At 39.3% G+C, this 144,179-nt stretch overlaps 5 protein-coding genes across 6 annotated transcripts in view; 3 read left to right on the top strand and 2 right to left on the bottom strand.

Annotated features, from left to right (window-relative positions):
* LOC149285971 (lysosomal cholesterol signaling protein-like) overlaps positions 1 to 6,715 on the top strand; it is a 14,085-nt gene extending 7,370 nt beyond the window's left edge. The window contains exons 9-14 of the mRNA XM_089494674.1: positions 2,338 to 2,542; positions 3,882 to 4,018; positions 4,566 to 4,661; positions 4,918 to 4,982; positions 5,607 to 5,747; positions 6,493 to 6,715. Of these exons, the coding sequence (XP_089350800.1) occupies positions 2,338 to 2,542; positions 3,882 to 4,018; positions 4,566 to 4,661; positions 4,918 to 4,982; positions 5,607 to 5,747; positions 6,493 to 6,715 (867 nt within the window). The remainder of the gene's footprint in view (positions 1 to 2,337; positions 2,543 to 3,881; positions 4,019 to 4,565; positions 4,662 to 4,917; positions 4,983 to 5,606; positions 5,748 to 6,492) is intronic.
* Positions 6,716 to 10,966: 4,251 nt separating this feature from the next.
* Positions 10,967 to 14,143, bottom strand: LOC149285970 (secernin-3-like). Its single transcript, XM_089494703.1, has 7 exons — positions 13,988 to 14,143; positions 13,602 to 13,783; positions 13,315 to 13,514; positions 12,732 to 12,944; positions 12,489 to 12,651; positions 11,805 to 11,985; positions 10,967 to 11,116 (listed from the first exon to the last, which is right to left on the bottom strand). The coding sequence occupies exons 1-7, from the start codon at positions 14,141 to 14,143 to the stop codon at positions 10,967 to 10,969; spliced, it is 1,245 nt and encodes a 414-aa protein (XP_089350829.1).
* Positions 14,144 to 15,654: 1,511 nt separating this feature from the next.
* Positions 15,655 to 33,350, top strand: LOC149285969 (corepressor of RBPJ and splicing regulator-like). The gene is made up of 10 exons (XM_089494673.1): positions 15,655 to 15,726; positions 16,871 to 16,965; positions 17,475 to 17,548; positions 18,191 to 18,201; positions 18,982 to 19,040; positions 20,500 to 20,548; positions 20,670 to 20,787; positions 29,018 to 29,124; positions 30,466 to 30,557; positions 32,765 to 33,350. Exons 1-10 carry the CDS (start codon positions 15,655 to 15,657, stop codon positions 33,348 to 33,350), a joined length of 1,263 nt encoding a protein of 420 aa, XP_089350799.1.
* Positions 33,351 to 45,648: 12,298 nt separating this feature from the next.
* On the bottom strand, positions 45,649 to 48,621 carry SP9 (Sp9 transcription factor). Its single transcript, XM_089494672.1, has 2 exons — positions 48,601 to 48,621; positions 45,649 to 46,932 (listed from the first exon to the last, which is right to left on the bottom strand). The coding sequence occupies exons 1-2, from the start codon at positions 48,619 to 48,621 to the stop codon at positions 45,649 to 45,651; spliced, it is 1,305 nt and encodes a 434-aa protein (XP_089350798.1).
* Positions 48,622 to 68,822: 20,201 nt separating this feature from the next.
* LOC149285967 (obg-like ATPase 1) lies at positions 68,823 to 136,011 on the top strand. Of its 2 annotated transcripts, XM_089494713.1 has the most exons (11): positions 68,823 to 68,837; positions 68,918 to 69,018; positions 71,097 to 71,240; positions 72,484 to 72,611; positions 99,772 to 99,947; positions 107,654 to 107,734; positions 109,862 to 109,959; positions 128,308 to 128,448; positions 129,056 to 129,152; positions 131,346 to 131,468; positions 135,910 to 136,011. In XM_089494713.1, exons 1-11 carry the CDS (start codon positions 68,823 to 68,825, stop codon positions 136,009 to 136,011), a joined length of 1,206 nt encoding a protein of 401 aa, XP_089350839.1. The 2 variants fall into 2 exon arrangements, with proteins under 2 accessions (XP_089350839.1, XP_089350840.1); XM_089494714.1 differs by lacking the exon at positions 68,823 to 68,837 and having other exon boundaries at positions 128,371 to 128,448.
* Positions 136,012 to 144,179: the final 8,168 nt, after the last annotated feature.

The raw sequence follows: 144,179 nt of genomic DNA, 5'->3' as shown, positions 1-144,179 counted from the left end.
TGACGTGCCAGGACCGGCACGTCATTAAACGGGTGCAGAAAGCGATCTATTTTCGCTTTCTGCACCGAAACGGCGTTGCTGTAATGCCTCGACCTCGAGGCATTCAGCAACGCCATTATCGGCACAAAGGGGCCATCTCTGGCCCCTCCCCGGGGCGTCAACATCCGCCATACTTTGTATGGCGGCGGACGCCCGTTTTAAAAGCGTTTAGGAGGCGATCAACGATCGCCTCCTAAACTTAAATGGTGTCGCTGGAATGCCTCGATCAGGAGGCATCCAGCGACACCAAACACTTACCTTTGGATGGGCTGTGACCGCTCCGGAGAGCGGTCACAGCCGCAGCTGCCGGTGATCTTCGCCATCTGCAAGATGGCGGCGGTCCGGGAAAATTCAATAAAGAAACAATAAAGTCTAAAAAGTTCGCTAGACGGTCTCCAGACCCTCTAGAGAACTCTGGCTCCACTTGCAGGTTGAATATAGGTACTGCATTCAACCATGCAAGTCAATGGAGCTCAGCTTTCTAATCACAGTGTGATTAGAAAAAATAAATTAAAAATAAAATAAAATTAATAATAATTAGAAAAAAAATAGTAAAAAACCAGTAAAATGTAAAAATAATTTCCCACTGATGTCACTATCAGGGGAACCTTCAAGTTGAAAAAAAATGTTAAAAAAATAAAAAAAGGCAAAAAAAAAAAAATATATATATACAAAATATATTTTTGTGAGCAAGTCCTAAAATTAGCATATTAGCTTAAAACAATTCTCGCATGGAAAGAGTTAAAATACTGGCATATTAAATGCCCATGGGGTGTCTACTTTTAAAAAATGTATGATTTGATGGGGTAAATTGAATTGGCCGGGTTCAACAAGGTCCCAATTAACACGGGGGGAAGGATGGCCACACATCTAATTTCCAATTAGAAAAATGCACACGTACCAAATGTGGCCTTTTAGTTCCCCCCAAAAATGACAAACCCATGCATGTGGGGTATCACTGTACTCAGGAGATGTTGCTGAACACTTATTGGGGTGTCGTGTGACAGCGGCATATACCAGGAGCTGTAAATTCATACATAAAGTAGGTGTGTGTGGGAAAAATACACACACAAAAATACTACTGCAAACTTTGAAAAAATGCTGGTGGTAAAATGTGTGCATGCAAAGAGTTAAAATACCAGCATTTAAAATACCCTGGGGTGTCTAGTTTTCAAAAATATATGGTTTTGTTGGGCATACTGAAATGGCCCGGCTCAAAGATGTACCAAATAGGGCATGGGCAGTGGATCCCCAAATGCCAAAGTTCAACATTGAAAAATGTGCATGCCCCAAATGTGGCTCTTTTGCCCCCGAACAGCCAGGCAAAATCATTCATGTGGGGTATCACTGCGCTCAGGAGATGTTGCTAAACACATATTGGGGTGTTTTTTGATAGTGACATATACCAGAACCTGTTTATTTATACCTAAAGTAAAATGTGTGTGAAAAAACAAATGCAAAAAAATTACTACCATAAAGTTTGACAAAGGCTGATGGTAGAATAAGTGCTTGGAAAGGGTTAAAATACCAGCATTTGGAATACCCTGGGCTGTCCAGTTTTCAAAAATATATGACTTGATGGGGTAAATTGCATTGGCCGGCTTCAAAGATACCCGAAATGGCACATGGGGGGAAGAATTACCAGATTTGGAAAAAATGGCTTTGAAATAGCAAAACGCTACCTGTACTTATTGCTCCATAACGTGCAGAAAAAAGCAAAAAAACATAAAAACATTGGGTATTTCTAAACTCAGGACAAATAGTAGAATCTATTTAGCAGGTTTTATTATTACGTTTTATAGATGAGTAAAAGATTTTTCAACTAAAAGTTAGAAACAGTCATTTTTTTCAAAATTTTTCACCATATTTTATACTTTTTTTAATAGTAAATAATATGATACAATCAAAACAATGTCATCTAAAGAAAGCCCTTCTTGTCCTGAAAAAAACAATATCTAATGTGTGTGGGTTCAGTAAACGGGAAAGAAGAAAATTACAGCTAAACACAAGCAGCGCAGAAATGTTAAAACGGCCATTGTCACGAAGGGTACAAAAAGTAAAATCAGCCTTTGTCACGAAGGGGTTAAACCGAGTATCCCCACGGCATTTATACACTGGTTGAAATCTCTTTGGGGTTTTATCGAATAAGCATGTATATCGCATATATCGTGTCCATGGATGTCTCTGTCCGGGTGTAGTGACTGATCCTGGGTTAGCGCTGGTTTTAACACTGCTGTTTTGGGTGGCGTTTGGTATCTTTAGTCATTTTGTAATCCAGAGAATCTGTTTTTGGACTAGATTATCAGCACGGCAGTGGTCCTGTCTTGCAGTATACTACTCTCTGGCATATCGCTTCTATGTATGAGTCGGAGCGGACAGGACAGCAACTACCAGGTGCTTAGCCAGCCGTCTCAGAGCAGTGACGACAGATCAACAGACGCCACGAGCGATGCCAAACCAGACAGTCCAATACCAGGTGCCACGTCAATTTCTGCAGAAAGAGGTAATTCTGACACTGGACATGTGTAACATAAAGTACTAAAAATATTACAGGCTCGGAACTCATTTGGTCTACAAAATGGGGCTGTTAGGTCTCCTGTCCGTTCTGTCTTCCGTGGTTTATACATTTTATACGTGTGCAGCAACGACACCAACATGGATCGGCGTCGAGCGGTACGTTGGGGAATACCAGAAAAACATGACGCCTAAAAACATTTGACTTATGGTATAGCATGTTGAAAGAAAAGAAGCCTTAACTAAAAAACCAGTGCGCCAATCTTTACAAAAATACTGTCCCAGAATATGGAGCAAAATGTCACCCGTTCATCGTGCCAGAAATCCCAACCATACTCTCCATGCCGTACAGTCGTCATATGGGCTGCATTTTATTGGCGTAGATGCCTCGTAATGTAGATCTTTTGCTCTCATTTAATGCCTGCTTTATATATCTAGATTTATTTCATTTTGCTATAGGATTAAAAGGACACTTCAGCTATTGTGTGTCGTTGTACCTCACTTTGGAATATGATGGCACCATATCAATCAGTCAATAATAATCTGCACTTTAATGCATTTAACTGAATGCTTGTTGCATTTCTCCTTGCAAATGCTTATTCGGAATCCCCCTCAGCGCAGTTTTTTGCCCCGCTCCATCTCCTTGGCTTTTTGGTGCTTATGCATGGGGTAGCTGCGGTGAAATTTCCAGGGGGTCTGAGGCATCCCCCACCCCATAAGCAAAGATCTTTCTCATTGATTTCAGTGGAAGCAAACATGGATAGTTTAGCGGACAGAGCCCTGTGCTTATTTATCATTTGCAGGTTAAGAAAAAAAAAAAAAGCGTGTTAAATGACTTACAAGGTACATTAATATGCATTAGTTTCTGGCGCTGTTCCTAACCAAAGGCGTTATTTGTAATATGGGGATAGCCCCCACGATGAATAATGGCATAAAGCGATTAGCCGGTGAGAGTCTTTTTACGCGGTAACCGGGGCTGAATGCTTCCTCTGTACAGGGTCCTGCGCATGTGGTCAGGAAAATGGAGCCGTGTGTCACGCCACAGAGACCGTAACCGCGCTGAATATTAATGAGATCCCCAGCATCGAAGAAGGTACACTTTGTTATATGACAGATCATAAGAAATTGGCTAACATCGTACACGTTTTGGATAAATGTACTTATGTGACAATCACATTTTAGACCAGATGACCCGCTTACCATTATTTGTGGAGGATTTTTTTCTTATTGCTATAGCAACCAGTATTTTTAATTCCTTTTTATCCATTTTACTATAATGGGTAGATGTCTTTTTTGTTTTTGGTAACTTTTTCCCTTTTGATTTTAAGCACATGAATGTTTAAGCCGCTGCAATTCTCAAAGATGCGCCCTATCGCAAGAAGAGCAGCAGCAGCTGCACAGCACTGACCCGCAAATGGCCAGACACGTCTTGCTTTGCTTGCTGCTCATTGTTGGCCTCTTTGCAGTAAGTGCATTTTATTATCTACCTCTTCGTAGAGGACTCGTTTCAGAGCGGATATCCAGAATATATATATATATAATCTTATATAGCACCAACAATTTACACAGTGCTTCTTACCATACTTGCATTCAAAGGGGTCTGACGAGACTATAACCGGCAGACTAAGGAAAAACGATGCATTAGGTGAGGAGGGTCTCATCTCTATCTAATAGATATATAGATTTAAGCAGGGGGTGACAGGGCTATAAATAGGAGATGTTATCAGGGAGGGCTGGGTTCTTTTGGCTTTAGGGGAAGCAAGTTTACTCAAGTAGCACCCCATCTAACCTATTAGCTGACACCCGTACGCTCCGTTACACACACATGGCTTGTTTCTGGTGCGATTTGCCACCGCGGGCCCCATAACCTAATGCTACAGAAGCCCACTGACCGCTCGCCTCCCGGAGTGGGCCAGCCCTGCACACTGGATTTGGACCCGTTGACATTACTGTATATTTACTGTACAGTCTGCTCCTGTGTTCTCATTTTGCTCACTTTTTTTGTATATTAGAACGTGTCCAGCTGCTTCTGGTGGCTTTTTAACATGGAACCAGGAAGACTTTATGTTGAACTTCAGTTCTTTTGTGCTGTGATTAACTTTGGCCAGGTATGTTTCATATTCATACTATCATCCACACTCGCAGTGCGGGTTATTGTGAAGTGAGTAGTGTGAATGACAATGCTTTTAGGCATATATCATCTAATTACCATAATACAGAATAAACTTGATCTATACTTTTGTTAGCAATCTGAACCATTTAACATAATCCAGAATAATTTCATCGTCACAAGCGAGAGTTTGATGTTCATCAAGAATAATCTTTAAATGTCAAATGGGAATTTATTATTTATTTTTTTTACAGGGTTTTATTTCATTTGGCATTTTTGGACTGGATAAACATTTGATCATTCTCCCGTGCAAGAAAAGGTATATATATATATTTTTTTTTTATTTCTGTCAGGTTTATCGGTTATGCCAATGTCTGAGTAACCACCAAGGCTGTATGTTTCCAGCGGTTCTGGAGTATATGGAGCCGGGGATTACCTGTTATTTTCTTCATCTATACCTGTTTTTGCATGAGCAAAAGGGTAGCAAGAAGGGGTTTATTCACTAAAGTGGGAGTTTGAAATTGTGGTGCTCCCGAAATCTACTGACTTCACGGTGCATTTAAAAATGGTCTTTCATAGGTAAGAGGTAGGTTTCTATTATCTATTCTAGCATCAGATCACTAGTCCTTTCATTCCCTGACACTCTTTCTTTACGTCGTAATTCATTGGGCTTCTGGTGCCACCTTCATGCTAACCGCATCCAAATAACCTCCTTCAACCCATCCTCTCTATTTTGCCTCCTAAAACCAACAGTCTGTCCACTCCCCCAGAGGTCATGACAATGTCAAATGTAGTCTAATGTATCGACTGTGTTATTAGACTGAGTTTCCAAAATGTATGTATTGTATTTACATTCTCGGAACTATATAAAACATAATCAACAATATATTTGGTCGAGGAAGCACTTTTGCATGATCTTTTTTTCAATGGCTGATTTTTCTAGGTTGGAGTTCCTATGGAGCAGGCGAGAATCCAAAGACGGTACTGGAGAGGACAATTTGCCTGAAGAAATACGTATGGCGTGCCATCAGTTTGTGCATTATCACAAAGATCTGTGCGTCAAGAAAATTGTTAAAGGGAGAAGGTAATGTAAAAACACTGAGGATCCCCAAAAGAACTGCCGGCAAAGGCCTCCAATTTATAAATACGTTTATATATAAGCTGTAACATTTACTAGTCTGATTTATAAAGGGAGTGTTTCTCCGTTTTCTTACAAAAAATGCAATAAAAACAAAATCATTCCATTTCATCACGATAGGAAATCATTTAATATATTAGTGTTTTTATTATTTATGTTTGGAGTGGTTTTTTTTTTTTTTTCTTTTATAAATGATTATTTAGAAGCAGAAATAATTCAAATTAAGGAACAATCATTCAGTGTAAATTTGAATTCTTTAATTATTGTCCATTGGTTGAATTGCCTTCTATTCATACCAGGTCAAAAAAGTCATTTTTGTTATGTTTACTTCCTTTTTCCTTAATACTTTCCTGCACTAACCTGTTTTCTTCATAACTTGACCTGTTCTAAACTTTCCATCACGCTAAGTAGAGAAATCTATATGTCCTGATAGGGAATTTGCTAAATCTACATACGATTGAGATGGTGAAGTTACAACTTTAATCCACCTTGCAGAGTATTCATATACATACTATGGCTTACATTCCCATTCATAGACCTTAGTCGGAAAACTGTTCTGCTCCCTCCTAACGAGCTCATATCTTCCTGTCTTTCCTGTTTTCCTCTCTATTTGTCGTTGCCTGCTGGCCAATGCACAGTTCTGGTACGGGGGTTACAGAACACATGGGTGAATCCTTCCTTTGACACGCAGGTGTGGCGCGAGGACATCCGCAGGGACCTTCTGGGGCTCTGATCTGGTGGCCTGGCTGGTTGAGGTGGGACTCGCTCCTGATCGAGGAGAGGCAGTAAAGTACGGCGAGAAGCTACGGCAAGGAGGAGTCATCGTGCATATTACAAACGAATATGAATTTCGGGATGAAAACCTCTATTACCGCATGTTAAAGAAGAGATCGACGGCGGCCCAGCACCTCTGATAAGAGGCTGCGTTTGAAAACGGCTGCTGTGGTCTTCAAGCCAAGGATTTTTGTCAACGTCGTTCTAAGCGCATGTTAAACAAGCCGAAGTGTACGTGGCGCTTGTAAGTTTATCTGCCTATGCAAAGCCATTCATGTTCGGCACTAAAAATACGTTTATCTGAAACAAAAGAAGCTCATGTAACCAAGCTTTCACTAAGACAGGGCGTCGGGGAAAGCGAAGAAAGTCCATGTTCATTATTATTTAAGGGCAGACAACTTTAATGTCAGGGATCCGACGGTTAACGTAAGCCGTATAAGCTACGTTTCCTTATTTATATAGTATATTATTTTGCCGTTTTTCTTTGGTGTCATTGTTATTGGGAAATGTATCTGTATATTCTAACGATGCAAGAAAGGACTACTGGGTTTTTGTTCTGAGATATACCATCCAGTCTGACTTTTACCTATGCATTTTATTTTTATTAACTACTGAAACTTTAACACAGGGGGTCAACTGTAGTCCTTGAGGGCTGCAACTAGGCCTGGGCTTATGTGCATCCTTGATGTAATAATGGATTATTAATTGACATATGTGTGCTTAAGCTGGGATATCTAATCACTGTCGCCTGTTTTCATCCCTCGAGGCCTGGAGTTGTTGACCAGTTTTAATTAATGATGTATCTATACTTTACATTGATAAATACCTGCCCCCTTCCTATATAAGAAACTGAATATTGTAATGGGCCAATTTACTGGATTATGGAACCGTTCCTTTAAACTGTCCCCACCTTGTCCTACTTCTGACTGCAGGGTACTACCGTTCTAAGTAACAAGTCCATTCAGTTCTACATCCGACCCCCCCCCCCCCCCGCCAATCTCTCACTGAAAATAATTCTGCCCTTGATATATCGCAGTAAGGGCAGTCTAGCTGTTGGTGTTTTTTCCTGTGTTCTTCTCTCTATGTCTGTAACCCAGATGGTTTACCTGCTTCTGTTAATACCGTGGCCCTTGTATTTGAATGATGGGCCTGAAACATGATTATTGTATGAGCGGGAGTCGCTACTTCGTAGTTTGACCTCCGGCTCGTCCGACTTGTATCCATAACTTTAAAATGTTATAGCACACGAGGTGTGCGCGTACGAGTGTTTGGGGACTCTTTAGACCCGTTCTGCTGGGTTATACTGCGAGGGAGCGAGATTTAGTGCCGGTTGCATCAGGCTGAGTAAAGCCTGTGTAGCCAAGAGAAGGGATACTCGCTGCTGCTTAGTTTCTGTTGGTTATAATTGTTTTGCGTTCAGATATTTAAGTTCAAGGTTGATGCCCATTTTTTCAGATGGCTGATGCTTTTTTTTTTTCCCCTTCCTTTCTAAAAGTACTCCTGCACTAACTTGAATGAATTACGTTATTTACAGATGCAGCCCAAGGAATGTTATATTAACGTTTGATATTTCCTGTGCTGTACTTTATATCGTTACACACATTTTATGTGAAAACATGGCAATGTGTGTGGCTCTCAAAAGTGGAATTTTACTTTACACAGCAAAACACTGAAAGGAAAACTGAACTTTTTTTTTTTTTTTGTTTTTTTTTTTTTATAATCTTACCTCAAAATGTTAGTGTTCCAATGATCAAGCATCGGCTCTTGTGCTGACAGGACCGCGCCACCACAAGAGCTGTTGTCTTGAAACCGGCAGACTAAAGAGCGCTTCATTAAGCAGAATTATCACTTTAAAACATGAACCTGACTTATTACAAAATGTGAAACTGACCCGGGAGAGCGCTGCGCATTTGGCTGCAAGTAGCTCAATGTCTGATCGAATGCGCCATATTGTCATTCTTTATGCCATTTGCACAATAAAATGAATTTCATGTTACGGATTTGTCGTTTATTTAAGGCTGATATAGAATTGCTTACAGGACACTGTTCTGAATATTCAGTACCGCAAATAGAGGATTCAGGAATCTGAGGAAACAAGAAGCTCCAGACGCGGTGGATAAAAATGTTGCGTTTCAGAGACAAAATGATCAATGTTACTATGGAGTATAAAGAGGTTTAGTATATCACGGTAGAACATGTCAGCTGTGGCATCACAAGCTTTGATCTACATCATTTAAAATATGCAAGTGTGAGTGTGAAGTAGTGAGTGTGCATGTAGATACATACTGTTCCCCCTTTACATCCAAAGCTTTTTAATGCTTTAAAAATAAATCAATCAATCAATCAATCCTTAATGCTGTCTCTGAAATGCTGTTCGTATTCAGTTTACCTTTTATTTCACACAATCACTCGTCCACACGTGATCCCCTCTGTTAAGCAAATCTCCACAAACTGTAGATTGGGACACTGCCAGGGGAGGGCTGGCAGCCTAAGGCCTGGGGGGCAAGTCTAGTCAAGTGGCCCATTGCGCCACCTAAAGCGGCTGCGAGTTACATTGAAAGCGGCCGTCGTAGATCAATCATTCCGCTGGTGCCTAATGAAATTAAAGTGGCCGGCCAATGGCCATGCGTCAGCTCTTCGTCCCACATCTTAAAAGGGGGTGGGACGAAGAGCTGAGGCATGGCCATTGGGCCTGACTGACACACGATGCAGGAACGTACCTAGAGTATTTGGCACCTGAAGGGGATCCTGTATGTGGCACCCCCCCACACACACCTTAAAACTGCATAGTTTCTATGGTTAGGCAAACATTGGTGGTGGTACAGCATAATACCTATCATTATATACTGAGGCACACTGACGGTGGTACAGCATAACCATATACTTTGTGATTACGCTGTACTACCTATGTGCCTATCACTATACATTGAACAAGACTCTGACAATACTGCAGTACAACCCCTATCACTATATACTAAGCCAAACATTGATGTGGTGTAAGCCTACCACTTCACTGACTGGCTTAGTATATAGTAGGGATGAACCGAAATGAAAATTCAGCATTCGCTTGGCCAAAACTGTGGGGGAAAAAAACCCTTTAATACTTTATTAAAAGTAACACACCAAAATAAGATTTAAAAAAATCAATAATAATATATATATATATTTATACATATATAATTAACAGCAATCACACTCCTATCACGTCCAGGTTCTAGCATGTACTGGTTGCCTGGGCATGATAGGAGTGTGATTGCTGTTAGCAATCATATATACCGGTATATATTAATACTGTTATTGAATTTTTCCGTCCAAGTTTGGTGTGTTACTTACTTTTAATAAAAATGTTGTGAACACACCAAAATTGGACAAAAAAAACCAGCAATCACACTCCTATCATGCCCAGGCAGCCAGTACATGCTGGAATCTGGGCATCATAGGAATGTGATTACAGCCTCCCTATGCCATGTTACCCCCACACACACTTCCATGCTATCTCAAACCCTCATTCACAAACATTCAGCATAAACTACTGCATAACATCCATCACTCTCACACACTTACTAATCCACCCTCCTTGAATATTTTCCTACCTTTCCTCTGTCGTTTTTTCTCCTCTTCTTCTTCTTCTGGGTCCTGTCCTTCCGGTGCAGTGAAGGCAGTGGGAGTGGCTTCAGTGTTGTGCGCCGGGATTTGACATCAAGTCCCGACGCACAGCAACACTTGCCACGCGCATAGTCTCTGGAGGCGTGCCAGTGTGGTGGCACCCCTCAGCTTTGAATGCGGCAGCTTTTAATGTTCCTCGGCCGGCCTGGGGGGCAATTGCCCACTTGCCCTTGCGTCCCTGGACACTGCCCCGATAATGTCGCACATCATAGCGCGTCATGTAATCTTGTAACTCCATAAGCAAGAGGTTGAATACATAGCTTCACATATGTGGCGTCTGACGTCAGTGCAGACGTGTGAAGTAAGAAGTTCCGATGGGAAAAGGGTTGCTGTACTGTAGCTATAAGTGGACACACTGCAGGCTATTCACGTGGGAAGAAGCTGGAAAGAGGGACGTTTATGTCCTATAAGCTGTAACTATGTACTTGGTACAAATTACCCGGTACTCCATTTACAAAAGATATACCATCATCGCGGGAGGGAAAACCAGAGTTCCTTGGCGTCCTGCACTTGACAAGACACGCTGTTTTTAAAACAAAACATACTGTTCCAGCCTAGTGGCTAGATTTAACAATTTGGACAAAAAAGGGTTTATTTATACCCCACAAAGCATAATTCAAAATCTACAGATAAGTATTTCACAAAACCACAACGTGCGGGGTACTGCTGGAAATACACCGACTACTACAAAGTGCCGTGTGCTTTAATAGCGCTGTATATAACATTTACCCGTAAATCTTTATTTCTTCATCCACGCAGCTAGAAAACAGCAGAGCCAGCGGCGTTCTGTCAGAACTCGCAGCCTTCAGGAGAAGCTCCACCTCATTCAATTTCTGTTTTTCCAGATTCTTCATTTTCTCCAAAGTTTCATTTCCCTGTAAATTTTAAAAAACCTTAATAAATGTCTACTGAATGAGTAATGGGATAGTCTTTTTGTAATGCAAACACAGTCAACAACTTATTATAATTACCATAAACTTAAATGGGATTTTTTTCCTTGTTCATTTGACTTATTTATTTTGAAATGGCATTAAAGAGGGATTTCAGTCTATTTTACGTGGACTCCAGTGCATTTTACTGCATGGAAATTGGTTCAGGCGTTTAATAATTAAAATTCTCATTCATTCCACTCTCTCTGCTGCCTCTACTCAAAGTGGGGAGCATACCACAGTTTGCTTCTTACACACGCGAAGTAGAACTCCCATAAACATCAATGAGTAGGATCAGCCAATAACACGTATGATTCTTTTCACATACATGCATTTGGCTGTGTAGTGCTACTGAACACGCGTATGCGTGAAAATCAATTGATGGCCATGCAAGATGGAGGCAAACGTTTTGGGACTTCATATACTACGTGTAGAAGCCTGTAGGTGGAAGTGCTAACAACCTGGGTTACTATAAAAAGTCTCTTGTGAATGACACTCTGTGAGTTGGGGTCACCGGGCTTCATTAGCTCCTGAGTGTTTAATATATTGTGTTCTCATTTTTTGCTCACTCTCGTAAAGGATCAAACAGCGATTCTACCAGAGATATAATGAGAGATATAATGCTGTGTTTTACTTGTAACGACTCCATGGCTTTCAGAGCAGCTTCGTGCTTCTTGTACAGATCGTGTCTTCTGTCCGGCTTCCTTTGAAACCGCGGTTTCTGCTTCACGGGGTCCTCTGCTCCAAAGCACGGAGACGCTGTCTGCATTAGAGGCTTCATTTGTGGCACGAAGATGAATGGCTTGAAAACAGATCTAAAGGGGACATTTTAAAAAGCTTACCATGCAAACAAGATAATAAAATGCATCATGAAATACATGCAGGGCCGTCTCTAACATTATTTGTACATTAGGGATATTGTAGACAGATTTGGTATCCATACGCGCCTACAAGTTTATCCATAACTTGTGTTATCCTATGATTCCTCGTAAAGCTATAAAGACTTGTCATTTTAATTCATAAACTTTATTATTCATAATCAACGACCACTTCAGGAAAGTTTATCCTGCAAAGAAGGCTTTGATGCACAGTTTGACCAATTAATTTGATTTGTTTGGATTATGTATGGCCGACTGATGCTGATGCTACATAATTATATCAATGACTGGAAACTGCAACTCCCCTGCAAACCCCTGCTTTAATTAGCCTACCCAGAACGTTCAAACACCTTAAGCAAAGACAATGGAGCAGTTCCATCATTTTCAGTTTCTGTTATGCCAACGACAAGATTACACATAAAGCTCTGTAGTTAGATTACCTAGAAGGATCAGGTGTTCCAGTGAAGAAGTGGCAACATGGTTGGGTTGGATCCTTTGGCAGGATGGAAACCATACTCCCGGTTGTCATAAACCCCCCTTCCATATTAATTCCGCTTTCCTTATCAGAAAGGATTTCCATCATAATTTCAGCCGTCATACTTCCTAAAAGGTAGAATTGCACGTACTTATCTAAAATGCAATAACGGATCTTTTGTATTTGGCTCTTATGTAAAGAAACTCACCTTTATGTTTCCTGAGCAATCTGTATCCTTCGCAGAATCGGTCTCCAGCGGATGACAATCTCGTAGGGTTGAAGTAGGAGTACACAGCCGCAAAATTAAACTCCTTTTCCCCATCCCACCAGCCCTTTCTTTTGGCGTATTCTCTCATTCCTGTGTGTTCCCGATCAATCTTTGTGGTTATAGACAAGTTGTTTGATATATTCTTTATTCCTTCTGTTAAAAACATCGCAGATCCGTATTCAGCAGCTGTACTGTAACTGTGGGCATACTGACAGCTTCACAAGACACAGTCCTAATGATAATAGTCTACTAGAGGGGTGTCCAACCAGGGGCCCTCCAGCTGCTGCAGGACTACATCTCCCATAATGCTCTTTCAGCTAAGGGGCTGGCTGAGGAGTATTGGAGATGTAGTCCTGCAGCAGCTGGAGGGCCGAAGGCTGGACACCCCTGGTCTACTATATAACTAAAATAGCAAACAAATAGTAATGCCCCGGCCTCAAAGTGTCCGGGGCATTACTATTTGTTTGCTATTTTAGTTATATAGTAGAACCCAATATCAGGAGCCCAGTTTTAATCGAGTTACCTTGTATCTTTTGTGCAGCCCAGTACCGGCCGGCGGTCTCGAGTATCCAAGCTTCCCTTCTATCAGCTATAAGGAAGCTGTTGTGGTAGGTAAACGACGTTCCGTCTTCCATGCAGTTTCCACCTTGACCATATTTCGCCAACAAGCTGACAATGACATCCAAAGCATCCTCTGCAGTATCTGCTCTTTCCAGCCCCAGCCTAATAAAAGACAAATATGGATAGAAAAATCAACAACATTGTGCTTTCAGGATTTATAACGGTCAAGATAGTTCGCCTGTTCACAACCTGACAAGGTCCATTCCCAAAAGTGCTTCACTGTCATCAATGTCTTCTTTCCCCCACACAGCTTCATTTCCAATGCAAACTCCGGCCTCATTGGCTCCCATTTCTGCTCCCCATAACCAAGATGGCCGACTTAAAATCACAGCATAGGTCTTCTCCACTTGTTCGATTTCAATATAGGTGCACTTGGGAGACACAAAGCAGCGTCAGTGATTGAAATAAACAATAGCGTGAGGAAATAGGACAACATTAAGCAAGCTGCATGAATGCTTCAATTTCTATAGAGGCCATCATCTACATGACATAATACTTTTGACCCAATCATTTATTATTTAATTTGAATTTTTTTTCCCGGGTATAAAGCACTAATATTTAATGTGAATTCTTACCTCCAGCGTCTCTCCAGCCGTGTAGGTTTTCTCAGGAAAGTAAACAATCTCTTGCACTTCATCACTGGGCCTGTCTGAATTCTTTCCAAAAATGATTCGGTTATCAATCGTTGAGGGCGGCAGAGCAACAAAGGTGTCACAAGAGCAGGGTTTCATGTTCGCCTAAAAGTCTGCAAATATAATCAGGTTAGGGATCGGATGAATCGTTATTACAGAATAATGACATTCATTTTATTTGTGCAATTATATTAAGATTTGGAAATGACACAAACTGTATCATCAGTACAAAAAAGTTTTACATATGGTTGATTTACTTGTTCTCTCAGTTGTGATTTAGCAAAACCTTGTCCTATAGATAAAAAATATAGTGCTAATGCAGGGTAATCAATCACTAACCCCATCTGGTCATCGATGCGAATGGCTGCCCAGCAATAGAATAGAATTCAGCATTACTCCACACCGCCACCTGCTGTCCAGATCAGGAAGCGCATTTTGGACAGCAGACATACTTATGATACTTGATGTGAAACAATGTGGCAAATTCCATTTTATGCTCTGAAAGTAAGGACTTCTGTATTGTGTGGGGGTGTGTAATTTACTGTCACGTAATCCACCCGCAGGCTCATGTGTCCCAGTGTGTCTTACAAACGCAGCTTTAAAGGAAGTTAAATAAATCCCTAACCAACCACGATAAGAGTTCCTCTAAACCTGTTTTCTGACGGCAGTTTCATTATTTACAAAACGGAACCCGTGAGGCCTACGGAGCACAAAACCCCTTCCTGCTTCACCTGGCACATGAGCTTTCACGGGCGATGGAGCATCATATGCCAGCGGACCGACAGCCACACGCACCAGCTGTCATTCATACCACGCTGCGATTGGAAAACGCGTAAACACTGCGCAGTGACGTTTCATGCGTTCCAAGACTCGTTTTCATAAACTCTCCGCAGAGTTCCAATCTACAGAGAAAATTTTGACTGCAATAATGTGGAAGTCATTAAGAGTTAGCCATTTTGGTGAAGCCAGTTTTTAAAAAAAAAAATAAAATTTTATGACTGTTGTAGAATCTTGATCCCCGTGTTAATAAATGCTGAGAAGCTGTAAAGCCATTTTTTAATGAACAGATGTCAGTTGGGGGGGGGGGTTAAGATTTCCTCCCGAAAAGTCTCCCTGCGCTGGATTACCGGGAAATAACAGCTCCCTTTTTTCACAAGCATTAATATGAATTTTAATAATAAAAAACATCTAGCAATCAATGTCTAAATTTAAATTCGGACTCAAATATATAAATATATATATTCTTTTTTTGCCGTTATCAAACTAGTTTTGACGATCCTGTACGGTAGCCATTTTACCACGTATAAGGCTGCTTATGATTTCTATTCTTCAAAATGGAGACAGGAGTACGTTGATTTTTGTCTCCTTTATCTGAGACTCTACGGTCTTACGCCTTTCGAGGAATCCGAGCGACACAATTTTAGCGTTGTTTACATGGGCCGGTGACGCACATCCGGGGGCCTACACCCGGAAGTGTTTTGTTGCCAGCAGTCTGGTACTTGTGTTTTCAGGAGGAGTGTTGCCGGTGTATTAAGAGCGGAGTACCCCTGCTTCTGCCCCTCAGAAGCAGTTATCGTCTGTATTGGTTTGTTAACCCCAGCGCCGCCACAATGGGGAAGTCCTTTGCAAACTTCATGTGTAAAAAGGATTTCCATCCTGCCTCCAAATCCAATATCAAGAAGGTAAGACAGGGTTTGAATGGCGCATACCGGGGAGCTTTCTAAATCAGCTGACCCGAAACTCTTGAAATATTAACCCTTTGATAAAGATTCTGTGTAGTGACTCGCCAAACCCATTGTGAAGATTCTGTGTAGCGACTTGCCAAATGTGGTGACAAAAATGGCTCTTCATACCGGTCGTCACAGGAACTGGATTATTTAAAGGCGCACTTAATTGAGCCACCTGCATTTAAGCAGGGATATCAGCCATAACATACTGGTGGCAAAAGCTCCGGCTGGGAGTCTTGGCTACGATCCCAGCAATGTAGGATAGGAAGGAGTCCGCATCAGACTGTGTGACCCTGGGATTCGCAGGCATGCGTATGAGATCTCTGTAACGTAAAATATGCTGTATTGTGTAATTAATTGCATGTGTGCTGTACAAAAATCCTGATCACTACCAATAGCTTTCTGAATGAGCTGTCACTTTACCTGTCTCTGTCCTTTAATAGCAGATTTGATGTAGCGACTAATAAGCAACGTTAACTGATTAACAACTTTACTACCTGTCCTCATCGAAACCTTGATTTGTTTACACATATGCTTCAGTAATGTGCTTTCCAGCAGGGATATCAACCGTAACATACCGGTAACCAAATCACCGGTTAGGGGTCTTCCATATCATTAGATCTGTGCAGGGGAGGAATAAGTCGGCCCCAGAATGTGTCACCCTGAGGGTTTGCCTCTTCGCCCTTAGATTGGAGCAAAAATCCTGACGCTTTGGGTAAAACCTTATGAGTTCCCGAGTCAAAGGGGTAGAACATACTCTAGGAAGGATCTGTATCTTTCCAGCATTTTACTTAAAATACTAATATTTGACCTCAAATGTCTCCTTTTTTTTTAACCTAACTCATTTTTTGTTATTAAAATGATTGAATCACCACATATCGTTTTGTATTATAACCCAACTGTTCTATTAAGCTGTCATATTTCCTTAAACACAATATGCATGGGATTGGACCCCTACCAATATCGGTTATGTATATACATATTTTTACACTTCTGTTTCTAAGGTTTTTATGTTATTGAAATCTTTATGGTGGCGCTCAGGTGTCATATGAAAAAAAACTCAAGCCAGAAATGTCACAAGCTATCTGCTGTTTTGTAGGTATGGATGGCGGAACAGAAAATATCCTATGACAAGAAAAAACAAGAAGATTTAATGCAACAATATGTGAAAGAGCAAGACTCCTATAACAACAGGTGAGGTTGTAAGGCATTTGTTTGCTTCACAAACCAAAAATATCAGCGTAACCTTAAGTGCTTGGTGTGATATTAAAGGTAATTGCAGATCTGATACTGGCCGTGGGATTCCACAACTGTGTTGCTGGCATACTCTTAATGTCGCAAAGTCCTTTCACACTTTGAACCGACAGCCTGTGGACATTAAATCCCATATACTCATTCATTATTATCTGAAGGAGATGACCATGGATATGGTTTTAAGTCAATCATTATCTGACTTTTCTGCTGTTCATCTGGGAGTCATAGCACACAAAGGCAAAGCATTTGTCCCAATGCTTTAATGAGCAGAACATTATGAATATAGCTGTGTTGGGGTGAGAGAAGGCGTCTTTAGTTGAAGCTGATACCTTCTATTGGGCCAGCACAGGAAAAGACTCAGTCTCAGGGCGAGGTCTGCTCTTCTTCTGCAGATCTACATATTTCCCTTTTTATACCGATAATTTATCGTCGTCTTTTTTTCTTTACAGAGTGCTTTTGGGCGATGAGCGTGTAAAGAATGGACTTAATTTCATGTATGAAGCTCCACCCGGAGCTGAGAAAGGTACTGAAAAGGAAACTCCCACCATAGTGTTTTTATTATTTTTAACTTAATGTATGACATCATTCAAATCCAATTTCAATAAATTTCTTTTAAATAGAAACCTATTTACATACCTTTCCGTGATTTTTCTGCAATAATAATTATTTTCAATGATTGTTTAAAACATTTTAATTAATTTAATGTCAAGGATAGTTATGTGCCCCCTTATGTTCAGCTTCTGTTATATATTCCTTGGCAGGTGGGTTGGCATTTATTAACAATAATACAAGAAGTATCTACTTCTTATTCACAGCAAATAAGCTTTTTCTTTTGTTCTTCAGTAAATAAAAAAAAAAAAAAATACTGGGTGGCCATTATAGCCATATGTACATTTTGCTTGATACCAATTATTCTTTTAGAAATTTTCCAATCCTACCCTAAAGTACATTTAATGTTTTCACGACTGCCTTACATTAGATAAGGTATATTTACAAGTGTATAAGTTCTTCTGAGCAATATTTAGTAATGTGAGGCAGTGCTATTATTTATTCTTTAAATAAAGTTAAGTTGGGCAGCACCCGTTTTCTAATATTTTGCTGTTTTTAGTGTATACTAATTGTATATTTTTTTTTCTTCCTCCCACTCGCTTGATCATCAATCAAGAATTAAAAGAGGTAAGTAAGAAATAAGTGTGCTTACAAAAAGCAAGATTATCCTTGATATTGTTCTGCAGATTAGATTTTATGGTCCTTACCTGCTATCAGATTATGTGTTAAATGCAGTCTACATTTTTTTGTGGTTTTACTTCTGTTGTTTTTATTAATTTATAATAGTACTTTTTCTTTTGCTTAATGTATATGTCCAGTTGTGTTAATCAGGAATGGCGTGGCAGATCTCTCCGGACAATGGTCACAACCACCATGCATAAAATATTGGCTTATTGTTCTATAGCTTCTCCAGAACTGCATCTCCTCCTATACCACCTTTTGTGCTTGGATGCCATTTAAGTTTTAGTTTATCAATAAAAAATGCGACATTGATTGCCTACTTTTCAAGTTGTCGTTTTATAGAAGAGATAACACAGAAAGGATGAATCAATAATGATTATGAATATTAAGGCATTTTATATGCGTATCTTTACTTGTTTTGTTCTGTAGGGGCCTAGTGGTTACTAAATATAATGTACATCATTATTTAGAGCATATTTTGTACAAGTTTAAAATGATTATCAATAATAGGAAAAGATGAGGATATTCCTTAATAAAAAGTAAACTTAGCCTTTATTAAAATCAATAAGTGTGTGTGTATGTGTAAAATATATATATGTGTTGTTGTATGTAATGATTACCACCAGTTTTATGTTTATCATTTTACTAAGGAATATCCTCATCTTTTCTTGATTATCTAAATTTGGATTGACAATAATTTTATTTTTGTTTTTTTTTGTCCTCTAGCAAGAGGGAGAGGCAACCGAATACAAATTTGAGTGGCAAAAGTTGGCCCCGAGAGAAAAGTAAGTTATTTCTGCTATCCCCCGTTACCAAAAAAATGAAGCCTTCTAAAGGTTGAAAAGACTCGTTGTAATGTAATTCTATATAGTTAATTGTTTCTGTTATGCACCAGAATTTCTCTGTAAACATCATCACTCATTTTCTTCCTTGCTACCATTCATGTAAATGGTATAGTTCCTGATTTTACTCATTTGTCACAAAACGTTACGCCTTTTTTAAGTATGGGCTTGACAGATATATAATAAAATTTATTTTTCTTAAATTACAATTACACTTGTAATATATTCATGGTGTCATCAATGGTCAGGTAGTAAGCTTCAGAGATGCAGTTATCAGATGCTGAAATATTTTGCTATATTTGTTCCACTTCTTCTCTGGCCTCCTCATGTTCTTCTGTCTTCTTTCTTTATCCCCCTCTCCCCCTGTTTTCTTTGTGAACCTGGCCTCCCGGGTACTTATTTTGGCACCCTTCCTAGCCCCCTAGTAACTTGTATATACACTAGCACACATTTTTTCACAGACTTGCACACGCACATACTCCCTTATACATCCTACACACTCATGTAAACATTTATGCCCTCTTACACATCCATGCTCACACGCACACACATCCATCACTCCCTCACTTACACCCTTAACCACAGCTTTTCTTGCGGCTGTGGGGAGCTTTCAATTTAACCAGGCGTGGAGCTTCCAGGCACACCCTCTCCCCCTTTCCTCCAATCAGAGGAGAGGCTGTCCTTGTGGCTCCTCCTGTTTGCAGAAGTGCATGAGAGGCCAGATACAGTCACGGAGAAAGAGCAGCGTTTCTGCGCCACTTTCTCCACAAATCTGTTTGGAAAGAACATGTCTTGGGGCAGCAGTATGACTTTGCTCTGTCAAAGTGCCTTCTGGGCTGGATCTGAATCCAATTATTCTGCATCATTAAAGGCCAGGAACAGTACCGCTCCATGCATCATCACAGTTAGTTTTTAGACCAACTTTGATTTACCTGTCCACTAAAAGATATTGTCTGCTTCCCAGACTGAAATCCAGTGGCCAAACATACTGTAGATATCTGCATTGTCTTTCCTGAAACCAGTCAGCAGATTAAACAGTTATCTTGATATCTTTATGATTTATGTTTTTTCAACCAGTCAAATCATTTGAACTCATTTAGTCATATTCTTTAATGTGACATGGAGGCTAAGGATAAAAATAAGTAGTTATATAGAAAATATGGATTTGTGTATTCCCCAATTATTATTTTATTAGTACTTCTTACAATACATATGTTCATAGTGTATGACAAAACTAAAACTGACAGCCTAGGACAAGCATTAGATTAAGGAGTATATTCTAAAATCAGTCTAAAGTAAATATTTTGGGCAAAAGGTTTAAAGATCAAAACATATCTTTCATTCTGATGTAACAGAACTTTTGAATGATTTTTGACTTATTATGTGTGTGTTCCTTTTTCAGGTATGCCAAGGATGACATGAACATCAGGGATCAGCCCTTTGGTATACAGGTAAATGTTATTTTAAGCAACACTTTTCTTCTCAACTAAAGTAATGAAACCATGAACATTTAATCATACAGCTTGGTATCTAATAGATAGTTCTAATGTTATGGCCCCTTTGTCTCCGTAGGTTCGCAATGTGAGATGTATCAAATGTCACAAGTGGGGTCATGTGAATACTGACAGAGAGTGCCCGTTGTTTGGACTATCGGGGATCAATGCAAGCTCAATGGCCACAGATGGATCAGGTAAAGAAAAAAAAAAAGTGTGATCTCCTTTGTGAGTGCTTTAAAGCCATTGTTTTAGCATAAATATTCTAAGAAAAATGGCAAGTCTGTGACTCCACTACAGCATTTCTGCTTTACACTTATTCTTGCAAAGGTTTACTATAACTCAATATAGCTGCTAAAGTCTATCCTTGTTTCTTGGCATATCTGGTATTGGTTGGCTATTTTGCCACCGGTGCAGCATGGCTTTTATCTCTTTCCTTCATTCCCTTTCTTCAGAACTCTATAGTGTAGTGAGACAGCCCATCAGCTCCTTTATATATATATCTGCGGCACACACAAGACCACTATTATAGACAGAAGCCTCACGTTTACAGCTAAGCAAGTAATCTTCCTCTACGTAACAGAGGGTGCTGCTGCTGACTCGCCACGTGCTGATCAACAGGAAAAATGTCTGATCCCTGCTAACATGCGGGTGCCACTACTCCCATTCTCGCTGCAAGAAAATATAAAGTATACACACAGACAAAAAAGTTATGTAACTACATCATATTATTATTAAAAATGGGCCGGTGAGAGTTGTAGTAAACAAGGATCATTTTCTCATTGGGACTCTCAGAAGCTGAAGCATCAGGGGTGTAAAAGGGGTGTTTCTTTAGGAAAACTATATAATTGAATCCAGTTTTGTGTTCTGGCATATTCTGAAAAATAATAGGAAAGGAATACATTTTTTCCCCTTTTTATCTTTATATCTTGTGAGATATATTACAATATTAGTTTAAATTGTCCTGGGAAAAAAATCTTTTGGATGTTTATATATACTTTTGAGAATTACTTACAATTTTGCATCAGGTCTCGGAGTGAATTTGATCCTTGCTTTGTTTTTTTTTTCTTTGTTCTTGGGTTCTAAAGCTTGTTTCATCATGGCATAAAAAGAATGAGAGGCTCTTCCACTGCGGCTGCAAATAGAAAATCTTAATGTTTGGAATTCAGAATGGCTAATTTATTCTAAGCCTAGCGAGTATTGATACTAAAATTATTTATTTTCGAATGCCCAGTGTGACATTTACATCAATACTTTTTATGGCCAATGTTGATCATAACAGCACCTTGAGTTAAAATACAGCAATCAACATGCATTTCAGATAAAGATGGTCCGGATGTTCTCAGTGAATTCCCAAATAGGATTTTATTAATCAGCTGTTTGAAAAGTCTTTATAGCAGCCACGCTGATAGTTTCTCTCTCTTTAATGTCTGTAACATCAATTCCTACGATTGTTGTTTAATTCTTATGTGTACAGTCATTCACTGTGACATTGATGGATCAGATTTCATTTCAGATCAAATAAGGTGTTTTTTGGGCCACTAAAAAGTCATAAACAAAACACAGAATTAAGTTAAATATTTTACGAACCCAGAAATTCATTCTGGGATAACCTTCAGGTGACTGAAAAAAAATCCTATTTTAAACATTGTTGTTTGTTTAAAAAAAAAAAAAAAAAAAATCTGGATTTTTTTTTTGTGGTTTGCCATTTACTGTGCTAGTGGGAATACAATATTTCTTTATAATTTAAACCTAGCAAATCTGCTGTCTTCTATAACCTGCCCTGTTGCAAGAAGAAAACCCAACACTAGGTTACATCTAAAAATATGCATCATTAGATGATGCTATGACCTAACAGCATGAAAAGTCAAAACAGACCCCTCTTGGTGAAGACCATCCTGGGTCCTCTGAACAGCGAAAAGCAGAAATTTAAAATGATGAAAAAGATTTGTACGAAGCACCACATGGCGGTTTGGTCCTAGAAAAGTTCAGAAACTTAAGAGGAAGACTGCTTCCAGCTTTCCTAAAGAGTGAGGTCACACAAGATGTTGGCTGAACGTACTGAGCAGAAGCCAATACAGAATGAGTCGCCAGACGTTTACTGCGAGATACGTTCCTGATAAAGTACATTCCCTTTTCAGACGGCCTCTAAACCTCCAGCTTATTTGCACGGTTTATGGAGGATCTTTCTAACGACCAAACTTTGTTTCTGTAGAAAATAGTTTGTACCGACCAACGCAACCTTCTGTTTGAAGTTGGGGAAAACTCAAATCCAGATGGTGCTGTGTGATATTTCAATATCGCTGCTGTTTTCCTAGCCATAAATTCATTAGATTTTCTTTCTTTGGGCGAGACGTTAGGAGTAAATCCTTCAAGTGATAGGTGCTAAAATTTTAACATACAATAGAAAAGGGGATATATATATATATATCTCATGTAATAATTATTTTCTTGCCAACACTGGCACTTTGTTGCATCTCTGTTCTGGATTCCAGTACCACCGCTATGCTGGGAACATCATTTCTTCTACCTTATCTCAAAAATTGGCTCCTACAACTTGAACCTCTATCTCCAAAACCCTTTTTCTTTGTTTTTCTTCCAATCGCCTCCATTTCTAATTTCTTATCTCCATCACTGTTAACATTTTCAGAATTTACCCAACTTCTGACCCTGCCAGCCCCTGCACCCCATATATCTCTGCTCTTATCTCCAAATGCTCTTGCAACCACCCTCTTTGTTCTACCTGTGGCTGTTTTCCTCAACGGTTAGCACTGCTAACCATTTGGATATCCAGGAATATACCCATTCTGTATGATTTTTCTGTACAGGTTTATTAGACTGTCCCTTTTGTATCCTAACTTTAAATGCTCACTAACAACCCCACGTATTCAGACAAGCTTAAAATCTACCCTCCTATCTGCAACATAAAGAAAGCTGCTATTCCCGCGCCACTGACTCCTCCATGTGACCCTCGCTACAATTAAACTCGCAAAAGCACCACCCTCATCCCCTCCTGTCGCAGCATTTACAGTAATGTTATTGTTGATTTCATGTATTGCCAATTTTATTGTAGTAGCGCTACTGAATGTGCCGGATCTCTATAAATAAAATCAAACCTCTATATGTAGATCTGAACATATATTTTAAAATCTCAACTCTTTGTTCATTGTTGTAATTTTTTTTCCCCATGAAATACTTTTCTGTACAAGTGCAAATGTGTTTGGTGTTTGTTCTGTTAATTGAAAGGTTAGACACTTTTTTGCTGTACAAGCATCAGAGTCCACGAGTCTTTAATTGCATCCAAACACTTCCCATATTGCCAATCTCCAATCAAAGTCAGCCCAAGGTTCCCGCTGCAAAAACTCCTAATGGCTTCCCTAGAGATTTTGAAATGGGCCCTAAATGTTCTTTACAGAATACAAAGGAATGTGAGCTGTATACTTCTGTACTTAGCGTTTTGGAAGAATGGCAGCAAACAGCAATATTCAGCAGGGACAACCATTTCGTTGATTGATATAAAAAGCTCAGCAATCATTGCCAAGCAAAGAAATATAGCTGCCATATTTTAATTCCTCTTTGCTGTACATCTGTTGACATTGTGGTAATTGAGAAAGCAGTGCAGGGTGTCCATACCTGATGTGTTCAGTATGTAGTGCTTTACAGAATGTTCTCTACCCGCTAACCTCACAAGGAGATTTTCTCAACAACTAACCATTGCAGATAGTTCTCGTAAACTACAAATAAGAAAACAAATCTGAAATTTTTCCAGATCTTCCACTTTTGTATGTGTAACAATAATTAGTAGTAGTTCTTTATCAGGGTAAAAAGATAGCATCCTACCATGTAGTGCAACAATTGCACAAGACATGGTTTTCCTAGCAATTATGCGGGGATTTTGTTTTAGATATTTTTAAAACAAAAAAAAATATTGTACACCAACATTTTGCATTTGCACCAGGATTGCATACGGTTGTTTCCCAAGCAACCATTACCATTAATCTCTCTCTGTATTTTCAGTGAAAATATATAGATTATTATTATTCACTTGAAAGTGGCAATGGGAAACCCTTTCACGCTGCTTCTCTATTTTATCATAATCCTCTCCAGATCCTTTTTATGTGTGTTCTTAGTTATGGAAAATCATAAAATACTGTATGATACTGAGAATTCTATCCAGTAAACATGGTGCCAAACAAAACTGCCTATTTTCCATCTTTGTGACAGATTCCTGTGTAACTATTATGAGTGTTAAGTAAACTTACTTCTTCCTTTCTCCGCTACATATGGAAGGGCAAACCGCCTCGACTTTCTTTCTCTTACTTGACGAGGCCCAAGACGCTGGGTGGGATGGGTCTCCCCAATTTGGAACTTTACTGGCGGGCGGCTCATCTCCGTCGCGTGGTTGAGTGGTCTGTTGGTGCGAGTCGCCTCTGGGTATCTGTGGAGGCAGCCGCTTTATCCTGCCCGATTGCGGTTCTTCCTTGGGTCCCCAACCCACAGCGTTGGGTCACGCATGCTCCTCATCCCCTGATTGGCCCCACCTTGAAGGCCCTTGGCCATGTGGTGCGGGCGGGGGGTCTTACGTCGGTCCCTTCTCCCATGCTCCCCGTTTCGGGTAATCCCGACTTTGCCCCGGGACGTGTTGCCGCCCGCTTGGTGCCATTTTCACCCGCGGACGTCTCCGTTCTTCGAGTCTGCCACGTGATGCGTGGCCCTGCTCTTAAACCCTTGGAGGAACTGACTGGGACTGCAACTAACTCTTTTCTGACTCTTTTCCTTTACCACCAACTGCAGCACTTTCTCTCCTCCACCGGGGTCTTAGCGGGCGGTGTCCGCCCTCCTACTGCCTTTGAGCAAATATGTCTCGAGCCAACGGAGCCTCCGCATTTGCTTTCTGCCATATACTCCCTCCTACTTGCGCCTGCGGTCATTACTAAGCCCTATTATTTCAGCCTATGGGAAAGTGATCTGGGGTTATCCTTCTCTTTGGAGGAGTGGGAACGGATGCTAATGATTGTTCATAAGGGAACGGTGTCCAGCAGAGTACAGGAAACTCTTTTCAAAATTGTTACCCGTTGGTATAAAGTTCCCCTTGATTTGCATAGATTCTTGCCCCAAGTTTCTCCGACTTGCTGGCGTTGTAACTCCCATCCTGGCTCCCTTTTCCACATCTGGTGGGAATGCCCTGCCATTAAGCCTTTTTGGCACAAGGTGGCTGCGGTTATTCGGGAGGTATCTGACCCTTCGTTCTCGGCCACCCCGGCTTCTATATTGTTACATTACACCACGGTCCCGTACCATGCTTATAGGGGTTCTATTACATTTCATTTGATTAATGCTGCGCTTACCACCCTTCCTAGATCCTGGAAGTCCGTCACCCCCCCCTCTATTTCTGCCTGGTTCAACAGGGTGGAATTCATTTACCAGATGGAGGTCCTTTCGGGTGCCTCTAGGGGGCAGGACCATACGGTGGAGCTTAAATGGTTCTACTGGCGCTCCTATGTTTCCTCCCTGGATGCTCGCCCAGATTCTCCTTTGATTTAAGTCTGTTTGTTGTTTCTTCCTTTCTCCTCAGGTCTATGCTCACGTACCATTTTGTTGTTTTCTTTTCTTATCCGTTTTGACTGCAGGCCACACAAGGTCTGGTTGGGTTTAATTCGTTCGGACCAAGTACCCCTTGTACCCGGGTCTCATGGCTGGGCTTTGTTACGGCCTGGTCTATGCCTTTTCTGTGATTTTCCGCTCTTTTTGGGTGCTATTCTTACTGTGGTCTCCGTTATTGGTTGCTTCATTCCTACAATGCGCTGCACTATGTACTTGACACATTTTTTAAGTGTTTTGGTCCGACCATTGTGATCCCGTGTCCTCTGGAACTCCGCTGTACCTATCTTCTGGGATTACATTTGTAAAGACGGCTGCTGTTCTTATAGTTGTGCCCTGTACCTATTTCCACTGTGCCTTCCATTATTGTGACATTGTGCAATGTTATGTTTTACTTTCAATAAACGGAGAATTGAGAAAAAAAAAGTAAACTTACTTCTCCTGTCTAGGTTTAGATGGAGGGGTAATATTAGGAGATATGCATATACAGTATGCACTATACAGTTGTGTGAAAAGTACACCCTCTTTGAATTCTATGGTTTTACATATCAGGACATCATAATCATCTGTTCCTCAGCAGGTCTAAAAATTAGATAAATGCAGCCTCAGATGAACACAATGCATATTACACCTTGTCATGATTTATTCAACAAGAGTAAAGCCAAAATGGAGAAGCCATGTGTGAGAAGTACACCCGTACTGCTTCCATATGAATTAAGTTGGTAAATAGCAAGGAGCTGCTAATCAAATGCCCTTGATTAATTGATCGTCATCAAGTGTGACCACCTCTATAAAAGCCAAAGTGTTAGCAGTTTTCTGGTCTGGAACCTCCAGTGTGTGTTAACCCAATGCCAAAGTAGGAAGATATCAGCAATGATCTTAAAAAATCAATTGTTGCTCCTATCAATCTGGAAAGGGTCATAAGGCTATTTCCAAACAATTTAAAGTCCACCACTCTACAGTGAGATATATTATTTAAAAGTGTAAAGCATTGAAGACAGTTGCCAATCTTCCCAGGAGTGGACTTTCTATCAAACTCACCCCAAGGTTAGACCCTGCAATGCTCAGAGAAATTGCAAAAAGTTCAAGAGTTACATCTTAGACTCTAGTGGCCTCAGTTAGCACATTAAATGTTAAAGTTCATGATAGTACAATTGGAAAAAGACTGAACAAGTATGTTGTGCTTGGAAGGATTGCCAGGAGAAAGCCTCTTCACTCTAAAAAGAACTTTGCAGAAGGCCTAAGGTTTGCAAAGTTGCATATGAACAAACCACAAGACTTATGGGACAATGTCATTTGGACAGACGAGACCAGAGTGGAGATGTTTGGTCATAATGCACAGCGCCACGTTTGTCAAAAAACAAACACAAAATACCAGCACAAACTCCTCATGCCAGCTGTCAAGCAGGGTGGTGGAGGGGTGATAATATGGGCTTGTTTTGCAGTCACCGGACCTGGGAACCTTGGAGTCATTGAGCCATGAACATCTCTGTATATGAAAGTATTCTAGAGTCAAATGTGAGGCTATCTGTCCAACAGCTAAATGCATATGGACAACACGATGACTTAAAAAGAAAAGAATCAAGGTGTTGCAATCAAAGTCCAGACTTCAACCCGATTAAGATGCTGTGGCATGAACAAATGCCCAAAAACCTCAATAAACTGAAGCAGTGTTCAAAAAATAGTGGGCCAAAATCCCTCCACAATGATAATACAGAAAATGATTACTTCACGTTATTGCTGTTTCTACAAGCTATTGAATCCTAAGGTGTACTTAGTCTTTCACACATGGCTTCTCCATTTTGGCTTTATTTTTGTTGAATAAATCATGACACAGTGTAAAGTGTCATGTGTTGTTCATCTGTGATTATATTTACATAACTTTTATACCTGCTGAGAAACAGATGATTATTATGCCCTTATATGTAAAACAACACAGCTCAAAGAAGTTATAGGCATATGGTTATCTTATACTGAATCGGAGATGAGGCCAAGTACTGATCAAGGTCTCTACATCAGTAAGCATTGGGCAGACTAGACGGACCAAATGGTTCTTACCCTCTGTCAAATTGTATGTTTCTGTTTCAAGGGTAATGCGTATCCACAGTCTGTTTTATATCGGCCTATACACATCAACCAAGTGTAAAGCCTATTTTAATAGCTTCTTACGTTTTTCTTTTCGGTGCAAAAGGAAAGCGGGGCCGTCACACATTTTCATTAAAAATCATATTTTTTTAATAATGGAAAAATTATAATGTAAACCAGCATCTTGCCAATATATGAATCAAATAGTTTGTCTCTGATACTGGTCCCAAGCCATTATGTGTATCTAAATAATGTATCTGCCAAAATAACGTGTCAAATAAGCATTTGAAGATAATTTTTTTGGTGCAGAAACATGCATCTTTGGGAAAAAAAAGCATGAGCCCTAGGTACTTTCTGTATGTGAAGTAATAATCAGAAATAGGTGGATTATGTGATGCTGTATCTTACAGTATCCGTAAAAGTTTATTGCCCTTTTCATAATACGTGATTTTTCCCATTTTTTTCTAAAAAGAAAAGTATTTAGCCTGCGAGCTGTGTGTTGCTTGCTTTCAGCATTACTAAGTTATATAATAGGAGAATCCCCTTCGTATTTAAACACAAACGCAATTATTTTGTATCCTGAATCTACCGGCTGCTGTGTTAGAAAATCATATCTGGTGCTTTTCTCAGCGGAAGATTATTGAGCTGATTTAGCTGCGATTTTACTTAACAAAGCTGTGGAGTCAGAATAAAGGTAGGAAGATTTCAATGATACGTTCAGTCTGTGATTCTTGTTCGCAGGGCCTTCGATGCACCCCTCGGAGTTAATGGCGGAGATGAGAAACAGTGGATTTGCACTGAAACAAAATGTGCTTGGGAGAAACCTGACCGTGAACGATCCATCACAGGTAATGGTTTCTTTTTTTATTTATCTACGTCCTTATCTGTAAGCTGAAAATATCTATAAATCTGTGTGTGGTTGCTGGAAATTGCTACTTAGGATTCAGTAATATGCATATCCGCAAGTTTAGGGAGACAGTGCTTTGAATTTGCCCCCTTCCCGTTACCCCCACTTCGAGATTAACCACACATGCATAAATGAAGCAGCATCCACGAGCTGAGAACCCGGGGTAATCGCCGTTATCACTTTGGTCATCTGCTGGCTGATCATGGAGAGCCGTTTGTAAAGAAAGAACTGAAAGAAATTTGTAGACCCAATCTCTGATGGCCGTACTGCACATTCTCTCGGTAGATCAGGATAAAACCCTTAAGCTTTAAGCTTTTATCGTCCCTGCACATGGAAATTACGGCTATTAAATATTCATAATAGTCTCCGCAGTGACGACACGCCTGAGTCCTAGTGGACACCCCATAGAGGCATTTTGTCAGCATGGAGCGCGAGTGACCAATCAGGGTAGATGATCAATACTACTTAGTTACAACCCTTAAGTTTTTTCATTAAAATGTAATTTTGTAAATGGTTGATGTTTAATGAAACTGTTTAATTGACTAATTAAAGGTGCATTATGAAGGACCAAGTAAGTGTTAAAGATTTTTTTATTAAGTTTCCATGTGAAAGTACATTTTATATTTTCAACAAGACACATTCTTTTGCTCCCAAATTTACTTCCGTCCAGGATATTTAAAACTTAAAATTTAGTTAAGCTGCACTTTTTGTTGTAGGTTCAGCACAATGGGGTAAATAGTGACTACATCCAAAATTGTACATGTAAACTGTAATTCTGCACTTGGTGGGATGGAAAAACTCAATCAATTGCTCAGATATAAAACCCACATAGACGCGTCCTGGTGAATATGTGAGCTACATGTGTCCTGGAAAACATGGGCGATGTGATGCTCCTTGTGATCTGCCAGAATGGTGGGGACCTCATGTAAGTTGGCCCCATTCCAACTACAAGCCACATTAGAGCTTTAGGGCTCAGCTTGTTGTCTTTATGACAATGTAAATGAAGGTAATAGGCTTCCACGGGTTATCTCATTATCCCCCATCTCCCGCTATACATTGTATTACATAGAAATAATTTTCTCTACCTCACTGGGGAGGAAACATATATCCTCTCAATCCGAAACAGGCTGTGTGTTTATATTTGGTTTACGTTTTTAAAATATTGATTCTGTTTAGTGTATTCTGTGCGCTCTGCAGAGATATTATTTGCTGTTTTGATGTCGGCCATGTCTTGGCAGAATATACTCTGTTCTACAGTTCTTGCCATATCTTACTCTTCCAGGGCTATGTTGTTAGCGAACCAGAAGACGAAGATGATCCAGAAGTGGAATTTCTCAAATCGCTAACTACTAAGCAAAAACAGAAGCTTCTAAGGTACGAACTGAAATGACTGAAGACATTCATGTATCACATAGAATAAAATAAGGAGGCTTACATTTATTAAGTAATGGGTTTCCCAGTGCCACGTGTCTACATCAGCAGAATTTACTTTTGGACATCTTGATGTTTTGGTGCTGGATCTTGTCTGTCATTACAACAAATCTGTGATTGATCTGAGTAATCGTTCAGATGCCTCTCTATGAATACATCAGTAGAAAGGCAACCAACAGGTTGCCTTTCTACTGATGTATTTGTAGAGAGGCATCATTAGGGAGGCTATGACCAATGGTGTGTTGGCCATTCAGCTCATTAATGACAGATTGCAGGTCTCTGAGAGCAAATGATTTTGCCCTCCTTATTGGTAATTTTGTCTTAAACTTCCACTTGTTTGAAAAGTGAAGCCACGCAGAGTCCCCTGGGGCTTCCATAGGCCTTTGTGCCAGCTGTCACGGCATGGAAGCCATTGTCGTAGAATAGCGGCCCGAAAGGTGGGATCGGTGCAGTCAAGTCTTTATTAACTGGACTTCATACAAATAACCCCGGAAGTTCCTTGGAAAAATTGTCACTTTTCATAAAGAGCTTCTGTAGCAGAGAACATACAGAAAACAAAATATAAAGCATTTCTTCCGCAATACAAATCATTTTGTGTGATCTGCGGCTTCAACGTGTAACTTCATGCTCTCCTAGTTCAGGGAATGCGTTACGATTTCCTTTAAGGAAAAGTAAATCCCTGCAGAGAAGCAATCACATCCGATAAGAAAGAAGTTATTGTTATTTCATTAACTATGTATCCGTGATAACAATGCACCCGTTTTTTTGTGGTTAAGAAATATAAAGGAACGCTCTCATGTATGACCCTTTCCTCCCAGGTGTCCTTATTGAATTATTTAATTTTCCCAAACAGAAATAGGGCTGGCAAATCTAAAGTCTGATTTAGCAGCGTGAGATGTGTTTTGTGGAGTCGTAACGCATGCTATAATTGATTTTGTCCGTCGAGAGAAATATTCCACAATGCTTAGAATAAAGGGAATTATAGGATTTACGACGTGGATTCTTGAATACTTTCCCGTTGGTTATCTTTGTAACTACCACAGGCGTGCTGATGTTATACAAAACAGCTGGGCATTAAAAAAACATTTACAGATTTCTTGTTTTGTATATTAAAGGCACAAACCTAGCAGGTTATACCCGTAGAAATGATTGAATACCATCACTATCCCAGTAGTAATCATTCATGGGTGTGAATTAGTGTTTTCATTAAGCTTATTGTCATTTTGTTAAAGGGAGACTCTAGCCCCTCTATGCCTGCAAATCCACTTTCTATCGCTAGCATACATGAGACTGGCCACTACTCAGCTGTCCCAATGAAGTGTACCTAAGTACACTAACTACTTTCATTAGAGGCAGCCGGGGATAGAAGACTCAACTCCGCATGCGCCGGTTTACATGCAGTAAAGTGCATTGGCATCCATGCAATATATATATATATATATATATATATATATATATATATATATATATATATATATATATATATATATTGGGGTGAGTTAAGGCTAGATGAACAATCTTCTTGTTACATTGCTTTTAGAAGGCCCATTGCAGATAGCTATTCACCTTAAAGGGTCCTTTACAAATCACATACTTTTACATAATGTGTTTCACAATGAGTATGTAGAGCATTAACAAAACCAAATATGCACAGTTGGCTGAATTTCCAGAGATGCGCACATGTTGGCTCAGCATTTTTGCGACCTGATCATACTGTTTCATGTATTGCTGGATAGAGGATCGTTCGTTTACATATTGGGCTACATAATGGAATAAGGGAGTTGAGCAACACCAAGGATCTCATAAAAAGTACATAGAAGCCTTATTAAGTATCCACTAGTGCCCAGACTTCCAATCCACCTTTCCTTTAGGCACAAAGACTACTGGAAACCCCACACCCAAATTTTAAACACCCCTAAATAAAATGTACTATGTTTGAAATGGACATAGCACAGACAGGGTTAAAAGGAGTTGTAATACATCTGTTTTGACACCCCGAGAATCCAGCCCTTTTGATGACAAAACCCAATGCAGAATCCAGAATGTGTGCAGTATGTTATATAAGTGCAATTAAATCCTAGTTAAGTGTTTTTTTTTTTTCAAGGACTCGAATAAAGATGAGTGTATAATTGTTATTATTTTTTAAACAGAAAACTGGATCGTCTGGAAAAGAAAAAGAACAAAGATAAGAAAAAGAAGAAGCACCGGAAGAAGAGCAAGAACAAGAAGCACAAGAGCAGCCGCAGCTCATCCTCAGACTCGTCCAGTAGTAGCGACAGCGACTCAGAAAGTGAGGAACCAGAAAAACACAGAAAGGAGACTAAAAGGGAAAAGCATACCAAGGAGTCTGGTGGTCATCGTGGATCTGAAGAAAGGAGAAAGGACTCGAAAAAGAGGGAAAAGTCAGAAGACGATTCAAGCAGATCAAAAAGGCATGACGATCCAGAGAATTCTGGGTGTAGCAGCAGCAAAGGTGTTACCAAGCCGCACGTGAGCCACCACCACAGGAAGGAACACAACAGAACCAATGAACATACCCAGACTCATCACAGAGAGGATGGATCAGGGAAAATCCACAAAAGGTCTAGATCCAGCAGAAGCCCAAGTGACGGAGGAAGAAGTCATCACCGGCACAGAAGCAATAGTAGAAGCAGAAATGACTACAGAGAGAAGAGGGGGAACAACAGAGAAGAAAGGAGAAGCAGAAGCCCAGAAAGGGGTGAAAGGAGAAGATAAACAGTAAAAGGCAAAAGAACTTGTATCTTCGTTCTTAAAACATTTTATTTCTGCCATTATCATAGAGGAACGTTTACTATTTGCTTCCAAAAATAATACAATTCCTTATGTTTTGTGAAAATTATTAAATGGGGTAAATACTTAATTGCATTCCATTTGTTTATACATTGCTGGAGATCAATGTATTACCTTTATTGTGTGGATATATTACCAATATTTACTGTACTTACTGTTACTTACAAGAACAGAACTCAGTTTTGGTTACCTTTATCTGAGTTACTTGGATTCTTAAGCAACAACAGTCCTGATTTAGGCATTCCCACCACTGCTAATGGAACTTGGACAAACTCAGTGTAATGTATTTAACTTCAGGCCCCAATATAAAAGGCATGACCATTTAGAACAGGCACGTATCGCTACTAAAACAGTGCTGGCAGTGCTCTTGAAATCCCCCATTAGGTTCTGTATCTATATATTTAACGACAAGCCAGGTAATTGGAAATCTTTTAAAATTCCCTATACACCCCAGAAAAGTGTAAAGAAAGCCCCCAATGCATTTAGGTTGCGTTGTATGGAGTATTACGAAGCTACCGATATGCAACATGCACATTACAACTGTATGGACAAAGATTTTTTGGCATTATTGCTGCCCATAATAAAGTGATTATTTTTTTCGTGATAATGTAGCCGGCTGAAACGCGCGTTCCTGTAATATTCACTGGTGGCTTTGCAGATCTGGGAACGCTGCAAACCTGTTCATTATGTTGTCATAGAGCCAATTAACACCAAGCAGAAATAGCTGCATGTTTTAAGCCTCAACCTTCTTTTTCTCGGTGTAGAAAACATATATAATTTTACAAATTGCCTTTTTATCCTGATCACACGCTTTGTTCAAAGCCGCTGGATGTCACTTCTTTCGGCAGAAAAAATATATAAAATATTTTCAGAACTCTATGTAACTATTTGGCTTCCAACTTTAATACAAAGAGGTAGCAGTAGGTTTGTGATGCTTGGAGATCCATTCATTAAAACATTGTTAACAATACAGTGATAAATGCACTTAATAAAGAACATCATATGTCGTTAGTCTTCATTGTCTTTAAATATACCAAAGTGTGGCTGTCCAGTACAAATTGCAATTCTTTTTTTTTATTTTATTTTTTATAATACAACTTGGTGTAAAAATATATACGCATACACTTTAAAAAATATAGTATTAATGTAAAAAACATTTGACATTTACGTTTAACAGCATCCTAGACTTTTCTTATAAGAATGTCAATTTTATATGTTCAGTTTCAGGAAAAAATGAGTCTTGCCATTTACACTAAAAAACAAAGCAAGAATTCAGCGCATAGCCAGCGAATACTATTCAAAGAACACCTGTCCATGGGATAAATATTGGCGATTCGGTCACACCATATAAGCGCCCCAAGTTTGATGAGTCCAATCTAATTTTTCATGGCTATATTGCTTACCAAGGAGCTGAATCAGTGCAACTGTTTTTCCATTTTAACCCAAAAAGGCTCTCAAGCAATTTAAAGCCTTCTCTGGGCAGGAGGGGTGCTTAACCCTGCAAATACGCACAGAAAACATACAGAAAGGGGAGCACACTATCTAAAAAGCATAAGACATAAAAATTCAGATTCCCGGCTTGCATGCATTGATTTGGCATTAACCAACTTACACGCAATATGTATCAGTAAGCAAACATGTAACAGCTTAAATTATTGAGTAGCAATGGGACCCAGTCTCAGTTTCTGAGATATCATTCACTTCCTTTCATTTCCTGAGGCTTTAAAGCCGTTGAAGAATATTTTTGTATGTTGCTGGCTTATACACGTAATAATGTGATCCTGGCACCTGAAAAAGGCATGAAACAGGACGGCATAAAACGTTTGTCTTGTGTTGGCCTGGGAACAGAAGGAGAAATTCCGGCAAGAACTCTCACCACTCCGTGGCCAAGCAGGCATCCCATGTTCAATGATGACACCAAGTTCTACTTGCCAAGCCATAGTTTCAGTTACATAAATAACACCAGTGCGTTCAAGGTGGACTCTGATGATGGAAGCTTTCAGTGGATGTGCCAGCAAGTCAACATCAGCGAGCCAAGGTGAGCTATAATTGATGGCCAATGCAACAATTCATGGTTTTTGACCAAACTCTCCTATGTTTATGTCAGGAATTGACAGAGCTAAGAGTATTTCCTTATTCCATTAGACTAATACAGAGTCAACAAACGTTTCTTCTTTACTGTGCCGTATGGAACGCTCACAGGCTATGGATACTTCCTGATATTAGCAATTATACCTGTGCCGATCTCAGGACGTATTCTGTCTCCTTCTTTGCTTATCTACCTCTGTCATGACCTTCAGTACCAAGCCTCCAGCCTTCACACGTGTCTTGTAATAGCCACAAAACTGTGCTGAGCTGAGCCTTATGAATATGCATAAGGGTCAGACAACAGGAAGTGACATCATGCCTCAGAAGAGCCAGAACTGCAGACACCCAGAGTAGAGTGCAAAGCAAGCACCTAATGTGTCATGATACAGAACTGGAATAAATAAATGTTGACTTAACAGAACCTTTGTGGATCATTCTTCATACCAAAAAAGGTTGAACAACACAAAAACTGCTTAGGTTGGTTCTACAAAGTACCTACATATGACTTAACTATCTAAGCGTCTGCAGAAGTGGTTCATCTGTAACTCACTAGGATGTACCTTAAAGCAGATATTTCACTTTTCTCAAATCCTATATAATTCAACAACTAATAATAACAATATGTAGTTTAGAAACATTGAAGGTCACTCTTCACGTGTGTCTGGGTGTTTGAAAACCCCTAAGGGTTCCTAACATAAGCTTCTTGCCCTGGGCCTCAGGTGGAAGAGAGTGGAGAAGTGGTGCTTGAGAACATTTGAAATATATTAAAAGACAACTTCAGAGATGTCCCTTCAAATAAAATAATAATCCAGACAAGGATTTCTCCCTGACCCCATCCACCAGAGGCTGAAATGTACGTTTGAGGCAGCTTGTTCTCTTGTTTTTTTGGATGTGGATCTTCCTTAGTCCGGTATAGATTTTATGTAGGTTTTGTTTCTGTTTCTAGTGATGCAAGCAAACGTAAAAACATCCAACGTGGTTCTGAATGGAGTAGTACCATAAGACAAGCTATTACGCTTGGCCTCTTCTCAAAATGTTTAAATGTTGAAAAGCTCTTTGGCGTTGTGGATGAGAGTCAATGGTTGGCCTGTTTGTGAATCCTTCCCTGCATAAACACCAGCCTCAGCTCTCTTTTGAGGCTAAAAATGGTATGACTAGTTAAATAGTGAAGACGCCATGCTGGTGTCTTTTGACCTTTGGGCCAATCCTCTCCAAATTAAGTACCCTGGGCATCCCACCCAAATCAAACCATTGCATTGCAGAATACCATTATCCCATTGTTACGATGTCTGAAATATGAAAGCATGCAGTGTGCAAATAGCCCTTTATGTTATTTATTGCAACAGATATTATTTTTGGATTTCAGCAATATATACAGTAATAATAAATAACACATTGAGCAAACATGAAACAGACAAGTCAGCGGTCAGGGAGGAGCACAAAGTCTAAATCGGATCCGAACCTGTTTCTTGCAGACCTTCCTGTTACGTATGGGTATTGTGTCTCAGATGGGTGTATTTTAAATTAAAGATGATTTTTTGTAATCAACATTCTGGCGAATGCGGCTAAAAAGTTAACAATTAAAGTTAACAATATAAAAACTAGACACCATTACAGTGCATGAATGTTCCAGTAGGAGGCGCTGCTGCTTTTCTAATGCACAATTTAAACAGCAGAGATTGCATTTAAACAAAATGCCTTAAATCAATAAATGCTTAAGCAGATCTTTTGACCAGAAATTATCATCAGCTTAATATTTCAGCCAGATAATAAAAATTTAGTTCTTATTGGAAAAAGATTAAAAGTGTTCATCATTGGCAATTTGTTGACAATGGTCTGTGGGGACCCTGGCCTAATAATATACTTTGCAAGTTTACATGTAGGTAATATAAATTACCTTTCATATTTGGCATAAGGCTCTGTAAATGCTTCAGCAGTTAATGACCATTTTCCATTAGCCTTTCTTATGACTCATTATTACAGAATGCTCCTGATTAATTTCTCCCATTTTGAATGTTAAACCAAAAATCTATGGTGCGCTTATTAGCTCAACCTCGGTGAATGATAAGCTGTGCCCCTCACCCAAACAACACAAGTGGGGGACCTGACATCTGAGGTTCAGTCAATGTCCACGTAAGGGTATGATGTATTTTAATGTTTGCTCTTTTAATGGCTCCAATATAGAATATACCAGATGGCTCCAATATAGAATATACAATATGGCTGCAATATAGAATATACAATATTGTCGCAATATAGAATATACAATATTGCACCAATCTTGCATATCCTTTAGAAAAATAACACGTTTGGCTTTTCTATATTCATACGAACGTGAAGAAACCAAGGAAACGTTATCTGCATGTTCTATGTAGGTGTACAAGTAGGGTTTAGGGCTAATCTGGAAAGAGAAAAGTCTCAGCGCAGGAGCTGATGTCATTCTATAAATACTGTAAGAATATATAATAGCTGCATGATTTGAAATAACTCGATGTGATGGCTGATGGTGAATGATTCTGTATTGAGGTAGCACAAGCGGAAATGTTTATCAGCATCCTGGCCTATATAGTAGTCGATGGTGGGCCTTAACCATTAACATTAATTCCTGATTTAACCGCAAAGGATGGTTGGTATCGAAAGTTTTTCTGGTTCGGAATCTATTTCAAATATAAACAATATGAGATGTCAGAAGGCAATATATATATGTATGTATATATATGTGTGTGTTATATATATATATATATATATATATATATATACAGTAAATACATATATTATTTCAAATAAATAACATTTAAGGGGGAGATCTTTAGCATAACTAGTTAGAACTAATTTGTCAGTTAATGGAATTGTTTTACAGATATTTTGTTTTACAGATATTTAAACATTAACCTCACAGAACATGAGTTCTCCTCGTAGAAGGACTAGCATTGGCCAATCAGTTTCCCCCAACCTCACAGAGGCTGCCTGAACCAATCAAAAACAATCAGCAACAGGTGAGATATGACATAAATGCCAAAACTGCCACCAATCAATTTGAAAGTTAAAGATCGATGACAATCCTGATTGGTTAACCTTTGATCATATGAAGTAAAGGCAGTATGAGGCTGTGGTGAACATGCGGACCAGCGCGATGATAGTGAGATCTAAATCAAAATGAGCAGAAGATCACTGAAGTCGAACCTTCTTAATGTATAGGAGGAGAAACACCCTATTTATCCAAAAACACATCGGATATCTTACGAATGTGCTTTCCAAATCTGGACAACTAAAAAGAATAGATTTACGGTAATTTTCATCAGCTGCTCTACTTGTGTGTGCATTATTATATACAAAGCTGGGGAAAATTATTTATTTTATTTATACAGACTAATTGCTGGTTTGCGTATATATATATATATATATATATATATATATATATATATATATATATATAAAGCTAGCATCAAAAGATAGCCCTGCTTGTTTGGGAAACAAATATATCATGTGTTTGGGTAGAGTACAAAAACACATTAACACAGCAAAAAATGTGTAAAAAAAAATTAAAATAAATAAAAAGCTAAAATAGCAAAATAGTCCAGGCAGTATGGGGTTAACCATTATTGACCAGCATTAATCAATTTATTGTCCTGTCCTGTTCTCTTCCTTCTCCTCATCCACCCTTATAATGGCTGCCTGGCCAAATCAACAACAATCAGGAACTTAGCCGAAAATGAGGGATAACAGAGTAAGGAATAATCATGCTCTTAGAAACATGGGATTTAAAGGCAGATAAGAACCATTTGGTGCATGTTTTTTCCTGCTTTAAAGGCGGAAACCTTAATCAGTCCTTGATCTCACCTTAGATTCAATATAGCCATATGCCTATCCCATGCATGTTTCAATTCCCTTACTGCATTAACCTCTACCACTTCTGCTGGAAGACTGTTCTACTTATCAACCACCTTCCCAGTAAAGTTAAATTGTTGCCACATGAAAACAAATCAAACTGTAATTAATAAAATATTTAGTGCAAAAAACAGACGAGCCCGATATATGTGTGATTAATAAATACAAGTAACTTATGACATCATATTGTCTGCATTCTTGGATGTATTGGAATTTAAACTTGTTGAATATCCAACACAATGTGAATGACTTAAAATCATGTGTACCAACAGTCTGGCTCTACTCAATGGCTTCAAGATCCCTGAGATCTGCTAAAGAGAGATGAAGGGAGTCCCTTTTATATATTCTGCAAGGCATTGGAAATATCACAAGATAGTCATCCCCTGCATTGCATTTGCTCAGACACAATACCAAGAAAAGAATGATTTTCAGTCTCAAGTGGAACATCTGGAAAGCTGAGATCTTTGATGCAGGAGCCATAAACCATGGATACAGCCCTGCCTTATTCTGGCATCCATGGGCTGACTCCAGAACCATTGTTTGTTTATGCAAACATGTAATTAATGTCTCCCATGTGATGTGTAACATCTGCAATCACTGGTGTATAATGACACAAGAAAGGTCTAGATACAAAATAGATGGTACTTATGTCAATCAATTACATGCTGTAGACCTTGTGTCTCATTAGATGCTTGAGAAAATAAAAAGTAAGGACATGATGAGACCTCTGCATCCCATGATCAGAGCCGTCTCCACACAAAAATAAACTGTTTTCATGCTAGGGATGTGAAATATTTAAAGATAGATCATATGTTGTCATCTTCAAACATGCTAACTCAAGCCTGCAGCATGTAAATTGATTTTAACATGTATGTGCCATGCAGGCATATGTAAGATGAATGCTTATTTAATTTGTTATTTTATTTATTATGTAGCTAGATGATACTAAATGACCTTATTTATTTAGATTTTAAAGGAAAAACACAGTTGGCATTTATATATTGAAATATTTTTTTAAAAAAAATTGTATACAATTCTTATTGGCGTCTTTTACATTTTTTAAAATTGTATTATTTTTTTATTTTATTTTGTTGTTTTTTATTATTATTTTATTGTTTTCAGTAGCAAGGCAGGCAGAAGTAGCAGGCAGAACAAACAGCTTAATTATGTGGGGTTGACACATCTTCTTGTTTATCAGCCCTTTTTTACCTGATCCAAATAACTAAGAAGGACTGATTGAAGATGTGGAAAAAAAATCAGCTCCCACTCCTAGGCAGGACACTGATCACAAATAAAGACCATGTGTTCATGGCAAGATTAAGGGCAAAACAAGAATAAAATGCCATTCTAAATTCCCTGGGTGGGAAAAAAAACAAAAAATCCTAATTTAAATCACCCTATTTCATCTTAATCTCCTACCTAGTGAATACCCATCACGGTGCATGATTTGGAGGAACTTGTTGTTTTTAGCTAATTTTAAGTTGTTTTAGTGATTTTCTGGATGCATTTTGCCAGGAATGAAAAATCCTTTAGTGGCTGTTTATGCGAAATGGGTAAGTGCTTTAAAAAAGAAAATTAAATACATTTGAAATACATTGAAATCTCTAGAAATAAATATCTATTAAGTTCTGTATTTATGTTGTCATTGATTAATTTCTCACTACCTCATTTGGTTTCGATTTAGAGCGATTTGATTCTAATTTAATTAGCATATAATTTGAATGCGCCTAATTACTGTAATTATGACATTCAGGTAAGGCAGCTTTAGGCTGGAAAGCAATTTTACATTTTCTAGGCTGCTTCTTGGTGTTATGGAATGGACAGGGGTTTCCTGCCCTCCTATCCAACAAGTAATTACTGCTTCTGGAAAATAGACAGTCTGCAGGTGAAATGGGGGATTTGTGTTAAAACATCCGAATTAAAGGAGACTCAGAGGACAACAAGAACAATGCTACAAAATCAGACCATAATATAAAAGCGTTAGCTATCTTTTCCAGAATTCACTTTTTTGTTATTTCTATCTTTCCTTTCATTTTAATTAAAAAAAAACCCATAAGACATAGAAAAATATTATAAAGTAAAAGTAATAAAAACAAGGCTGATACAATGTACATTTGGTAAAAAAAAAATCACATTTGGACACATTTTGCTCACATTTGCTCCTGGTCTGTGTATACCGACAAAAGCTTGTGATCTCATGCTATTGATTGTATACATAATGTTATTATTATGGGAACCTATTGATCACCTGGAGCAGCTATCCAGGGTGCTGAACATTTTGCATAGAGAAGCAGGACCCACTGGGGCGATTATGGATTCATGGATACAAGTGCAAAGAATTAAAGGTATTATTAGACGAGCAAATACAATGTAAAGGGATGAGATCGACCCAGAACATGATAGAATATACAGTATATAAATGTAATCTATAGGTTTAATTTTAATGTTAGAGTGTTAGAGTTACCATACAATAAATATTTCGTTTAAATAATACTAAGATTATATATATATATATATATATATATACTGTATAAATACATATGTGTGTATATGTTTATATATATATATATATATTATATAATATATATAAATATTTGACTATACGATTCATAAAATAAGCAGTAATGATAAGAAAATATATGGTAAATAGGATGTAATTTTGCGTTGAAAATCAAGCTATTCGGATTTTATGTGCTCTTGTAGGAAACGGTAATCTCCGTTGACAATTAAAAGCACAGAGTCTTTGTAAAATAGTATCTTTCGAGGTGGAAATAAGAATTTAGGGGATCACCGACTGCGTCTCTGTGCCAGCTGTAGTACTGGCAATGCCCGCTAGATGGCATTAAGTGGTTAGAGACTAGCTCACTAGCAGAAAGTGGAGTTTGTTAATACTGTGTGTTGTTGCATTGCAGACAGCAGACGGGGTAAATACTTGGTGAAAGTTAAATGTAACGTGAATTATAGTAACTGCAAGAACCGTATTGTAAATGCAGGTAAAAACAGGCAGATTTATAGGAGATCAGCGTAATAACACGGTTACAACAATAATTTACGAACGCTTGAGAAACAAATAGGATAAGGTAACTGGCACAATTAAGCAACGCTGAAAAATAAGTAAAGCGGATAAATTAGACATAATTATGACATCAGATGAGCTAAGGTTGATATACATATGATATATGATATATATATATATATATAGAGAGAGAGAGAGAGAGAGAGAGAGAGAGATCGATGATAGATAGATAGATAGATAGATAGATAGATAGATAGATAGATAGATAATAAATAGCTGATAGTTGATAAATATTATAGATAGATAGATAGATAGATAGATAGGTAGATAGATAGATAGATAGATAGATAATAAATAGCTGATAGTTGATAAATATTATAGATAGATAGATAGGTAGATAGATAGATAGATAGATAGAGATACATTCGCCTTACTTTTGTGTGGGATTTTCTATTTAAATGCATGCACACACTAAAAGATGCCACAAATAATTGCTAACATAATACGAATTTCAGCAACACATTATTTATTTGCCCCTCACATTTAATGTCAAGCTGTTTACAGACAGCCTTGTACACATTAATAATATTATTAAATCCGGCCCAAAGTCATGGATCTGCGGAGAAAGTTTCTATAGAGCCCGTGCATTCTGTGGCACCCCCGGCTAGGCTCCGGTGATGGACATGTGAGCAGAGACAGAGACCCTAAAGCCTTGATCAGTGAGCTGAACACCCCCAGCCTGGCACATAACCGGATCTCATTCATTTCCTCCTGTCTGATCTGGACCCTATAAGAAAATACATTCCTTAAACTAGAGGAGATTGTCAGGGACGATAACATTCCACACATACGCATTCTTTATTTAAAAAGTGAAACAAAATTAAGTGCCTGTTTAATCATTTCAACAGCAGATCTAATGAGCACAGAAGGGGTTAAAACTGAATTTCTCCAATTTACTGATAATAAGAATGCAATTAACACAGGGGGGCCATCTGTCCTCCCTTACAGTATAATCAACTAATGCAATGAAGACATATATGTACAGCATACCATGTTTAAATCCCAACCTTACTGTGCATTTGGATAAATCAATTAAAAAATATATATTATTATTTAACAAAATGCACCAAAACTGCAAACCGGGAACCCACACTGTAAAAAAATACAATAGAAAATAAACACATTTGTAATTTTAATGTAAACAGGTTAACTGGTAAAATTGCATTTTTTTTGTAATTTTTTTTTTAACATCATGAGTTGCTATTCCTCCCTGTCTCCAGCAATCAATCCAGAATGACTTTGATTTACCATTTCTATCCCTTTTAGTTGCTGGAAACAAGACAAAGAGCAGTTAAAATAATTTTCATTTCAATAATTGCCTTCTGGTCAATTTAACTGTGGCTTATTTTGAAAGAAGCTGTCTAAATGAGATTCCTCTTCCAAGTGTGTTCCCAGGGCCTGATCCACAGTCTTTAATTATTCCTGACTTTTTTTCCTCCCCTCCTTCCTCTGTATAAGACGCTGCAGTGGATAATGACAAAGAAACTGCAAAATATCCTTGAACCTTTTCAATAGCAGAGGGGCTTACATTCAAATAACTAGCAAGGGCCACATGGACACACAAGCATCCCCATTTGCATAGATCAACTGTCTTTGAAAAGGAAAATAGCTTTTTCTCCTAACATTTAGAAACTGGGTTATGGAATCAAGTGCTTATTTTAACCATTTAACCCATTCACATCCTTATCTCTGCTTTGCTCCTTTTTATTGTTTGACATGCAAATATTGAGCAGTTAATTTAGACAATTAAAAGGAGATCTTCAAGGGAGCTTTTGTCCCTGGGAATATTTTCACTTTTCCCCCTGGACCATCAGAGATAAAGTTGGCCAAATGAACAAATGAAGTCTAGCAGATTAATTAGATATTTGATAAAACATGAATTCCTAATGAGGGGATACAAGACACAGGAGGATGCGTGTGTTCTGAGTCAAAATTAATAAAATTCAACAAGATTTCCATTTAAACATAAAATGTCTCTTGTGAAGAATTCATTGTAATCACCTATCCCTTTGGGACTATGTATAAACTGAGGGTTTTTTTTTTCCAGTTAAATTACAAATAATTTTTTTAAACCAATTTTTAATATAATTTTTCTTTTTGCCCTTATTTTATTTGGCACTCAAATGCCTAAAAAAATATTTTAATATTTTTTGGATTTTTTTAGTTCCCCCAATTTTTTTGATATTTTCTTTTGTAGGTGTATTTGTATATAAGAGAATAACAAACGTGCATTGATCAAAATTCTTTAATAATACGAAAATCAAAATATCAAGTTTTTTTATATAATACAGATAAACGCATAATATTTGTTTAAGTGAATTTAATTTACGTGTCTGAGTGAAATGTTAAATCAACATTTTAAATAGCTTTTACATATATATATTGACTTTCACAAAGTGCATCGGAAATAAAGAAAAAAAAATTCTCCTGAATTTCAGGAATTCACAAAAAATAAACTATTCGAGTAAACATTTACAATTGAAAAGGAAAATCAACACAAGCTCTTGTAACCTTTTTTTTATACAGACTATAGGAAATACAAAGCAATTGTCCAAATTTTCCTTCTTGTACTGATTCTCACCTTAAAATCGTTAGAGATGATTTTCTCTTTTATTTTCTATTGTTTTTATTAAATAAAAATTGATTTGGAAATAGATCACGCAGAAAGATTGGTTGTGCCATAATCCACTGTGGAATTTGAGGTCCGTGTTGCCTTTTCAGTAAAATCACGAAAAGAAAAGACCGAAAATGAGTTGTAGTGCCCAGACGTCTTGGCTTCTATTGCTCTCGTATTCCCCAAAATTCCGCAGAGATTACACCGGATTACACCGGGTGCTGCTGTTTTTTTGCCACCCGGTGAACGTCAGCAAAAGACAGGAGGGTCAAACAAGGGCGGCTGCTCCTTTTCCAGAGTCATTCTGAAGATCCAGAAGTGCTTCTACCCCCACAGAAAGTCCTTCTGCGCCCAGAAGTGTTTGCCCCTTCCAGGAAGCAGTCTCTGCAGCCCCGGACTGTCTCTGCACCTTGGCTATTGCGGCTGCTCCTTTTTCCAGAGTCACTCTGAAGACCCAGAAGTGCTTGGACCCCCAGTGAAAGTCCGTCTACGCTCCAGAAGTGCTTGCCCCTTACGGGGAAGTGTCTCTTGGCACCCCCAGAGGCGGCTGCCACCTCCTAAGGGTCATTGTTAGAGTCTTTGCCCGGCCTGACGCCTTCCAGAATGAGTTCAGGGGACTCGGACCTTGGGGTCTCCAGGTTGCTGGCGTCTGTGTCGCTGTCGCTGCCCTTCTTGCCCCCTGCCCCGCCGCCCCCATTATGCGTCTTGATGTGCTTGCTCAGGTGATCGCTGCGCATGAAGCGCTTGTTGCACACGGGGCAGGCGAAGCGCTTCTCCCCGGTGTGGGTGCGGAGGTGCCGCTGCAGCTCGTCCGAGCGGGTGAACCTCTTGCCGCAGAAGAGCCAGTTGCAAACGAAGGGCCGCTCCCCGGTATGCCAGCGCAGGTGCGCCTTCAGGTGCGACGTCTTGCCGTACACCTTGCCGCAGCCCGGGATGTGGCAGCTGTGCAGCCCTTTCCTCCTCAGACTGGCCCCCGCGGGCCCCAGGCGCTCCGCCTCCTGGCAGTTAGGGCAATCGCACGTGGCCCTTCCGGAGTATCGGCGCGCGGAGCGCCCCGTGGCCCCGCCCGAGGAGGCCGAGGCTCCAGAGAGCATGGAGCTGCCGGAGTCCGTGTATGAAGGGAGCACGGGCTTGAAGCCATCCTGGGTGAGTAGGTGCTGGCCCGTGGAGAGCAGGTGGGAGGCAGCGCTGGAGCCCAGGCCAGTGGAGCTGAATGCGGAATGAGTGAGGGAGCTGAAGTCCGGGCTGTAGCCGCTGAGCTGGCCATGGGGCCCCCCGGAGTGCAGGGCCCCTTGCAGGGCGGCAGCAGCTGCTGGCGGGTTCTGGACCTCCAGCCAGGTGCTGGAGCTGGCAGCGTGTACGTCCCACCAGGCGGAGGCCCCGTTGGTCACTTCCGAGTGGAAACCGGATTTGTACCAAGACTCGTAGGGGTGAGCCATGCCCACCCGCGGGTACAGGCCGTCTGCCGCACCGTGCACCTTGGAAATGAAGGCCGACTGGCCCGCGGCTTCCTGCGGGGAGACCCCCGAGGCGTTGGAGAAAAGCCCACTGTAGTCGCTGCTGAAGGCCGACGAGGTCGGGGAGGTAGAGGCCAGACAGAAGGCGCTGTTGGCGGTGGCACTGCCCCCACTAAGGGCGCCAGAGGCCCGGCTGGTCGCCACAGTGAAGCCCCCGAGGCTGGAGCCCAGGCTGCAGCTGGACGAGGAGCGCTTCCACGGGTGAAAACCTCCCTTGGCAAAGGCGCTGGACTCCGGGAGGCTGCTCAGGGGGCTGGTGTTCCCGATCTTGTTACAAGTGGCAGCCAACATGGCCAGAGGAGTGGTCCCAAATCTCGGCTCTTCCTGAAAAAAGAACATTAACAAGGTCAGCACGGGGGCAGCTCAAAAGCCCCAAATGGGAGTAACCCCAGCACCCCTTCCCGGTGATCCTGGCTGGTGACCGCGGTTCACATGGTGGTGTCTGGAGGACAGGGTGTCAGAACTTCTTTTCATGACTGACCCCTAATGGGAGTCATCCCTGCTGATTCCAGAGCTTGATGGACTAAAATTTACCTGAACTATCTCCAGATCATTAGTGCCTTGAAAGTGTCCCCCCTGGTCACTGACACAACAAAGTGCCCTCGGCATCTCTACAGGTGGTGGTCCTTTCAGGAGCTTCTAAGGGAGTCCTTCTGAGCCCTTCCAGAAGAGAACATCTTCATTCTCTGACCTGTCTGCCTTCCTGATCCCTGAGATACACAGCCCCCCCCCATTACAGCCTGTCCCCACTAATGCCCCATCACCCCCCCACACACACACACACTGTCACCTCCAGAACCCCACTTACTTACTGAACACAAATTGTTCTATGACATTTCCCCAAACTTTGCCCATCTTTTAATACTATTTTATGTTTGTATTAACAATGTATATTTCCGTATTTTCGGCCATCGCGTGGAGTTACAAGTAGCGGGATATGATGACTTTTCAGTAAGAGATCGGGAATGATTTCGGAGCGATCTATTATTTCTCTGCTTGTGTTTATTGTGATTGTGAAATCGTTTTATCAATTAGATGATTGATTGCATCGCCTTGCTGCGAATTGAAATCACTCGCTATACTCTAAATATTTATCATGATCAAGCCATTTCCTTCTAGCAGAGAATAAGTCATTTACGGATTTATTTTCAAGAAGGATACATTTTGGAGAAAATTAATTTTGTCTTCCAGATTCAAGAAGTCGTTTCGAGTATATATAGTATGTATGCAGTATCTATCTATCTATCTATCTATCTATCTATCTAATATTTAAATATACATGTAATTAGAAAAAACCTCAAGAGCCCCCATGGATCTGGAAGCCGCAGGCAGACAGTGGCTCTGGATATTTAATGAGAAGCAGCTCTGTCTGTACTGAGAATTCTAGCTCTGAACACAGACGGACGGCAGAGCTTTTCTGGAGGAACATTAGATAATACGGGGCAGACGGGGTGCCGTGCCCTACAGAGACTCGGAAAACACTGATCTGGATCTATTTCCCCCAGGTCCTGAGATTTGTGAGCCAGAGCCTCTTAGACTCATGAGACAACCACAGAGCCAAATAATACATAAGTGCCAACCGGTAATAGACCGGGGATTAAAATGAATGATACCGCTCATACTTTATTGTGGGTAACGAATAAACAACTGGAATAAAACGGAATCATTTTCCTACTCTGGAAAAAAACGAGTGAATAGACTTCAATAAGTAAACGTTATTATTGGTGTTTTACTTTCTAGATACAACTACAATTATGGCCAGGATATGTCTTTTAGAATAACTATATTTGGTTGTAACTGTAAAACTATTCTGGATAACAAAGTATTTAATTAACGGTATTAATCATCAAAATACCCCTTACAGATTTCAGACAAGGAAAAGTATTAGGTTCGGGACAGTGCAACAGCTGTCACGGTATTGGATCGAACTTGATTCTAGAAGAGGATCAATCATCAGTAATACAGGCGATTTAGTAAATCTGGGTTACTTACCCCAAGTATAGACGTAGCCATAGCCCGTCCCTGGCCCAGGTGCGGAGGTCTGAACGGCTGGGGGTAATTGCTGCCAGCGCTCCGAGGCTTCTTCTCTTCAATACAAGTTTCTGGTGAATGGGAATCCTCTTACAGTCTAAGGCGAACTAGACTCCGGCTAAGCGCAGGCAGCGCCTCCTTTGAAGTACCGCTTGCTGTCCTTTTCAGCCAATCAGGGCACAGCGAACGCCGAACGGCGCCGCGCCGCAGCCAATCACAGTAGACGTGGTAAAAGAAATCAGGGCTCTACTTGCTTCACCATTCAACGGGAGGAAGGAATTGGAAGCTTCATTGCTGAGGACTCCAGAAATCGGACTGTAACCCTTTCCTGACCAAAAAAGGGCCTATAAAAACACAAGGTGCCTTCTGGCTCCAGAAAGTGTTAACCAGGCAAACCAAAGCACGGAATCTTAAGAAATTTAACGCCCGGGGACCCTGACAACCCGGTGCCGGTCCCCGTCCTCCCCTTAATAATTAACCGTACAATAATAATCCGAAGGTTTCTAGGACCATTTATGTGTAAAGCCCGCCGGAATCACTAATTTCATTTCTTATGCCACTAAAATCTCAAATTCGGGATATTTTTTCATTTTTTTAACATGCAAGAAACCCTTACCCCCCAATATTATTCTCCGATTATAACAGAGAATTCCCGAAATAATGTACCTTTTCGGTTCTATTTATTTCGTTGTGTTTTAGATTAATCGAACAACATGAGATATGCTCATTATGCGGCGCCTAAATGGTTAAATTCATACAAATTCCACGGAAAAAACGCTTTTCTTTTTCGAATGAACAATAAAGAATGGCATCGGGTGCTATATACCTGTCCGCACAGCCCCCCTCTATCACACCGGGCCGGCGGTTCGTTTACGGTAACTAACAATATTCATTTATCCGGGATTCTCATTCGAATTGGAATAAGAATACCGGTATTACTCGGGAATTTCAGAGATTTTCCTCTCGAAGATCTAGAGGACGGCTGTTGTGGTTCAATTATAATATTAATGCAGAATGTGTAACTATAATTCGCTACAAAAAGGCGATCTCCAAGCGCTAAGGGATCGGTAGATCACAACAGGTGTATCTTTCCTTATCAATGGCACATCTCCTTCTGGGCTGATGATGGGGTCACTGGGGCGTTTCTGCTCATCCATGGGGGCAGTTGATACACTACAAACTTGATTATCCCCTTCTAGAACAATTTGTATGACATCAAAATCACCCCCCCATCATTCCGGATTATACTCCCAACAGTTTGAAATCGCTTTATGCGCAATTCTATTCTAGATTTTGGAACATTAAATTTACGTGAAGCAAATTCCTGCAGCTGAAGAGCCCATTTTTCGCTCCTGTGTTGAATCTAGAAGAGCAAAGCGAGATATTAGAATGAGAGATTACCCCGAAGCGCTGGAGAGGAGGATTTTATTCGTCTGTAATCCATCTCCCTTCGTTCCGAATCTAGTTTTAAAACAAAGACCGCTGTATTATGCTGAAGTGCTTAGACGTCTGTTAAAACATTTGCCGATAATGACAACATAACAAAAGGCCCGGTTTGGAGAGAATCATCGTCCCTTTTAAAAGTTAAAAGCAATTTTCTGGAGAATAGCTTTTCATGAAACGTGTTACATTATTCAAAACGGCCGAATAATACGCTATTATACCGGTGAATGCTAGCAGAGCGCCCGGTGCAATTTGCGCGGAGTCTCCACTTCTTTAGAAAGAGGTGAATTTAGAGCGATTTCTTCTAGACCCAGACACAGAGGCACAAATTGCTTCCCTTTCTGCAATCAGAGCGATTTAACTGCGGGGCAATTAGCAATATTAATGCCGATTCTGCATAAACAAATCCCACCGAGAATGGCAACTTGGGGCTAGAACCCAATAATCAATTTAAAGAAGGTGGTATTATAAATCGATTTAAAGAAGAAATCAAATGCGGCACTTAGCAGTTATGTGCTTAGAAAAAAGCAAGCGACATATGTTACCCTTATAACTATAAAACCAACACTAAAAAGTCCCATTAACCCATCATGCGCCAAGCAGTTCTAAAAACCACTGGGAGGTAAATGGTTCAAAAATATTCTAGATTCTGTTCATGGAAGTTTTGCCCGAACTCTTCCATTATGTTTTATGATTTTTTTTTAAATGTAGCTTTCTTTTTTAATAAATAAATGGGGTTACTAGGAAGCGATGTAAAATATCTGCAATTATAGACAACACAACGAAAGGAGAAGCAGACACATCTCATGGCACATGCACATCACTGAAAAATAATAGCATCCTGCCATTTACCAGCAGCAGGGCACCTACCGACAGTATACATTATAATTACAATTTTATTTGGATTTTATATAATCGACTTGTTATTATCAAATCAAGTGATGCTGATAAAATAACACCTCTAGTGGGGAACCGACCCACCTACTCTAACTACCGCAGGCACATGGGGGGAAATACTGATAGAAGGGTATATGAGCAGAACTTTTATAGTATTGTTATTTGTTTCTACTTATTTGCAACTAAAACAGGTAATTATTACACAAGGCGGCATCCTTCTGTATTTTGTAACATTTCAACAAACGAATCTTTTAATGCAAGTGAGATTGGTAACTGCAGCCTTTTTACTGCACCTTCCCTTAAAACTGATATGTAATCATTGAAGACTTAAATCTCTGCAATCTGTTTTATAGCAATGAAAGAGTTAATCCTGATTTGTCATGTATATAATATACTTTATAGATTATAGAAAATGTTCTATAGGAGACAGAATTGAGAACAATAATATTGGTTGTTCTTTCTACATTGCATTTTGCAGTATATATTATATAGAATATACTGTACGTTATATAGAGTGTACTGTACATTATATAGAAAATACTGTATATTATATAGAATATACTGTTTATTATATAGAATATACTGTACGTTATGTAGAATATACTGTACATTATATAGAATATACTGTAAATTATATAGAGTATACTGTATATTATATAGAATACACTGTGTGTTACATAGAATATACTGAACATTCTATATAATGTTCAGTATATTCTATATACTGAACATTATATAGAATATAGCTTACATCATATAGAATATACTGTATGTTATATAGAATATACTGTATATTATGTAGAATATACTGTACATTATATAGAATATACGGTACATTATGTAGAATATACTGTGTGTTATATAGAATATACTGTATATTATGTAGAATATACTGAACATCATATAGAATATACTATACATTATATAGACTAAATACACATAATATACTCCTTGGTGTAATCTTTAGAAGATAAAAATCCTGTCGTTAAAGGGAAGTGTATAAAATGCATCCACAGTGTCTGATGATTTTAATGACTGCAATTATTGGAAGATTTTCCTAGAAGCTCTATCTACATTTACTTTGCTGCCTGTTTTTTTTAAAAATTCATCTGAACCCTTTCCTTAAATTATTATTGTGCCCTAGAGAGGGACAAGGAGTAATTCTGGGAGATAATATTTATTGGCACCGCAACATTTGCAGCATTTACAGGAACATCTCTACCGGATTAACGCTCAACGTAACAACATATCTAAAGAGATATATTTATATCCAGGATCATCTGGATCACCATTTCTCTTGTACTGTACGGAATAACTAGCATGGATTTATACTGAGAATATACAGCACAAATAAACCCTCATCCACACCCAGGCATGTTCTGGCTCATCAGATGCTTTAAACTGCCTGTGCGTCATAGGAGTTGTTTCCACCTGGGGGGTCCAGAGTCTGCCTGGTCTCTTCACAGATCTTCACCTGTCAGATGATCTTCTTAGATGTCAAGATTAAGGTGAAATGCGGCTCAGATCATGAACCGGTTCCCGTTCAGTGGGAAGCCTGCAGTACTTTGCTAGCGGTAATTAGAAGCCTATTACACGCCATTAGATTGATCAATGTGCCTTAAACAATGCGGGTGATTTATATGGCACTGAGCATTCATTGTAATGATCCAGGGGATAACCTACACCCATGGGTGCATCCATCACTACGTGAAAGAATAGGAGACCCTGATTAATGTGAAAACGAACATACAGATGGAGGGGCCGGACAGCCAGCCCGGGGCTCTGCTCCCCTTCCACCCATGTGTTCCATTGTTGCGGGTGTTTATTGCCCCGTGTAAGTGGCATTGCAAACACTTTGCCCCACTCGTAGAACAAGCTGGAAAGCAGATTTTGCGATCTATTCACACTTTATTGGGCTATCAATCTAGCAGCCTCCTGGGTCTCCGAGCCGTGGAATTACAGAGCCCTTTCCCCATTGTCTGTGTTTAATTACCCATCGCTTACTAGAATAAGGAGCGTTTGCAGGTCTCACCATTTGACCACTAGATTGTAAGCTTCTGGGACAATGCTCCACAGAGCTCTATTCTGTATAGTTATTCATCAAGCATTCATAGTTTTTCATGTCTGCTTGTTAGTGCGCATATATTACCCCCTCCCAAATCCTGGGAAATTAGGGAGATCGCTGTATACTAGCAACACACTATACTGTACAGTGCTGAGTATATACTACGAGAGATCTTCACTTTATTCTCCCCATATCTGCAGATACATCAACTGGGTCTTTAGAACGTGTTGCTTATTAGATGGAAACATTTACTTAGTAACAGAGGGATAATGAACCATCATTAAGTGTCCAGGTCTCATGATTTTAAGTGACAACATAGGGGTTGACATATTTCAGTATGTTCAAGGACAGGGTGTTATTACCCACGTTATGTTTTACAGAGAGGGTGGTAGATATATGGAACAGATTCCTATCAGAAGTGGTAGGGGTTAATATAGTGAGGGAATTTAAACATGCATGGGGAAGGCATAAAACTATCCTGAATCTAAGGCGAGAACAAAGTCTGATTAAGGTCTGAGTCCTACATAAGGAGAACGGGCAGACTAAATGGCCAAATGCTTCTTATCTGTCATCAAATTCTATGTTATATCACTGTTTTAATGAATAATTACTCTCCCAAATCCCTCACCCCAGACATGTAGAGCAATATACATAACTTTGATTTTACGCAAAGCCTACTTTTAACATATGATAAATATATATACATGTATAATATACTTTATAGATTATAGAAAATGCTATAATGTAACCATAGGATACTTTGAACTGAGAACATGTGATCTCCAATTGTAGCTGTAAGTATATGTAATATATGAGTCTGGAAATAAAACCAATTTTATAAAATATTTTCATCCATCTGTAATAGAGGCATTTCCTTTACATTTTCCTGCATGAAAATAGGTATTTTGTGTTTTCTTCTTTCAAAGTAAATCTGTTGAATGTTACATGCACTGATCATTTTTGGTTTGGATTATGCACAAAAAATGCCAATATGGGGCCAAATTATTTAAAACATTGTTTTCTCAATATTCTGTTAGACAGACTGGTATAGAATACCAGATAAAAAAGAAAGCTATTGCTAATGCTGCCATTAGTTAGTTGTTATAAAGGGAAACATTGTAAATAGATATGTAACTTAAAATAAAATAACATTTATTAAATTAGCAGAAAAACACATTATAGCAAATGGGCAATTTCTGGGCCTTTTCTATATACAACATGCATTTTATAAAACAACGTTAGCTAAATCGTCAGTTTTTCATTATAAACAAATATTCAATAATATAATATATATATATATATAACAATAATCTACCAAATAATAATTCATCTAATAATTACTGTGCTAGGTGCAAACATCACAGGGATCTGTAAAAGTACCTCTTTTACTTTAGTAAAGATACAATAAAGATGAGCTAGTGGTATTAAAAACGTTAAAGGAACAGTAACAGGGCCAGACTTCTCTTCTCTTGGGGAACTACTTAAAAAGAAACTTGACCCCAAAATTGCAAGGCGGAGGGGTCACATTTTAAATATTTCACTAATTACATATTACTAAGGTTTATTTCACTAATTACATACTTTACAGGGTAAACTACTACACCAGTGACTGTCCCTTTACAGTCAAGATTTTGCTAGGACTAATATTTGCTCCTTGCATCTACCCTGGAGGGCATTTTTCATATTATTGCATAGCAATGTTATGAGCACTACTGCATTGTGTGGGTATGGTTAGAAAGTGAGGCAGACTATACACAAACACCACCATTAGGTGAACCCCTTTATTTTGTTTTGCATTGTATTTACACAGATTGAATATTAGTGATCCAAGAAGAAAAATCAGTAGATACTCTAGATACATTGGCAATGAGTAGAAGCTGGTAAGGCATGTTTCTTATGTGTGAAGATGTCACATTGGTGGATGGTGATGTTATTTTCATATTTTTAATGATCAGAAATCATCTATGTTACATGTATGAGAAATGGGACAATCCTGACCCTAAATGTGTGATTTTTTAGTAAACAGTGGAGTCCACTTGGCAAAGGACTCCGGTGTATTTTCCTGCAGCGAACGCATGGATCCATTCCCTGGGGTTGGGCTTCTGTCTCATTCCCTCCTCCTCTGTCTTGGCTGTGCCAGGCAGTGTATTGGGGCATGCCATCTGATCATGCCCAGCGGTGCCTTCATAGCTCCACACAGTAGCACCTTGAGGGTTAACCTCCATTGATATCTCCATTTAATTTTCTTACAACACCAGTAATAATAAATGGATTCATGATTTACATGCAGTTAAATGTACCCTGGTTCATGCATAATTGACCCTAATGGGCATTTTATTAATACATTTTTCTAGAGTGTTAGGGAATGGATGGCTGAAGTCCTAAAGAAATCATTAAGAAAATGATTAAAATAAATAAAAATTCCCTCTACCCCACAGACGCTGTTGCATTGACCAGCATGTTAGCTTGGCCATTGTAATAACAAGGTGTCTTCCCAACGTCTGACATCTGGGACAAATGACAACAAATCCGAGTATGAGTAGGACTACTCCTTCACAGAACCAGTAACGCTAACCACAGAGAAAACATCACAATCCTAGGATCTGACGATAGGATCCCATTTGACTGTGGGCCCTGGATAGAGGTACCCCAATTTCCTTTGGATAAAGGGGTCCTTAAAGCGCATCTTTGGACACTCAAATCTGAGTGCCATAGGAAGATCAGTGACTCTCCACTCCAAGCTCCTATTAGCACAACTACTACCCATGGCAAGTATATGGATCCCATGCATCCTCCAGGTGCCCACAGCAAAGGGTAAGGGTTTGGGATTCATGGAATTCTGGGGGTTCTGAGATGAAAGCTGGTTAGGAAACCCACATTGGCCATTTTGTTTGATGGACACATAGATTTCACATGTTGCTAATCAACGCATGCAAAGTGCTGCCCTGCAGTATGGGGGATGTATAATGAATATAATCTGTTGCTCAGTTATAAATTTCACATACTGCAAGGCAGCTCATTACATGTATCGAACAGCAACATGTACAATATATATGTGTCTGAAAAAAAAAACTTATTTGTCAACTCCAAGAGATGTATTAGGAGAACCCTAAAGTCTGGGCTTGCCAAGAGCCCCTTTAATTATAAAGCTGACCCGGTATGCAAAGAGTGGCCACTGAGCATTAGAAGTATTCCTATTACTGGTTAAATGACAGCAGGACCGGCTGGTTTCCTTCTCCCTTTGTAAGTAGGTGACTTTTGGCAATCCCTTGGGTTTAAAGTGGGAGACTAAAGGAAAATGGGGTAAAAGTGGAATTAGGCAACACTCAACATGCCAATTACAACCTGTTTTCAGAATAAACACTTACCACCCCAATGACCTGTAGGTTTCTTCAGTACTAATAGTGCATCTAGGCTCTGGGCCATAATATGATTTAATTGCTTAATTGTAAACAATAATCTTTGATTGGCATTTCTCATTCTTCGAAGAAGCAAATCCAAAGCCTTGCTAATTGTATTCAGAACGTTGCTCAGTCTTGCTCGTTTGCCAGACACTGTTACTTGAGAACAATGAACCCACAAACAATATTTTACTACTGAAGGAATTGAACAAGTTAATCTTCGTTACTGGCGAGACCTATTTTACGCACTGTGTAAACAAAAGATTATGTGGAATATTTCCTTTCAAAGAGGGTGACGTTCACAAGAAAGAATTCTAATACGACCATCTTTAACCAAATTCTATTCAACTTAATGCTTCTTTCTTGCAGATAGACCTGGTTTAGAATGTAAATGAGACTCAAAGTCAACCTGTCTTGGTGATATGATGTGTATAGAGGCTAATCTTCATCTATAAATTACTCTTTACCCATTGGTAGACAAGGCATGTGATGAATTGCAAATGTCTTCTCAGCAAGAGTACCCACAACCAGAGGCATATGTTATACCCACTGAATGGAGCTGGTCAGCAGGGTGTGGATGGACCTGTCATCAGGGTGTGGATGGACCTGGTCATCAGGGTGTGGATGGACCTGGTCATCAGGGTGTGGATGGACCTGTCATCAGGGTGTGGATGGACCTGGTCATCAGGGTGTGGATGGACCTGGTCATCAGGGTGTGGATGGACCTGGTCATCAGGGTGTGGATGGACCTGGTCAGAAGGGTGTGGATGGTATTTTCCTTAAGACCAGTATGCAGGGTTTAAGTCAGTAAGAGTCTTCAAAAATGAATGTGTGAAATCAGCTCAAACAAGAATGGGAGTAGTTTAACTGCTTCATCCCAATTGCACTCTGTTCACATTTTCAAAGCCGTAAGAACTCTCTGTAAGAACAAAAAGGTAGTTCTGGTACTTCATCGTTTTTGACCTTTAGGCTAAAGTGTAGTATGTGTGAGACAAGGAAGAATTTGGTCATCAAGCCTTATGGCCGAGGGAGCTTGAAGCCTGATGTGCTTCTCAGGGAGGGTATGTTGGTCGCTAGCGTACAGAAGCACTTACTCTTTTGGCCAGTCCTCTTTTGAGGTTGCATATCCCTTCGGGGACTGTTGGCCTTCGAGTGAAGAGATTAGCACTGTAAGCACTACATTGTGTGTTTAAAAGAAAAACAAAAGGGTTCAAACATGGACTCTTTTTTTCCCTGTACCTGTAGAGACACTTACCATACTTCTCTAATATGGTCTAGACAGCACTGACAAATGTATGATCAGTCTAAAATGGCAATGACATTATTTTAACCACTGTTTTGAAGCAAAAATGATTGAGATGTTCCTGAGTTAGTTACCAAAAGATAAGCTATGAAACTTGTCCTTCCTCAACCAAGATTGTTTAAGACACATTTACTTATTTTACATTTGTACAATTAGAGAAATGGGGGGGGATAGGATGCCACCGGAAGGTCTGACATTTTGGCAGAAGTTTGCCGAGGGGTTATGTCCGCGGTGATGCGTACAAGAGAAAAGAAAGAAGAGAGAAGAGAGGAGAAGAATAAGAGGCAGAAAAAGAAGACACAAGACACGAAAGCCAAGCTTTGAGACATGGAAGCGGTCAGCAGCTAAGGTAGGGAGACATTCAGAGAGCAAATGAAAATGACTGCAAGAGAGAAAGAGTCAGAGAGAGTGTTGAGAAAGTAAGAGTAAATATAGGTTTTGTACAACAAATTTTGATTGTGAATTTTAAATTCTCCCCAATCTTCGTCTGGAACGAACGGGCAGGAAAAAAATGTGTTGTCCCGAAAATGAATGGGACAAAAATGAACCAAAACATTTGACCATTTTTTGGCCCATTTGCGCATGTCTACTGATACCTGTTTTGTTTTCTATTAATATCTACATACTTAAGTACTTTACAGATGTGCTGACATGGGATCTTTCAATACTAACCTTGCGATAACATATCATAAATATTCTCTTGTGTTGACTTGCTAATGGTGGCAGCTACTTTGCTCAATAAGATTCATTAAGAAAGAATTTTGCATTTTGTGCAAACAGCATTTCAAAAGGCTTGTTTGGAAAGAAGTAAATTATTTAAAAAATACAAATTTTTTCATAAGACATGGCAAAAAATCCTTAATCCTATTAGCCTCATAAATCCATCTGTTGTTTATTACAACATAGGTTGTCGGGGAATGATGGGAGTTGATGCTGCCACTGTCTGATGACATCCATATTTCAGTTTGATTTCCGTTCCCTGCCAAACATATTCATGTGACCCACATAATCCCCCGCCCCCCCTTACAGTGCGATCAAGTGAATTTTGCTAATCACAACACTTTATTGTGAAGGTAAATAGATGCTGAGTTTAATCAATACCGGCAGCCAGTCTGATCCACACTTAAGGTAACCCAAGTCAACTGTAAATAGTTCAGTATGTGAATAATTACAGAGAAGGCTGCAATTTACTTACAGCTAATTCCCCGGCCTCCTTTCTTAAAGGGGAAACTAACAGGATCCAAGCTGAACTTTCCAAAGGGCTTTTTATGATTAAAAAGCATATACGGTATATATAAAAATCTCCTTAGGTGCGTTTATGGTGTTTGGCCCAACATCTGGACAGGTGCTGGGATCTGAGAGCCCCCCGCACAATTACCGCACGAAAATGCCAAGAAACATGAAAGCTAATAGGGAAGGTCGAATTTCTGTGAAATGAGAATATTCCTTGCCAGGATACTCTCAGAGCTCGCTCATTAGTGGCCGCCAGCAGAATGATTACGGATTTGCATCTACACGTGGTATGTAGAGATACTTGTAATTCCATCCGTTTTAGGAGCACGGTTGTTATATCGCAAATCTTTTCAGGATGTAGTTTGTGCATTTAGCCAAAATGTTTTTTTCCGAGGCAGATACTGTTTGGTGATTATTTTGGTAATTATGCATCAGATGTTCCAAATAAACAACTGCCCCCCCAACCCCGTACTTGGACTTTGTGCGTGGGGTAGGAGAGTAGGTGGTTGGAGTAGTTAATGGGGGTTGGAGCTTAGGCTCCTTTAGAGATTAAATATCATTTCTCTTGGCCCTTCTTGTCTCTGGCTATAGATTATTTTAACTATTTGCAAGCCACTGTTTCTAAATCAGTTTTGTAATCTATTTTTTGACTCGATGGACAAAGAAAAGATTGTGACTTTTTGTTATAAATATGATGATGATGTATTGAAATTAGATTTTTTAGTGGGAAAACGTTTGCATGTGACTATTGCGTTGCTACACCCATAGACCCGTATGATGCAATTGCTGAGGCTACTTGGGCTTGGTTGATTGATGCCCATACTCTCTGAGTGCCCGAAGTTCAAGGATTTATAATCAGTTATTGATCTCGAGAGCAGCCTTTAATCTCACGGTCCGTGGAAGCAGTATATGGCTCTGCTCGTTTCTTGCCCACTGCCGGATAGTGTCCAGGCCCGGACAGGCCATCTGGCGCACTGGGCGAATTGCCGGCAGCTGACACCGCCGCACACTCACTCGATCTGACACTCCAGAGGTAGATCAGGTGCTGCAGCGTGCGGCCAGCAGCTGGATATGACTGGAATTAAAGTGCCAGGGCCGTCTCGACATCTCCAGCCTGGCCCTGATAGTGTCACCCACTTGCATGTAAAATTAAACCCTTCAGAGAGCCCACCCTCTCGCACCTACCATAAAGAAACAGAGAGAAAACTCAGGGGGGGTGAGGCTCTAACACAGCATAGACATAGATTTTGGTTTCACGATCCCTTAATATTGGCGGATCCTTTGCCTCGCATTATACACGCCTGGTATCCTCGCAAGGGCAACCAATCGTTATGTATGTATGAATATGTACCAGCACTCACCTGACCTCCACCTCCTAATACTCCATTAGTCTGCTATAACTTTCAGTATTTCCGCTTGTTTCACAACTAGTTGATCGCTAAATCTGAGGAGTAGATTATGTGCCTCATTGTATTAAAGGGACATCAACAAAGAAAAATGCATTTTAAGTTCTTTATAATTTCTTTAATATGCATTAAAGGGTAGAAATCACTTAGCTCATGTAGAAGCTGCAGTTCTAGAGCTGCAGCCCCAGCCTCCTCTATGGTCCGATGATTCTCACCACTGGGCTGCTTCAAGCAGTGACAGGTAAGTGGCCCCATTAAAACCAGTAGAATAGTTCATCAAGAGGGTCTTATAAAGCCCCCTGAACACATCTCCTGCACTGAAAATATCTAGGGAGTGGGGAGAGGGGCAAATGCATACGGGGGATCCTTCTGTAATACTATGAATGACGTTGTATGAACTGACATGTAGATTAATATGATCTGCCTTTAGTATGTTTTGTCTCAACTAAATCCACAAGCTCATTTGACAACATGAACAATGCGCCAATGAAGAAGACAAAAATCATACCTGTAATCATGTTTGTTTAAAAAAAAAAAGGAACAACACGACTCGTTGGATGTAGTAAGCAGGAGTCAAGCTTTAAATAACCCATTCAGCACCTATTTTTATGTTCTTGGCTTTGACTGTCCTCCCCCTTGTAGAACTGCCGTGTGTCATGTCATTTATGGAATCCCTGTTTTGTCTCTGCCTTTCACTGTGATTTTCCATCATTACGGACCTCTTGAATTTCTTGAATAAAAATGCAGTCCTTTCTGACAGTCTCTTTCTTTGCTTTCCTTTCTGTGTGATTTTCCGTCATTATGGTTCTTGAATTCCTTGAATAATGATATATGCCATGAACAAATAGACCGAGTGGTAATGGTTTCATCAGTGTTTTCTGAGATGTGTATCCCGGCTCCGTGAGCGTGTATTGGGGCCCCGCACCATTTGTCAGGCAGTATTTTACATTCTCCCATGTATCCGGCTCAACGCGCGTTTCTAGTACTCTTGACTCGTGGCATGTTCACAAACCATACAGAGTCGACCTTGACTCACTAATCGCCTGCAGCGTCGTCTGTTGGTCTTACTGTCTCGACTGCGCGTCACACGATGGGCGACCAAGTTTTCTACTTTACTCTCTTTGTTTTCAGTGCCATTTATACTAGAACAGGCTGTTTCCACTAACATTCACACTCATCCACGTGATAGTTATGGTGAAAGTGAGCAAAACACCTATTTGCAGTACCCTCCGTGGAAAAATTATTTAATATTATGCCCAGGTCTCTGCACTGGCGTAATGGAGGGCCTCACATTGGAGGGGGACCCTGTGCCCGGTGGGAGCCCCCAACACCAGCACCACCAAACCTCTCCCCTTAGGCTGGGGATACTGCTGGGGCCATGGGCTGCTGCCTTATCCATCAATCAGTCCCTTGGTCAGTAGTAAATGCATGGAGGGACTGACCAACAGAGGTAAGCCCTTTCCATTGTCGCTCTCTGAAACCCCTAGGTCAGCCAATATGGCCACCCTGTCCTGAACACATACACCTCTTCTCTTTACTCGTTACCTTGTCCGAGTCCCACCTTTTGTTGTTCTCCTTAAGCATAAAGTCCTGTGCTGTACACAGTAATGTACAGGGACAGACAAGTGACTTTAAGGCCAGCGGCCACCTGATGACGCATGTATAGCCGATGGCTGGGTGAGTGTGGCTGCATGCTATGTTTGTATGAACACGTGGCTTGCCAGGCAGTGCTGGCCACACACTGCAGCACCTGAAATGTGGCTGGAGTAGCAGATCGGGTGAGTCTGGGTTCATCGGCCAGCGGCCCACCAGCCATTTGCCCAATGTGCCAGATGGGTATTATGCAGCCATACTGCTGGATATTAGTATTTTTATTGTTTAACATGTTGTAGGTTTGCGTTATTTGTTTTATTCTTATAAATCATACATACTTCAGGGGAACATGCTGGCATTTTATTAGTAAATGCACCTCCATATTAACATAAATCCAGATAAACCATGGTCCACAAAACATGTAGTTGGGTAAACTAAAACAGATTCTGCATTTTTAAACAGATCTATTGAGTTAAACGTATATATATATTTGTTTGCAATATTTGGTTCAAAACAGGATTTATTTATGTCCTATTCCATGCCAAGGATGCAGAGACTGGTGTATTGCCGGTATTGCCCTCAGGTTCCCAAGCAGAAAAAGGTGAAAAAGAGGCAAATTAAAGGCAATTATATAATGTATTTGTGGTCTGTAATCTTGTAGTAACCAAAGTGTAAAACACAGTAAGAATAATTACCACCTGGGTCCACAACTTGGGTCCAACTCAGCCCAGCTCACCAGGTTCAGCTTAGCTCATTGGGTTCGGCTAAGCCCAGCTCATCAGGTTCGGCTAAGCCCAGCTCATCGGGTTTGGCTAAGCCCAGCTCATCGGGTTCGGCTAAGCCCAGCTCATCGGGTTCGGCTAAGCCCAGCTCATCGGGTTCGGCTAAGCCCAGCTCATCGGGTTCGGCTAAGCCCAGCTCATCGGGTTCGGCTAAGCCCAGCTCATTGGGTTGGGCACATAAATACTTTTGTCCTGACTTGGTTGCTTTTCAGGTAAGGTGTGATGCTTCTGATTTGCAGAACTGAGTTCCTGTTTAAGTTAAAAGTTATTACAACTGAATTTAACTCACAGAATGAACAGCTCAGAAAACTTATGTCAGCTGAATATTTTTAATTATTCCCCAGAGCTGTTTACTCTTTGTTGCTTTGGCGCTTGGTGTCTATATACATCCCTGCACACGCATAGGTGACCCATTTACCCATTAAGTCACAGATCTGCACACTCAGGTAGTCTCAACCTATGTTAAATTTAGGCTAGACTAAACTTGGGCCAGACCCCTCCATGCAGAGTCAGGCGATATATTATATTGGACTATATTTTCATATGAGGCATATTTATAATATTTGCATACATCCTATATTATTTTTATACATAATGTGTCAAAGATTACAAGGGTTTTATATTAAATTCAGGTTTAGGTGGAGCGCTATGACCTTCTTCTGACTCCTGTACCTATAAATATTTGTTGGAATAACGGCTGGTTTCATTTAGGGAGTTAATCATTTTCACTGCAATATTATTTATTCTATAAACATTAAAGCGTTCAAAGAATGTATACAATCAGAAACACGTGTCCACGACCTATATCTGTTTATATTCTGATATATTTTTGCATTTATGATAATTTAGAAAAGGCAAAGGAGTTTAAGCTTCAGTTCCCCCCAGAATAAAATTGGTACAGAATCATTATTAAAAGTAATGTTCTTTGGCTTCAAAATGCTAGTTATTATATAGAACCATGTCATTTCGTTTCATGTGACTGCTGTATTTGCACTGATATAACACCCACTCTCCCCTTTCATAAAAAGATAAAAGAACACATTGATCCCTTGGCGAAAACGTTAAATATATGGTCTTAAGGTCACGCACTATATCCATGTTGTTGAGAATAGATCTGTTACTACAGTGCTTCGAATACAACATATTTACGTGTGTGTATATATACTATGGTTTAAATATGTACATTTTTATTTATATTATATTTATGATTATTTATATAATATTATATTATATTATTTATATAATATTTTATATTTTATTGTTTATATAATATTTTATATTATATTATTTATATATTTTATATTATATTTAAATATTTTTTACTAACTTTATAAACTAGTTGAGTTGCTAGAACATGTTCCTTGTGTCTGAAACATAAATTCTGAGCAACAAAGAGGTTAACAACCTTGTACAAAGGAACACAGAATTCCTCTGTTTCTCATTTGCAGTTGGTATATTGAAGGAGTAAAATGTGAAAGTTGCATCAATCAAGGACAACGGATACTATGAAGATTTTCGCTTTAAAGTACTTAAATACCTTCTGGCTTATAACTGGGTCCTTGTCATCGTTGTGATTGCATTCCGTATGCTCTCTGTAATTTCAATTTTCCTTCATAAGTTTTACCTGTGATCAGCGGTGAGCGAAGATACGGAACACTCATTTAAGATACCAAAAAAGGCATATCATTAAGTAGCTTAAATTATTCTATTGTGCATTTGAAATGTTTTCCTAGGTATGAATTTGAGTTTATGCTGTTTATTAGTTCTTACGTAGCAGACACTGCGAATACATTTCAGACATATTAATAACCGTTTGAAGGGATGATATTCGCAGCATAATACACGGCCTTAGAGTGCCGTGACGGACCATGCAGTTATTTCGCTACCTGGCACTTTAATTGTCTATTTGTAGGAAAACGTACATACTGTTTTAAGTTGCTTAGTCAGTGAAATGAATTTAGTTTAGTGATCTTTTTCCTTTTTCAAGTGCTTGATGTGGTTTAGCCACTCAAAGACCTTTACATTAACTAATTAATCTAAACATACAACACACATACTTTTCCATCATGAAAAACCCACTTCTCTATTTACTAACATAATATGATTTTGTTTATGTACGCCGTAACAACTGGCCATTACAAGGTAAATGGAATTGCTTAATAGTTTAATTACCCAAATACTTTATGAACGTGTAGTCTTTTCTGCCACAATTCTTTCTGAAGCCTACAATAGCCACTACCTGCTTAAATCGACAAAAGAATACATCTTACATTTCTATTAGCTCTTCTATGATCTATGTATTAATTAATGCCAATCAGATCTCTTTAGCATTTTCTCGTTAGACCCCCTAGAACTCTTGGTGAGGAAAAAGGCAAATTGCATGGGGTAGAAAAACATTTACATGAAGGGAACCTGGAACTTTCCCATTTATGAAAATGCATTTAAGTGTAGGTAGATCATCGTAGTAAGGGTTGTCCCTTACTATATGGCTTGGCTTCTGCTTTGTTAGGGCCAGAAGGGCATTTGGCAGTAACTGTAGAGTCAATTTTCAGAGGAATATTAATACATTAACGGTAATAATAAGATGCCATACTGGATGCTGGTCTACAACAAGCAACCGCAATGATATTCAAACTTGAGACAGCCCATCCTTAGTAAAGTTCATGTTTGGCGATATTGGTGGACACTACAGCTGTTGTCAAACCTTGGACAGTTCAGACCACAAGTCCCCCGGGCAAGTTGCCAAGCAGGACTCGCAGCTCACAGTAGGCGGGAGATGAGTAGTTCATGGTCAGCAAGTCCACACAGGTCTGCAATGCAGCGTGTGACTTGGCAAAGCAGACTTTATACCGAGACCCGGTAGCTACAAAGACCCTCAGCAGAGACCTGGCAGCAGCAGACTTAAGGCAAGGGGCATGAGGGCCACCAGATGACATGGATGGGCTGGCTAGGACATGAGAGATACCTTACTGCTCTACTGAAGACCACCACCCGATTGGTGGGTTTTCGAGCCAGCAGCTACACAGGCAAGCCTAACGCTTGGTAATAAGTATCAACTAGATACAGTGAATTATTTGATCCCCTGGGGATTTTGGACGTTTGCCCACTGACAAAGACATGATCAGTCTATAATGTTAATGGTAGGTTTATTTGAACAGTGAGAGACAGAATAACAACAAAATACATAATAATGCATTTCAAATAAATTATAAATAAATTTGCATTTTACTAAGTGAAATAAGAATATCTTAAGGCAAAATGGTGAAGCTTCTGGTGACGTCCACTCCCCAATCCTCCAATCAGGGTTGAGGGCGTCACTGGAAGATGGCAGCGAAGGGAGGGAAAAATTCAGTGAAAGAGCCTGCGAACTTTGGACAAAGAATTGTAGCTTTTTGCTTAGTTTCAGACCATTTCATGGTAGCCGGGTCTGGTCTTGTTTTTGGAGATTTGTACGAATTGACGAAATTAGCACATTTTGTTAAACTTGCAATTTATACAAATCCGAATGCACAAGTCTATTCCAAATTGATTACCTATGCATTAAACAATGTAGATCCTGCCCATTCATGACACAGTTATGTCAGGGAGTTCAAATCATTCTACTCATCGTATCACCAATGATGTGGTTCAGTAAGTATCCCCAAATCATTCCGCATTGATAAAGTAATATGCTTTGGTACGGGGTAGACACCAACATTGCTCATGATGGACACTTACAGGCGTCTGTGGAGGACAATGTCTTTAGACCTTCACAAACCTTGCCACGGACGCTGGTGTTCTCGTACGGACACTTATCCGCCTATCCCTGCTTTGGTCTGACAATTCATTTCATGTTTTCACACTTCTTCTATTCTCCATATTGTCGACTCTCAATTTGCACTTAGAATATATTACTCAAAATACCTTTACGTACCAGCATGTGACAGAGAACGAAAGTATTTGCTTTTACTTAGGGTGATTAGACGGCTTTAACAAAAATAATGGACTCCAGCAACGTCAGAGGCTTGGGGTTGTAAGAAGCAGCGCACACGCCTTTGACTCCTGAACACGATGATCATACCGTCTGATTTTTTGCTCTTGCCGCCGCATCACACTTATGCCATCGCTCCTCACTTGGCAAACTAATACTCGGTCAACACTGTAACCGAACTTGTTATTTTCTTTCCTCACCTCATCTCCTACATTTCTAGCAAAACAAATCTTCAATAAAGAAAAAAGAAAAGTTCCTAGCGACGGGTCCTAATTTTACAAGCCTAGAAATCTAGTTTTTCTGGAAATTATCCTGGCGGATTCTGTTTACGAGGATTAAGTATGACGCAATACATGGGAATTCCTCCTCGTCCCAGGACCCAGCACTCTAGCGAGGGTTCACCAGATGGCTCCCTTAACGGAAAATGTAATAACCCAATTAGAGGAGAAATCTGCAATCCCTACCCAAACCCGAGGCTTTAAAGCCGATGTGTACTCAGGACTCTGGCTGGGGGCTGGGCCCTAATACCCTTACATATAGCGTGTCAAATATATAAATAATCCTTGAATGGCATTACTCCGGAGGCGCCGGTATTTCACGCTGAAGCGCAGCACGGCCCTTTCATTCAGCAAATCATTTTTATATGTAATTTCATTTTTAGAAATCACTCTCTCCGGTTTCCGTCTACAAATACGATCTTCCTACAAACAGCCCAATCCCAAGCGATCATCCTGCGCTACAGCAGAAGCCGCCAGCCCTGACCATCCTGATCCAAGCGGCAGCATGGCGAACTCCGTGCAAGCAGTTTCATGCCTGACCTTTCACCTTACATCGCCAGCCAATGGAATGTTGTGTTATGCGAATGTGCCGCGCGATGTCCCGCCCCTTCCGTCTCTGGGACGCCGGCTGCTGCTGAACGTGCGATTGCCGGGGAGGTCTGTGAGGTTTCACACCCGTGTGTTGCCGGTGAGCCGTTCCGTTTAGCCCGGGAAGAGCACGTGCTTCGGAGTGAGGGTGAGTGCTCCATATGCTGGCTGCCCGGTGGCAGAGGCTGCTCTCGGGCACACGCACAGGCCATGTGCAGGCCTGTCAGGGATGCAGCTCTCAGTCATGGCACTTCCCAGGAGGCGTCTGCCAGCTCATGCTTGTCATGGCTGATCAGTCTGAACATAAAAGGAGAGGCTGTTCCCAGATCGGGTGAGAGGAATTCGCTTTACCCGCCCGGGTGACAAATTACTGTCAGAGTATAGATGCCTCAGAACGGCAGATACACGTTTCCTGCGGACGGAAATAGTTTTGTTAATTGCTGAGCTGATTTCTAAACGGGTCTGTGGCTGCTTTACCTTTATTAACATGCATTCTGACATCACCGGGACACTCCAGCCATTACATGCAGTTTAGTGCATAAGATAGCTGGAAAGTCCCTTTGAATTTACACAGTGCGCCCCCCCCCCTCTAGCAGTGCATGGGGGTCTGCTGGATCCCCCAATATGCATTTACCTATTTTCCCCACTTGATGTGCAGAAGACGTGCTCGGTCTCCGGTCAGCGAGCGCACTGGCTCGGTAAATGCCGGGGACGAGGGTCTACGCAGACTCCATTAGCAGTCCCAGTGATTTCAATAAAACCTCTTCTGCTGATTGGCTGCTTCAAGCAATTTGTTGGCCCACACAGGAGCAGAGCAACTGCAGGGCTGCAGCTTCTGTGTCATGTCATTCTATCTTTTATTACAGGGGTTCTCATGGACCGTAAACTGAATTACGTGTCCTGCTCATGTACATGATGCCCCCTGCTCTCTAACGTACAGTATTATACAGTAAGCAGCGTTCTCCTAGGGGACACGTCCAGCTCTACCGCTTGCCAGATTGGCGTCAGTTCCCCATATTGATGGCATCAGGTGTCATTTTTAGAGAACGTGTGCTCAGCTTTCCCCGTCGTCCTGCTGTTATTATTAGCAAGTTGTGTGTCTGCGAACTGCCCTGTAGTTATACCACCGGATCTTCCCCGATGGCGCTTTTCTGAACAGGCCAAAAATGATTAAAAGGCAAGATTCTAATATAATTCTGTCTCACTCCTTCAAGAAATCCAGTAATGGCCCCCAAAAAGGTAAATTGTTAGAAAATCCTCACTTCTGTAGTAACCAGTACAAACATTTTTATTCATTTGCCTTTTTAACTGCATTTCAGATGCCGCCCAAAAAGTCAGACGATGGACCAAAGCAGCATCCAATCATTGGAAGATTTGGGACCTCTTTGAAGATTGGAATTGTTGGATTGCCAAATGTAGGGTAGGTTACACCGGATTTCTAATATTTAGTACATTTTAATAATTTTATGCAATAGCTTAGTTAAGATGATGTAAGTACACTATCCAGGTACAACTTTATTATTATTATCTTATATTTATATAGCGCAACAGTTTACACAGCGCTTAATACAATACATAAATTCAAGGGGTATGACAAGACTAGAATTGACAGACTAAGGCAAACCGATACATAAAGTGGAGAGAGCCCGGCTCGCAAGCTTACAATCTTGTGGGAATGGGGTGACAAACATAAGGCACAGAGGGTGAGAGGTAGTGTGGTGGTCGTATCAATGACAAGGAGATTCTAGCAGCTAAGATGTTGAGGCTTCTCTAAACAAGTGGGTTTTGAGATGTTTCTTGAATGTTGGGAGGGAGGGTGAATGCTGAAGGTTCAGTGGAAGTAGATTCCAGAGATATGGGGCAACCCGAGTGAAATATTGTAGATGGGAAAAGGAAGAGGTGATAACTGAGGAGGAGAGCCTTAGCCCGTGGGAAGAATGTAAGGATGGAGTAAGAGAGTATTTGCTTATGAGAAATGTATGGAGGAGCAGTGTTATGGGGGGGCCTTATATGTTGGTACCAGGATTTTAAATTTAATTCTAAAGGTAATTGGGAGCCAGTGGATGATTTTACAGAGTGGGGAAGCAGAAGAGGAGCGGCGTGCAAGGAAGATAAGCCTAGCGGCAGCATTTAGGACAGACTGTAGAGGAGAGAGTCGAGACAGTGGAATGCCAACAAGAAGAGTGTTGCAGCAGTCAAGACGGGAAATAATAAGTGAATGAACCAGAGTTTTGGTTCCACATTGCATTTGAAGATTCAGTGGCTGTGTTGGAGTAAACTGTCCAAAGTTATGTCTTCATTACATCTGAATGAACCCAAAAACCAGATTCATGGCTTCCAGTTTTCGGGGTCATCCAGATGCAACGGTTCAGTCAATGCCCTGGAACCCCTTCCACTTTGAAAAGCGGATCTGATGTCCGCGCGGGGCACAGCCTCCAGACCTACTCTGGGTGCCGAGAGTCCTGTTTACAGCCAACATGTAAAGTCGAGGTTTGTGGTGGTTGGTATGCAGCTATGTTTTAGAAACTATGCCACTTATGGCTATGTCTAGAGCTTAGCGTAATGGAGCATATATGTCAATATCTTGAATGTGAACCTTCACCATACCTACAATCTACCAAGATTTTAACTGCATTATATGATTCCATATACAGAGTTTAGCATACAATCTATAAGTCTACCGCTCGTCAGTAGACTAACTTTAAGCAGCTTCAACGTTGGACTAGGTGACACACTTTACTTTATAGGTGCATTTTTTTCATGTGTTCTGGCTAATGCTTACATACATGTTTATAAAGGTGTATGTGGATTATATGTGTCATGTGCAAAGCCCTGGTGCTATTGGATGTGTGTCAGTTTATAAATAGTTGCTCATTTGAAATATACATGAAATTGAAATACTTGAAACCGCCATTTTAATTTAAATTGTATTCATAAAACTTAGGCACTTTGGGATATTTCTGGTTACAAAAAGAAAAGAAACTAGAGTCTAAATTCTCTGTTTCAAATACTGAACTGCTTAGATGGTTTTGATACTTTTTTTTTTATTATTATTATTATTATTATTATTATTATTATTATTATGTGCTTTACTATGCAATGAGAAGAGGAGCAGCCAGCGGTGTGGTCAGTAATCCATCCAGAATCTCTGCTCTCTACAATTTTCGTTTAACTTCAGCACCGTGGATCCTTTGGCTGGTAAAGGCTCATTTTAGCTTTGTCTCAGCTGATGATCTCCACAGCTTGGACGTTTTGGTTACTCGAAGTATGCTTGGTTACTCGAAGTATGCAGTGGGTATAACTCGCATAACTGCTTCCGTTTATAAACTCATTTCCCCCGTCAGGATTTCGATATTACCTCTCCGCTTAAATGTGCTCCTTTTTTAGCAGATGAAGTGTAATATTTGATGCTGCTGCAATTTAATATGTACACGTTCCGTGCTGAGGGTTGGAAGGTCTTTAATACAATTTCCATGTGTTTTCCCTTCGTTTTCACAGGAAATCAACTTTTTTTAATGTGTTGACTAAGAGCCAGGCGGCGGCTGAAAACTTTCCTTTTTGCACCATTAATCCAAATGAAAGCAGAGTACCGATTCCAGATGACCGGTTTGACTTCTTGTGTCAGTACCACAAGCCGGCAAGGTATGGCTCTAGGGAAATGTAACTACATCCGATACGTGGTTTTCACATTAACGGGTTCATAATAAAACAATAATGCAGTTGTTAATATTATCTTTTATGTATTTGGCATGAACAATTTACATAGCGCATCTTACGATACATACATTACTGAAAGACATTTTATTGGGTGTTTGATCCGGACAATATATAGGAGCTTTGGCAGTACACAGTTGTGTGTCTTATGTTACAATAAACAGTATGATTATACAATAAATTATTCGTCTTGCGTTCTTTGCTGCTTCCTCTACCGTTAACCGTTGATGGCCAGCTCAAACTAATCTATCGTTGGTCAATCCACATAGAAAGTCAGGTCACGGAGCTACAATACATACATTAAGAGGATCTAACACAGATAAACAAAAGGAGCTCATAAATTTACAATTTAGATAGTTGGTAAAGGTACATTTTGTTAAAAAATGGAGATTTCATTAGATAATTTTTTCTTATATTCTTGTCTTTGCAATCACTAAACCAATATATCCTGAAATGTATATAATGTAATTATTTTACAAATCGAATGTTATTTGTTTTTAAGATCGGGTATGTATTTGTGTGTATTACCACCTGCCTTTACTGCAAAGTGCCCTTGTGACTCTTGCAACCCCCCCCCAGCCCCTTTAAAGCAAAATATACTATTTTATTAAAACATGGATTAAGAAACTGAAAACACCTTTATTTTTTTTTATTTTTTATTTTTTACGGTCCTTTACATTTTATTTCTTAGTGGGAAAAATGTGTGTTCTACAAAACATTTGAATAAAAGTTAGAAGTGGGTAACAATGTTTCTTCAAATACTCTATAGCAGATGATCAGTAAACCAGGGTGGGCAATTGTTAGCTCTCGAGATTAACTGTATTAACGACTAATTCAACGATCCGCGTCAAACCTTTAACCGTTTGTAGGCTGGATGTGTCTGCGGATCATGAGTTATTGAGCATCAGCTTTGATGTTTCTTATTGGCTTGGATGGAACACATTTACATTAATCAGTAGGCCATTGAACATTAAAAACGGCATTATAATAATTTCCAGTATGGATCTTCTATCTCCTTGCTGGATGTGCGTTTAAATATTTAACTTGTGTAACGAGTGTTGTATGGACAGTAAAGATTTGTTTGGAGTCGCCTACGGTTTAATGTTATTTCCATGTAGATTTGTTGGCTAGTGCTCTCATAAAACTCATGATTTTTTCCTCTGTTCTCCAGCAAAGTACCAGCCTTTCTGAATGTGGTGGATATAGCCGGTCTCGTGAAGGGAGCCAGCGCAGGACAAGGTCTGGGGAACGCTTTCTTGTCGCACATCAGTGCTTGCGATGGAATCTTTCATCTCATGCGTAAGTGACATTTCATTTTCTTGGAAAATCCTCAAATTTGTTTGAGCGGATCTGCATATATTTTTGTATAGATAAGTGTAGGTCCTCTCTAACCTCCCGCAGCCATTTCAGCAGATTTCTGCTTCTGAACATCCAGAAGAAATGTTATTCGGTATTGTGCTGTATAAATACTGCTGTCACGGTCCACTAACGGCACTGAATGTCCTTTACGGATAGGCATGTGGTCAGTTTCTTTTGCGGTGTTTGTATATACAACAAACCAACGCTCCATGAAGGCCAACCTTCTTACCGTACCACGTCATGCCAGTCATCCCAAACACTAGAATTGTCCATCTATGGATCCAACCGTCTAGAACCAAACACTATTACATAATACTGTGGAAAGAGACTGGGAGGTTTGCCACATCTTGGTGACACGGAGTTTGGGGCTCTTTGGAGAGATGCTTTGCATTTTGATCACCCGCGGTACACGCTGTAAGGTGCCTGGTTTCCTCTGCGCTCTTTTTAAACTAGCGCTTTGAAAGGATTTCCATGTTCTCTTTATTTAGTTTGTGGGAAGAGATTTACAGTAGTAGCACTTATGAAATGATTGTTGCTTGCTTTATATCTTATTTTCTCTGTAGGGGCTGTCATGCCATGCTAGTTCCTTTCCCGCTAATACTCTTACTTTATCAAAGCTTTTATATTAAAAATTGTTTGACGGCTAAGCTATTTGATTTATTTATCTCTTTTGTATCGCGTATTGAAAATGTATAGCTTTAATCAATCTCGTCGCTGCATTAGAGATTTCTCATATGCTATTTTTTTCAGGAATATTTGACTAAAAAGTGCCCAAATTGGGTATATTCTAAAATAGTTTTAACTAAATAATTTTCTCGGAGGTCTAGCTCTGGGATCAGCCAGTTCCGTGGGATCCCTGTTATAATCACGGGAGACAGAACAGATATTGTTGATAAATTAACAATTTGCCGGCTAATTGACCATGATTGATTAAATCTAATTAGAAATGCTAGTTGTGTCCTATTAATAAGACACGGATCTCGGTTTCCTTACGGAAAACTTTAAACTAGATACCCCCCAATGCAATTCTATTGACCGAGCAAGGGTGCTTTTTAATTAAATCCATTTACTACTTCGAAGTCTGATAAAGACAGCACATACAACTAGTATGTTATATCCCGGGCACGGCGGGCATTTGTTGCGCATTCTATTTAAGCGGGGTATGTTTCCAGAGTCGCAGATCATGTCTGCATATAGATTAAATATATTATGAAATATTTATATTTTATATGTAATATATATAATATATTTCTGGTGTAGCAGCCGAGTAAATATCTTCACTATTTAAAGGATTTTCTGATGTGGAATCATGTGACTCGTCCCTCTTGCGTATCACTATGGCGTCTTATTGATCGTATTATCCTTTTGGTGTCTGACGTTATTTAATATGATCCTTTCTTGTCTGGAAGACATTCTTCCCTCACCTCCTTTGTGGCATTTCTTTTGTTTAATGGCTTAAGATCTCAAAGTTAGTAAAGTGCTTCTTGAAGCTTTTTGGGTTTTTTTGTTTGGAAAGTCGTCTCTCCCTAAGGAATTAGCCTTTACTTTTCTTATATTATCCTCATTCTACCTTAACTTCTATTATGCTTTTTTTCATACTATTAGATCGCTGTGTACACGAAACCTTTGTATACTTTTTTTATGTAACAGAAGAAGTACTTGGCATGCAATCAAATAAGAGCACTTGCCACCTAACAAAATAAAATATAAGTAAAGCAGAAGGATATTTATTGCTTCTGTAGAGCTTTTTCACAGATTATTTTATGTATTGGAATTATGCTTATTACACCCAAAATCTCCATAGATTTGCATGCTTTTTCTTTGCACGTAAAATTTGGTGCAGTTTCTTTACATGACATTTTGGGCATATTATATACACATTAAAATGTTTGTTTTGGCACTTTTTATTTTGCTATTTGGCAGGATTATTTTCTAACTTGTTTAAGATTTCTATACAGAATTATCCAAATATGTTTCCGCTTGCTTGGACTAACTTGAATAGAATCCATATTTCATCTTGAAGCAGCAATCTGTTATTCGCTCGCATGAACGATACATATTGTGCTCCTATTTTTTACTTGTCTGGAAATTGTGAAACTAATTAATGCGAGGGGTCAGTTTGGACAACATTGCACACTAATTTTTTGCATGGAAAGAGATGTGAGTTACAAAGTCTGGTATAGAGGTATCTAAAAATATCCCTGCGCTATAGACCTGCTAATAAAATGTATTACTGTAATATTTTCTACTCTTTATTGGAAAAAAACTTTATATACATTTTTTATTTTACTAGAACAGTGTCTTAAGTGACATATATACAAAATGTGTGTGTATAATATACCGTGTGTGCATGTATGATGTGTTTGTATAATAAAGATATACACGTTTGTGTTTAATGTGTGTGTGTGTATATATATATATATATATATATATATATATATATATATATATATATATATATATATATATATATATATATAATACGTCGTATAAATGTGTATACATACATTATATATGATATTCTCTACTGACATTTCTGTGAAACTAGCTCTTTGATAGTATAACAAGGTGGGTATTTAGGTGTCCGCCAGCCAGCACAGAGCACGTTATTGAGCCACGCGATACATGATAACATATCATTGCAACTTGGATTTAAGCTGCAAACTCCGTGTCTCCTGTGAAGGGCATCCTTCTTTTGGTGAGATAACCGCAGCCAGTGGCATGCTGTTTACAGATGGAACTTGTTAAGTTTTCCCAGCAGGGTCTTTTCAACGTGACCTTGTAGGCCAGAAACTGTCGTGTGATGCGGGCTCTGCGACAGTTTTGTGCACAATAATGGCCGAAGAAGGAAAGTTGTTCTGTACGGTGCCTTATACCGCCGTGCAGTGAATGTAAAATTACCGGAAGATAAAGGGATCCATCAGCCACGCGTGTTTTATTGGCTACTGCTGTGTTAACCGTGTGCGTCCGAGGAGTTTACCGGATCCAAACGGGTGAATTTACATTTAACTCTAGTGATGTTTGCGTGTTTACTGAATACTTAATCAGTGTATGCAGCTCATGGAAGAAGTGTTACGGAAAACTTTTCTTCTGACATCATACAACGGGCAAATATCGGAGCGTATGAACTCATCCATGTTAACCTGTGTGTGTTATTACAAATAAAATCATGCTTATCATGTATTTATTTTTTAAGTGTACATTTTTAATTTAGCATAAGGATATCCTTTGTTGAAAGGGTGGTGGATAAGTGGAACAGAGTTCCAGCATAGGCAGTGGAGATTACCATGGTTGGGTAATTTAAAAAGCATGTGAACTGGCTTCTAGTTGGCCTGAACAAGCTTTGGGGTTCTATATCCCCTTGATGACAATTGCCGGTCCGGGCACGTCACCGAAAATCGTGACGATTATGACAATTGACGTGCCAGGACCGGCACGTCTTTAAACGGGTGAAAAAATCGATCCGCGATCGATTTTTTTTCACTCAAACGGTGTTGCTCTAATGCCTCGACATCGAGGCATTGAGCAACACCAAAAAAAACATTCCCGGCCCCCCCCCGATCGCTCCTAGGAGCAAATAAAAAAACATGTTTGAAAGACTGCACGTCTTTCAAACATGGCCGAAAAACGGGTTTAGGAAGCGATCGCGAGTCGCTTCCTTTGCTTAGCTGGTGTTGCTAAGATGCCTCAGTATCGAGGCATCTTTGCAACACCTGTTTAGCAAAGGAAGCGACTCGCGATCGCTTCCTAAATGCTCAACTTACCTTCCCGGTGCCGGCGTCTTCGAAACACATGCGGTGTTTCAAGATGGCGGCGCCCATCAAGCCGGGGGCGGAGCCTGCTGTCATCATCGGGGGGGGGGGTGTTGCTGGATGTCATGGACATCCAGTGAATAACACCCCTAGTGGTCAGATCACTCATAAGAGTGATCATGATTTGCTAAATCAAAGGCAATGTTTTCTAAACATTGCCTTTGATCAGTATTGGATCTGCCTCCCTCCTTCACTTGCTTCTAGTGAGGGAGAGAGACAGATCAGTGTGTTTTCAGGTATTCTCAATAATATATATATATATATATATATTGATCCAAAGGCTCTTATAAGAGCCACCCATTTAATATTAACCCCTTCATTGCCATTGATCACTGCATAAACAGTGATCTTGCATAGTGGCAATTGTTTTTGGGGTTCTATTTTTTTTACATTTTTTTTTACTTTTTTTTTTTGTACTTTTTTTAGGGTTTTTTTAATTTTTTTTATTAGAGCCATTAACCCTTTCCTTCCCCACTATTTTTGCTGCAATTGTTGCCATGCAGCGGTATACGGCTGAGGAGGCATGTTCCAAATTTGGCCCTTTTGCCCCCAAACAATCTGACAAACCCATGCATGTGGGGTATCAATGTACTCAGGAGATGTTGCTGAACACATATCGGGGTGTTGTGTGACAGCAACAACATACCAGGAGCTGTAATTTTACACCTGAAGTACAAAGTATGTTTAAAAAACAGCAAAAACAATTACTATCACAAACTTTGACAAGGGTTGGTGGTAGGATTAGTGCATGGAAAGGGTTAAACTATCAGCATCTAAAATACCCTGGGGTGTCTAGTTTTCAAAAATATATGGTTTGGTGGGGTAAATTTAATTTGCTGGCTTCAAAGATGCCCCAAATACCACATAGAGACAGAATTACCAGATTCAGAGAAAAATGGTTTTGAAATAGCAAAACGCTACTTGTACTTATTGCCCCATAACGTGTAGAAGAAAGCAAAAAAACATAAAAACATTGGGTATTTCTAAACTCGGGACAAATAGTAGAATCTATTTAGCAGGTTTTTTCAGTAGTTTTTTATGATGAATAAAAGATTTTTCAAATAAAAGTGAGAAATTTTTTTTTTTTTTCAATTTTTCGTCATATTTTATTATTTTTATTATAGAAAATTACATCATATATAAAAAATTATGGTGTCTGAAGAAAGCCCTTCTTGTCCTGAAAAAAACAATATATAACTTGTGTGGGTTTAGTAAATGGGTTAAGAGAAAATTACAGCTAAACACAAACACCGCAGAAACGATAAAACAGCCATTGTCACGAAGGGTACAAAAAATAGAATCAGCCTTTGTCACGAAGGGGATATATATGTATATAATATATGTATGTGTGTGTTGATGTCTCATTGGCAACGCCAAACAAACTTTACCCTATAAATATAGAGTTCGATGTATTCTTATACATACTGGAGTGTTGCTGTGTAATGACCATGGAGGCTGGAGCCATTGTGCGCAGCATGCTACAGTATCTGTTGATTTATGTAGCGCCATCATACTCCCCAGTGCTGTACAGCGGGTACGTCCATTTGGAAAAGGCTAAGGAATCTATTTCCGGCTGTGTGGGACAGTGGCTTGTATTTTTTTAAACACGCATGTCTTCAGCCGTGGGCCTTCGCACACCAGTAGATGCTGTTCTGATTTGTCTCATTTGAACGCTCAGGTTCTCCTAATGCCCTGCCTTTCACTTTCTATCTCTCGTGTACCATCCTATTCATCATGGTGTGCAGGGGCATTCTCTACCGGCCCATGTGTGCTCTGGGCAAGTGCTTTGTTCGCGTTAAACTATGCAAACTAAGTCATTAGCCTATTCGGAAGACCATTCATTAGGAAGCATGTGAAGCATTTGCGTTCTTTAATTCTACTTTAGGGGCCAACGGATATTACCCCGGCGGCATTTATAAACTTTGGAGTACTCTGTAGACTGCAGAGAGCGATAAAATTTAACGGCTCTATAAAATAATGTGAGTACGATCTGCCTTACCAATGGCATTTAGCAAAATGAAGAAGACGTATGGTTTTTTTTTTTTTTTTGGTTTTTTTATTTCTTTCTTAAAAAAAAAAAAACCCCACAAAAAAAGCTTTTTAGAGGATTTTGTATTAAGCTCTGTAGGGAATGACAGGGAAATGCCTCTGTGTAAAACCGTGTGTGTGTTTGACAAGTTTCCTTTTTTTTTTTCCTATGTAAATTGTTTCTGTTGCATTCCAAATAGAAACGTGTCGGCCCATTAGCCTTTTAGGGCAGGTTATGAAAAATGTATTTTCTGGTGGATAATTTCCCCTCGGTCTCCGTGGTCAGTATTATACTTGGAAATCTTTTTCTTCCTGCTCTGTTGATACAGATGCAAAGGTAAAACATCTTTTCAATTTTACATGCTTTTGTCAAAATGTTATTCGGAAGCATCATGAATTATTCCCAGACTGTGTATTCAGGAATATTCTCGGAACCTATTATTTGATTGGGGGGGGGGGGGGGCTCGCCTTGTTTGTCTTTTCTTCCTCTTATACTTCCTCATCTTTTTAAGGAGCCACAGCCAATTGCTTTGAAATCGCCTAGAAACCTAAATAAGCAACCGGGGCGATTGTCTATAACACATTTGTGCGGTTTCAGGGAATCTTGAGCCTTTGTTCTATAAGTGGAAATGGGTTTGAGGACTAACGATGGCCAAATGGATCCACTCAACGGGTGTGGAAGGCTTGGGTTAGAAGGAATTGCCAATAAAAGGCAAAGCAATAGACAGTCTAGCAGTATTACCAGCAGTCTTATATTTAAGGAGGATTCAAGCAAAATAATTAGAGAGGTTATGGTTTATCGAGGTGTTTATTTTTCTTTTTATATCATAATTTGAAATATATAATCCCATTTATCTTTTATGATCCTCATCTTTTATATTCTGTTTTTGTTCATATGTTGGCATGTGGAATTCTTCTTGGTACTTTAGCATAAAATACGGTGCTACTTACAGTAATGTGGGTTACTATTCACAAAAGTCTGCTTTTCTCATTTTGTTCCAATAAATGTCCTCCATCTGCAGACCTGGAGGCTTCATTGTCCGTCGTGATATTTTTGGTCAGATATCTGTTCGGTTGTGCAAAATGTTATATTGTAACACCCGGTGGCCCAGGTTATAAAATATAATATATATTCTCCTGCTATTAACATTATCCCACGTGTTTGGCTGGTGGCTTCGATGGTCACCCCAAGATATATGGGAGATTGCGGAGGGCGATTCCCATCACGCTGATTACTATCACGCTGATTACTTCTCTACTTACTTGTTGAAGGCTAGTTTTTGCCTTCTTCGCGCCCCCAAGATGATTGACTTTAAAACATGGCACTTTATTTTGAATGTTTTTTTTTTTTTTAAATGTTAGAACTAGGAACTTATAAAATCTTTTATTTTAATTCTCAATAATAAGATGAGTTTCATTCGTCTTCGTTCTATCCTTTACCTTTTTTTTTTTTTTTTTTTCCCCGCAAGCCACCTGTTGCCTCTGATGGGCCCCGTATATAAATTTGAGCAAAATGCTCATCACTCATCAACCATCAGCAGAAGCGTAAAAATTACTCACGAGGCTCGTTTTGCAAGAAATTCTTTTGTGTCTATGACACTAGCTTTGTTTAAAACAATTAAAGTGTTACACGCTAGAATAATTTAAATTGCGACAAGGAAATGGTGATGTTTTCTTTCTTTTTTTGCTTAAGGAAAAAGTTTCTGGTTGTGGACCTCTCTGTTTTTTGTGTCTGTAATATGGCAATGTTGATTTTAATTGAATATTAATTGTTTATTCTCAGCTACTTCTTCGCCATATTTTTTTTTTGGTTGTTGTTGCAAATTTTAAACACACACATTCATAATAAAGATTTTTAAGACCGTGCTTTAAAGAGACGTACATTGGATGATATTATTATTATACGGTATTGGTAATGCAGTAGTACATGGTTACATAGGCCGTGCCTACCATATGGAGATCCATCACATGCCTGGTGCTCCGATTAGTTACATAGATTTAGCCACCATCTGCCTCTCCGCTCATCCTCATCTTATTGTGATAAAATCATATACTTTAAATCCATAAGTTAGTTTTAACATTCATTTACCGACGCTAGGAGCTACATAGGTGACCCTCTTTAAAGGTCACGTTGGTCAACAGAACGACTGCGGCTTTTGAAGAAACTGCATGTTATCCCCAATCGCCGGGGGCCTAGACGTTCTGTTCCAGCTCTAAACCAGCTAAAATATTTCTTCTAAGCTACTTCTTGCAAAGCTTCTGCGCACCCTTTCAGAACTTGTATCAGGCTCCGGAAAATCAATCCTTTTTGTAAAGGAATATTATAATGTGACTGGTCACTAAAGTTCAGCGTGCTGGAAGGATTTTGCCGTGTGAAATACTACACATGAAACTAATGGTGTAAATTTATCGCTGATTGAGATAACCGGCTTACTACGGTAATACATATTTTAGGCTTTTTTTTTTTTTTTTTTTTGGCAGAACAGCTTCGTTCTTGGCTATTTAGGGTATTAATGGAAAGGAAATTGCCTTTTTTTATGCAAATATGTCACCAGTTTTTGTCCCCTCCCAGATGCTTTTAAAGAATCGGCGCTGGGCTTTTAAACGGTAACAATAGCCGAATGCTCCAGCACTCTAAGCGCCGTTGGCGGGTAGTCTGGGTTCCCCGGCAAGGTAAATTCAGCAAAGGTAAAGTAGATTATTCACTAAACGCAACAGGGATTCTGTATGCAAAAACACTATTTTTTAAAGAATAAAAAAGGAAAAAGTACTAATATATATATATATATATATATATATATATATATATATATATATATATATATATATATATATATATATATCTCGTCAAGTGTCTGTGTCCAGAGCTGTAGCGTGAATACTGACATATCCAGCCCGTTGCATTTAAAGGGGCAGTACCTTGGTTTGGAATAAAGTTTTTTTTATGTAAAGTATCAAAACGTATGTAAGGTACGTCTTGGGGTATCGATCGTTTCAAAGAACATCTGCACAAGAGCCGTTTGCCTCTTGAAAATGAACACAAATGTATAACCTATACATGTAAGAGTGATTTTAGAGGCGTTACAATAGAATGAACTGTAACTCTTACCATTTTGTTTCTTTTTGTTGACCCCAAAACCTAACATTTTCTGCTACCAGTAACAATTATTCTGTTCTGATGTAGAATTAAGTTAATTGGCCAGCAGAGTGTTGGCATTTTCGAGGCATGGTATGCTTTGGAAAATGTTTCAGAGTTGGAGGGGAGTAATTTATACCAAGGACGGTGCCTATTGCTTTTACATTAGTAGATGCCTACTACGGCCTCGCTAATACATCACCTACTGTTAGACAAAACAGGTGAAAACTTCATACAGCGGCAGATCTGGGGGGATAACTGACTTTTACATTTTTCTGCTACTTTTTTTACTAAAAGAATCAAACTCTTCAGCAAATCAGAATCACAGATGTGGCAGGTGACTGTATGTGAGGAGATCGCATGAGTAATTCATAAATTAGGTCCCGGCAGAGATTAAGGCGTTTATTCACTAAGGTGAAAGAGCCAGGTTTCTTGTCCAAGAAGGGCTGGCCCTATATCATGCATAGTTCAATCAGCAATGTGAGTTTTGTTGAATCACACTGATTTGACTATGCATTGTACAGGGCAGCTCAGCCATTCTTGCAGATATCTGAGCTTCCTCCCCGTAACCCATGCAAGAAATCCACATATAAACCATTCAGATCTGTTGGCGTAACTCAGAACTACCTTGAAAACATTATTTTAGGGGATTAATGGATGTAGTTAACAGTGTTGGCTTGAAAAATTGTCTGAATGGCAACTGGGTTGGTTGAATCACAGAAGTCCTATTTTAATGTTATGTCCTATACATACTTGTGCACTGCCTTCTGAAATGTTATTGACCTGCCCTAGATAGCGATATATCGGGATATGACTCAGACTTGGTTTGGCAAGGAATATTATTATGTAGGGGGGTAGTCCTTGTGTATGGCATCCGTGAGGAAGGAGCACATAAATGGCTCTTGTAGAGAGAAGGTTATTGCAAATGTATAATCCTTTTGCTGTCTGGGGCATGAGGCAGCTTGACATTAAAGTAAAAGTCTCAATTTTCATGATTGGTTCCCTTTAAATGAGAAACAATCAAAATTAACTGCTTTGTCTCCTGCTCTTTAAGATCTGATGGGGTAAGCTCGGCTCTGGCAGGTCACTGTTTTATCCCCTTTCTCAGGGATTCAAAGTGCTTTGCAGCCGCAATTAACACATCATTATAGCCCTTTTTCTTTCATTTTAATTGGCAATCGTTTTCTATGGCTAGTTCTGAAAAGCATGCAAGAGCCTCAGAGTGGGCAGGATCCTGACTTCTGGCTTTGAGGTCTATGAGCTTTCCTTCAATACCGTTAGCATGGTCTAACATTTACCTTGAATACATAAAAAAACAAAATAGAGAAAATATTTCCTCTCCTCTTAAACTAAACCTCTTTATACTACCCCTAATTCTGTCTACCAACCCACCAAACTAACACAAAAAATAAAGATAAATAAAAAAAATCAACGCAAAGTATTGATCAGGTATTATTGCACAAAGTTGTGTTTAAAGGGGCCGTTGTGCTCTGCAGGGGACTGCATTTTTAGTGGTTCTCTGTTCCCTCTGATCAAAGTGAGAGAGGCGAGAAGCAGATCGTCTGACTAAACCAGCCTTCACAAACGTTTAGTTTTGTCACGTGAAAGCATGTGATTTTTGTGATTAGTAATCACATGACTTTAGCAGACTCCAATTAGTTCCTGCAGCCAGGGAACTAAGGGCTAACGGGGCATCAGAGCCACTGCTACAATAATTCCGTAAGGACGTACTATTATGTCCTAATGGTCCCTGCAACTACTTTATTTTGTGGCGTAATGTTATGTCCTGTGGTTGTGAAAGGGTTGTTAGGGGGGGTGTTGTACAATTTATCTTACTACTTTTACGGTATAACTTGTGGATACACGTGTTTAGCATCATAGAAACGATGTCAAAAGTTAACTTCTACAAGAGGGTCCCTGTCCTATCAGTCTGCTGTCAATCGATATATCCAGCTGGTCTTCCTGTAGGAGATATTATATGTTTAAACGTTTCTTGTAACGTATGTGAATTGTGTGTATGTGAATTGGCAGAATCGCTTTAATTTAGTGTTTTTCCTCTTAAAATGTCTGCGCTGGACTATTCGCGTTTTTAATTTTACTTTGTATGGGTTATGTGCATTTCTAGCTGTTCGTTCTCTTACGTGTATATTCCCTCTTATTTTTGGAAAAGAAAATCCCGAAAGAATGTTAATTAAGATTGCATTAAGCAATCATAGTGTTATACTTTTACATTAAATTATCCACAGATGTGTATTCCCGAAAACAAAAACTGTGGTCAGCTTTCTGTGGATAGGTTTTGAACATTTATGGCCTTTCATCATTAAAAGAGCAATTTAGGTCTCCTATTAGAGGAGCAAACGATTAACTCAGATTTGGATGGAAAACTGCTGCACGTTGAAATGAAAATCCAGGAATCTTTGAAATAATGAAAACAACTGAAACTCCCTGAAATGTTGCATATTCTGTGATTTATGAGGGTTTTCTGTTACTTTATGTTGTCTCCAACTTTAGCTATGTAAAGATCTTAAAAGCACCCCTTGTGATAAAAACAGAGAAAATAAAATGTTCCATGTTGGGTGGGGTTAGAGGGATTTTTTTTCATATATATTTATTTCTTAGGAGCCAGACAGACTTTCTTCTAGAAGCCATAAAATTAGTCCACGCGCATGTTGGGGGGGGGGGGGGACAACTCACATTTAGCAGACTTTCATTTATTTATTTGTTTTTATTATATTTGGGCAACTCTGGTCTTAATAGGCAGCCCTCGTTCTTGTGACTGACCAGAAAAGCAGTGGCCAAGGTTAAAGTCCTATCGATAAGTCCTTTGTTTCATACGCCCTTGTATGTCTGCACACAAGAAGCTCTTATGTCTGTCTCCTTAGAACTTTTTCTCTCCTTTGACCCAATATCTCAAAATATTTTACATTGCCCAATATGTTGCTTTACATTTTCAAATCTTTCTCAGCCCCTGAAGATTAAATAATCATTAATACACCATTATATGTCATTAATATAATCTTCCACCAATATTTGATGTGTCCTTCAGGATGTATGTCATTTCCAGGTGGTTCTCAGGGCCTTGTGCGTTTCCTCACCTAGAGACCCAGCCGTACCCCTGAGATGTCCTTCGTTCTGTTCCTCGGTCTGTGACTGTATCATGGTGCTCGGCAGCTCTAAAAGTCACAATTTGTATAGAAACAGCAAAATTATGTTTATAAATTAAACTGTGTAAATAAAATGATATTTTTAAGACCATTTGTGCAAGACCATTTTTTTTCCTTCATTTTTAAGCTTTGTTTGGCATTTCTTAGCGTTTTTCAGTGTAAAAAAACACAGAACAGCCCGTCGTTCATATTGTAAGCACTATTTGAGAGCCACCGTATTAAAACCTATACAGATGTGTATTCGAGTAGACAGAAACGGTTTTCAAAGTTTACTAGCGCTGAAAAGCTTTATATGTTACACCTCCACGTAAAATTACAGAGCAGCGGAAGTATAATGTATTGGATATTTTCTTCTTTCTATGTATGTTTATTACGAAGAGATACCATTAAATTTTATTTTAATTGCTTTGTTGTGTGCTTAAAATGTTTGCATTCTGTGGTTACGTGTGGTGGTAAAATTGACATACTTTTCTTTCCTTAGATCTGGCTTATGGTTAGTATAAAAAAAATTACTTTTCTCAAACAATGTTTTCCCAAAATGCTTGGTTACGTGATCTTTTCTACGCTTATCCACATGCCAAGTACTAACCTTCAGCGCACGCCAAGGAACTGAAAGGTGTTGTGGTCCTTTTGTAGGGAATTTGGAGGTCTGGCTGCACCATTGTTCTGCTGTTTTAAGTAAAAGTAGAATTGTTTTTATATTTTTTTCCTGTTGTGTCCCTTTTGCAAATGCATTTGCCTTTTCTCCCACCTCCAACAATTTTGCTTGCAGGAGATATGTTCGTCCGAACCCATCTTCATGCACATGATGTACTTACTGTCGACTCCAGCGTTGGCTCAACAAATGCTGCATGCGGGGTCTATTTAATGCCCCCTCTGATTTCAATGGAGAGTACATTCCTGCTACTGATTGGCCACTTCAAGCAGCCAGTCGGTGTCAAGAATTGTCAGACCACAGAGGAGGAGGACAGCTGGAGAGCTGCAACTTCTACCTCAAGAAGGTGATTTATTTTTGTTTGTAGGAATGCATATTAAAAAACTTTTATTATGAGTTTAATATGAGTTCTTTAGTGGAACCAACAGGAACCGTAAACTGTCTCTCTTTAAAACATTTAGCATTTTGCTTGTCTTTCTAGCTGTCAGTCTTAAACGAGAGCCCTAAACAGTTTCTTTTCCTTGGTACCCCAGACTAGTATCAAGTACTATGGGTACAGCTAGTATATATCTGCGGTCGTTGTTTCATGGCAAAAAATAATTACATTCTCGACATGTATTTGGAGCAGGAATACTTTTTTCTTTTCTATAGCGCCATCATATTCTGCACCGCTGTACAACGGCTGTGTCCTTTGGACATTAATTTATCACTATATAATCGCACATTGCCTAACCAGGCATTTGATTTAAGACACTCGCCCTTTGTCAGTCTCACGCTGACAATGGCATGAGTGTAGGGTGTGGGCGTTATTGTTGTTTTGACATTTGGGTTAAAAGCAGAGAAATGATTGGTTAACAGACATGTCATTCAATGCCACAATACGCTTAATTGTGAAGTGTGTTACCTGCCGGTTATTCACCAGATCGTTGCGTGAGGAAGCAGCTTCTAACGATCCATCCTCCTTTCAGACCTCGGTGCATTAGGAACAAAGCCCACTTGGTCCTGGAAATATAGAACAAGCTGGCCTAAAACCCCCCCCCCACTTATATTAAGTAGTTAACATTGACTGTGTTCATTAACACATTAAGCACATTTTGTCCTTTCTATCTTTTAACACAATACGTGGATACAAATGTCCCCTTTTGCAATATAGAAAATATAAATGTAAAAATATATACTTTGAAGTTAAGCATCAGATATTGTTAGAGCTCTATTAGGTGCCATCAAGGTCTAATCTCTCTTGTGTAAAGTAGAAAAACTGAAGTGATGGCTAATAAACGTCTGAAAGCTCTGGTCATCTGGTTTTAGATAATCCATTGTGAGGCTCAAACCTGTTGCCTGTCAGGTCTTTGGGATTTTGGAGGTTGGTGTTAGGCTGTTGGATATTTAATCGCATGGAATGAAAGCGACTAGCTGAGAAGCTAAATGATCATAACCAGTGTCTTATATCTGCAAGATGATTCATTGAAACCTATGTGGGGGCTGTATTAATGTAAAAGAAGTTATCAGGATGTCAACATACAATAGAAAACAACGCTAACAATATTTCCAAGATGTCCTACAGAACTGGAAAATCATTGACGCCATGAAATCTAAGAGTGTACTACTGGTAAATGTTATGAATGCATACTCTAATCGTATAGTAATTAGAACCCCTCCTCGTTCAGGTGTCATATGCGAGTGACTTTTCCATCCTTGATGCAGCCTTCTTTCCCCATCACGATCCTCCATAGGTTAAGAGCACTGTAGACGATGAGAAATATCACGTGTTGAGGTTAATTCTAAGGGGTTGTACTGGGACTAATCATGTGCCACAGACCAAGGGGTAATTAATAGGTGCAGAATGCTAGAATCGTAGATCCGAGGGGAAGAGGAACAAGGAGGAGGATCTGACGGAGATAGAGGCGAAACATGGGGATGACATGGGGTTTAATATATTTAGATATACATCATAGTTTTGTCTTTTCAGGAGTAGCCTTTTATGTGACCCACCTCTCTCTATAAACCTTTAAATGGAAGCCATGATCCATGCACGACAGGTAATCCGCGGAGCAGCGTGTCCATAAATAGGGTAATGTAAGTGTGAGGCGTGCAGTTGAATACGGGATCAGGACAGCAAAGCGGTCCAAAATCATCAATATAAAGTGATGGTGATAGCGCTCTGAGCATGACCCGGCTAAAATATACATTCAAATGCGTCTCGGTCATTATACTGGAGCAGTTGTATTGCAATGTCAAAGTAAGCGTTTTCCATGTGACTCATTGTATTATTTTTTTCTTTGCAAGCATATTTTAAATGATGAAATCACAGGAAAATGCAGAAATAATTCCGGTCATGTTGACAAAGGGGGATTTGAAAGCAGAGACTGCAGAAAGTTGTGTTAAACAAGGTCCTTGAATATTTTTAATCAGTTTGTCTTTTTATATTGTAATATTAACTGTATAAATATTAATTTAGTATTTTAATGTGTAATCAAGGTCAAAATAAGGGGGAATTGTCTTTCAAAATGGAGAGTAATGGAGCCTGGCGCTATAATAGATTTCAAAGTTGAGTCTTTCAAACACAATGAAATAGTGATTATTCCTGTGGATGCAGAAAGAATTAAAATGAAAAAAAAAAGAGAGAAACAAAGAAAAGAATAATTTAAGTAACAAAAGCCTGTGACCCAGAGGGAATTAAATTGTGTGGAAATAATTGGTAGAACCTTTCTTGTTAAGAATATTACCGGGAGCATTTCTTAGATTTTGCAGAATAATTGGGGTGTCCCTCAATTTGCCAATTTTGGATTTGCAGAGCAAAAAAAATAAAGAGTAAAGTACGACACCACTACTGCTTTTTAACCCCTTTTAGTGAAATGAAATAAAATATAAAACAATAAACGTTCTAGGCCTTTCTCACGAGAAGAGTTAATGTCTGTTCTCTCTTGAGCTGGCAAATTATTTTTCTAATGATTTCTAAGATCTGTCTGTCTAGCGGAAGCAGATATACCTGCTAGCAAAAACACTGAATTCTTTTTTTTTTTTTTTTTTTTTTGTTCGAGTTTAAGGCTTGCGACAAAATGGTGCACGGTGTGTTTTCATTGCTTGTTGAAAGACTTTCATGCCGTTAAAATAAGCATTTTGCTGGTGGCTGAATTAAGAGTTTTTGTCAGTCTCTTCTCATCATGGATGATTAAGCTAAAACGTCTGCTTGTCTTGACTTGTGATCGCCACAGCTTCAGATAACATGCTTTGTGATTGAAGGTCGAAATATTTTGAATTCTAATAGGCTGCCAGATGAATTGCTTGAAATAGACTGTAAAATTTCAAGGCTTCCTTTTCCATCTGCTGTGAAAAGAACCATTGGGAATGGTTGAGCTTGATGATCATAGAATTTACTAGATGGTGATTCTAAAGCCCTCAAAGGGATGTTGCTATGGAGATGTAGTTCCAAACTGTGAAATGACTCACCTTTTGAAAGGCTTCGGGGTCTGAGAAGCTGAACACATCATTGTTCAGGTGGTCATTGGTTAGGAAATTGCCATTGCCTGTGTAATCAGCACTCCTGTGGTAGTTAACGATCTAAAAAGGTTTGTTCGGAATGATGTGGGACAACAGAAATGTGCATAAGATGGCTTCCTTCAATCATGGTTTGCTCAGCCTGATGCTTGTAAAAAAAAAAAAGAAAAGAGAGAAAAAAATGGGGGAAAAAATTTAACTACTGTGGCAAGGAAGTCTTTTGAAAACAAAATTTTTCTTGGTGATGGATTTGACATATAAACCATATTGAGGGAAATGTTTACCATTAAAGGAGTTTGAGTTAGAAGTTCTAGTATAAAGGAAAATTGTGTTCTTTGTACTGGGGTGGGGGCCGGGGACAATGGGAAATCTGCTAAAGCGCCTTCTAACGTTGGCTCTGATGGAAGTTAAGATGCATCGAATGTTACTAGCGGACGCAAGTGTTTTTTGTTATGTTTTGTTCCCCCCCCCCCCCCCCCAGAGCAGTGCACGTGCACCCGAGCACATCTTTATTTTCTCTGCTTTGATTTCATTCTGTACAATTTCAGTGAAGTCCATGTCTACAGGCAGAACCGAAGAGCGTCACAGCTGCCGATGTACTTTACCATCCACGCTGGCAGCTAAAAAAAAAACCAAAAGGGTTTCTCTTTGACTCCATGTGTGCCCACGACTACGTTAATTAATCGCGGGCGCAGCTTACTACAGCTTTAAATTTGTTGTGCACGTCATAACATGCATAGGTTACATATATAATTGCAGCACACGTATAGAAGGATTGCGGTCTTTTCTTTGTGTATTCAATAATGTCCAAATATTTGACCATAAGTTAAATGGTGCGTATATAGTCCTTCAATAATCAACGGTTTATTGGTGTTTTATGTTATATCAATGACAAGATAAGGAAGCCCTATGAAAAGATCTGCTGACAGGTATTCATGTTGTCGCCTCTTTAGTGGGGAATGTGTGTGACCTCCTAGGGTAGAGGAGATCCATCAATAAACTCTGCTGGTCTACTTATGACCGTACCAGAATCTTAAATGGGTAGATTGCACTGAGAATGTTCTGGTTGCTCCGTCGGGGTTCCTGGATCAGGGACTTGGAAATGCTGGAATTCCGGCAATACATGCGTTATCTCATGTGCCAGGGTCTGCAGCTGTAAGGCCCATTCAGTTAAATTCTGATAGTACTAGATAATCAGCGCGGGGAAATTGTTGCACTTTGGTTCAGATTGGCTTCTGAAGAGATTGCGCAATTACTATAAATTGTTTGCGACCAATGACAGCAACAGCCCCTTCCTTTGCTTTGTCTTTTTTTCTTTCATAATTTGAACGGTGTGACTGCATTTTATATATATATATATAATATACCGGATGTTTCTCCGGTGGTCAGACGGCACTACGTTGCATGGTTTCGATTTTTGACAGCACACTGATTTTTTTTTGTTCATCCGTGGACATATAGAGTTAATTTAAACACATCATTTTTCATACCTAGGAAAAAAACAAAACATGCTTGATCTTGATCGGATCTGTGACTTTCTAGAAAAATAATATATATATATATATATAAATATAAAAATCCCACCATATGGGTATATTGTGGGACCAGCTCTTCCTTTTTCCTTTTCTCAGGATCTGAATAGTCCTTATAAAGATCTCTCCTGATATTACGTTTCTGATTACTATTGATTGGTTCAGGCAGCCTTTAATAAATGTAGGGTGAGGAAAAAGGAGAGTGCTTCAGAGGAGGAAATGCTTTATATAATGGCTCTGCCATTCCGACACACTGATCTACATGTCCGCAAGGGTAACTTTTAAGCTACTTTACTATTTAGGAGTTGTCCTATATCAGCCATGCGTAAAGTAAATGTAACTTTTATTGTAATCGACCTGAAAGAAAACTTCTGAACACACTCTACTCAACCTACAGGCCCAGGGCTAGTTGCCAAATGTATACCAATAGAGTGGAGGCCTACAATGGAACCAAGAAAGATTATATATCATATATCAAATGATCCAGCAACCACTATTAAATTATAACTGCGAAAGAGAAATAGATGCCAATAGCCCAGTGTTAACAGATGGCTACCATCTTAATAAAAAAAAAAGCTAAAGCCCAAAAATGAAAGAAAAACCCTTGGCACTACTATAGAGTACAGCTCAAGGTGGGTGGAGGAGGTATATGTAACAAGGGGAAGGAGAGCGCTGCTTTAATTTCCCATTGTTGCTTGTTAATGTTTAGCCTGCATGTGATTGGCTGTTACCTGTCTTGATTTTGATGGGAGTGCTGATGAGCATGTTCAGGAAGCATACCATGGTATGCTCCCTGCTTTGGTAGAGGCAGCTGGGGGAGGAGTTAAATAAGACGGCTAAGGCTGGAGCTCTCCTTTCAATACAAAATTGCGCATGCGCTCTTCTATAGTACATGTCGCGTGGCTAGAAGGATGAATCATCAACAAATGCGGGTGTGCTGGAGGTGCAAAAATGTGTTTGTCTAGATAGTTTTGTTGGTAAAGGTAGGACCTATACCCCCCATCGTGTGTGCTTACCTGCCATAAGTTGTGTACTGTTACCTGAATTGGCTTTGTGTGCAGCCCATATGTATGGTAGGCTTTCTTACATTTGGTTTGGCATATACTGGGGGAAAAAAAACGGTATTTCTTAGGTTCTCACCTTAAGTTTAGCAAAACAAGAATTGGCCGAATTCCCAAAAACTATGTTTCTCTTATGCACAGGAGCCTAGCTTTTGGTATTGTAAAGTAGATGTGTGAAAACAGGGAATTTAGAAGGAATCTAATAGTTTTTTTTTACACTATATCTTATAACCAATTTTCATTCCACATGCAGTCTGCACAAGGCAGATCTTAGATCTCATATAATTTTGTTTTTAAATTAAACTTGTCATTTAGGCCATCACGGAAAATGCTATGATTTTCTATAATGATATTGTGTTGCAGACAATCTGTGTGCTGCTCTTGTCTAAATTATGGTACGGGGAGTTTGGCTAAATTATTGGGATTGTTCCACATACTGTGGGATTCTCTTCTCTTTTCATCCTAAATATCAGAATTTGCTTAAATGAATGAATATTATATTACAGAATGCTGCAAAAGAACAGGGCGCATAACCTTAATGGAAGGATATAGAATGGTAAAATCATACTAGCCTGTTGAAGCCCGTGCTGCATTCGTATAAACAAGGTGCTTTATATTTAAGGTTATGGTTTCTTTTCTTCTACGTTTTAAGGCGTGATTTGCTTTATCAGTTGTGTAGTACACCTTTTGTACTAGTGTCCCCTCTGGATGTCATGCTAGAAAGGCACGGTTCTAACATTTATATTGAATGTGCATATAACTTCTAGAAACAGATTTTAATGGCTAATGACAACCAGTTGGCCAAATGCTCTGGCCATGTTTTATTAACTCTTTGAAAGACCACCTAAACCTAAAAGGTCCTTGGAATTGTCTTAAATGTTGCGTTGCCATATACCTATCCCATCTCGCATGTTTAAGTTTCCCAACTATATTAACCTCTACCGCTTCTGATCGACTTTTTTTTGTGTGAAGTAGAGCTTCCTAACATCACCTCTTTGTAAATTCTTCTCGCTAAGCGTTCCATAAGTGCTGCGCTGGTGGCCGGATATGTTGACATGCTAGATTATTTGGTAGAACATATTGCAAGAAGCCAGCTTTTGGGGTGAAACAAAGATCTGAATGCCTAATATTAGCCTGTTATAAAGAAGTAGACTATACTTCATATTTGACCAGTGCTTTGGTCTCCTAGAAAGCAAAATGGTTCCCTCATCAAATGTAAGCTTTTATTCGTACATAGCTAATGATATGTTATTGTTCATAGCCTTGTTTTCTGGGACAGTTGGTGGCATTTATACCAACCACCAACTCTCATATTATTAATATGAGTAAATAATAGGCCAAGCCAGGTTTGGACATGTCTCCTGAGTAAGGTCCAGCTGATGTTGGAGGGAGAGGCAGACTCTTCAAATGTGTTTGTTTTTAAACTCACAGGTTTGGGTTTTTCCTGTATTTTTAAACTTTCAAATTAAGCTTATGAAATTCATATTAAAAGATTATTGCCTACATCGGATGCACTCGGCTGGTTTTATAGTGGCATTTTTCCCCTTCAAATAACCGATTTTCTTTAAATTACAGATTTATGATTTGAAGTAAAACATGTACAATTCCATTTATCTCGGATAATAGTAAAACTAATTTATTGTAAAATAAGTAACTTTTTCTTCTTTGCGCAGGGCTCGATAAGAATCACAACGAAGAGTTGCAAATCATTTGTGGATTCTATATTCAGAATTTTACATCCAAGAGTAATTTGCTTTAATTTCACCCAATTTAACCTATATTCACACCATCTCCATTCAGCTTTAATAGCTACGTTCCATGCATAAGAAAAGCAGATAAATCTCCACAATTAGAAGGCAAATGATTACAACTAGTTAGCACTTAGAGGAGACAAAACTTAAGACTAAAGCTTCTTACAAAGCCAAAGAGAAAGCCCCAAGTGCTTGCACAAGTCTGGCGTTGTGTCTTATTAGAATACTCGCTGCAATAGATACTGACAGGTGTGGAATCCTTTCTATGCTTGGTTGAAGTCCACTTCCATAAATTATCTAAATAAAATATATATATATATATATATATATATATATATATATATATATATATATATAAATATAAAACATTTTTATTTATTTTTTTTAAATCATGATATATAGTGAAACATAAAATATTCATAAAGTCTTATGTAGTGATTTTGATATTAAATATTCAGAATTGTCTTATTTTTTGAACATATGAAATATTCATCAAGAAATATGTAACTATGTAAAAATGTGAAAGTATGAATTAAATGTTATTAAATCTGTTTTTGAAGGCAAAAGAAAGAGGGTGATATATTGGCAAATTATTAGGGAAGAGGAAAAAGAGAAACACAGTACGGGTTAATGAATGGGTTGAAAGACATTTGCATTTCTGTTTAGATTAGAGCATTACATTTTAGTGAACCAAGAATTTAGAGATTGTCACTTGCTTATAACCCAAGGTTGTTTTACTTTGTTGATTTAATGTTTTTCATGGAACATAAGACTCACTTTTATGCGAGAATAGCAGTTATTCCAATTACTACAAAAAGCTGGTAAATTAGGTTGTTCCCTAATCTGCTTTAAGGGCTTGGAATTTAAAACGAAATATTTCTTCCAACGGTCTTGCAAATTTCTTGAATCTTAATCATTTTACATTAAATGATATATTTTTACAGTTATCTTGGGTGTGTTTACTTGTATCTCTATGCATGCATTAACTTCAATGTCCTCCACTCAAAGCCCAAAAAATGGTTATAGCCATATTGGTTTTAAAGAAGATGATATCTTACAAAAGAAAATGTATTCTCATAAGCTGAAGAGGAGATCATTGAGATCCTTAAATCTCATGTGATTTCACCAGGAGAAGTACTTGAGTACTCTTCCTTCCTATATTGTGTGGCAGCATCAATCACATGTATACCAGCTGAACATGGACACCACAGCCACACACACATCTCCTGTATGTAAAATAGCGGGGGGGGGGGGCTCGGGGGCACAGGCAGTGGGGCAAATGCACATGAGGGGAATTCTGCAGAACCAATTATCTTATGCAGTAAGGTGCATATGGCTGTAGTGTCCCTTTTATAGACCACTATTAATGGTTGTCCGTTGTCCTTATTCAGTTGACCATTGGTCCTGTGTAGACACAGCGAAACATCAGTTTGTAGAGCCCCATGCAAGTCCAGCTGGGTTTCCATTCTGTACAGGAGAAGTTTACTTGCTTCTGGAGCAGAACTTTTTAGCGCTGGAGCTGCAGCTTCCCACTCCTCCACCCTTTGCAAGCTGGGTTGAGTGCTTTTTGTGATGAACAGCAAATTAGAACATTGAACATTGTTTCAATGGAACAATGACCCACTCGTCATTCTGTGCATTTTCTTTGTAGAGTGAAAATAGAAATAGCCACATATCTCTAGCAGCATCCCATCGGACATGTCAAGTTTATTAATATCTCCAACATGTGTGACATGAATAAATTGAAGGCACATCTTGAGCTGATGGCGAAATAAGCTGCTGTTGTTTTGCTTCTCACCTTGCCCCCCACCTTCTTTTTTTTTTTCTTTTTTTTTTTTACCCAAGGTAGCGAAGACGTTGACTCTCTATCTATCCTATCCTTTTCACACTTTCCATCATAGTTCTAGGGCAAGTATATTGCCATAAATGTTTGAAGGTGGCCAGTGCAACATTAAGATGGCAGCTTTCTCATTGCTTATAAGAGAGAGAGGAAACTTTATGTATTTAAAGACTTAAAATTATGTATGTAAGACTTGTGATTTGGCATAATGTGACAGTTTAAAAATAAATAAATATATATATATATATATATATATATATATATATATATATGTATATATATATATATAATTTTTTTAGATATATCATATTTTTTTCCCCGTCACTTCACTGCTGTATCGTGTACCAATCTACCACTTTAGAAGGTCTCATTATTTTCACTTTGGAATAGGCTGGGCTGTAATTGTGGAATATTCATAAGTCTTAGCTTGCAATTTGACCTAGTATTCTATTATAAAGTCCTGACGTTTAGCATTGGGTATCCAGCCAATGCTATGGATTTGTAGTCGCTTTATTATTCTGCTGCAAATTATCCATTTAAAAAAATAAATAAATAAATTCTTCGGCATAAAGATTTCCACAAGGCTCTGCGACATTTGTGCATTTATATCTTATTAAGTGGCCGTCCTGGCTGGAGGCAGACAAAGGCCGCCGCGCATTTGTATCAGCTAGCGTTACGAGCAATATTATAAAACTTCCAGTCCAATCAGCGCCTACATTTAAATAGCACAAATTATAGCAGCAAAACAATAATTCTGTTGATTAGCCCCTTTCCATTTCTTGTAAGTGAACTGTTTATGCTGTTGAGTACCTTTGAAAAAAAGCAAAAGCCAAAACAGCCTTGATTAGTCAAGGAGTAATTGGATGACTTGATTTTCAAGCAAGAGAATGAATTGGTTGATGATAGCCTGCAACTAAGTGTAGTGGTTCTGTTCAGATGAATACATAACTTACACAGCCATCAGATCCTGACATGGGTAGAACATGGAAAGTGCCTAGCACGCAGACGCAAGCTTCGAAATAGGCTATGCCAGTTTGGGGCTGCTGAGGCCACAGCAGCTGCTTTTGGTCTAGAACTCCCATCACCCCCAGGCAACCAGGGGTTTCAGGATGCAAATAGCAGTTTGAGTTACAATTGGGAGCAGGAGAGACGTGTATGTTCATTCTAGCTTATAATGGATAATAGTAGTTTTTGGATAGTTCTGTGGATAGCCAACTGATCCCTATTTGTCTGTATTGTGTGTGTATGTATATATAATATATGTATATATATATATATATGTGTGTGTGTGTGTGTGTGTATATATATATATATATATATATATATATATATATGTATGTGTGTGTGTGTATATATATATATGTATATGTATATACACACACACACACACAATACAGACAAATATAGATAATGTGCATTTGGATTTGTACTAATGGAAAATTTTCTAAATTTTGGTAAATTTGTCAATTCGTATGAAGCCACGAAAACAAGTGCGGACCCTCCATGAAACAAAGCAAAGACCTCAGAATTTTCGTCTTACATTCTAGAGCCCACGTTCACTCGCTCTTTCTCGTTCACTGTCTCGAAATGTTACCCTACTTTCTTTGCTGACCACTTCCGCATCTTCTTCTTCCTTGTCTGCTACCTTCAATCTGCTGTCTTCGTCCACATCTCCGCAGACATAACCCTGCGGGAACCTCTGCCAAAATGACACCAATTCCAGTGACGATCCTCCAATCCGGGGAGAGGATGTCACCGAAAGATGTCACCATTTTGACGGATGTTCCCGTCGGGTTATGTCTGAGAAGATGCGGACAAAGAAGGTAGGGAAACATATTAATAGAGCGTGAGTGAATGTGGCCAACGGGCAATGAATTTCATGATAAATGCCTCCAAATCTTGTTGCCTGAAAATGAATGGGCCAAAAATGAACCGAAAAATTTGAATCGTTTTTGGCCCATTTGCACATATATAATATATAATATAATATATAAATATAGATTGCAAAAGCTAATTTAAACAGGTCAAATTATGTCCTGTTTACCTCTTTGTAAAGCGCCGCTGAATATGATGCTGCTATATAAAACAAATATATACTGTGTGTGTATTAAGACCAATTCTGTGTAGACGTCTACATGTTCACTGGGAATCTTTTTCTCCTGCCTTCTTTTAGATCTTAGCTGTATCTTCTTTGATGTGCCCTATAATATAGGGCGAGTCATTGCATTTTTTCATATTAACAAATAAACAAAACCAATCCGACATTAGCATTTCATTCTTTTCTCTTGGTGATAAGTATGTTTATAATTAAGCAAATTATCGGCATTAAATTCAAATGATGTGTTCTTAAAACCCTCTTTGTGGAGGTAGAGCATGGTCGCTGGTAGCACCATTAGACTAGATGATTTTTTTCCCTTGCTATAGTTATTTGCATAAAGTCTCGTTAATATGTTGCCCCACCATGTCATCAAAAGTGCATGAAGTCAGCACGCATACTTCAGTAATATCTGCCTGCTTTACCCTCATGCTTCTAGTTGGCAATTTCAAATTATGGCTTCCACCGCACTTGAAATGTGTGTTAATAGCGTGTGCTTCTAATAAGGGCCAGCACCATTTTGTTCACATCGTGTGAATGGTTGTCACTCATCTATGACAAATGCACCTTCCATTGCTTCTTTGATGGCCCCCTAAAAACCATACCCTCAAATCAGGCCGACGAAATTAGCCGCTGTGTAAATTGTGTGTCTGAGTGGTTCATTATCTAATCACCGTCAGAACCACAGTGATAAAGTAGATTGAAGCAGGGGGAGAGAGGTCTGCCAGATGATTTCAGGACAATCCCCGTCCCTGCCGCTCCCCGGCGATCACATCCTTTCTTGGAACTTCCTTGCATAGTATTAAGACTGTGTGTAAAATGCGCTGCGGACTGAACGCCTATCCGAAAGTAGTTTCTTTTAATTGATTTTTTTTTATTTTTTTTTTTATTGAAAAGTAGAGAATTGATCTATTTAGTACACACTTGTAATTTTTATAACAAAAAAATGGAATTAACATTTTTATATTTTAAGTAGAATCGTGGATGTTTGTTGTACCAATTTTGTGATTTTTCTGTGTGTTTGCATAAATATGTATGTGTGTGTATCTGTGTATATATGTGTGTGTGTGTGTGTATATATATATATATATATATATATATATATTTATATATATATATATATATATATATATATATACACACTTTCAAACATCAGTTCCGTAACTCTTTGCATTTCTACAGTGACCGAAAACCTTATGCAGAAGTGGTGTGAAAATAAGCAAGTAAAATCGGTTTCTCTAAAACCTTTTTTTTTATTTTTTATTTTTTTTATTTTATTTTATACTCAAGACATTAAATATCTTTTACCCTTTTTAAATTAGAAATGTCCTTTATTTTTCTGTTAAGCCATAAACTGTTGCTCTGGCTGGTATTTCTAGATGCCTCTTTCATTTAGATTCATTGAGCACCACCTAATTGCCGTATAGCATTGCACTTAGTGTAAATTTAACGCTGCGGAGCATGATTACCAGCTGCAATTTAATACGAATCCAGATTTTTGTCAGTGACGGCTGCAGTCTCATTAACTATTGTGTGGATGGTCATATTATACACTTTACAAGCGTTCCCGGTAGCCCCTGGTCTGCTGAAGGGGAATTGAATATGATTCTGGAGTGATATCGGGTAGTTTTGTGATGCTGTATGAGGAGGGATTTCATTTTAGATTCAGCCAATAGTTATCCTTTTACTTTAAGGACAGAGAAAGCATACCCTAATATATATATATATATATATATATATATATATATATATATATATATATATATATATATAATATACACTCTCTAATTCATTAAGACACAATAAATCAGACCGAACAAAAAATGTAGAAATATATATATATATAATCATAAATAAACTTCCAAATGAAGGGGTTACAGAAATGGGAAGTAAAATGAATTTGTATCATGTCTTACAGTATCTTAAATAATAGCAAAAGCCTTACAAAGAAATGGCAAGCAAGGACCGAAATTAACCCCTGTAACCCTTGCCGTATCAGCGATGTTGTTGACTGGTGGCGCGTCTGTGGGCGCAGACCAAACACATCTAATGCACGGAAGGTGACTGCTGTGGGGAAAGGGTTAAATGTATATGGAAGGACACGCCACACAAAAATTTTTATGAATACAATGAAGTTTGTTCTTTTTAATAATGGATTTACAGTTTTATAAATTAGAAACTCTATTTTTATTGAATGACGTACCAGGTGCATCGTGAGTTTTATAGGACTAATTTCATGATGTACTTGGTATGTCCTCAGTCGTAAAGGGGTTAAACAGACCACTTTTCCCATGAATCCTTTTGTGTATAACTATCTGAATGTTATGGCTTTAGAGCAAATCAGATAGTATGTTCATTTAGCATTTACGGTCAGTGGTCTACCTGGTCAGCAACCTTCAGTGACTTGCACAGTTTGACCTTAAGCCAACATTCGTGGAACCTCAGTGCTCGCGGGAAAGAGAAACAAGGACATTTACAAAGTGTTTATTTTTGTTTAACTTATATATATATATTTTTTGCTATCCTAGGCTCCTTTGACGACGATGACATCATTCATGTTGAGGGAAGTGTCAATCCTGTCCGTGACATTGAGATCATTCATGAGGAACTCCGCTTGAAGGATGAGGAAATGATCACCGCAGCCATTGAGAAGCTTGAAAAAGTTGCAGTGAGAGGAGGAGACAAAAAGTTAAAACCAGAATATGTAAGGAAGGAAAAAAAGGGCTTTTTGCTTTCCTCCAAATCCGTGCCAACCCCAGTTTACACAGATCTCCCTGTGTTCCTTTTGGGTCTTGCCCAGTAATCTCCTGTGGTTACACTTTAATTTTCATATGTGTTGCTAGGGTGGTCACATTGGATGTTTCCAGCACACACCCATATATATAGATATGTATAGATATATACTGGATATAGATATACATTTAACATGTAGCTGACCTGGACATGTAACAGGGTGCCCTGCAGTATGTGGGATGTATAAAGAAGAGAAACACTCGCTATATGGCAGGCCAGCCATGTGTGAAATGTGTACATGTCCTGGAGAAAATGGCTGATGTGGTCACCCTGGTTGTTACCCCCAGTCATTCAACTTGTTCCCTTAGTTGCCCCCGTTTCTATAGGTATCCATCTATATTGATATAGTTTGGGCACTCAACAATACCATCTGTGTTGTTTCTGAGAGGTATATTTATAGCAAGCTGAAACGGACAAGAACTTCATTATTCCCTATGTTTTAACGTGATCAGTGGTCAAAGGCCACCTCTACTTAAAGTCATTAGAGAAGAGATGCTTTTTGTGTCTCCAACCTCAGGTCACCGCGATGAGCTAATGAAAGAGTTTCTACAAGTCCTCTCTCAATGTAGTTCAGATCACTTTTTAAGGTTATCTTTTTGATGCTTTAGATTATTCTATGTCGGCTGGGTGAATATTTATGGCGAGATGACATTTCCAATAGACTCAAGTTTTTTTTTAATGACATAATGTTCTCTTTGTTTTAAGAGAGACCACTTAGTTTAATTTGTGGCTGTTCCTGAAATAGGTAAATATAACCCCCCTATACTTTTCTGATTCCTATTTCTTATATCTAGTGACACCAGTTTTTGAGATGATTTTACCATTCTGCAGCTTCTTGTAGGAAGCGTATGATAATCCCTCTATATTTATAAGTTTGGGCGCTCAACAATACCGCAACACTACATGACGTTAACTTCAACAGGCTGGGAGACACGGCATCTTTCAATAAACATCACTAAAAACGTGAAAAGGAACAGTAATACGGAAACAATGTGTCTATTTTGTTTGATTGTGGATACTTTTATTAGTGATCATATCACAGACAACTCGCCCTATAGCAGAGATCAAATACCTGTCATATTGCGGGGTGACTCCTCATGGCTGTACTAACTACCGCCGGAGGAGATTCTCTGTTTTGGGCACCTTTTACAAGTTAAAGGGGGTGTTTTGATCAACTCCTATATAATTTAAAGTTTTTATAAGTTAATATCCCATTAGAAATACTGTTAATAGTCCTATTTAATAACAAAAATAATAATAATTCACAAACAATTCTTTAAACAAGGAGAATTTTGCCACGTTGCTTGTTGGGAGCTCAAATCGAATTTTGCCTACGATTTTTGTTGGGAGCTCTTAATTGCCATGTGACAGGAAAACAGGAGCCGGTAGGTTATACAGCCAGTGTCTATTATGTGTGTGTTGTAAAGGTTTTTTTCTTTATAGACTTACTGGGTGTCCTTTTATTCCATCTTGGTAAAGTAACCTCTCCGCTGACTGTAGTAATTAACGATAGACTAGATCGTTTTGTAGTATTACACGCTGATTGGCTAATTTTTTCCCAAATATTGCTAGATTTATAATAACGATGCGGCTTACTCCAGGCTTTTCTTAAAATATAACCGCGAGTAGTATTGCCGACTGTTTAAATGCCTCCCTAATATACGAACAGTTTCCCATATTGTACAAATAACTGTAATTACACCTGCAATTAAATAGATCTTTTTTCTTATATAAACTGTTTGCCACCTTACTCAACATCTGTAATAAGCTTCTTTTGTAAAAGTCAATATTTTCATGTTAGCACTTTTCTATTTCCTTCCTTGGAAATGATAAAACCTTGTTTAAAAACATAGCTGAAAAGGTGACAATACACAATGGCGGATGCTCTACAGGGGATATTTTGACTGGCCTATTGTGTGATTGGTACTCTTTGGAGTACATGCTGGGGTGAAAATCGTTGCCTGTCATGGAGAAAACTGTTCAGTTGCTTTAGGGAAAAAAATGATATAAAGGAAAAATGAATGACAAAGTATCTTGAGAAAAGGAGCATCACTCGTGACCCATAATTGGAGAATTAACCCTCTATAGGCTGCTAATGGAGATCAGAATACGTTGCTTACCATGCCGGCACCCACAGTTAAGTATATGCAGGAGATGATCCAGCTATATGGCAGGAATGGCTTCTCCACTCTCTTAGTGGAGAGAGAAGTTGGTCTCCTGATAGCTATACTATATCTGTTAGATATGGGCTGATTTCAAGGTTGTTTTCCCTGTTCAACTGGACCAACTGCAATGTTTTGGTAGAAGAGCATATGATACACAAGACATGGATTCCTGGTCTCGTAGGGAAACTTGTCGCACTCTCCACTAGGCAGAAGATCAGTGTTGGCGGATTCCTATCTGTGGTGTGCAGTAGACTAGACAGTAATGGACTAAAGGATTTCCACAATTTGTTTACCATTGCTCACAAAAAAACTTTGGGACACAGCAATCCACTGAAACAATAGTGTTCTTTAAGGGAGCGTGGGCTCCGGTTCATATTACCAAATAATAGACTAATTCAGCTCCTCTCACAGCTACCTCCACTGAAATCAGGGGCGTACTGCAGTATGCTTCTTGCACATGCTCACTAGGACTCCAATTCTATCCAATGGGAGACGAGCACTTTATGAACTGGTTTCATTGAATGGCAGCGAAGTATAACTACTTTGCCTTCAAAGGAGAAAAACAGTACAGTACCGCTACTGAGCATGTGCAAGACGCTTACGCACGGCTGTTCCTGGTCCTTTATAACGCGTATCATGGTAAAGTGAATATGCACTAGTGTTCCATTGGGGAAACAAGGTGTGTTTCAAGCAAACATGGCACTCGATAATACGAATGCAATATTTACGTAGACCTCATCCAAAGTTTTAGGGAAAGTTGTCAGTACGGTACTCTGAGGCAGAGAGCGTATTACTTTTAAGCAGGAGGCAGGGTCACGTAACGTTGCATGATACCGCAGAGCGTAGCCACGTTGAGGACAGATGGATGCTTCAGGGCGTAAGTGATTAGCGTGTGTGTGTGTGTATTAGTGAGTGTCTGGCTGTGTGTGTATATATATTAGTGCGTGTGTATATATTGGTGTGTGTCTGGCTGTTTGTGTATATTAGTGTGAGTGTCTGGCTGTGTGCATGTGAAAGTGTCTAGGGCCGTGTTTTATTTTTCATAATCTGATTATCCAAGTTTTTTGCCTGAAATTTTGAGAGTTGGCTTATTTGCGGCTATAAACAGGGGGATCCTTAAATGGATGTCAGTTTGCAATCGTATTGGAAGCTGGGAATAAAAAAGCAGGTAGATATCAGTATGTCTGGAGTAGATAGAACGGGACGAAGCATACAAACAAAAGGCCTTGGGTGGGAAGCCGACCCTGCAAAGGAATATCGGGAGAAAATCTGACTATTTAGGGTTTGTAAACCAATAAATACAATAACAAAAACCAAAATACCACGTGCAAATATAAATAACGAAAATATAAATACTTCCCACAATGAGAGCAGCTACCAACAAACACTCTTCCTCAAAGTGTGTACAACAGCAAACCAGGGATAATGGAGCGCATACACATGTGGGAAGGAAAAAACAAATCCAATAGTATAATATTGTAAATAAAAAAATATATTTATAGTGTATAAGTTACACTCACAAAGGGACTGGATAAAGCAGGCTCATCGAAATGTCAGGCTTCCAGAAATTGAGTGTAGTATTCTATAAAAACAAGCATAAACCGGGATGGTTTGCTATTTAGGGTTTGTGACTGGTAAACATGCCAAGGAATTGTGAAAGTGATTACGGTTAGACGTAGCGGAGGAGACAAACAGAATTTAGAATATTGTGATAAGGTCAGGTACCCATGGCGTGTGCCCTGAGGCTGGATGGATGCCTGTTGCTGCCCCGTGTGTTCAATTTAGCAGTTGATGGCTACATTGTGCCTTTTTAACAGACCCCCAATCTTTTGGTTCAGGTCATGGAAGCTTTCTTCTGCAGAGTGGTGGCCGACTATATCCAGGAGCAAGCCTTAATATTTCCCATTCACTGATGAAACAACCGTAGGTGCTGTTCCAGTCTGTTTTCCTTTTATATTTTTTTGCTCTGTGAAAAGCAATGATTTTTCACCAATCTCTTAATGCCAGTATAGCTGTTAAGCATTTGTCACGGTATATTTTATAATTATACATTAAGGGCACTTATTCCTGTGTTTTTTTGTTTTGTTTTTCTTTGAAGTGTCAGTGATGAAGCCAGATAAACCAGTAAACCAGTGATTTAGTCCCTTTCATCATTGTGTTGCCTACACGTTTTATATACTTTATTTGCCCTGATTACACCTTGAAATAAAGGCCTATCCGTTATAAGGGAGGGTGGAGTATTTTTGGAATATACTTAATAAAGCTAGGAACGCAGGCTTTCCAGGCATCGCTTCTCTTTGACCCGATCAATAAACACAGATGCTGTAAAATGTGAGACTACATAGGACGGTTCAACAAGCCTGTGCTTTAAAGTGTGAATAGGGAACTTCTTTCTTGTCTGTCAGTTACTGTATATTTTCATTAAACAATCCGGACTTCACTCTCCTTTTGAATTAAACGGCTCCTTGCCTTATCAATGTCTAGTTCAGTTGCAGGGTTACTGATTTTTGGCCTTGGTCATTAGGCTGGATTTGAACCGATTCCAGCCAGCATGTACTGTTAACCCCTTTTTTCCCTTTTTTTCTTTTTCTTTTAGGAATAATCCCCTTTTTAGCAGAAGTGATTGAATGCCACATAACAATACTAAGATTCCTTCACTGGTTACATGGGTACAAAATATACATTATCCTCGTAGCCACTTCTCTCTTAAAGCCCGCTCAACATGGCACCAAACAGGTTAAAACCAAAACCATTTGCCATTTACACTGTAGATTCATCTTACCTCAAATGTTCAAAAATAACAAGGTTTCCTTCTGTACAACCAGAATCTGTTTGTTTTTTTCTCCCCGTTATGTGAAATTTTGTTGCATGTCTCTACATAAGCTGCTCCTGGCCACTCATTGCAGTAACCAGCTGGGCCATTTCACCTGCTGAAGCTATTAAGGAGGACTCTCTCCCCATAGATTAATCCCCTGCGACATTAGGAATTTTTTTTCCCTTCTTCCTCGCACTGACAACCAGAGTAGGCATTCAGAATTTGCAGGTGGCCAGTGTGACGCACATAATTGCCTACAATTTTAGGCAATGAATAAAAATGGTCTACATTACTTGTCAAAGGTTGTATATGCAGTGCCAAGGGAGATCTATGGGAAGCCTTTTAGGGTTTAAAGAACATTTAATAGCAAGGCTGCACAGTGCTTTTTTAATCATAATGCATTTGTAATATAGCACTTTGATCTTCTCCTTGTTGGAAACAGTGTTACATTAGCCACTTTTAAACATTTTTTGTGAGTGGAAATTTGCAACGGCAAGAGTAAAAGTGATTATTCTTTTAGGCAGAACGCGTTGGATTTCATTAAAAAGTTTTAGCAATCCCCTTACTTGTTAAAAGCCGCGGGGAGCCCCTTCTCCCGGGGTGTAATAAATTAGCTATGCTATTGGAAGTTTTCTTTCTTTCGTTCTTTTTTTTTTTTTTTCTCCCCTTTTATTATTTATTTTCTTGCTTGCCGCCGGCGCGAACTACGGCATCATGCTTCTGAAAACTCTTATTTACGTTCTTAGGATGCGTCGCGCGAGCCGTTAGTCTACATTTGTAAAGCCAATCCGTACGTATACATCGGAACAGTTCTATATTTTGGGATTGGATTCTGTTTTTTTCTTCTTCTTTTTAACAATAGCAATACCTAGCTCTGAAATCTACTCTTTGGCAAGGCCCGTCCGGCCTCGTGGAACATGCGCCGTTTATTAACACCTGCTTGGACAGAGGGACCCAGCCACATGCAGCTCTGAGCCGTACAGCGGCAAAACTGATCAGGGGAGGCTCGGAGGGATCACTTTGTGTCACTTGCTGTTTGCCGTTTCCATTTCACAGACGATTAATCTTTCTGTGAAGAAAGGCCAAAGAAACAAAGCGCATTGGGTTCTTCCCGCAGTTACTTCTCCTGAATACACACTAGCTGGCTAACGAAAAGGCCTTTAGATTTCCAGCAGAGAGAGATGTTCTGAGGCTGAATGCAGCTGGTTAGAGGTCAACCGCACGGACCTCTTGCCATTGTGTAATGGAGGCTTTGGCGGGGCTGGCTTTTTTATCCGAGGCGGTGGCAGAAGGGGGCAGGGAGGCTTGGCGCACGGCAGACCTCGTTTCGCTGAGCATCCCTTTGCCAATAATAGTTTCTGTATCAATTGCCTCGGCTTTTCAATCTGGAATGTTAATTGTTTACTGCAGGCCTCGTACTCTTGGGCTGAGGTTTACCACAAATGCAAAATTGTGTTATAATTATGTATTGTAACGTTTTGTTGTTTGCATTTGTTTGGAAATTGTACAAAATATTGCAGTGGCGGAAATGTGTGCCTAGCACTTTAAGCATGCTTTTTTTTTTTTTTTTTGGCCTAAAAAGCCCAGTTTAACTTTTTTTTTGCGAATCTTTTGTTAGTCCAGTCCCAGCGTTCCTCGACATATTAAAGTAAATAAAACGACTCGCCTTTACGAGACGCTATAGTGCGTTGCCCCCTCGGTGGTCCCGTTTTCACAGTCTGTACAATAGGATTGGTACGTTTATGTATTTCGTACTGGTGGATACCTGGAAATTAAACCCATGTACGCGTCTAAAAAGTGCGCAATAGAATAAAGACAATTGAAGACTATTAATATAACTTGAATGCATTCACCAATCACAAATAATTTTCCCTTTTATTAACCTAACATTTTCGGAACTTATATATTTCATACTTCAACTTTAAAGGTCATTTTTGTGTTAATTGCGTGGAAAGTTGGCTCACCCTGCGTATCGCCCAGCTTTCTCTACCGATAACAAACTGGTGTGTTGTACCCTCCGGTGTCTACTTTAGATGTCCCACCACTATCTTTTTTTTATTTTTATTTTATCCTTCAAAACCCTTGTGTGTGTTTTAATAAGACTTTTGCGTGATTACGGTTGGACGTCCGTTGGCAAAAGGCACACTTTTGCACCATTTTTCTGATCCCCTTTCCTACAAAATGTTCAGCTCTCCCTCCGTCTAAAGTTAAGAATTTGCAGGGACCGATTTTACCCCTTTTCCAGCTAAAGAACGTGTGATGGCCCTGAATGGAGCCGCAGCGCAAATTGTTTAACATGTAAGGTTCTCATTATATTAATTGGCAGCAGTGACTGGTGTATTATGTATTTATGTACTAGGAAAATGTTATAACGGTAATAAACTGCGCCTACAGCTACAGAATTACATTTGTAGTCATGTTAAATATTATCGTACACATCTATATATAAACATCCTTAATATTTCTTAGATGGGTGCAGTTTTTTGTCTGTTCATAAAAAATTGTTGCATATGGCCTTGTGGCAGTTGTTATAACTTTCCAAGAATGTCATTAATTTATTACATAATTCTGTGTTTAATGAGCAAAATACCTATAGCTTATGTTAATTCTTTTTTTCTTTTTGTTTATTCACCATAGGATATAATGTGCAAAGTCAAAAACTGGGTTATAGATGAGAAGAATCATGTCCGTTATTACCACGACTGGAACGACAAGGAGGTAGAGTATCTGACCTGTTTCCGTGTTTTCAAACAATTAGAACCTCTTCGAACTCTTTCGTGGCAAAGTGGTGCTGGAAATGAAAATGCCAGAATTAAAAGGCTATAGCATGATCTATTTATAAAAATATATCCAGTAGAGAAATTATAATGCTATGGACTGAAAGAATAAAATGTATTAAAAAAAAAAATGAACAAGCCAAGTGCTGATTATTAGTAGGGTTCCTGTTAAAAGGAACCAGGATGGCAAGGGGCTCAGTTGAAGAATATTTGTGTCTAACTCTCCTCTTAAAAATTAAATAAAAGGTAATTTAATTCAATACACCTTTTTTTGTATTTATTATATAGATTTTTTTACTTTGTGTATTTAATCTCTCAGAAGTGACAAGGAGACAGTTTCTTCTTCTTCCATTTTGCATTTCATATCGATACCACATAAACTGGCATGCTCAGAAAGTTACTTGTTGGACGTAGGGAAAATCAGCTTAGCTTGGTTGTCTTTCAAACCCTTTATGTGGTTATTCCAGTTTACCGCTGTTGACACGTCAGCAATACCAATATGCCAACATAAAAGCTTCCTGGCTGAAGAAACCCAAAATGTACAGAAACCATATTAAGTTTTTTTGTTTTTTTTAACTTAAAAGCTTAAAATTGTTCTGAAAAGTTTGTCATGTAATCTCTTATTATGAAAACGATGTAATTTGGGTAGAAGCATGTTTAAAACTACAAAATTTTAGATTTCTAACCAACAGAAAATATCCTCAGTGTCCTTTTTTTTTTTTTTTTTTAAAAAGAACCTTTTCTTAAATGGAACCAGCACTTTTCGTTGTTTAAAACATGTTTCCACCCAAAGTACACCGTTTTAAAATGAAAGAAAGAATTTTGCAGACAGGTGTTAACTTTTCATAACAACTCTCAGCGATCGTCACAATGTTACATACGTTTGTATGGCGCCATCGGTCACTAAATTGTAGTTGAAGCTTGAAATGCACCCAAGCTTGAAGGAAGCACATACATGCATATCATTAAACTGATGGAGAACGTGACATACACGCTACTATCTCTAGTTCTTTTGCCATTTAGTAAAACTATACCTCACCTCATCCCTTATTTTTCTTCAGCAAGTGTCTGATTGATTTGAAAGAGGTTTTTAATAATTAATACAATAATCTGTACCCCAAGTGTTCTTTTTTAGTAAAAACCATGGTTCCTCAACATTAACCTGAACTTATTTAGTACTCGGTCATAGTACCTGCAAAACCAAGCATGATATAAAATAAATATGTGCTACAACGTACAGTAAATGCCATGGAATGGCGCTGTGCTTCCCACCGCCACTCGTTTTTGTACTAGAAAGCTAATATTAATGTACCTCCTATCTTTTAGATTGAATTCAGTTGGTTTGTATGATACCGATACATGATATTTTTAATGAAATAATGTTTACATATACTTTATCTGTACGTGGCCACGCACGTTTTCTGTATTTTTCCAATGTTCTTAAAGCAGCTGTCTCGCCTGTCGTCTTATAAGCAAGCATGCAGCACATATGTCATTGGGATTATAATTTTGTGATAGCATTTCTGCATTTAGTTATGTAGTCCACGTAGCCTTTGACCCCGCTAATCCTGTTTGAATCCATAATATGCCTTCCAGCTGGGAATTGTTCATAATAATGGGAACACGAAGACTTCAAGATTGTTGACAAGGAGATGCCCGTGTAACGGATAACAAGGAAATCTATTTGATATGGATCTTCTTTAGGTTCCAGTCCTTGCAATTAAATATGATATGAAGAAATAGGATGAAATGTTACAACCCAGAGAGAATAATAGTCATGTATATATTAGCCAACGTTATCCTTGGCCGGCCAAGACACGTAGGTCTGATTTGTAAGATTAAATTCTGTTATGGTGATCTGCTCAGATGCTAAATCCCTTTTATTTGTAATCAATATTTTTTTTGGTGGAAAAGTCGTGAAGGGCCTATAGCTGGGCAGAAAATTAGAATCCAGAATTTAATATGCAGAGCATTCCCAATTCATTTTTTACTTTTTTGTGTGGATGTCCCATTTATTATTTGGACGGCTTTAGTTACCGATCCGCTTTGTTTCTGATCTTCCTTTTAGATTGAAGTGTTAAATAAATACTTGCTTCTGACCTCCAAGCCAATGATTTACCTGGTCAACCTCTCAGAGAAGGACTACATCCGCAAGAAAAATAAGTGGTGAGTCGTCTTAAATATTTATTGTTAATATTCTTTTACATGTGTAAGAGAACAGGAACAGGTTTCCCTAACAGTTATCAGATAACATTTTGGGCTATCACGCTCTGTTCAGTTAGATCTAAGCCCCAGTTATGATGGCGTCTTGTTCATGAGACCAACCTTTTGGAGGTGCAGCTGGAAGGTCTTCTGTTATATCTTGTTTTTCCTATTACATACTAATTTAGGGTGCATATTGACATGGTTTAAATAAATATTCACATATTAACATAAAACAGTATTTTAATGTTGCAGTAGTAAGTTCAGTGGACTACACGGGCCGCTCTCCCTGTATGTCAAGCACCATTAAAGTATGGTCTTCACACATACTGTAACCGATCAGGCAGTTGTGTGTTCATAAATGTGTTCATTTTATGTATTCGTTTAACATAGAAAGCCTGATATAAATGATTTTTTTAATTTTTTTTTTTTAGTTAGAAACATGAAAGTTTGGAGCTATATCGTGTGTTATGTCAGCAACAAAGTAGATTTATAGCCTGAACTGTGTTCCATCCATTGAGTCTTTTCTCTGTCGGTATTTGTTCTGTATTTCTAAGTAATCCTTTTTTTTTTTTGCTGTAACATGGTATTTAAAATGAATTTCATATGACTTTTATTTCTGCTTTCTAGTGGAATTAACCTTAAAATATGTAAAATGTTAATCGCTGTTTTCCGGTCTATGTTTTTTTTTTTTTCCTCAGTCATTTTTAGATGGCATAATGTAAGTAATGTACAATTATTATATATTTTCTGCTGTTGTCTTTTTTTGCATATTCCCTACAGAAGAAAGAAAGAGATTATATATATTATATAAATAGACTTGAGTAGTTATAACATTAAAAAAAGCTATAATCTACAAACAGCCTTTGGAAAATATGTGATTACACAATGAAATTACCTAAATAAATGGTAATCCCTATCCTACCTAACAATTTCTGAATCTTTCTCATATTCACCATGACTTTTGCCACCTCACTGTACTTTAACTGTAGCTAGAAGCACATGGTTTTAATTCTCTGTTTAAAAAAGAAAAAAAGCTAATTTCCATACAATATCAAAGGCTTTAAATAAAAAACAAAAAAACACCCATAGACTGTTGGCCAAAACAATAATTAACGTCAGATGGCTGCCTCCAATAAATCATTAGTGAAAGTGGCACAAAATTAAATGGATCTTATTAATATTGTAGGGGTGTTCTGCATTTTTATTGAATTTTCTGATTCACCTTTTTAACAGCAGGTTTATGAGAAAAATTCACTTGTACCGGATAGAGTTACTAACAGTATTTCGTTCGTTAATATTATGTTTCGTATAATAGGTAAATATTGTAACCAAAATTATCAGAACTATGCATATTTTTTATCTTTTTAATATGACTTTTGCGTGTGCGTTTGATGGTACCGTGTCATTATTATTACGATGCATAAAATGTAGCTTTGTGTGCGTGTTGAGCGTCTTGTGGCCAACCATTGGGCACCGGACATCTTTATCACACCTGTACTGAGAAGATTATAGAGACATCTCTGCCTCTAATTGTGTAGTAAATGCCATTCCCAGACCATTCCCATTTTTAATGGCGGGCAGACTGCTCAGGAGACGCCAAGAAATCATTACCTGCTTCCACTTTGTGTGTGTTTGAGACTAGTAATGACGTTGACCTGGGGCAGGTCATCATCATCATTATCGGCCTTAAACACGCGCAAAGTTTTCAGCATATTCCCTCCGAGCGTCCCCTCCAAAAGCATGTTCCCTTTGTCATCAGTGACATTTTTTGTCACAGTACCATTTTCTTATTATTCAGACTACGGATCTTGTGGACTTTAGTGTAATTGTTGTTGAAAGATCAAAGGCTACGAAGCTGAGTGATGTTCTTACCCATTTTCGGCACGTTTTTGGCCACCTGCTGTTGCTATTTTCCCTCCAGCCACCCCCTGTGCATCTCTGCTCGTAAAACATGATTGAGGAAGTATTTGTCATCTATTTATGAGCACGCGGCGTTGCATGATGGGAGCCGGCATCCACTTTAGTCACAAAGATTACCCTTTCCTCTCATTCTAACCTACTGTAAAAATGCTAAATGCAACTTAGAAGAAGCCAGAAAAATGGTGGCAATACTTTTTTCTTATTTGTCAAATCATTAAAATAAGTGGGTATGTTCTTTAAAGGAACACGATTAACATTTGGAGGTCGCGGTAAGTAGTTCCACTGACGGCTCTTAACACTCTTCGTAAAGCGACATTCAAGGCCTTTATAATGACGAACACGGCGGATATCTTCTAGCTGCGTTTATTTTGTTCACCTGCCTAAGACTGTATCTTAAAATAGTGTGTACTTTATATGGTTTAACATTTACTCTCCGTGTTTGTAATAGCAGCATTTTTCTGAAGGCCCGCTCCCGTCATTAAATGTGTGTTTTTTTTGATGCTTTTTGCTGTGAATTTTTTTTGTGAATTCATACACCTCGAAAAATTAGGCTTCTAACCATTCCTCCGTGCCTCCCGCTGCTATAACAGACGGCATATTTCACTTTCATTTTTATTTATTTTTAAACAAATAGTTTGTTTTTGTTTTTTAAATCCATGCCTTAACATTATTCATTTAGATTCATTATGCTGGCCGTCGGCATGTATGGCTGCTGGTACTGTAAACAGCTGAGGTTTCTCCCTAGATTTACATTCTGTGCTAAATATAAACGTGAAACATAACCGGTATATCATGCTTGCATATATTGAGTTCAGCGTGAAGATTTCACTACTATAGTGAATTTGTCTGGTCCAAGTACTGCCAGCAAGTCATTGAAGGCTATAAAGATTACACGAGGGCAACAAGTGGCATAACAGACTGTTAAAAGTCAGAAGTAACTTTGTTCACAATGCTTTGCTTCTTTCTAGTACAAATAATGCAAGGGGGTGAAATGGGAGATTATTGTATTGCAAATATATATGATATATATAAATTATAACTAAAATATGATCACAGATTTAATAGTGTCATTAATCCACTTTGATGTGGTTAGTGGACTATATATTATATATATATATATATATATATATATATATTAGGGAATCTGGTATATATTTTTGGTAGACAACTGGCAGCCATGCTATATCCTTATAGCTGTCGACTTACACGATCTTAGTAGTTTCCAGCTGCGCTGCCGTCTATCCACGCAGTTACCACTTAAGGTCCTTCAAATTGCCTTAAGAAAAACTCGTCTTTCTTTTTGTATATTGTTCTCAGTAACGACGTTTTTAAACCGTACACGGATGCAATTTTTTCTTTTAAATGATAACATCTCACACAATACGCAGATTTAAAACAGATGACCTCTTGCCAGTTAATAATTTTTGCGAAAAACCTCATCCTCCCTTTGTTCAAATTCCATATTTATGACGGCTACTTAATAGCAGTCCACGGGCAACTCTCTGCAACAGCAAGATCACACGCCACGGACAGGCGTACATAACGGACAAGCAGCGCGTTACTTAACGTGTATATCAATGTATAGCAAACATATAGTATTATAAACGATGAGGGCGGCCGGATCCAAGATCTTACGTTCTGCATAAAAGATTGTTGCATGTATCAGACATTAATTCTCAACCTCTTTTTTCCTTTTTAATTCCATCTAATGTCTTGTAGTCCCCGCTAAGCGTTCGCGTTTCTTGTAGCACTTGAGAACGATGAATAAGCGCACAGCCATTTTTGCTAATTTATATGGCATGTCTTTTCTTTCATGTGCTTGTTTTGTAACAAAACTTTCTATTGTTCGAGACATTTGAGTTTTTATTACAGCTGCGCAAATTGATTCCCGTAGACAACAAAGGTTCTTGGAGCTACTAAATTTGTAAAGGGAGCCATCAATCATCAGCGTTAAATGAACGGGTCCGGCTGGAGCTGTCAAAACGGGTTCCTAATTAAAGGTTGCATTTCACTCTTTCTGTCCCGAGTGAAGCGTGTTGTAGTCACTTTGCTTTCTCGTTTGAGCTAAAATCATGCTTTTAAATGGTTACTGTATTGTACCCATACGTGGGATTGTTGGTGCCATGTTCATTCACTCTTAGTCACCTTTGCCAATCATCAGCAGGATTTTGGTGCATTTGGGCTAGTGAGTGTCCCTTGGGCTGGTGAGTGTCCCTTACAGCAGGGTTTCAGATACTTGATCATGTCAGTAAGATCCATTTTGCCCTGAATCCCAGTGTTTTTATGCAATTCTGCATAAAAAACTTTCTCCTTAACATCATTTAGCATACCTGGACTCTTCATATTGACCCATAGGTCGTGTTTTCCTGTCCATGCACTTGTTTTATTATATACCGTTTTAACATCAGGTGTTTTATTTGAGACCAGTGTCCAGAAGTTCTCCCTCCTCTCGTCACCCACCCTTACAAAGGCAGCCAATCAACAACAATCAGCAAGAGGACCGAGAACCTAATGGGGAGGACTAATATCTAGTACATCTCCTCGTAGCCTTCGACGGTGGGGGGGGGGGGGGCAATACAAAGGGGGATTCTGTAAAATCCCTCCATGCATTTGCAAGGGGAAGGAAATGTTAATTTAAAGGATACACCCAGCTGTCATGTGTGTTAAAGTGCCCATGGTGGATGGAGGGTCCCTTTAAACATATGATTCATGCATGCACATTACATTCAAAGTTGTAGCTAAATCTTTAAGCAAAGTGTTCTGGTACATATCAGTAAACGGCATTCTCTCCGTCATATGTACTTTAATGCATGCGATAGCCAAGTGGTCCCTTTAAAAACATAAATGAATATTGTAACTATATAAGTTTTGCTGAAAAGGATAGAGAGATTAGCCCTGTTATGTTATATATATATATATATATATATATATTCAGAAAACCACTAATGTTTTATATTATTATTATTATTAAAGAGAGGTGTGGATTTTTTCTATATCGACTTGCTAAAACCCATTTCTTCATCTTTCTATGGCCTTCCATTATCTCGGTTACTGTACAGACTGCTTTTCACATGCGGTAACACTTTTCAATCCAAATCGAGATAGGAGTAGTTGGAAAAATCCTTCATGGGTACGTTCAAGACATATGTTTCCTATCGGTGACTTTCAGATAAATCTGGCAAGTCTACAAAGGATTTCACTTGAGGCCATATAAATATAATTGTTGCAAAATGCAAATTTGGATTTTGCTAGAAGAATTTGAATCCTTTTCCCATTTTATTTACACAAATATCAATATAGGATTCTGAACCTTAGAACATTTCAGTATTCTTAGTATTTGTTTTTATATTCCTTATCTCCCTTTTCTTAAAAGCAGGGAACGCTAGTGTGTTTAGTGAAAACTTTTCTTTATGTCCTGCAGGTGGCGCTGTTACACATTCAGTATAGAACTTAAACAAGCCTCCTATGGTATCTATACCCTTCTATAAAGCGTAGACGGCTTGTTGCATATTTTATCTTCACTGCTGTCTGGCATAATGTAGTCACCGAAGAACATTTACAGAGTGTCACAGGGAAAGCACATGTTTAAATCTGGATTTATTTCACATAGAAGCAAAGCTATATAAACAAATCTGCGATGCTTAGAATATTTCTGATTTAGTTAATACCTCATCGACACGTATTACATTTTTCACGGTTCGAGGAGTGTAAAGGTTGACATCTAGGTAAAACATGCATCCCCCCTGTATGGCGTTACTCCAAAATTTCTGGAAAACACCTATTGCTTAGCCAATATCTTTATATGCTTCAAGATGACCGTTTCTTTTAATCCTAGCCGGCCGCGGTTTAATAACAGATGTGCGAGTCGCTAAAAAGCCATTTGTTTTTGCAGTGGTTGTTTTTGTGCTCCTTTGACACGAGCCAATCGGGTTATTGTATTAGACGTTCTAGACGAACGCAAAGCGTTGATATGCTAAGCAGTTTTTTTTTTGTGTGTTTTTTTTTTTTTTTTTTGACAGAAGATAGAAAGTTTTGACAAACATACACTACACAGCAAGTGTCCAATTTGAAATAATTTAAATAAATGCAAACCATCATTATGGGGAGCACAAACAGCCTGAAAGCGAGTTATCAGAATAATTGTCGCACTGTTATGAATGGAAGAGGATGTTGAAATAGGGCATGATTGGCTGGTGTTACATATGTCCTTGATTACCTTCCCTTGTGCTTTTATCCTAGTAAGTGACATTCTTTGTATTCTCTTGGATGGCTAGACAGTCTGACACTGAAGAGGAATAAATATTGCATGTGCTACACATTAAGCTGTCATCTAAGACAGCATTTAGAAAAAAAAAAAGACAAAATGGGAAGAAAGGTAACTGGAGAAATTCATGTGAAGATGTGAAAAGCTTCGTGTTTTTGCCTGCAGTTATAATTGATGAAGTTCTAGACACCTTTCGAGTCCTGTGCAGTAATTTAGGGTTAACGCCTTGTGCTGTTAATTCCCCCGTCAGTGAATATTAGGCCGTATTGACCATTTGGATGCAAGTTACTGAAACTATGTGCAGCTGAACTGAATACGGACTAATTGTCGCGTGTAAATGAAGGAATACGCAAAGTTGTAAAATAAGATCCTGTTTCTTCTGTAGCTTTTTTGTTATTTATTTATTTTTTTTAAATTATTTTGTTTTTTTTCATAATACAAACATAAACAAAAATGGGGGAAAGAAAAAAAAATGCATATATGTATACAAGTATTGTATAACAACTTAAGATAACACATACATTTTTATGTATATACTCTGTGCATGTATTTATATATATATATATATATATATATATATATATATATATATATATATATATATATATATATATATATATATATATATATATATATATATATACATACACACACACACACTCTCTGCATGGACAAAAGTATTGGGACACCGGTGGCTCTTGTTCCATCCTTTTTTTCCCCTATCCAAAAAAATTTAATTTCTTTGTCTCCATGTAAAAAAAAAAAAAAATCCCCCAAAGGTGTCTTGAATGTAGCATTTCATGTTCCTAAACGGAAGCTCACAACAAGGAGCTTATCAGAACAAATTGTCTAGCCCGGCCCCTTCTTCACTCAGAACCTAATGACCCTTTATCATCATGGTTTAGATTGCTGGACACAGATGTGAGAAAATATAAGTAATCTGCAGGTAACTATAGTAGCTTCACTGATGTTCTCTGAGAACTGACTGCTGGGAAGATAAAAAGCTTCCCACTGAGCCAGTGACTTTCCAGCCGCAAAGCACATCATGATCTCATAAATGAAGTTTTATTTGCCAAAGAATCACAATAAGACGCATTAGGATGTTCAGCAGGGTAACCCTATTCAGGGAAGAACAGACAATTCATTTAGCTTGTTACGGCGCGAGAAAATATATAAATCTTGTTTCCTTTCTTGTGAAAAGAAGACTAGATGTTGTAGATGATGCCCTGCAGGTAGCGTATCGTTTTTACATATTTGTTTTGAATAGTCCATCTTCCAATGTGTCTTCCTTCTTTTAGAAAAGTACCGGCTTCTATGATGAGTCACCTTACATATACTAAGCCATATATATAGAAAGCAAGGATATTATCCTTTAACATTTCTAGTATGGCTTGAATGACCCGCTGAAAGAAAGACAAAGCTGCTTCAATAAATGCAGAGATATTCATATTTTAGGGAACCACCCGTCTAAGCGGTTCATCACCACGCAGCCCCATGTGAATAAGCTGTTCATCTATGTGATTCCACGAAAGGGCAAAGAGAAAGGTAAAGATGATATATATAGGTTACAGCTTTTCCCGCATCTCTTTAGCTATGTATTATCTTTCTGGCCCTGACTGGCCCAGTGCTGCGGCCCACTTACCTTTACTGCCCCTCCTGCAGCAGAGCTGGTCCTTCGTGGTGCCGACGCGATGAGCCGCACTCTCCGTGTTTAGCTCGGGTTAGGCAGGACTGTGCTTTATGCCTTAATACATTTGATCGAGTGTAGGTGCTGTATATCTGTGAGCAGAAACTAACACTCCTGTGCTCATATATGTGTATGTATATATGTGTGTGTATATAGATATATATAGATAGATATATTATAGATATTACCGTATGTGCTCAATTATAAGACGACCCAAAATTTTTGTTGTTTTATTTGTATTTGCTGCTCTGCCCCACTTATGCTCATCTGCCCCCCCCCCGATATCTCCCTGCAGCGCTGTAACGTCATTACCACTGTTACCTTTCAACCATGTGATATTAAGAGGTTAATCGTCTTCAAGGGGTCGTTTATTGCCTGCAGAATCCCCCATGGATTTGGGCGAAAACATTTAAACTGTGTCAAAGTGTATGCAGCGTTTCTAAAATGTGCTTTGAGAATGTATCATTTTATTTAAAAAATAAATACATTCTAGTCTTTTTTTTTTTTTTCTCTTTTCTAATCCTAAAATCTTAAATATATGCTTCAGTTTCCTGATAAGATCTAGATGTAGAAGTAAGCGTTTGTTTTTCTTGGTTAAATATGCATAAAGTTAGTAGTACAGTGGAATATTTTATGAGGTGGAAGCCTTGGGGCATCTTATCTGCGTCAGCTTTCTGTTTTTCCTCTAATAAAATTAGTGATAACCAACTACAGCTGTGATTCTAAAAATACTTTGCGTACATGTACACATGCATTATATATATATATATATGCACGTAAGTGTGTACAGGTATGTAAATGTGTATATAATGGTACATTTGTCTGTAGGGAATTTTCGGTTCCTTTTCCATAATTTTGAATAAACGTTGAACATCACAGGATCTTGTCTGCTGCAAAGTTTTGTTTGAGCTTTTTAATCTGAGTGATTAGCTGAAATAATGACCCTGTCAGACTTAATCACATTAAAATGTGGTTAACATCATTTAATTTTTTCCACTTAATATGCAAAAATTTCCACTAGATTTGCACTGAAGGCCATTGAAATTCCATTAGAACGAGAATAAAAATTTCAGGCATCATTTATTCAGAGAAGAAATAAAGGTCTCGATTGGGAACTGCTGAATCTTTTTTATTAGGGAAACTATGAATCATCTCACATTGTATCAAAGACGTATTCCCAATTCAGGCTACTTGATTTGATATTTTGTGTGAGCTTGGCCTTTCCCAGTAAGGGTATAAGTATCCCGTTTAACGTCAAAGCCATAGGGAATGTTTCTTTAAAAATAATTGGGATATTAGTCAATATTTAGCACTGTACCGAGGTGCCTCAACCACCCACAATATTATAGGTGATGGTCCTGCGTCTAAGTAAAGGAGTTTTTATGCAAAATCTTAGTTTTTTTCTTTAATATCAGTTGTATATAAAGTAAGATGAGACCAAATATTCCATTATTCCTCTTAATTATTACGCAGGGCCAACCTATTTTCCAACAAGATGGGCTGATGTAATGGATAGTTTGATCTTTGAGATTAATGTAATGAAGCTTCTTAATTTAGCCGTTTATTTTAGTCTCGCCTCCATTTTCAGTTTTTTGGAACATCTTTGGAAAATGGATAGTGTCTTCTGTAGCCAACTGTTTTAGCTGGTGCTGTGTGGCCCTTCTTCTACCGCACCCAGTGAAGGCTCTGTAGGGGTTGCATGTGTATAGGTAGAAAATGTGCTTTGGAAATGGGTCCAGCGTGACCGTGGATGGGACTGAGCCAGGAACTTTGGTAGGACTGTTAAGCTTTTCCAGTTTTGAGTTCCGCAGCTTACCTAAGAAGATGGGGCCGGCCTTCTCTGCCTTATGGAAAATCCAGTTATGACTTTTATTTAAGTCTCATGTTCCTCTCATTTAAAAAGTTTATATGTCTGTACGTGTATATTACTAATGTGATCGGTTTATACAGTATCTTACAAGCATTATCATCTACAACTTCATTGTATGCCTATAAGATGTTTCAGATGGCCAGACAAGGACATGTTCCTTTTTGGAGTGTGGCTAGAGGTGAAGTTTTAATACTTTTATTGAGAATGTTGTACCTATTTACAGGAGTGAGTAAAGCATTTAGAAGAATCCTGTATTTTTTGCAGGATTTAAGTTATAAACACATTTCTTATTTTTGCTATACACATTATTGTGAATTTGGGGGCTGTAGAACACTGCTACGCTCGTACCTAATGGACATCCTGAGCTTCTGGAAGACAGGAACGTTAGTGGAGGACAGAGGAATTTGGGCCCCTGTCCATAGAGAAAATGGGGGCTACAATACATTTTAATGTGTGATCTAAATACACGTGTCTTTTTCAAGGTTGGAGGGGATATTTTGCACTGAGACTAATTTAAGGTGAAGTCGGCAAGGTCTTCCACATTTATTCCCAGAGCATGAGTTTAAGGTGTTAAGTCATCATTCACACCACACAAAATTTGGTTTCCTCCTATCCTTCAAATGCTGTTGAAATAGGGGTGGATGTGTGTACCCTGTACAGCAAGATGCTGATTACCGCTTTTACAAGAAGAACAGAAACAACTATTTAGTTAACCAAAGACATGTGTTATTACTCCAGAGATGGATTGCTTGTGGTTGCCTGCCCTGAATAGTAAAATAATGTTTGCTTTTTATAAGCATACATAGAGAACAGTCGCACTTGTGGTAACCCACATCAATAAAGATTTTCTCCGCTAGTTGTATAATGTAAACATAGTCTTTTGCTGTAATATCGGACTGGCGTTTTCTTAAGATGCCTATAGAGCAGTGCCAATTTGGCATCAAGCAGCATGTGACGATAGGATGCTTGCCCGTTGAGCTTGGGCCATGATTGATTATTTTGACTCTTTTTGAGAAGATATTTATTTTCTCTCTCTCTCCTCTAACTAAGCTAATTTCCAATCATCGTAGACGGTAGGTTGGCTGGTTTAATCGGTTTATATGGACTATTTGCTTACCTTAACCCCTTAACGACCTTTGCCGGTTCAGGACCGTCATGGAAAAACGGTCGCTTAACGACCTTTGACGGTCCTGAACCGTCAAAAAAATTAAATAAGCTTAAACGGCGTTACTGTAATGCCTCGATGTCGAGGCATTCAGCAAGGCCGAGATCGGCATCGGGGGCCATGTCTGGCCCCTCCCCGGGGCGTCAACAGCCGCCATACATTGTATGGCGGCGGACGCCCGTTTTTAAAAGCGTTTAGGAGGCGATCAACGATCGCCTTCTAAACTTAAATGGTGTCGCTGGAATGCCTCGATCAGGAGGCATCCAGCGACACCAAACACTTACCTCTGGGTGGGCTGTGACCGCTCCGGAGAGCGGTCACAGCCGCAGCTGCCGGTGATCTTCGCCATCAGCAAGATGGCGGCGGCCCGGGAAAAAAACAATAAAGAAGAAAGAGTTCGCTAGACGTTCTCCTGACCCTCTAGAGAACTCTGGCTCCACTTGCAGGTTGAATACAGGTACTGCACTCAACCATGCAAGTCAATGGAGCCCAGCTTTCTAATCACAATGTGATTAGTAAAATATTAAAAAAATAATTAAAAAAAAAATAAAAATGTGCTAACATTTAAAAATAATTATGCAGTGATGTCACTAGATGAACCATCCAGTACCAGCAAAATGTGTAAAAAAATATAAAAAAAGTATTAAAAAAATAAAATAAAATAAAAAAATAAAGTTTATTATTTTGAGCAAGTGCTAAGATTTCTCAAAAATATCAACAAAGAGTTAAAATAAAAGCACTTCAAATACCCAAGGGGTGTCTAATATAAAAAAAAATGGCTGATGGGGTAAATTGGAGACTGACCAAAATGGAGAAAAAAAGCGCACTTCCCAAATGTGGCATTTTAAATCTCAAACAACACGACAAACCCATGCATGTCGGGTATCACTGCACTCAGGAGATGTTCCTGAACACACATTGGGGAGCCTGTATATCTATAACTAAAGTACAATTTGTGTGAAAAAAATAAAAAAAAATTACTATTACAAAGTTTGACAAAGTGTAGTTGTATAATTGGTGCATGGAAAGGGTTAAAATAACAGCATTTGGAATACCCTGGGGTGTCTAGTTTTCAAAAATATATGGTTTGAATGGGTTAAATTGAGTTAACCGGCTTCAAAGATATTCCAAAGAGGAGATGGAGGCAGAATGACCAGATTTGTTAAAAAAGATTTGGAAATCATAAAACGCTGCTTGTACTTATTGCCCTATAACTTACAAAAAACAGCAAAAAAACATAAAAACATTGGGTATTTCTAAACTCAGGACAAGTAGTAGAATCTATTTAGCTAGTTTTTTTACTTGCTTTTTTAGGTGAGTAAAAGATTTTTCAAATAAAAGTCATAAAATGTGGTTTTTTTTCACTTTTTCACCATGTTTTTTTTATTTTTTTTTATAGTAAATAAGATGATACGATCAAAATAATGGTATCTGAAGAAAGCCCATCTTGTCCTGAAAAAAACAATATATAACTTATGTGGGTACACTAAATGGGTGAGGAGAAAATTACAGCTGAACACAAGCACCACAAAAGTATTAAAACAGCCTCGGTCCCACAGGGTACAAAAAGAAAAAACGAGCCCGGTCCTTAAGGGGTTAAAGGGGAACTTTTGTTATCGCAGCTCTCGTTATAACTGACTTCATTAGTTAAAACCACCCATACTTATAGCTTCTACTTATCGCCCTTCTCAACCAAACTTAACAAAGGTTGTCTGAACCAAACCACAACAATCAGCAACATAACAGTAGAGCAGAGATAGTTAATTGGGAGAAATAATTGTGCAATTCCTGATTGCAGGGTGTTAAGATGTCCTTCTCTGCTATACACATACGATGGGTTGTTAAATATATACATATTGCTTATTTTAATCCAAAATATGCTAAATTGCTGTCAAACTGTGTTGAGATGTATTGATTTAATGGTACGAGTGTGATAAGAGTTATAACGTAATGCTTTGTTTATAGAAGTTGGAGATAAGGTTTTGGCTGCAGCATTACTAGGGGCCCCTACCAATTATACGTATTATAATATTTTATAAATATTCTATATTTACTTGATAGAAAATGCAGGGTACTGGAACATTGGCCATTGCTGTTGAACGAGACACAGCACAGGAGCGTATTCCCAAATGTAGAGTAAAAGGCAGAGCGGTGGAGAAGTTTGCGAACGTGCCCAAGGACACGATGTGTGATGGTTCTCCTTTTTATACAACATTAATTGCCCGTTACTTATGTTTGCACAGCCAATTATATATTTGTGGTATGTGTGAATTATTTGGCTCTTTTTTTTTCTTCTTCAAATATCTACAAGAAGACTAGAAGATATCTCTGATGTTCATTACCAGTCCTAAGTGAATCCTATGCGTATAGTCTGTTACTTTTTCTAGCTTATTTTGCAGCCAAATTAGTGAATTAATTGGCAATACAAACATTTTTTGGCACTATTACACATATGTTTCTACATGTGTGTGTGTTGTTGCTTGTCTTCTATATAAGTTAGGTATATCTGTGATATATGGGGCAGACCCTGCATAACTAATTAGCTCTGTCTTCCAAACTCTCTTCCACGGGGCCTAAAAAGTCAGTCTTTGAAGATGGGAAGTGGGAAAGTCATAGGTAGGGAATGAAGGTGTGAGGTTTATTTTAGGGTTCTGGCCATGATCGTTTCAGCTGTCCGCTTCCACCACAGAAGTGTTAGCGTGATGTAGAATGTAATCCTGCCTGTCCTCCTGCTCTCGCAGTCATAATAGAGAATGTGGACTGTACATGCTTACTTACTTGTGTTTTTATTCACAAACAGTCGTCGCTTATCTCTCCGATTTTTCCCTCCGTAAGATCGTTTTAGTTGCTGCAGGTAACTGCCTTCAAAGAAAGCGGGATATCCTCGTTGTAGACTCTCGTTTAGAGTTGTCCTTCGGCTTTCCCCTGGGTAGCCTTTAGGTTTGCTCATACAGGGTGACTTGAGCCTAAATCTCTCATTCACATGTAGGTACTTTAACATTTTCACTGTTCTAGATCCTCTAGTAGTATAAGAACGTCAGTTTGTGGTTGTTTGTAGAACGTTAATGGTGCTAGCCGCTGAGTGTATTTCAGTGCGTTATTCTGTCGGTGAAAAATAAAAAAGAGCAAGTCCGATGTCAGTCACTCTGGAAACCTTTACACCTCTGTGCTCATTTGTGGGTAGAATGTGGCAGCCTTGAGTCTGAATTGTGAAGCTCATCTGTCAACACTTTAAGATTTTCTCCTTTGTTATTAGGCTTGTGGTTCTCTACACTGTCATTTTTTTTGCCAATTATAGTTAAGGTACAATAGAGCATTCACCGGCTGAGTCTCTCCGTAGCAGTACAGAAATGATTTGTAAGTCTTTATTCATGTGAATTTCACATTAGAGGACCTAAGGAATGCAAATAATCTCCCCAAGGACCCAAAGGCAATGCTTTTAAAATGACAGTGTACTATTTGTTGGCCCCAGTATAAAATATAAACCTTGTTGGTACTGGCGCCAACGAGTGGTTACAGCAGCGAGTGTTGTAACCCATGTAATGCCGCATTGGTCCTCTAAGCATTGTGAATTCTGTCCTAATCTCAAATTACTGTATCTGTGTATACTATACTATATGGTATTAGCCCACCAGGGACTTTGATATTGACATTTTGAGGTGTTTCTGTGGGATTTTTTGCCCATTCCTCCAGTAGAGGTCAGCCACTGATGTTGGATGAGAAGGCCCGGCTCACAATCTCCTTTACAGTTCATGCCAAAGGTGTTCAATGGGGTTGAGGTCAGGGCTCTGCACGGCCGGGCAAGTTCTTCCACACCAAATTCATCCAACCATGTCTTTATGGACCTTGCATGGTGCGCTGGGGCACAGTCTTGGCGGAATAAAAAAGTGCCTTCCCCAAACTGTTCCTACAACGTTGGAAGCATCGCATTGTCCAAAATGTCTTGGTGTGTTCTCTCTTGGACAATGCTAAATGCTGTAAAGTGAATGTGTGCGATACCGGTGCCATCAGTAACTCTATTTGTTTATCATCTGTATTTAACAGGCTGAGGTAGGGAGGGGAGTGCAGACACTGCTGCATCATAAGAAGCGTTTTTGTAAAAGATTGAGTTTAAGAGATATTTAGTGTTGTAGGTTCTGGATTTTTATTATTGCATTTTATTAATCCGCGCCTTTCTTGGCTGAAAACATGCCTGGTCTGCTTTAAATTGGGGCACTAGTACTCCAATTGTTTAGGTTAAAACTACAATAATTTCACACTGTCTTAGTTTAGACTTTTCTGTGTTGTCATAAATGTATTTCGGTGGTTTGTGAAATTCCCCCCATGATGAAAGCTCTAAGTTCTGTATGGATCATAGAATAGTGAACTGTGATTGGTGCATCTGCAGAGAGTCCGTTGAGTGAATAAATCACGGTTGCCTGAGCCTCTCGCTGTAATTTAAAAAACATTTATAAAAAATATATTGTGCGACTTCTGAGTCTTGTGGGGTCCTGCAAGGAACAGTGTAAAAAAATTCCTGACTCTGACTCATGAGGGATCTGGGCTGCTCCTTTATATAATGCACGTGAACATCAAAACGGTCCTATTTTTCTTCATATTCAGTTTTTATTTCTCTTCTCTGAGGGTATAGTAAAAAAAAATAAAAAATCCATGTTTTGGTAGGTATAGGTAAATGTGGAGTGTCCTCAACAGACTTTGGTCAAATGGAAAATGTCCAGTTATTCCCAGTTGGTGTATTCTTCACTGGTAATCTAGGTTTACTACACGTGACTCGTTTGAGAATATATCCAGTAATGGTTTTCTTGATATTTTTTTTTTTATTTTTTAGTTATTTGTTTAGTTCCAGAACCGAATCTTAGTATTGGACTATTAAAGTGTCAGCTCAGCTAGACAATTCCTGGTTTGGTTGTGAATATTCACTGGGGTGCACATTTGAAATGGTACAGTAACGCAGGCTTGTAAAATAAAATCTAGAACAGGGAGAGCAACCAAACAAATGAGCCGCTCTCAATAACACTAGTAAAAACCGTTAGTCCCCACGCAAGTCATCCTCTGCGTCTGCATTTAATCTCATAATAGCTGCCATCACCTGCTGCTGCCTTTGACACGACTGCTGATGAACTTGTGGGTTCGTTTTTTCCCCCCGAGGTGCCATTTACATCGACTATTCAAACGCTCACAGGCCGTAATTTCCAACCACTCGTTCGACAATAGCCATAACAACCCTGTTTTAAATCTTGCAGATTAGTGGGGCCAAGATAATGAATATCACATATTCGTGTGCAATAATCCCTTCCGTTCATAGAGACCCTCAAACAGTTCTCGCTGCCATTAATCGGGGGGGAAATCTTATTACCGGCTCTTCATTTTGTGTCGTTTGTTCCTCCCCGTGTGGCAAGGTTTACTGGTTGCAGTGCGGCCTGATACCAGCTAAGCATCGGCTAATAACTAAAAAGGGAACGTGGACTATTTATGAAAGAAAGAGATTGCAAAATGTTAAAGTATATTGCCTACAGTCATCTTGAGAATACCCCCTTCATTTAGGGGCATTTACTATAGGGGTATCTTTTGAGTTTCTGTAAAATCCAGATTATGTGATGTACTACGTATTGTGCAGCACTGCGGAATATGATGGCGCTATATAAATCAATACATAATACTCAAAAGGACGGTCAAGCAGTGGATGATGATGATGACGGGACTTCTTCTGTCAGTGACAGTGAATGGTGTGCAGTGGGTGAGCCGCGACCCGCACTGCAGCTTTAAAACGCTGTTCTGCAATTATTGCAAATCATATATACGAAGAGAGGATTCGGTTTTGGATAATATATGCAAATTTCTGTTTTCTTTCTGGAAAGCTGAGTTTTTTTCTGTATTTCATTAACCTCCGGCAGCTGAGCTTGCGATCTAATAGTTGTCATTGCATCATTGAAAATGTGATCTTTCTTGTTAGAAGAATAATAGGTCCTTATTATGGAGGGGCTCTAACAATTGCACTCTGGAATGATGGGAAGGAATCAACCTTTGGAAGGGTCTTGTGAGTCTAGCATTATCACGAAGTATGCTGGCAGAGGTTTATGCACTAGTTTTATTTATTAGCATCACATGTTCATGGGAACGATCGTCTCTGGGATAAAACATTTCCACGTCTGAGGCTGGCACAGGAATTCAGAAATCAGTGATGTACCATTTATTTCCCCTTACAGATCAAGGCTTTACCCCACAGGGATGCCAACCGAAGACTCCATATTCTTTTTGACCAATATGGCTCCACCCGTTTTGCTTATTAACTATTATTAGCTTTTATTTAAGATAAACGGGTACGTTTGGTAAAGATGACCACACTTGCAAGCTTAAAGAAAAAAGTCGTAAGACTACTTAAAATATCACATCCGTGAGCTTTTGTTATAAAATATTGGTTATTTAGTTACATTATGACTTCAATATAGAAAAGGGATGGCATCTCTGGCGCTCTAATGTTGGAAGCCCCACTTTTTGAGTTGTGGATGTAACTTCGCAGTTTATTTGCTGGGCTTTATGTATAATTTCATCACTTGGCTAGTGTACATGTTCCCCTTGTAGCCTTCTTTGCAATTAATATAAATCCAGTGTGCCATTGTGGAGCTAAACAATAGTATAGTATAATAGTTTAAATTATCCTAAACGCCCCAGGTTTTATCCTAAATGCAGGTTCCGTGTCTGAGGATCACAATTATTAGTATTCTCCGGCGTTTGGGATGATTTGTTTTGCATTTTCTCCGCTCTGGCATGCAAAGGGTCAAGATTTTTTATTTTTTATAATTATTGTATTCATGGATGCCATAGTTTCTGTTGCCACAGGGCTTATACAGAGCATATGGAAGAAGGCAAAGAACATCCAGTGCCCTCACCTCAAATTTCTTTTTTTTAACCAATTATGTGCATTTCTATAGATCGTTTAATTCGCCCCCTAACCGTTCAGAGCAGTCATCGCACGTCTGACATCCCGATGAGAACGCCACGCGGGCTATTGACCAAGACGCCACTTAGATGAACTTTACCAACCGGTTTTGAAACTTCCAATTAAACCCCTATTCACTTTTGTGTCTTTTTTTCTCCTCTCGTTTCTATCGCACGTTCTCCTTTTTTGTGAATACGGAACTGTAAGCTCCCCCCCCCCCGACCTTTTAATAATCCTCCACCGGCAGACGCGGCGTCCAAGGTAAAAGCGGAGAAGAGTGAAGTATTCATGGAGTACACCTGAAGCCTGTTAATGCCGCGACCTTGGAAAGCTATACACAATAAGATGGCATCATAAAGTCGTGCGACGCTTATGAATATGGATGGGCTACTTGATAATAATGAATGTGGCACAGTCATGCATGCGCTACAAGATAATGTTGTGCCCTTTTTTTTGTCTACAGGTTGATAAAAATTAAAGAGTGGGTGGACAAGCATGACCCGGGGGCCTTGGTCATTCCTTTTAGCGGAGCCTTGGAACTCCAGCTGCAAGACATGAGTGATGAGGAGAAGCAGAAGTATCTGCAGGAGAAAGTGACACAAAGGTTAATTAGCATTCATTTTTCCCTACACTTTATTATCAACTATTTCCTTGCTGTAATTTAATTGCTCGCGCTGATAGAATAATAAATGACAGGGTAATTACCATTATAAAGAGGGAATCTTCTCCTTTTCTTTAGCATGAGACATAGTTGAAAAGATTTATTTTAAATTAAGTTTTTAACTGTCATCTGTCATCTCCGCTCAGTGTTTTTAATTATAGCATAGGTGCTTTTTTTATGGGGGGGGGGGGTTTATCCTCAGACCTGGAAGGGATTTGAACAATCAGCCCGGAAAATTCTGTGTCCTATGTTACTGGCGTGTGGAATCCGTGTATATTTATCATGGGGGGGGGCACGTTTAGTGTTTTACCTTATATGGCAGCGAGCCGATATAGTAAATATATAATAAGCACAGGATTGTCTATCGGCAATGTCAGGGTTAAAACCATCAGCCGCCTTATTCTGCTATGTATTTACTTAGCGATGAGCGCAGCCGAGGTTTGTAGAACCCGGTTACTGAATGCTCATTCATTCATTCTTTCGTTTTTTTTTTTTTTGTTAAGCCCGTCCCTCTCGTGCTGTAAACTGATTATTTGCTTTCTTGTTTCAGCGCCTTATCCAAGATTATTAAAACTGGATACGCAGCACTTCAGCTCGAATACTTCTTCACCGCGGGCCCCGACGAAGTACGCGCATGGACCATCAAGGTAAGGCTCCTTACTTCAGTCCCTCGCCAACTGAATTCAGATTGATATCGGCCACTTACTTTGTAGTTTGCGGCGGAGGTTCGCCAGTCATTACAGATGAGCTTTTTGTGCCCGGGATAAGTTTAATTATTTGAGAGCCGCTGAACGGTGACAGCGCTGCGGCATTGATGGAGGCCGGTAACAATGACATAGTCTGCATTTCTTCATCCCGTAGAATCTGGCTCCCCTCCTCCTGCGGTCAGAGATAAGAAGCCCCCGTATTATGCTTGGTTAATCTGTGTGACCCGAGTTCTTCTGCAGTGAAATTGATGTTACACTTCATTCTGTATTCAGTAACTTTGTTTGGATTGTAGGTGTTCCTTTTTCCTCCCCCTGCCTTTTTATTGTATTTTTTTTTGCCCCCCCCACCCCCTTCTTTCTTTGCCTGGGCTACATTTTCAGCTTTGAAAGCCATATAACATCATTACACTTCTTGCAGATACACAGCTGGCCTCCAAAACGCAACGCCAGTGTGTAATAATTCATCTCTTTAAGTGGTTTATAATTTAAGAGGTAGACCTTGTTCCGATAATGCCATACATACCATCCAGACACTAATAAAAACCGCGATGATATGGGCTTAAAATATTGATATTCACTGATTGTGCCCGCGGCGACTGACTAATTTGTTCCCAAAGGACAATGAGAAGTGAAATGGTTTGCTTTTAAATGGAAATACCCTCTGTGATGGCGTCTATTATTCCCGCATACATTGACGCGCACGTAGCTACAAATTATGTATTACAAAATATGTAATTATTACAGGAACGTACAAAGACTTCAGCATTCCTTTTGATTCCGATCAAAGAAGTACAATTTCTAGAGGAAAACAAGAGAGATTAAATCCTTGCAGCGGGGGCTCCTGACTTATAATCGTATGCCGGGCTCCTTCGCATTGACAGGGCCTGAGGTCGGGGCTAAAAATACACATATTGGGGCTGCCTGCTTGCCGCTTTAGTGTTTATGTAAGCGTGTGCGAGTGTGTGTTAATGTATATCTAAATCCCTACAGAGCACCATATTTGCACATACTATCCTATTGTACATTATACTCACTGTATCTATAATCACTATATATGAATCTTAACGTTGGAAGAATTTTATTCAATTAAGCCATTATTACATGGGAAAGAAACAAAAGCTGCTCATGTTCCTTTGCACGCAAACATCACTGATCATGCTGATTTTTAATATACTATAGTTTGAAATTAATTTCCAATAGAATGAAGTCGTCGTATAAAACGTATTTGAGGGTTTTTATGTTATTTCGCTAGCTTGCTATACGGAGGGGCAGGGAAGCCGGATCGATCTTGTTGTATGGAACTTGTTGTTGAGCCTGCCTTCACTGCTAAAGCTTGGGCTTCGATAAATGATAGCTAGTTTGCCGTATGAGCGATCGCAGCTAGCCCCAGCCTAATGTGCAGGCGCGGTGTTTAGTCGGGTAAGCGCGAGTGAATAGCCATATTAGAGCGATAGATCTTTTATTGTAAAAACTGCGCTTTAGCATGTCATGTTCCTGAGCAGATCTCCACGCTTTATTAAGCAGCCTCAGGTCACCGTTATTTCTCAAAGCGGTTTTCATGCCTGCGCTGAGCTCGCAACTCCACGTCGTCTCACCGGGCGGTTATTAGGCAAAAACAGGCACTTTGCTGGATGGAAGCGACTATTTTTACTGCAGTTTTGTGTGGTTGAATTTATCCACCAAGTATTTTTTTAAGTTAGAAATGTTTATTGGTATATAATAATAATAATAATAACAATAAAGAACATTCTGTTCATCCTTGGTATAATATATATATATAATAAATGCAGACTGATTTATCTAATGATTAGTGCTTGTGTTGGTAATTTAATACAAAAACCAAGGTTGGACATATTTAAAAACTATCATTAACAAAAAGTGTGTGTGTGTAAAATACATATGCTTAATTGCTTTTATACATATTTTTTTTATTATTTGTTTTAAATATTGAGTGTTTGATGAAGTAAGGCACGGCTGCAGCGAGTGAAATATACAATATATATTGCGTTGAGTGTTATCTGGTTATCGGATCGCTGGTACTTTCAGCGAGGTCCAGATTCGCATTAAGTTACAGAACCCCCAGCCCGCGATTCATCTTACTGCAAGTCTCATTGCTGCTCTTCCTTTTGACAGAAAGGGACAAAGGCTCCTCAGGCGGCAGGGAAAATTCACACGGATTTCGAGAAGGGTTTCATTATGGCGGAGGTAATGAAATACGATGATTTCAAGGAAGAAGGCTCCGAAACAGCTGCCAAGGTGAGTTCTCTCTGTCTTGTGTTTCAGGAGAACTTGGTCTGGTGACGAGGGAATGTAGCTGTCACCTTCGGCAGGTTCTCTCAGCCTCCAGCGTCGCTCCCAGCGGAACTGACTCTTTAACAAACTCTCGGCAGCTTGCTGGAACATGACAATGTACAATTACCCAGACACAGATCATGTTAGTCTGTCCTACCTACAGAAGGTGTCCATCCTGGCCTCCTCGTCTCCAACAGAAACCAAAATACATACACATAACTCATCTGATTTCATTTAACCAACACTTAGTGGAACTAATTAGACCGAGAAATGTATTCTTCACAAATTAAATGTTATTTCCCAGTGAGTTTTGCTGCTACGTCCGATGAGATGTCCCAAAATCCTCCACCATGACAATGAAATGCTTTCAGAAGCATTACTGTAGGTACTATAGGTACTGTAGCACAATGTATAGGCATATTAAGAAATCATTGAGATTGACATGTTATGATTATAGTTTCTCAGGCACATATCTACACATATGTATCGTACATGTACACACTTACAAATGCAACATATTTAGAACATACATATTTGTGCTACTCCATGTTTTTTATTCTTAGTGTTTTAAATTGTGTAATAGTTACAGCCTGTTATGTCTATTCCAAGTCACGTCGCCTACCTTGTCACTTGTCGTTGATTTTTATTTTGTGCCTGAGGTCTACTGCAGCTAATTGCTGGGTCATCGATTATATCTTCATGAGAACCGAACATTTTTAAACCTTTAAAAGCATATATGGATTTAAAATTGTGGACCCTGTTAAAATTAGGGACTGCCCTAGAGATCTAGGACTCTTAGCCGCTATGCATACACCTTATGCAGCACAGAAGGAAGAGAAAGTGAAAAATAAAGCAAAAGCCAGAGAGGTCTGTAGCAGAATGTGATGCGACACGAGTTGATTTGTGAGGGGTATTGTCGTGGGACCAGAAGAAGCACTTCAGCACAAGAACGCGGGGTTCAGGACACTTTAATGAATCCACGTCCTGAACACTAGAGGGACTGATTAGACGAACGCAAGTAATACTTTACTTTTACCTGGAGGTGTTTGTCAGGCGTCAGGTTTTTCTTACTACATATTGTTAAGAAGGTGCCACCGCTTATAAGTCCACTGTACTTCTTGGTTCTTATTCACTAAACGGGGAGACGGGTTGCAGTGAGATCCCAGACCTCGCTGTGTAGTATGAAGGGCCGACCACCTGACGTGTTTTTCTGCGAGGAGATTCAAGCTGCTCGGCATAATGCGGCGTGACGTCATCGCGATGACACTTGTAAGATCTCAACAACAAAGTTGACACTACGTAGCGCGGTGAAGCCCGTCTACTCTGATGTCCGCTCCGCTGCACGCCCGTCCTTTAGGAAATAAATGCACATTCTGGTTCTAGATCCTCACGCATTACCCAAGTCAGCACGCAGATTTTGCATATTGCGACGCAGGTCATTTAGCTATTTAAATACACAGCATACTAAATGTCACTTCTGTTTGTGACAATATTCTTGTGGACATCAGATGTGCTCGTTTACCATTAATGAATGTTATGGATTTTTGGGGAAATGTGAAATAGTACATCCTTTTACCCGTTTCATTGCAAAGCCTGAAATATCAGCTGTTATCTTGAGAGTCTGAATACCTCTGTTATAGGTTAGCGGATTCCTCATTTGCAGACTTTTTAAGCGGTAGCCTATGCTTTAGACCGGGCGTTCGGGAGGACCTGTGACGTCTGTCTGTAAAACACAGTATTTTATAACCATAAATTCTTGTGAGCATCCAAAGCCCGGCTCCGCGGCCACATGTGCAGCAAATGCGTGGTTTGGAATCATATCTCTTATACTTGGGAAGTCAGTGCTGTAAGATAACCTTAAAATAATGTCAGCGGGGAGCCAAGGGCGGCACATACACGGAGTCAAAAAAAACCCAGCTGCACTTATCCCGATGATTCGGATAAAGTAGTTTATGTTAAGTCTGATCAGATTGTAACCTCAGCAGCCCAAATCCTATCATTGCAAAGCTGATTCATTAAGAATGGAGAGCCAGTTGGGTAAGATGGCAAAATGAGTTGTATGCGTCCCACAGCCGTGACAGCATCGAGACAGCTCCCTACGGAATCGTTCATTAAAACGCATAGTTAGACGCATCCTATATTTTACGTATGGGAGAATAATGACGGATGTTGCAGAATCATCGCTCCAGCTTTGAGTCGTCTTCTCAGTATTCTTTATTAGGATCACAAGTGGGTTTTTTTTCCCCATGTTATGAGTGCTTGTGGCTCAGACAACAATGTTTCTTTTCTTATATTATCATTCCAGGGACATTTGTTAATAGGTACAATTAAGAACTTTTATCGTTGACGCCGTTGCCATTCAATCCATCTTTGTTAACAAGTAGATTTTTGGAGGAACAAGAATAGAACATACTTGCGTTCCTCTTGCTCTGCACTCAAAAAAGATTAATTGGATCTTTTTTTAAACGCAGATTAATTGGGTATAAAATGCCCTTTTTTTAACCTGTTCTTCATTCGTTGGACTCGCTGTAGATGTGCCGTTCCAGGAAGGGCTCCTTTTCTGTGCTATCAGAACGATCTCTTCAAGTTTGATTCGCGTGCGCCTGGAACACCGGCGCGGCATAACTAATTTAATGGCGGAGCTGTGAACTCTATGCTGAATAGCTCTGTGTGCGCTTTGTAGTCTACAGGGATATTTCATTATTAGCAATCATATCTGCTTAGGCAAAGCTGCCTTCTACAGATGGCTGCTTTCAAGTGCAAATGAACTGGTTAGACGCGTCTTGTTTAATGCATACTCAAGATTCACAAATGGGTATTGATTTTGCAACCGGTTGTTTAGGATAGCAAAGGAAATGGATTAAATAGTCCCCGGGGTATTTAAAGGGACACTATCACGTTTAATTAATTGTAAACCAAATCGCAGAAAGAATGAGAAGCGCCAGAAAATCCATCCCTGTGTCAGATGTTAAGCAATGTTTTTGTGTCACAGTTTGTTTCTTGCGTTTGTCCGCAAATAGAGAGATTGATATTAAAGCCAAATATTCTATATTATATGCATTTTATTAACGCGCCTTGTTGTAATCTCACATGTAGCTCACAGTTTAGTGAATAACCCCTGATGTCCCATAATAGCTTTGAGGCTGTTGGAAGTAGGGGGGTCACCTTGGCAATAGGGACCTGGCCAGAAATTCATACCATATCTGGGGGGGCATATTCAACTATATTCTGGGGGGCAAAAAAAGTTTCTCCGCAGCCATTAGTGGCTGTGAAATCTGCACTTATGAGAAGTGATCTTCAAAATATTCCTTTGTTTTGGGAAGAAAGTGAAGCCTTTCATGGAATTTCTTTCCTAATGTCCAATTTTTTAGTATTTAAGCATATTGGGAAGCCTGCTATGCACGCCCTTCCCGCGTTAGGATTCTGTTAGTGTGTTCATATGTTGTTCTGCTGGAAAGATGCAGCAAGTTGTTACCAATGTGTATATCGCTACAAAATCCCAAATACAACCAGCTGATATGGTTGTTATTATTACAATATAACATTTGTGCTCTTGGGCAATATAATAAGATCTGAATACCTAGTAAAGAGAACAAAAACAGTGTTTTCACCCACATTGTCAAACCAATGGAATGTCTGACACTGCAAGAGGAAAACATTGCCTTTTTTTTTTATTTAAACAAATTACATTAATAGGCTTGAAATGTTTTCAGATGATATTATGCAGTGTGTCAATTATCAAAAGGCCACACTGCTATTCAGCTTGATTTCAAATATTTGAAGATTTTTGGGAGTTTTTTTTTTTTCTTCTCTCATATATATTACATCATAACACAAAAATACTTGAATATAAAAATAATTAAATATGTTTCTATTTCAACAGTGACCTGGATATAATAAGCTTTATCTCTTCCCTGAAATCTGCAAATGTTCTCATTCCACCACTAGGTGGCGACATTCTGGATTTGTTTTCCCCGCGATCAGTACCAGTTTGGGTACATTCATTGTTATTCTGTAACCACCACGGTGTCCCCTGCTTTGTCGGTGCGTGATGTGCAAATGGCAGATAGGTCTGGAGTAATCGATAAAGTGATCATCAGCTGACGCAAATCTTTAGAATTTCCCGTGTATTTCATGACTCGTGCTGTTTGTAGGGATCGGAGGCAATATGAAGCCGCTCTAGCTGCCAGTGGACCACAACCCACAGCATCCTCAGCCGGGTGAACAGCAACCGTACTCTATATTCTAAGGCAGCTGTGCTTAACCCACCCTTAATACTGGATCATCAGACAAATCCTAAAGGGCCAAGGGCCCCCCACATCCCTGCCCTGGGTTAAACCACATCCGCACACAGTGTGAAATATGTCCTCTGTTCGTTACTAATGTCACTTTTGTGTATTTGCAGGCTGCTGGGAAATACAGACAGCAAGGAAGAAATTACATCGTAGAAGATGGAGACATTATATTCTTTAAATTTAATACACCTCAACAACCAAAAAAGAAATAATTTTAATGTTTGGCAGAGAAGCAATTTTTTTTTAATAATTATTATTAAAACAGATTATTCTGTTACAAAAAAAAAAATTAAAAATTGGCAGACCGGGAAACCTTTTCTCTCCTTCCCCCAGCCAAATAAATACTGTTTGTTTTGAAATGAAATGTGTCACCTCGTGTGAAAATACAAGTTCAGTAAACGTGCTTTTCAAATGATTAAGATCCTACTTCAAATCATAGATGCCTTTCAGGAGTCGCTACTCTCATGATACTTCATTAATCTCCATCATGTATGCCAAGGCTGACACATCTGACAGGGAGGACAATGTGGCTTGCTTCTTTTTGAATCTACAGATAATGCATGTTTTACAGTACTCCAGATGTCTACACTCAATAAAACATTTGACAAAACCAGGCTCTGTGTGTTTGGGGATGTCTGGATCGAGTGGCTGTGGTGTGTTCGATGCGATACGGCACCTGCTGGCTGCTGATTACAGAATTTAAGACATGTGTATCGTACAGTAACTGGCAGCGTGGGGCAGCTGCATTTGGATATGAGAAGGAAGTCTTTCTTGGGAATCGGAAGATTAGGTTGCCAACAATTGTTTTGTTTTCTTTTTTGTGTCCTCTAAAAAGGAGCAGACTATATCTGCATATACGCACACGCCTTACATATTTACGGAGTCCGCTGATACCTCTCGGCTAAAATGTCAGGATTCAGTTCCGTACGCACGCCTGGGTGGGTGACTTGTGTATATGTTACGGGCCCGTGTACTCCGGTACTCAATGAATGAACGCTAACTGGGAAAGAAATCACAAGATGCATCCTTCAGTTGTATTAAAAGAAAACGTAGGTAAAAGGTAAAAACATTTGGAAAAAATCCATTTAAGTTTGTTTGGACATCACTTCCCCATTAATAACATGTATTTAAATAATGTAAATTAATCAGATTGCACTATAAATCTGGGTACCAAAGATCACCTTTGAAGATTGTTCATGAGCTCATATCTTCTAAAGTCAATCATATATATATACCATCAAAAAGGGTCCAAAGCCATCATATTATTTCTTTTTTTATTATGTGACCAACATCTGCACCACAACTATTAGGTACATAACATGGTATCGTTTACATAGTTTATTGTGGAAGGGCCATATGACAGAAGAGATAAATCTGTCAATGATGGTAAAGCAACCAAGCTCAGCCCCGTTGTGAAAGTGTTATGGTGCTTGACTCACCCCCTGCAAAATGTTCTTGTTCTTGGCTGAGGGGGTGCATTGTTTCTCAGGAACAATACTGCTATAACCATTCATACTTATAAGAAGCTTTTGTTCCTCAATAGTACAAAACTCCACAGTATGCAGCCAGTGGCTTACTTTGGGGGAAAATACAGGAATTGCTGCTTTTGTTGCATTCAATAAAAATGTCAGAAAACTGAACAGTGGGATGAGTATGTAGGGGAGAAGGGTCTAAACCCCACAGGAGTCAAACGAAGGGTCAGCGCCGCAGTATGTGCAAGGAGCACCCCCTTGGACTCTGTCATTAATGAAGGGAAGACCCAGTGCAGATTTCCATCATCTTGATACAAACTTGAAGGCCGTTGCCGATGTAGAGTGTTCATGTGATAGGGCAAATATTTTATTCCATTGCTCCACAGTAAAGATCTTTTCACAATAAATACAGGGTAATGTTAGAACAAAAGGCCATCATCTAAGACGAGAGGGTCTGAAGATTAGATGAAATGTAAGGACGCTTTACTTCGCTGAGAGGGTGGTAAATAAATGGAACAACCTCCCAAGAGAAGTGGTAGAGGCTGATACAGCGAGGGTATTAAATCATGCGTGGCAAAAGCATAAAGCTATTATGATGAGCCCTGAGCTGTAACATCAGGAAAATGGGCAGACTAAATGGGCTAAATGCCGTCAAATTCTATGTTTCTATATCGTACTGAAATCAAATGTGCCCTTTTCAATATTAGAGAGCAGTCTATTTAGAGAACGAATATCTGGCAATGACTTGAAATGTAGTGATTGATGGCGAGCAGTACCCAACATACTTGGGAGTCTACCCTGAACAGTAGCGGACGCGCACAATTCCCCCGCCATAAGTGAATTAGTCTAGAACAGGCCCTTGGTATTAAGGCGCTTCGTGTAGAATATACCCCCGGGAGGAACAGAGGCGAGATCAGCTCATGACATTTTCCCCCCCATTCCATGTATCCCATACCTGCAATCGCTGTTCTACAGGGAGGTAGACTGCAGACAGGGTGCTGGAAGCCTGGGGTTTCCTCCAAATCAAAATTATTTACTGCATTGTATAGATTTGTAGGTGGTAAGAGAGCACTATCCTATTAATCTAGACAGGAGAGAGGCCTGATAGGATTTATACACGCCAGGCATCCACCACTTGCCATGAGAAAAGTGAAGATCAGAAATCAGAGTCTCCGTAAACATAACCTCCTTTAGAAAATCATCCTTATTGGTAAAGCTTGGAGAAATATAAGATTTTTGGTAACATAAATTCCAAGTATTGACACCCTCCCCAACCATGGAGGTGGAAGAGGTTGGAAGCTAGGAAGGTAAATGTGGGGATTTTATTATGTAGTTTATTTTACGAGGAATATGTCATATGCTGTATTAGATTCTCTTCTGTGGATAAAGGGAGAGGTATTTGCCAGTTCCAGCTCAGGGAGTACCCACAAAACATGATATGATCAGGTATGAGCTCTGTTACAGGTCACACCAAAGCTCGGCGATGAGTGAGCGGAAGTTCTCCTTCACCCCGGCTGACTCTCCAGGGTGAGATAATCCTTCGCATGATGCCACATGGGCATGATGGCACAAGGGTTTGATGTAGGAAGGCAGTAAAGCATGCTGTGCTCTGTGACGTTTCATGCTTTATTCGTGGTGAAGAACCCAAACACATCTCTACAAAATAAACATTTCTCTAGATCATTCCATGATCACACGGTAAGAGGATGTATGTTTTCCTGTGTGGTGACAAGCCACTAAATACATTTGTTTCCATAATGTACACATGGTTGACCTCCCCATCTCATCACACTGGTTGAGCTTGACAACAGTACTTAACAATATCATTTCACGCAAGAACAGGAAAAGGAAGCCAATAATCGTCATGCTGGTGGGATCGACTATTCAAAAAAGTAGGGTTTTTAAAACAGATCAATCATTTTTCACAAATCCTATATTTTACAGTTCTGTACACGAAATAAAGCTGTTATGGTGTTTACAGGTTAATATATATGTAGGCGAAACCTTATACATATGCCATGGGAGCAGCTATTATCCTGACCTCAGGATCTGCATTAATGAAACGGCAGGCGGGCGGGACGCTCCAGTTTTTGGGGTATTAGTTGGCGGCAGATCCTTATCAGGACATTTTATGAGATTTTGAGGTTTATTGCATGTGATTGTAAGGGATATAAACCAGCCATTGACAAATATTAACACACACCACAATTAAAACAGTAACAAATAAAGACACCTGACAACTTAAGATTGGATAAACAGGCCGTGGTCTTTTATTTAGCTTACAATGTAATCAACAACTTACACACATAACCTTGAAACTTTGTAACCATGAAAAGCACTCCTGGCCCAAGCCCCAGAGTGCCATCATAATTTAACCCTTTCAACGCCATCCACCCTAAAGCCAGGACAGCACAATACACCACCGGTTCACCCCTTTTTTTTCTCCTCCATCTTCTTCCCTTGGCTCTCCCGCTATGCTGCTGCTCACCAGACGCAACAGGTCAGTGCAGACAGCTAGTGGTTCGCCGCAGGTAAGTGAGGTGTACCTCATGAACGCTCTATTTATAGGGCAACTTACCGCCCTTAGCACAGCGCGAGGCAGTCGCGAGAGCAAGGCGCGCGGTGCCCACGAGCGCACCAAACACTAAAAAGGCGGCAATACTAAACAGCGCAAGCGCAACCAGAAACTTCTTTACACATTTTTTTTTTCTTTTTATTACCTAACCCGCCTGACCTATTGCTAAACCCTGACCTCTATATGACCCCTTATCCCTACAACCACATGACGCCCTGTCTTCCAAATAGAGTCAGGGCTATCCAGTTGGTGAAACTCAGAAGAACATGTTTTAATTTAGACAGTCTAACGAATAAATATGTTTTTTGCTGTTTAGGTGCACAGTATTGTGAATTCATGGCTGTAGAATACCTGCCAAAAAATCTAAGCTCCTAGAAAGGATGGATATTGGGGAGAAAAGAGGGGCTTAAGCAGCATACAGTATAGGTGATTGCAGAAATGTGCTCTGAAACCCAAGAGCTTCTATCCAGCACTGAAAAAAGGAGAATATACATTTACACATCATTTTTAACCCTTTAACTACTTTGCATAGTGTTCCGTAAACCCAACGGGTGTATCGCCAGTCATGCATTATTATGATACAGGTGAGTGATGTTCCTGAACACCAAGTTCTGGCGGTTCCTTCTTCCCCACTTTCTCAGGCAAATCACTTTTTCACTCTGCTACATGTTTGTGGAACTGTAATCAATTAAAATTGCAGCAATAACCTGGTTCCTTGGTTCTTTAAGCACTTCAGAAGCTGTCATGCGAACCAGATTTCACTCTATTTGTATAATGTGTTCCTCATAACGTGTCATAAAGAGGGAATGATTTGTGGCTCATAAATATTCATGGAAACGGCTGCCGGCCGATAACTCTTCAGCCAGTGAACTTGAGTTGTTAGCAAGGAAATAGCTATCGAGATACCTGCTTGTTCCCTAATGCTATAAATCGGATGATGGCATCCATGGCCAGTTTGCCAATCCAGTATATTTGTCTCATAGAAGTTATATGTTAAAAATATGGGAAAACCACATATTTAGGGTTTTTAATTGTTCATAACATTTTTTCTTCCAGGCAGTCCGTTATCTTATACAGACTCCTATGTCTTTATTTTAGACCAGATAGCATGTTACATCATGACAGGCGCAGTCATACATCATACTGCTTTGTCATTCTTATGATTTTTGTCCACTGTAAGTAATATTCCCTGTTAAACAATAAATAAAAATGCCCCTAGAATTTTGAAATAACTTTATCTCCATGAGGTTTATCCTGCTGTACAGCATAGGAGAGGAGAGGTGATTCCAAGATAGGGTAAGTTTAGTAGTTATGCCTGCGCTACCCCAGCATCCTACTGACCTGCGGCAAGGTAAATAGTTCCTAACATTAAAACTTAATATAATATAACCTGATATATGAAGCTATAGCTCTGGGACATTGTAGTATATGAAAATCATGTTAAAGCATTAAGTTATTGTGTATTTGTGCAAATCATTGTAGAAGAGAAGGGCATCAGGAGAGGAAAAGTAGGGCACATGGGCTGCCACCACTTCAGTTGTGTGTCCCTAGGAAAAATATGCTACTTTCCAGCTCCCCCATAATTCTGACACGCCAGGCAGTGTTCTGGGACGCTATTCTGTGTGAATATAGCCCCTTCTAATGTTCTACCTCACAAAACAAGCCATCCATGCTAAAGTCCATATTTCACTTATAAAAGATCAAGAGATCAGACTATTAAAAAAACATTGAGATGTAATGTAAGGAAGTTTTGCTTTACCGAGAGGGTGACAAGTGGGACAGTCTCATCAGAAATGGTAGGGGTTAATACAGTGAGGGAATTTAAACATGCATGGGATAGACATAAAGCTATCCTGAATCTTAGAGGAGACCAAGGACTGATTAAGGTCTACTGACTCTACATCTGTCCGAGGTCCGGGACGTACCTCCCGGGGCAGACCGCATCTGCTTGCGGCAGGCTCCTGGTCCCGGTCACCAGCACGGGAAGCGTGTTCTTCACTCCCCGCGTCCACGCGGGGAGCCAGGGAACACGTCGGCGACGTGGTCCGGGTCCCCATGAAGGGGGCGGCGCTTCGGCACGCCGCCCTAAATTCTCCTCCTCCTGCTAACTGTATGCAGGAGGGAGGGGGAGGAGTGGGGACAGAGGCTTCCCCTGGAGGGGCGGCATCTCTGGTGCCGTCCCATAGGAAAGAGGTGGTTGGGGGCGGTACGGAGGGTGGAGATCCAGACGTGACGTCAGACGCAACGTCTGGGATCTCTATAAAACTCCCAAGCTCCCTTATGTCGGCGCTCAGATATTCTGAGACGCTCTGTACCCTACACAGCGTCCCCAGTTCTGTGCTCCTTAACCTGTTTGCCACCTGTTTGACCCTATCTGTTGCCTGACCATTGCCTGTGACCCGACTACGCTATATTTGATTGCTGCCTGAACCTGATCTCTGCCTGTGACCTGACTACTCTTTGTGTGCTGCCTCTACCTGATTTATTTTTATCTTGCCCTATCTCCACTACTCTGGACTGTTTCACTTACCTCCAGTAGTCCTGCATTCTGGGCTCCTTCTACCTTCTATCCTTTTTGAGGTTGGTGGCTTCTAAATGTTAGAACTTGCTGGGTGATTGCCTTCAGGATTTGCCTTTCCAGTTCATGCAAAGTCTACATGACCATTTGTTTACTTTTATACATGAGGCTCTCCAAATGGTCCACTAGTCCTGTCCTATGGCCCACTAGTTGGAACGTCTTCTTCATAAAGCCCGGTAAAGCTGCAAGCCATTATAATCACTGTTTCATGGTTATTCAGTGGTCGAGTCTGGAAGGTCCGACACAAATTAAGAGTTCTGAACGCTGGGCATAGCTATGTATGAAGACCCAGAAGTTATCTCAAGCTGCCAATTTCTCTGCATCGTGTTTGATCAAACATGCGTAGATAGGCCATCTCACCAATTATTTCTGGTATTAAAATATTTGGATCAGGTTTTGTGCCTCTATACAAATGGTTAAAAAGTCAGACAGAGAACAGTTTAGAATGTATGATTTTCAAAGTATAATATAGTCAAAGCAAATAAGAAATGAGCTACATTACAGAAAAGCTATTACGGTTCTCTAAAAGTGTCAGATAGTATAAAAACAAAAAAGACCATTTATAGAAAGTGCGGACCGACTCAATCAGAGGAAGACAAGTGGATGAGGTTAGAGTACAAGGACGCAATCAGCTCTTCCAAAGAACAAACACATGTCAGGAAAAGAGTGACAATCCATCTTCTGGTATATCTGGGAAAATAAAAGTCAATACCGCATTTAGCCGGATGAAGCAATGCATACGAGTTGAAGTTACAGTAATAGACACATCCTGTATTAGGGTAACAATTTTCAGGGTACAGTCCCGGTGTTCCCAGTATGCTCAGCACCCTGAAGCTCTCCTAAGTCTAAAGCTCACTTTGTTTTTCGTTTTAAATCCCTTTACTATAGTATATATCCTTAAAAAAATTCTACCTGACAGCCTGAAATTTAAAAATGGTGAATTTGGCTGTTATGGTGCCTTGTACGTTAATAACTGTGGGTTGATAATGTCCCCCATGTTATTACCAACAGTTAGGTACCAAATATCCCCTATCTACCTGTTAGATGGCCCATTCTTATTCCTCAGTCCTTATTTAACCCCTTCCTTCCATGTTTCCTATCGTTTGAAGGGCACACTGTCAGCATACACAATATCTTCACATTATGAGCCTACTATAAGAATCCAACCATATTTCAGACCTCATAACTCTGAAGATGCGAGGCGTCCCCTGTGTGACTCCAGTGCCTGGTGTCCTGTAGGACATCGGACATCTTTTGAAGATACCCTTCTATGGTTGCTCTTCAGGTTCCACTCACTTTATGATGGGGTCTGGCCAGGTTTCCAGATAACGTTAATGGCAGCATCTGTTAACCTTTATTATACCCTGAATAAGGGCATTTGCCTAACAAGATGTTCCTCAAAAGAAGCCAGTTTTGCACATGTTAATGGTGAGAAAACTCCAGGGAGCGTCTAAAATTTGACATCCTCTTCCTCCATTTGTCGGTTGGCAACCATGCACATACGGTATGTTTGCTTTAATAGATATTAGAAGTTGTAAGAATAGGGTGGGAACCCAATACAGATTAACTGATAAAATGTGTGCAAATACACCCTTCCCATGCAGTCTGCCGTGTGAACGTATACAATTGTTCCATACACGTGGCAGTGCACAGATATAAGGGGTAATTATGATTAAACAGAGCGATGGGTGTAGGGATGTGACCCCTGGTTACTATTACTAGTGAACATAACCAAGATAAGAGCTACTACCCTCT

Source organism: Sceloporus occidentalis, unplaced genomic scaffold, assembly GCF_023333645.1.
Source record: "Sceloporus occidentalis isolate IW3139 unplaced genomic scaffold, rSceOcc1.0.p SCAF_74, whole genome shotgun sequence".
In the NCBI taxonomy this organism is placed as follows: domain Eukaryota; kingdom Metazoa; phylum Chordata; class Lepidosauria; order Squamata; family Phrynosomatidae; genus Sceloporus; species Sceloporus occidentalis.
This window is presented reverse-complemented; position numbering and strand designations above follow the sequence as displayed.

Coding starts and splice junctions, on each gene's coding strand:
- LOC149285969 (XM_089494673.1), top strand. CDS start 15,655: ATGGGGAAGTCCTTTGCAAACTTCATGTGTAAAAAGGATTTCCATCCT. Junction 16,966..17,474: donor CAAGACTCCTATAACAACAG/GTGAGGTTGTAA, acceptor TTTTCTTTACAG/AGTGCTTTTGGGCGATGAGC. Junction 20,788..29,017: donor AATGGCCACAGATGGATCAG/GTAAAGAAAAAA, acceptor TCTTGTTCGCAG/GGCCTTCGATGCACCCCTCG.
- SP9 (XM_089494672.1), bottom strand. CDS start 48,621: ATGGCTACGTCTATACTTGGG. Junction 46,933..48,600: donor TGGCTACGTCTATACTTGGG/GTAAGTAACCCA, acceptor TTCTTTTTTCAG/GAAGAGCCGAGATTTGGGAC.
- LOC149285967 (XM_089494713.1), top strand. Junction 107,735..109,861: donor ACGACTGGAACGACAAGGAG/GTAGAGTATCTG, acceptor TCTTCCTTTTAG/ATTGAAGTGTTAAATAAATA. Junction 128,449..129,055: donor CAGGAGAAAGTGACACAAAG/GTTAATTAGCAT, acceptor TTCTTGTTTCAG/CGCCTTATCCAAGATTATTA.
- LOC149285970 (XM_089494703.1), bottom strand. CDS start 14,143: ATGAAACCCTGCTCTTGTGACACCTTTGTTGCTCTGCCGCCCTCAACG. Junction 13,515..13,601: donor TTGGGAATGGACCTTGTCAG/GTTGTGAACAGG, acceptor GTCTTTTATTAG/GCTGGGGCTGGAAAGAGCAG. Junction 11,986..12,488: donor GGAACACCTGATCCTTCTAG/GTAATCTAACTA, acceptor TGTCCCCTTTAG/ATCTGTTTTCAAGCCATTCA.